General features: G+C 38.6%; 2 protein-coding genes across 5 annotated transcripts; one reads left to right on the top strand and one right to left on the bottom strand.

Moving 5' to 3' along the window:
- Positions 1 to 7,995: 7,995 nt before the first annotated feature.
- LOC134675196 (casein kinase I-like) lies at positions 7,996 to 39,720 on the top strand. Of its 4 annotated transcripts, none has more exons than XM_063533403.1 (9): positions 7,996 to 8,261; positions 16,815 to 16,921; positions 18,621 to 18,742; positions 19,147 to 19,341; positions 21,025 to 21,124; positions 25,304 to 25,406; positions 31,704 to 31,790; positions 34,725 to 34,901; positions 36,548 to 37,773. In XM_063533403.1, the coding sequence occupies exons 1-9, from the start codon at positions 8,130 to 8,132 to the stop codon at positions 36,635 to 36,637; spliced, it is 1,113 nt and encodes a 370-aa protein (XP_063389473.1). In that variant the 5' UTR covers positions 7,996 to 8,129; the 3' UTR covers positions 36,638 to 37,773. The 4 variants fall into 4 exon arrangements, with proteins under 4 accessions (XP_063389473.1, XP_063389474.1, XP_063389472.1 ...); XM_063533404.1 differs by lacking the exon at positions 7,996 to 8,261 and adding an exon at positions 12,356 to 12,622; XM_063533402.1 differs by lacking the exon at positions 7,996 to 8,261 and adding an exon at positions 14,507 to 14,864.
- A 4,923-nt stretch (positions 39,721 to 44,643) lies between these two features.
- LOC134675158 (probable sodium/potassium/calcium exchanger CG1090) lies at positions 44,644 to 107,037 on the bottom strand. Its single transcript, XM_063533339.1, has 17 exons — positions 106,501 to 107,037; positions 74,318 to 74,416; positions 72,309 to 72,402; positions 71,703 to 71,854; positions 67,952 to 68,008; positions 67,236 to 67,377; positions 66,488 to 66,598; positions 65,691 to 65,868; positions 64,665 to 64,811; positions 63,853 to 63,947; positions 63,344 to 63,453; positions 55,230 to 55,358; positions 53,788 to 53,875; positions 50,899 to 51,063; positions 50,682 to 50,784; positions 49,485 to 49,615; positions 44,644 to 48,978 (listed from the first exon to the last, which is right to left on the bottom strand). Exons 1-17 carry the CDS (start codon positions 106,510 to 106,512, stop codon positions 48,779 to 48,781), a joined length of 2,013 nt encoding a protein of 670 aa, XP_063389409.1. The 5' UTR covers positions 106,513 to 107,037; the 3' UTR covers positions 44,644 to 48,778.
- Positions 107,038 to 109,057: the final 2,020 nt, after the last annotated feature.

Here is a 109,057-nt window from a genome sequence, read left to right as displayed (position 1 = left end):
TATGATCTAAACATTAATGGGTCTCTTTCTTGGCCTTTCGTTCCGATACATACTGTATACTGTGGCAAACCCACTTCATTAGTTCACTTTTATACCTCACATTGATGACATGTTAGGTAAAGCTTTTAAGAAATTAGGATTTATACTACGCGTAGGTAAACCATTTAAGAGACTTTTAACTTATAAGGTATTATTTAACAGTTATGTTCGTAGTCGTTTGGAATTTGCAAGTGCTGTGTGGAGCCCACTGTATAAAATACATAGTGATAGGATAGAGAGAGTTCAGAAAAAGTTTGTTAAGACAATAGAATACAGAATTAGAAATAAATACTCAGATTACGCCACCGCCATGAGAGTACATAATATGACATCCCTTAGTTATCGCCGAGAACGTACTGATATCTTAACCCTTTATAAAATTATTAATAATATTATTGATGCTCCGTTTTTATTACATTCTCTTTCCTTCAGAGTCCCTCGACGTTGTGAACGTGCTTGCAGGAAAAAACCCCTCTTTTACATCCCCCGTAGTCGGACTGCCGGCCTAGCCAAGGTTACAATCGCTATCGCTTCGACAACGAAAAGCATTATGTCTCTCTATCACTCTTCCATATAAGTGCGACAGTGACAGTTGCGTTTCGATCGCTACGAAGCGTAAGCGATCGGCATCTTGGCTACGCGGCCTGCTTACGCAAAAAATAGTTATGTTAGAAGGGCGTGCAGGTTGTACAACGAGAAATTTTTGAGCCTTGATATTTTCTGTGAGAAACTTAATAGATTTAAAACACTATCTATGCAGTGTAATAATTAATAACCCAAGATTGGCGCTATAAAGAAATAATCTCAGTATTAGATGTTATTGCTTTTTATAATTTCTTTATTAATAAATAACAAAACCTTTTCAAGATTCAGCTTGTAAAAATTGGTAACAATACCATAAGGTTGCTATAATACTCTTATTTTTATTTTTATCTTTTTTCTTTTTTGTGTTTTGTTTTTGCATGCACAAATAGCTCTGTTTTACTGTGTAGAAACTACTTAATAAACATGATGTTCAAATATTCTCATTAAGGAAACTGTAAGTCTAGTTTTAAGAAAAGTTCCAGTGTTATATATAACTTTGAAAGACTGTTTGTTTCTTAAATAAATAAATTAGTAGAAAAAGGCGCGAAATTCAAATTTTCTACGGAAGGACAACCTTTCGCGCGTACATTTTTTTAAATTTGCCGCCTTTTTCGACTGATGGAAACATGATGGAAATGGATTGACAGGCTACATATAGATGGTCAAGCAAATCTTGTCAGTAGAAAAAGGCGCCAAATTCAAATTTTCTATGATACAATATCCCTTCGCGCCTACATTTTTCAAATTTACCGCCTTTTTCTACTGACAAGATCTGTTTGACCATCTATATCCTCTTAGTCAATTCAATCACTGTGAAGGTCATGTGAAGGTGCTATTGCAAAGCAGTTTACAGCACAGCACGGATGGCCTACAGCGAAAACCAAAAATCGAAATTACGATATCCTTCTAAAGCCCCCCATTCACACTCCTACCGTGTAGTCCGCCTCGTTGGGTAGGATTGTGTATGGGGGTTGCGGACTACGAGCCGTCCTACAAGGCCAAGTAGGATGCCTCTTGGGTCCTACGGATCCTACAAGCCCCGCTCACCGTTGTAGTCCGCCGCGTAGGATTGTGTGTGGGTTGTTGTCCTACGTTGCGGCCTACCGTGTTTGACGTACGACAACAGTGCGCGCCATTTTTTTTGAAATATATAAATAAAATCGCTGTTTTTGGGACCAGAAATCACCCAATCGGAGGAATAGGCATTGCAACAATTATTACCAATACTTAAGAAATATGACCCTCTCTGGCGAATTTTTAGCAGTTTCTTTTCCCACACTCTTTTTTATTTTTATCCAATAACAAAAAAATACATAGCAGAAGAGCTATTTTCTTTTTTTTAAATTGCACGTAACATTTTCAAGAGTAATGCCGGCTACATACGTAACGATAAATCGTTGCGATAAAACTGTGCAGTTCGACTGTGCAGATAAATCGAACCGTGTGTATGACAAATCGTTGTCGATTGTCATAAAACGAAGCGGCAAAACAGTGTGTGAGCTATTTCTTGCTCCGTAGTCCTGCGAGGCGGACTACGACGTAGGATGGTATGTGAGCTATATCCTACGCCGTAGTCCTGCGAGGCGGACTACAAGGTAGGAGTGTGAATGAGGGGCTTAAAAACGCTCGTGTTTTTTCGAGCGATAGAGAGGCAGATAAAGAAATTTCGAGGTGCACTCGGTATTACGTCTGTGTGAGTGTGAGCAGCGGACTAATCATATCGCGCCGTTGAATTTTGCGCATGTGTGCTTTAGGTCGTTTTTATTGCCGTATGCCACTGTGCGCGAGTAGGAATAGGAGGATCGTCTTCAAAACTTGTTACTTTTATTTGATTTCGGGCCGTGCTACTTACTGATACTAAGTAAATACATTTATTTGATTTAATATTATCATTAGAGCCAGTTAACAATTCAAAAATATCAAATATGGAAGCAGCACTCCGCTCTCTTGGCTTGGAAGAAATTATTCCGGTACTCAATGGTAAGTATGTGTTTATTTTAAGTTCATTTAAATATACAATAGATCATTCAGTTATTATTACTATTAGAGACGCCATACCACGCGACCATTACGTCGTAGGCGGCGTGAAAATCATGGCGCTTACGCGTTTAGGTCGCGAGCTTCACACTCTGCCTCCTATCAAATAACCAATAATTCCTACTCATGGCGCAAAATACTGGTTCTCTGTGCCGGTTCCATATGTAGTAATAAAATAATACTTCAATGCAATAGTTAAAATGATTATTATAAACTTTTTCAGAACATGAAATTGATGAAAAAACAATTTTATACCTCGACGACTCTGATCTGCAAGAATTAGTACCGTTGGTTGGTCCAAGAGTGAAATTAAAACAATACATTAAAACTTTAAAAAAATTAAAGCATCAGCAACCGAAAAAACTAGCGTTTTCTCACACGTTTTCTGTAAGTATTAACCTTCTTTAATAATTTACTATTTATTACAACACTATTAACCTTCTTTTAAAACATGATTTCCATCAAAGCCCTACCACACAGACATTTTGGGAAATCAGTTGAATTAACCGTTTTTTTCAATAGCAGGTGACCTTGCCCACAAACTGGAGGTCTTTGGTGGAGCGCGTGAATCGCGGGCGAAGCCCGAACGCAAGTGTGGCGTCGATTTCGCAGATTGTTCACGCCTTCGCGCCTTGTTCTCCGTTTTTTGTCGGTATTTCGGCCCGCGTCAAAGGAGACGCGAAGCGCGAACTTGCAAGACTCCACATTACACAATATTTTGGCTCCTCTGTGGCAAGATAAATATGAATTATATTATGATTATAAGTACATATTATATTAAGCAGCTATATTTTACGGTTTTACAATAAAACAACATGGAAAAACAGCTAAATCACGTATGATGCCATAATAAATAAATAAATAATTTCTTTATTCAGACAAATACAGTCCACATTTGTTAGTCTGTTGCTTATAAACTAGGTTAATTGTACTTACATATGTAAATATACTATAATTTATACATTTTTTAACCCTTTACCACATACGAAGCCATTTATGGCGGATATAATATTAAACTCTATTGACAGCTATTAATGAATAATGATCAAATTTAAAACAAACTTTCAATTTATTTTTATGTGTAGTACGGGGTTAGTTGATATAATAAACATCCCTAATATGGGGGTTTATTAGTGCGGACATCCAGTGTCTTTGCAAAAGACTGTCTGGCCTATCCGCTAAAATATTTAGAATGCTGTTGGGACTACCCTGGATTCTGCTTCTAATAGACCCCATCTTTTTGCGCATTACGGCGTGGAAATCCTCTACGTGGGCGTCAGCGAACATTCCCGATGCGCTGCAGAATCTAGGGAGTCCCATCAGGACCCTAAACATGTTATTATAGAGGACTCGTAGGGCGTTGAGTGCTTTCTGAGTGTAACTAACCCACAGGCCGCTGGTATAAAACGATTGACAGAAGGACTTGAACAAGGTTCTCTACTTCCCCTGTACAATGTGCGAACCTGCGAGCCAGCATATTCCCCCGAACAGCCAACGCCCTACGCTCCCTCTCAATATCACTGTCGTCCTTTAGGTCACTCGTGATAAATAGATATAGAGTCTGTGCGGAAAGAGAAGAGTTGTGGAATGTATTGAGCCCCATCAGCGAGCCCCATACATTCCACGACTCTTCTCTTTCCGCACAGACTCTATAACTATAGCCATAGATAGATAACTAACAGTTAAACTCGATCAGCTGATGCTTTTCCGCCATATTGCCGCAAACCAAACTGCGAAATCGCCGTGAAGTGTGCGAGTGTGGAGTCTTACGTCAACTTATATGTTCGCCAAGGGTCCAACGTTTTCTGTTCTCTTTCAAGGCGCAGCAACTAGTATCATTTCTCTCTCCTCGCTCGTTAAAAATGCCGTTTGCCAAAAAAGGACAACTGACAAGGTGGACTTCAAATCAAGTGTTGCCTTTCTTGATGCGCCCAGTCTGTATATGTGTGCTCTTTTAGGGATGTGAAAAGTCGATTTTAATCATGTTATATATCGATAAACGCTACACAGCGGAACGAAATAGCGATTAATTGAAGCTTCAATATCTTCGTTAAACATAAACATAATTGAAATGCTAATGGATAATGAATATATTATAATATAATAATATACCTCAATTATTGCGGAACACCTATTTTAGGAGGTATTTATGTATTTTAATTAAATATCTGAACTTTCCCTTGGTCCCCTGCTGGGGCGTGACTATAAAATTGTAATCTGATAACCACAATAAAGAATAAAAGTGTTTTTGGTCATTTTAGGTATCGTTAAGCCTTTGAAGTAAAATTAAAATTGCAAGAAACGTCGATAGTTTATCGATATGACTTTATCGACATGGCTACAGCAACGTGGGCCTCATTGTTAATCGTACACTAAACAAAAGTGGCAACAGTGACAGCTCGCTGAGACACCGTCTTTATATATTATTAAGTCTATGATGTTCGCTCCGCGACGTCCATAGATATAAGAATATATACAGATGCCTTCCAAGCGAGCTGTCAGTGGGACCACATTTTGTTTAGTGTACGATTAACAAAGCGACCCACTTTGCTGTAGCCATGTCGATAAAGTCATATCGATAAACTACCGACATTTCTTGCAATTTTAATTTTACTTCAAAGGTTTAACTATACCTAAAATGAACAAAAACGCTTTTTTTCGTTATTGTGGTTATCAGATCACAATTTTGTAGTCACGCCCCAGGAGAGAACCAAGGGAAAGTTCAGATATTTAATTAAAATACATAAATACCTATTAAAATAGGTGGTCCGCAATAATTGAATTATTTTATTACATTATAATATATTCATTATCCATTAGCATTTCAATTATGTTTATGTTTAACGAAGATATTGAAGCTTCAATTAATCGCTATTTCGTTCCGCTGTGTAGCGTTTATCGATATATAACATGATTAAAATCGACTTTTCACATCCCTAAAAGAGCACACATATGTGACGTCCCACGGGCAAAGGTACCTTATGGCGGGTATGGAGTTATGCATACCCCAGTAATCTACAATAAATAAGCTATCGATAACACAAAAGATCAACCTTCTAAGTTGCGTAGTTACAGAGATATGATTTTTTGAAAATAATTTTGTGAAATGAGCAACTTTACGATAGAGAAGTTTTAAGTTTAGCCGCCTAAAAAACTATGTTCCTGAAGTAAGTTACATAATAGTTGACTACAAATAATAATACCTTATATATCTGAGATTAAAAAAATGTTGCGACTTGTTCTGTAATGCAAATAGAAACCTTTGATATCGACTGATTTATGTGTATACTAACCAATCTCTTGAAAATAAAGTTTTATTTCATTTTCACGATTGATTGCAATGAGCTCTCAAGATTTAAATTGTATCTATTAGAAAACGACACTGAGAGACAGTTTAAGCAAAAAACAATACCGATTTAGAGGTGAAAATGTATTTTCTGACTTTTTCATATAAAATCAGAAAATTGAATATTTTTACTTTTAATGTAACACACAATCAATTTTTCTGAGCACATATGAAAGAAATTCTGTCATTCAAATGAAATAAATCCTAAAACCCCAACTAAATACTATATTTAACCCCTTATGCCACAAAACTTACATAACAATTACAGTATTTGCTCCATACATTTACGAAAAGGTACCTTATGGAAATAAATCTAATAATACATAACTACAAAACATCAATCACATTGAAGTTTATCTTTTATGAATAGAAAATATTAATTTACATTAAACTGCCACAAATTTAATTAGTTCTTCGTCATAATAATCTTAAAAAAGACCAATAATTTGTATGTAATGAAAAGGTACCTTGTGGTTAAGTTACATGATGAGGCATGATGATGATGGAACAGTTAGGATAAACTAATAATATTTTGGGGTAAAGATGGTATAAATCGTCTATTTCTTATCAATAATATATTTTGGTTGCCATTGAAGACAAGCGGCATTGAGGTTCAATGACCTCAGATATTCCATAAGGTAATGCGTCGGGTATTGGCATTTTTCAGCAAACCAATGGCTGATTTATTGCATGCGACCAAACTAAATGAAGATTATACTAGTTAAGAAAGACTTGACGAGAGTAACTTTGGTATAATAGCAGGCTACTCGGATTTGTAATGTCGGTCGATGTACGGTTATAATATTTGCTAGGCGCCCCAACCAGAACTGAAATTATCAAATTAGTTTTGCAGAATGCTAATACAGTTCTCTACCAAACTTCTTTTTTCCGTATTGACTAGTTTTTTTGGGAATTTTCAATCTTTTTTCCATAAGGTACCTTTTCGACTAAACTCTGAGACGACATTACTAGGCTTATAACTAACTTATAACAAAAATAAAAACAGGTAAACAAACGTTACGCATTAAGGTTTCAGATCACACAATAAAAAAAAATTGAGTATTTTTTCACCTCTTTACAAAACATTTCATATCTCCGAAACTAGAAACCCTCATAAGGTACCTTTTCCGTGGAACGTCACATATACGTTTTTACGGACACATGCACAACCTGGGTCGCCTAAAAAGGGGCCACTTGGATTTGAAGTCCATCTTGTCAACAGTATAGTTGTCCTTTTTTGACAAGTGGCATTTTAAAAGAGCGAGGTGAGAGAAATGATACTAGGTGCTGCGCCGTCAAATAGAACAATAAAGGTACGTCGACGACGACGTCGCGCCGCGATTCACGCACATAGTCTGGAGGGGGCTTTAGGTATGGCTCAGACTTTCAACATAGATCCGTCCGATGTTTTGATAATGGGGGGATTGGCGGGTCGTATTTTACGCTTAATATAACTTATAGAATATTATGCATGGAAAATGGACGGAGTGTCTAGGTCATGTAGTTATTTAAATGTGACATAAATACCGCGACCAGACGGGTAAATTTTTCGCACAATCTAATGAAATTGACAATTTAATTGTATGGTGCGGTCGCTATAATACTAATTAACACATTCAGTGTCAGCGACGAGCGTAGCCGATAACATGTGAAAACCCAAATGTAGCGAAAAGCGACTACGGACTGAGCGCAGGCCTGGCGGGTTGCTAACGATATTGGCTCCATTATGCCAACACTAGACGAGATTGACGCCAATCAGATTGCCAATTATTCACTAAAATTGTTTAACTGTTTTAAGATTGACTTAAACATATTTTTTACTGCAAAAGTACCCAACAATAATAGACTCAAAGGTACACTAATCGGACATCTCACTCGCACTACAGTAGTTGACGTAGATACTAACGCCACTCAGAAATCTGAAAGTGACGTATTTGATGCGGTCGGTTAATCGTTGTATCATCTGTCCATCTGTCATTATTTTCAGTTCATTTTCATTAGTAAATAATTTCAAAATAAATGGAAATGTTAGCGTGTTTAAAATAATAGTTTTAGTGTGAATTCGAGTCGTGTTAGTCTTAGTGAACTTAGTTTATCTTAGTTGAACAATAAAATTGTCACAATGCCAACGTTTCAGCAGATGCTGTCTTTCAAGAAAGAACTTCTTATAGACGATCGGTATCGAGTTATAAGACGCATAGGCGGAGGATCCTTCGGAGATATCTATTTGGCGGTAGCTGTAGGAGATGGACAGGTAAGTACAGTTCATATTTCAGTTAAAATATTTGTGAAATGCACCCCATTGTGAAACCGATTTTCGATTCGCACAGTTGTCAAAATGTAACCTAGATTTTAGTTTAGTCAAGGATTCAGATATAATTGGGGGTACAGACGCACCGAACGGCGAGATAGAGGTCATAGATACCTACTGTCTAGCAAACAAAGCAATGCTTCACTGCAAATAACATTTTGAACAACTCTTTGTATGGCTCTTATTATTTTCTGATATTCTTATTGATTTGTATGAAATAATGACGGTGAATTTTTGTTTTGTTTCTTTTGAGGATCATTAGAAGGCCACAACTGTGTATACATTAGCCGAAGTTAAATATGTAGTATATAGTAATTAAATATACATTAATAAGAAAATGCCCTTTAACAATATTTACTCTTGTTATTTTATGTGAATCAGATGTTTTGCCTTAAAGTAAAGAGAGTAAAACCTAAACAACACTTGTAATGGCATTAACTTTTGCATTTTTTATTGTAAAAAAATGATATGATAATGAATTATGCAAGAGTTAACCTTTTTGCAATATATACAATAGGTGTACTGATTAATATATACAATAGGTGTACATATGTATTAAATTTTTTCTAGGAAGATGTTGACATGATTAATATGATATTAATTTTGGTGGGTCTATCACTTGCTAACTATTTGTCTGAGAGAGTTCTACACTGGATATTTTAGGTTTAGGTTGTAGAAAAGTAAGTAAGCTTACTCCATACAAAGATAACAATATTAATAGTCTTTTATAATAAGTTTCAACCAAGCTTATAAAAATAAATTGTAATAAGATTAAGCTGAATAAGTATGGAATTCCAAGTGAGTTTTAAACTTATTAATAATGCTTCCCATACAACTTTACAAAATCTTATAAAACAAAGTCCCCTGCTGCGTCTTTATGTTCGCGATAAACTCAAAACGAGTGGACAAAATCATTCAGTTTTCACCTATCAATAGGGTGATTATTGAGGAAGGTTTAGATATAATTTAATTTAATTTATAGCCTTATTTCAGAAAAAGTACTTTTTCTTTTATACTATATCTACTGTTTTCCTTATTCTACATTCTACGGTAACCGCTTCTGTGTGCCTTTGGGCAAAGGCCTCCCCCAATCTTCTCCACTCTTCCCTATTATGAGCTAATCTGGTCCATGTCTTTGTTTCTGTCCTTCCAGCCATGTCTTGGATTGCGTCAGACCATCTTTTGAACTGTCTGCCTCTGTTCCTTTAGTGCCCTCTACGGTGCCAGAGTCTTACAGTTTTGGTCCATTTTTCTTCTCTAATGGTATGTCCAGCCCACTTCCATTTCAGTTGTTTTGTTTTGTATGTAATGTCAGTAAAGACTGTTTTATCTCTTAAATTCTGGCTACTTATTTTGTCTATTCTTCTTTTCTTTAAGATGCTTCTTTCCATGGCCCTCTGAGTTATGCTTAACCTTTTACATTGTGCTTTGGTGAGTACCCATGTCTGGCAGCCATATGTGAAAATTGGTTTAAATATATATTTTATCAAACCATGCATAACTGGGGCAGGAAGTTATAAAGAAAACGTTAGTCTTTAGTGAGCACCTTAAGTTTACTTATTTGTTAATAGCTGGGTCCACACAGAGCGAACATACACACGAGGCAATTTCCTCAGGCACAAAACGGCCAGTGTAGACGTACCTCGGCCGAGGCTTAACCCGGCTAATGGTTAAAATTAGCAGTAGTCCACAGTCACTCATAATTGTCACCCTTTTATAGGCTACAATCAAGAAGCTCAAGAAACAAAACCAACCCAAAATCTACTATCTTGGGTCATTATTGGCATTATTCATATACACCATTCATTTTGACATATCTGTTTGTTTGGTAAACAAAATTTAACAAGGTTTGTCGGGTTAGATCAAGCTAATTTTACAGCGATTTTGATAGCCCAGACTGTGCTAGTGTTATTTAAACCTCATATTAACACTTGCACAGTCTGGCTTATCAAAATTGCTGCCAACTTAGCTTGGTCTAAACTCTAAGAGGTTTGTAATATTGTTTACCTGTGTATTACAAGGTGTGCAATTGTGCATAACACTCATCAGGATATGCTCCTGGTACACTACAGGACTTTCTATAACTAGAACTGATATCCGTTCTGGCCATATACATGAGGACACCATGCTCTTAGGGCTCCTCTACACGATGGCCCAGCGCCGGCCACTCCAAGGGACGCAGCCATGCCTTAGAATGAGATAGCAATATCACTTGCTCCCTCTAACGCATAAATGCGTCCCTTGGAGTGGCCGGCGCTGGGCCATCGTGTAGAGGAGCCATTAGGAGCTTATCAGAGACAATTCAGTTATATGGGCTGTGCGCATTGGAAGGTCACTGCCATCTTGCGGCCTGAATCAGAAACAAACTATACAATGACACTTTACACCAAAGCAAGAGCTGCCCTCTACATATAGTTCACATACGTTTTCTTGGGCATTGTAGGTTCTGCCATCTTGTGGGCTACATTGGAAGCTTAAACTTGACATTTACACTGTGCGCCAATAAACGGAGGGCTCCTGTGCTGCCCCCTACAGTTCATGCACGCTCCCTATATGTAAAAGCTTCATGATTTACTACTAATAGTAATAGTAGTAGCTTGCCTTCAGACAATAATTAGGAATAGTTTAATTATATTATTGCATCGGCCTCCACAGTCACCATTGTCACCAAACCCACTGTCTAGGCACTTGTCCCACCAAGAGCGAGTAAGCGATTAACTATCGGCGATTTTCTCGCCTAAGAAACGAACAAAAGATTAGGATCCTGAGTTAGTAAAAGAGACACATATGGGGCATTATCTATGAAAAGGGACCTTATTGTCGATGGCGCTTACGCCGCACAGCGTCGCGCGGCATTGTATTTTTATCGGAGCATCGTTAATAATAGCGTAAGCGCCATCGACAATAAGGTCCCTTTTCATATATAACGTCACATATATTAATAGTTCATCGCTGGCTGTTCACACTGCCGGCGAGAACACTCGCTCTACTAGTTTTACGCCGCGATAAGATAAAACTAGCTCAGCGGTACTCGCTCGGCGATGCTCGCTTCGTAGTTTGAACAAGTCTGCGACGTCTGCGTGTTCGGCTACGCTGCACCGCCCGAGCGAGTGATGCGAGTAATAGCCCGTCGCACTCGAACACTCGCCTATACCCGAGCGACAAAACTATTGGAGCTAACACTTGCTTCTCGCCGTTCGCCCACTCGTTTCTCGTTTATCGTTCTACTCGTTTATCGCTTATCGTCGGCGGTGGGACAAGTGCCTAAACAGCAATGCATAAATCGTCTGCAGTAGACGATGAATGATGTGATGATGAATTACATTATTTAGGCAATTAAATGCACAGTTTTTTAAACATTTCTTTTATTTTTTCGAGTTTAAATTTAAAATGATATGAATTTCATGCAATACCTATTAAAGTTTAGGGGTAAAGCCTATATCCAAATATAAGTTTGATTTGGGTTGGATGAGAAGAAAATCAATTTTTCAGGAGCGGTAAAACAAATTTGGCACATTTGTTTGCCATTATTTCACGACTAGGTATGTATCCATGTGGACTAGAAAGTTAATTCTTTTTTTATTGAGACGAGACAGGCCTTTTTTCTCTCAATATTAGCACAAGTGGTAACAACCACTTCAAGCTCTTTTATATCAAATAATATCTATTCCAGCTTAGGTTCTCGGCAATCTCGGAACCCTCGCTGCCCGAGTTTAATTTTTTTTTATTCCGAAAGAAAGCTAAATTTCTACTAAAAAGAAATTAACTAGGTCACTTCGCACTGGCAACATTATTGAACTGCCACGTTCAGAAACTTAATTCAATTTCTTTTAAAACGGTCTAACCTTTTTCCATGATAAATCAACATCAAAGGGTTATTGAAGGTTAAAGCTTGAATTCAAGCATGTTATTGTCAAATTAAGTATATTTAACGTTTTCTTGCATTATATTTCCTTTATTGTACATATTTACATTTTCGAAGTTACAGAATCAATAATTTTGCCGACGGCACGAGATTGTATTCAGAACGTACCGCGACGTCCATTCATCTATGGATTCCGTCACAGTATCGTAAAATGTAGCTCGGAATTCTATCATTGTTTTTATTGCGACATTGCGTAATTTAGTGAATTCGAAATATAAATATTGTGCTATAACTGTGAAAAACTAAAAACACCTTCAAGATGTCTTTCATGGTCTCAAGGAAGGAAATATTGATTACTGGAAAATATAAGGTCGTGAGAAGAATCGGTGGTGGATCATTTGGTGACATATATTTGGCGATCAACATCTCAAATGGCGAGGTATATTAATCTAATCTACATGTTTAGACGATACTTTGAGATATGTTTAGTGCTTCCACGCGTCATGTATCGCGTTTACCTTGGCATAGTTGGAGTGGGGGTATAGGAAGCCTATGTTAGCAAAAGCATCGAAAACAAAATAATGTTACTTTGCAGGTGTCATATTTTACTGACGATAATTAGTTACAAGCGCTCATGTGACCACTCGAATAGCCATATGTTGATAGATTTACTTTTCTATTGTCATTTGCATACTTTCTGTTTCTACCTTCAGTATGCGATTTATATACAGATGCGTGAGATGAAACTTTCTCAACGTCTCGGGAAAAGCACAAAAACTGTCTTGCAATACAATGTTATCACTTGTAAGAGGCATTTGATGTGATCTAAGGTGTAGGTAGGTATGTGTAGTAAGTATAAGTAGGTAGTACTTGAATCTTAGAAAATCTTACCACGGCAAAGTAATTGAAGGTTGTTAATTTATTGATCAGTGACCTTATGGTTCTTTAATTATTGCCTATAATTGTTTCGAAGGTTACTAATACCGTAATACCATATGAAGTGACTTGTTGAGCTGTTTGGAAACAAAATAAATATGAACATTGCCAACGGAATTTGCATAAAGTTTTTCTAATGAATTTGTATACTTCTTGTGCTTAGTTACATGAAATTACTTGTTGAAAGAATCAACATGGGTGAACTTCTTAAATGGATATTTAATTTGACTTTTATTTGTATGATTGTGTTTCTGAAGAGCACGAGGCACTTTTTAATTTATCATTTTCAATCACAACTCGATGATATTGTAATTAAATTTTTATTTAATGTATATAAACAAATACAATTTTAAATTTCAATTTATACATTCTATACACCATGGGATTGAATGACCCGACAGATTTTAGTGGTGTATTCTTGACCGCATTTAGAAACTAAAATGTCATGCATAGTTTTTTTTTAATTAGACTGGATATATTCAGATAAATTTTGCTACTTTCCTTTAACACTTTAATGTCTGTCAGTAGGTATGTCTAAACCAACTCACATAGTGGCAGTGTCACAGCCAAAAAGGTGTTTTCACTGAGTTATTGTTATTACAGAAACAATTTTTCATAAGAATTGTCATTAACAGACTTTAGGTAATAGGTGGTACAATCCTCTGACCCATCCATTAGTGTTTGTTTACCATCATGTGATAGTATGCTTGTTTGCCACGATTGTAGTTAAAACAAAAACTATAACTAGAAATGCATAGGTACCTGCTGTTCTTAGCTATTTCTGAGAAAAAAACTGTTTTACAATGCTTCAGTAGATCTGTGACCTACTTTCGTGAGGTATTTTGCTTTTACAGTAATAATCTCCACATTTCTACTATTTGAAAATGATGTTCATTGTAGAGTTGATATTGACATCTTCTACGTTATCATACTTATCTGTATATGTTGATAAAAAGTGATAAGCGTTTCCCGTTTGTTGAAAAAATAAATGCTAATATTAGCACAAAAACATTATTAGGTCTGTTTGACTCATCACTTGCAGATGCATTATACATACTAGTAGCATCATTCGTACTGATACCGTTCAGTAAGCTATTGCCAAATTAAATCATTTGTCCCACTCACACTCCGTTTTATTGCTAGAAAGAGATGAATGATTTTTATGTACTACATACATTCAGCAAATGATATTCAACGAAATATTCAAAGGTCATTTTATTTATTCAAGAAGTAGAAGATAATTGAAAATCTGTATATACCTAAATGTAATTTAATTCCTCAAAATGGTATATTTTCGAAAAATCAGCTGAAATCTACGAAAAGTGGTAGGTTTTTTATATTGTTGATATGGCAACATTCCCGATCCAGGTAGATTTTTTGCTTCTCTTGTAGCTGGCATCACTGCCATTGTGACGTCACGGTAGATAGGCTGACGACATTGTCTCTAGACTTTGATTAAAAATGATTTTATGCAGTTTTCCTTAGTATTTCTACGTCGTATTGTGTTTTTCAATAGTTACAAACCCTAAATTACAAAAGTGTTGTGACAAATCTGCTCGGTGTGATGGATGTTTTATAAATTTAGTGACGACGAGTGATGAAGGCAAAAGAAAATGGCTACCTTCGAACGCATGTTGATAGCCAGGAAACATGTAATTATAGCTAATAAATACAACGTCGTCCGCAAAATCGGAGGTGGAAGCTTTGGAGACATATTTTTAGCAATAAATATCAACGATGGAGAGGTAAATTTCCGAGTTTATAATTATTTTATGTCCTTCGTACATGGCTAACTTTTATGTCAGGCTGTTAGTATTTCGGGGATTTGTTCTTGAAGATGGCGGGTAGGGCGTATTCTTGGCGTATTTACTAGGTGTTTGATGACACACTGTTGTCGTATATGCTCTACAGCTGTGTCGTCCGTGGTTGATTTACGTAACTTATTTGTGCTACCACAATATGCCCAGAGCCTCGATCGAAACCAGTAAAAGTCCTTTGTCATAAAAAATGACTGTTAGTTACACGATCACCTTTATAATCGTAGTTTCTCTCATTATTTTAATGATATTTTCCACATGAGTCATCCAAGGAACATGTCATGTTCAATATCGCAATACGAAAGCCAGCCTCAGGTTTAACGTTGGTATTGCACAAGCCACAATCATAGTTTACAAGTGAATTGGGTCAGAATCTGCATAAGAATGACCTTGTTTCCAAAATATTTCAGTCTGTTTAGGTATTTTTAGCATTAAATCGTTATCAGTGTGAAAAAACTGACTTGTTTATGGCTGTAACAGTAGGGTTTTTGTAGGTCATTCGTTCATACGTAACTATTTGTACTAAAAGTAATTACTGTAATGAATCATATCAACAGAGGGAATTCCGTTTTCTTAACCCCTCAAATATCAGCACTGATAACCCTTATACTACCTAACCCTTATACTATACCTAAGAACTGATGTAAAAAAGTAATGAAATAATCGCAATTTCCAATTTTTACTTATCTCCCAGGTGTTTCTAATTCTTCATACATTTATTTATTTACTTAGTTAACATGCTTAATCAGGTTTTATGGCTAGTAGGTTCCTGTTTCCATGGACGATTGGTTTAATAATTGCTTGTGTCCTGTCACTAACATCTGTCATGGTTCAAAACCAGTTTCTGGGCCTTTAAGAATAGAAGCAAAACATGTTTGTTACTCAGATGTAGCTTTATGAAAAGGATCTGTGCTTCTTTTTGTAAAATTTCAATTTGATTCGTTTTTATTTTATTAATATTTAGGTCTAGATTGTCTATTAGTAAAGGTAAAAATTAATTCTACCATTATATTTAAGATTATTATACCACCACTACCAGGCGTGTCTCACTCCGCGATTTCGTCGCTTTGCTACAGGTAGCTAAAAGTACATCCATTCGGCCCCAATTTTGGGGTTTGCCATAAGCCGCGCGTGGCGCTGTCGCCACCTAGCGGCCATATCTATGCTGATCGTAACAGACGCGTTTTGTTAGGGAGCGAGTCTTCTGTACCTAGTACTATTATTTATTCTGTGCCACTACACAATTTAATTCTAACATTCTAAAACAAATCCCATTTTATATTAACTTCTAGCTACCCAGAGGCCCATAAAAAGGTCTATTCTATTCTAATTTGACTTATCAATATTGCATAATTGTCTTGGGATGTTTTGATGTCTGGATCACTATAGAATTGTCAACAAAAAAATGCAACATACCTAGTTTAATCTCATTTGTGCCAATTCTACTTTTCGGGGACAAGTGCACTGATTGGGTCTTAATGGGCTAAATCAATATTATTATTATCAAGTGCACTGATAAATATTTCAAATATTTATTTTGACAAACCTAAATTGCATTTGTCTTGGCAAATTTTTATTCATAGGTGATGTAGTGTCAAAACAGAAATTATATGTAACATAAAACATGCAATTTTAATAATCTCTCATTTGTACCAAAGAGGCATAAAGAATGTTGTTTTTATTAAATATTATGAATAAAGTTAAGTTTTTTGTTTATTTCTCACTGACCCACCTTGACTCTTCTGTTTTGTCCTATGTTTGACTGGTAGAGAATGCCTACATTGGCATTAAGTCCGCCTGTTGTACCTAATATTTTTTATATGCAATAAAGTTTAAAATAATATATAAAATAAGCAAATGGTGTCTTGTTTGTTGTAGGAGGTAGCAGTGAAGGTAGAATCTATAAAGGCGCGACACCCCCAACTCCTCTATGAAAGTAGAGTGTATAAGATGCTCCAAGGGGGCATTGGAATACCACACATAAGGTAAGTTTACTATAAATAATCAATTTAAATCAAAGGTTTTATTATCTTACCAAAAAATGCACAAACTATTACTTAAGTATCTTCAGATAACTTTTATAGTTAATTAACAAAAAAAAATGCTCAATGGGACTAGCATAATTTTTGTGACCCATGACTGAAACTGAGGTGAGGTGGGGTTGGGAAACTTAAATGTGTGTAATGACATTACTCTCTCTATCTGTATACAAGTTACATATAATATTCCCATATAAATACAACAAACATAATATGTTTAATTATTCACCCAATAATGGAACTTTCTAAACAATATTCTGCTGTGCTATCAAGTAGGTTATCTATCAAGCACAGGTCATTAGCTATATCTATTAGTATATTAGTAATATTATGAACAGTATCATAAAGTACTGGGCCATTAGTATCATAAATATCATACTATTAACTTCGACTAATTAGGTGATTCACTTTTGTTCAGTTTCTAAGGTATACTTGAATCGTTTTTGTTATTAAACATAAGATAGGGTAACCTCATTAAGTCAATAATTACTTGTCTGTAAATAAAGTAGTTAATAAAATAAAATCTTGACAATGTAGGTATATAAATGTGCCAAGGTTAGGTTAACTTTCAAAAACTGCATGGGAAATTGTAAAGGCTACTCGGGCCTAGTGCATAAACAATATAATTGTACTGATTATGCATTTTTCGGCAAATTACTTACCGTGTCTGTTAATAAATTGTACCTGGGATACCATAGTAAAATTGTTTTTGCTATGGTCATTAATTTCATCTTAGTTTTTTGATTGATTTACTATTTTTACTGGAAAAACTTATCAGAACTATAGTGCTTTATATGAAAATTAGTACTTTGTTGATGAAGTATCCATCATCTTTGCGTTTTTTTTAAATTATTACATATTTTTGCGGTTTAAAGTGCTCTTGCATTACAAGGATGGCTTTGAAGGTACTGTTACAAATGTTTCACTATCCACCATTAACCTTTCATCTGTGTGTGGTTGACAAAAATCGTAGGTTCAATCCTCAGCTGTGCTGTATACACGGTGTAACATGAGGAAACCGAATAATTTTAACCACGCATTTCTGGGGTCAAAAGAAGTAAAAAATGTAATATGAGTTTAGGTCAATTTCGCCAAAAAAAAAATTTTTTTTGTTTTATTTTTTAAATTTTTTGAATGTATATGTTCATAAAAAATAAATGTTATTGGTAAACTTGTGACTTAAAATTGATTTTTCCATTTGTTTTTCGTAGAACCTACTTTTTGCAAAGTGTTACTTGTCACTTTTTGACATCTATCAATAAGGATATTTAGACTACGTCCCATAGCAGCAGCATCACCATCAAAAAGGCCTTTTACACTATGTAACAATAAAAACTAGTATTTTTTTCAATTAATAATATCTCTGAAACTAGACGAATTTCAATAAAGTTTATAGGACATTTTTGTCTCTAAATATGATCAGGAATACGCTGTTAAAATTATTCGGTTTACTCATGTTACACCGTGTAGATAGCAGAAAAAAATCATTGAAAAAACATTGCACAAAGATGTCTAAACATCGGTGAGGATCCTTAATTCCTTATCATACACTAACAAGAGATCAAAAAGTTCTAGTTTGAGTCTACTAGGAATGGAATCAAGTTTTAGTGTAGTATCAATAGTCTGACGATGTGTTTTGTTTCAGATGGTACGGCTACGAGAAAGACCACAACATCCTCGTGATGGACCTGCTGGGTCCGTCCCTCGAGGATCTGTTCAACTTCTGCTCGCGCCAGTTCACCATCAAGACTGTGCTCATGCTGGCAGGTCTGTGATGTGTGGACCTATGTCTCTTTTTTCAAAATGTAAAAAAATCTTAGACCAATGTTGGCACAGTTGCAGTCTGTGTATATAGGTACCTACTATAAATTGATAATAAAACAATCTATACAATTTAATTAAGATAGTCTGGATAAAAAATCTACATTATAAATACCTTTTTTTTGTATTTAATACTGTTTAAATGTTTATTGATTCATATATCTTCTCTTCAAAAAATTTTAACAAAAATAAATACACATGAATCTGCTTTTGGTTTGAACATTAGTTTTATGACATAATTAGCCTAGTTGGCAGTGACCCTGCTTACAAAGTTGGCGGTCGATTTGCGTGGGATTGTACCCACCCACGTTCATTTTAGGCATGTTGGTAATTTCTTTTCACATCAACAGACCAAATGCTTGGCCGCGTGGAGTTCATACACTGCAAGTGCTTCATCCACCGCGACATCAAGCCGGACAACTTCCTGATGGGCATCGGCCGCCACTGCAACAAGCTGTACATGATCGACTTCGGCCTCGCCAAGAAGTTCCGCGACCTGCGGTCCCGCGCGCACATCTCCTACCGCGAGGACAAGAACCTTACCGGTGAGTGTCACTCTTGTTAATGATCAGCCAACATGACATCAAGCCGGACAACTACATGATGGGCATCGGCCGCCACTGCAACAAGCTGTACATGATCGACTTCGGCCTCGCAAAGAAGTTCCGTGACCTGCGCTCTCGCGCGCACATCTCCTACCGCGAGGACAAGAAACCTTACCGGTGAGTGTCACACTTGTTAATGATAAGCCAACATGATACCGAACCAGACAACTTTCTGATAGGCATCGGCCGTCACTGTTCGGCCTCGCAAAGAAGTTCCGCGACCTGCGCTCCCGCGCGCACATCTCCTACCGCGAGGACAAGAACCTTACTGGTTTAAATTTGAATTTGAGTGTCACACTTGTTAATGATAAGCCAACATGACATCAAGCCGGACACGTACCGCCACTGCGGCCTCGCAAATCTTACTTAGTCCATCTACTACCCACCTATTGGATGGATTATTATAAGACAAGTCACGGTCACCATAGGTATATTGGTTTATTCATGTATTTGTTGTAACAGTTTATTTTAGTTGAAGTAAACATGGGCTGTTGTCCAAATAGGGCAGGATACTAATGATTGATAAAAAAAGTTTCGTTAGGTAAAGTCTATGAAGTGTTGTATGTTGGCCATAACATACATAGTTGGAATAATCATTGTTTACCAAACCCATTTTTATAAATGAATATTCATGCCAAATAGCTATATTGACTCGTCCCATAGCTAAATAAGTCATACTCTTTCAGGCTTAGCCTGTCACTGTTAGTTAATCATACGCGACACAATTTACAATAAAATGTCATTAATCATTTCAAAGTGTTCACCGTGGGCGCAGAGCCATTTTAAAATAAACATAACGTTTCTACTGTAATTATAAGTATACATAAACTGACAACCCTTAGCTTCCCCCACTTCCATGACTAAGAAATGGCATGATCGCAGCCCCTTATGGCCCCAATAGCAACAAATCGTTATGTTGCGTGTCCGCCCCGTCGCCATGGTTACGAGAAGGCTTTACTAGTAAATAGATCGATTCACAATGACGCGTGACTTTCAGCGGTAACTTTTTAGAAGTTTTACAAATACTCAGGCCCTCTTGCACCATCCCACTAACCCGGGGTTAAGCGGTTAAATCGTTAATTTAGTATCAAATTGTACTGTTAAACATGGCAACTCCAGGTTTAACCGGTTAACCCCGGGTTAGTGGAATGGTGCAAGTGGGCCTCATTCACTTAAATTGGAGGAGTATAAAGACTGCGATAACATGCGATGTGACGATAAATGTTCTAAGTATAGGTGGATTCACAAGAGCTATAGAGTTATTGACAGTTTTACTATTCTCAATATTGTTAGTTACAATAAATCTTGACATTGACTTGATTGACTTCTGACTGAAATGTTGTGTAACATAGTATGTTGTAGTTCACGAGTAGAGATGTAAATTTTACCAAAAAAATTATGAAAGGGGTAAAACATAAAGTAACTGAGGGGGTTATATTTTACTGTAGTCTTTACTTTTACACAACCTCTAAAAATAATTCCTAACAAAGGATTTCCTAAACCTAAATTGCAAAACTCGATTCCAACATTGCTTCGCCAACATCAGTCTAAAAACGTGAAAACCAAATTTCACTAACGGTAAAATTTCCCAAGAGTTGTTAGTTAAAGTTTGTACGGTTTCAGGCACGGCTCGTTACGCGTCCATCAACGCCCATCTCGGCATCGAACAGTCGCGGCGGGACGACATGGAGTCTCTTGGCTACGTACTTATGTATTTCAATAGGTGAGTGGGTAGTTTTTAAGCGAGTTTTTCGTTTTACAGGGTGACGTCGAAAGTTTAGTCGCAAGAATCTTATAAGATTGAAAGAAATTATTGGAAGTATTTGGAAGATTTTGGAGATTTTGGCATTCAAAAAATCGTCAATCCATTGATTAACATCACACTATGCCTCAGGGTGTCCAAACAGAAATAATTCGTTGTTGCGCTTGTAAATTCCGCTAACTGATATGTTGAATTCTTAGGTATGACACCATATCGGTTACGTTTAATTTCATTTTTCAAAATTGTACACATGTCGGAATTTACAAGCGCAACAACGATCTTAAAGCTAATAATTTGGACAAAATAGGAATTTCTGAATAATAGCAAACTAACCAACCAACTAAAATACGAACTAAGTACGTACTTATTATGGGATCTCCTTTGGTTGATCTTGTAAGAACTTTCCATTCAGTCCAAACCGTTGATATTGATATTTATTGAAATCAAATTTTACAGCATTACAACTAACACCAATGCACTGTAAAATTAAGTAGTAAAATTAAATAAGTAATAATAAAGCGATTTAAGCTACCTATTGCATGTTTGATTCGTAAGAGTGTAAAAAATCTTTAAGAAGTTTATGAATTAAGTTTAACCATGTCAAAGTTACAACTGAAACTCATCACAACCAAGCAATATTGCAGTCTTAAGTCTGTGTTCCGATGTAAAACCGACATGTTTATGAATGAGTGATATAACATTACTCATGCAATACTTGAACTTGAGCCAACTTTGTTCAAACATATCGCTAGCCCAATATTACAGGGTTCTATGTTTCACTTTTATAGAACTGAAATTTGAACGTTGTCATAGTGTTATTGAGTCGAATTTCAACTATCTTGAAAATGTAACATAGAACCCTGTAATATTGATCCAGCGATATACACATGGCATAAGTTGTTTTGGACGCGCATCTTTCAACGCTTGTTTCTACTTTTTGTGAACGACATAGCATAGTAAGATTTACATAGTATAATAAGAATATGAAGAAAAAGAAAGAAAACAAATCTAGTTCCGGACGATACGAGTTTAGGTTATTTTGAATTGTACTTTTAAAATGCTATAGGTAATACAAATATGCCTGTTTTTATAAAATTACGATGACAAACGTATGAATAACTTGGCAAATTCCATAACCACGTGTATATAACCGTGTTTTTCATATGAAAACAATAGTGCTGTCAATATAAATACAAAGGGAATCACTCGCCATTTCACTATTCTTCAAATGTTTCCATCACCTTACCAGTGAGTCATGATCACGCGGTGACTCATCTATGCTATAGGATGTTGATACCGCGCCCCGTTAAGGACGACACAAAAAAACTTGTTCTATTTTCGATTTTCAACGCGTTTTTGAATGAACTGAGGCTGCGGCGCGTATCAAAGTTAGAATTTCCAAGAGATATGTTCAGTTAAATAGTCCAAAGTTGGACCGACTGTTTTTACGGAGTTTTAGGTAGCTTTAAAGAGTAGTATTTTTTTTAAAGTTGATGATTCAAGTACATACTTAAACACAGCTTAGAATGTACGTTACATTGTGGGTAAAGTTTACATTTATCACCTTTTTACAAAGGAAAGAAGTAAGGTACATACAAAGGTACATGTAAACATAATTATCTTTGACGTTAACTGTACGTAACGAACACTACCTACTATTAAAAGTTCCATAATCGAATCCTATTTTATCTCGAATTAAAGTGAAGTATCGAAGTGAAACTTTCAGATCCTAGATAGATTTCGTCAACATCGCGAATCTAAAAGTCATAATACCAAACTTCGCAACCACCAAGCATCGTCCATTCACTTGTGAAAACCGTGACTAAACCGAGCATTATTCTCAGTACGGTACGCACTAGACGGTTTTAGAGACACGATCCTACTCGATGTCGATTAACGATTAACATTGCGTTTAGGACGTAAGCGCCATGTGGTAAGGTGAAACGCCCACATGGCATGTACACTGATATGTTCATGTTAGATGTTGGTTACGATTACATAGTTACGGCAAATGTTAATATATATCTGGAATTAGAGAGTTTCACCAATATTCTTACTTTTTAGGTACAAAAAAGAACCTAAATCTGTGTATGACCCAAATTTAAGTATTTCTGTTATATTTCGAGTTATTAAATAAGAAATCTACACAGCAAGAATATACACAAAAATACACGGGCATTTTACTAACCAGGGTGTCTAGTTATGTGATCAAAATAATAACATATAAATTGTAATACGTCAAAATATGGTCAAAATGCAAATCGACCCGTAACATTTCACCTAAAAATGGCGTTTACGCTGTTTATTCCCAAAGCATAGGTACCGGATCGTAACAGTGTGACGTCGACCCACTTCTGACGTATTTATATAATGATACACGGAATTAATGCGCGCTACATCGACACGGCTCGATAAGCGATCGGAATAATTGCGATATCGTCGCCAACCTTCGACGACGCTCGATATCGTCTTTATTTCGTCTATACTGAAAATCGTAATTTAAGACCAGAAAAAATTAATGTTGCCACTTTTTATTTTACTAGCGTGTCTTGTTTTTATGTAAAAATAAGTAAATACAAGTACTAAATCGTAGGAGTAAAATTACCAATAAATAAATTATCTTAGCGTGTTTATTTATAAAAATAAATTTACTATTGAACAAACAAATTATTGCAGTGGCAACATTGTCTTACTTTTTTTGGTCTTGAATTACGTGTTTTAGTCTATGGAAGTATTTTTAAACGCTAAAGACGTCATTTTACATCCTCAACCCCCAACTCAAGTCGACGAGTAATTTTGTCCCCAGTGCAATGTCTTATTTAGTAAATGTCATATCTTCATAAAAAAGGCGTAAAATTAGATTTCTTGAATGTTTGCAACGTCAAGGCGCATCATCTTTGTTTGACATTAGCGTTTAGATGGATGAATTAAAAAAGACAAATTCTAATAGATTTCGGAAATAACGATTAAGTATTTACCTAAATAGTTGATGGAATTGACCTGCTCAAGTAGGCATTAAGACCAGAAGTAAACATTAAGCAAGATGTTTGTATAAACGCATGTAAAACGAGTTTAAAAATCAATAAAATATGGAGATAACATCGCTGGGTCAATAAAAATGCCGCTCGAGCGCCTCCGCCGACCTCATTTTTAAAACTTTTTTTCGGTAATCTAGTTCAAACTTTTGGAATACGTTTTGGAATAATACGGCTATGGTTACGGCTTATATCCCTTAAACTACAGGGGAAGCTTAATCACTTTGGATCTTTAATGTTAGTTCATTGATGAAAATCAAACCGGTTCTCTGGTTCCGATAGTTCTCGTAAACGGGTTTTGCCGACAAAAATAGAAACGTTTTGTTGTTTTCTACTTTTTTGAAAAGGCTAAAGAATACCTAAATGAAACTGCGAAATTGACAACATGAGACAACTCACGTTCACCTCACATCTTCCGTACTAATTTTGTATGGGAGCGCGACCGCTTCAGTCAGTTGTGTTCACGTTTATTGGCTCCTCTACACGATGGGCCAACGTCGGCCACTCCTAGGGACGCATTTATGGGTTAGAGCGAGCAAGTGATATTGCTATCTCATTCTACCGCATGGCTGCGTCCCTTGCAGTGGCCGGCGTTGGCCCATCGTGTAGACGAGCCAGATGACTTACGACCCTCATGACTCATGTAAATTAAAATGTCTACAGAAAGTTAGTTCTCAGGATAAAAAGGAGCCGTGGGCTGTCGTGGTATATAATGGTATAAGTTGTCTTGCATTTTACAAAACCGGACAAGTGCGAGTCTGACTCGCTCACTGAGGGTTCCGTACTTTTTAGTATTTGTTGTTATGGTGGCAACAGAAATACCTCATCATAGACCATCATCATTACCATACATGGTGTCATACAGACGGACGGACGGACGGACGGACAGTGGAGTTTCAGTAATAGGGTCCCGTTTTTACCCTTTGGGCACGGAACCCTAAAAATTGCATCAGATGTGTGGCGACCTCGCGCTCTTCGCATATTTAACGGTCTCCGTAGTAGTAATATCGTATATTAGGAGACGAATAAATACTTAAATATCCCAAATTATATATAAAATACATGTATTTACGAACAATTTTTCTAACATTGTCTTGTTCGACAGGGGTTCGCTGCCGTGGCAAGGCCTGAAAGCGATCACCAAGAAACAGAAGTACGAGCGAATCAGCGAGAAAAAGATGTCCACGCCCGTTGAGGTGCTTTGCAAGGTAAGATTATTTTATTTACCTTACATATACAGTAAAGGGCCAAAAAGAATGCACATCGGCAATCATCGCATTTCCGAATACAAACGAATGCTCATTTCCATGTACATCAATTATTAGGTTAGTCGTTTATCAGAATTTGAATTTAGAACTAAGTACTTTATTGTTGTTTTGTTTTGATTTCACGTGAAATATATAGAGCTGTAAAACACGATGTAACTATTTTTAATTATTGCTATATTCTTGTTAGGGAAAAATAATCTTCATAAATATATATTTTATATAAGATCGACAAAAAGTGTAATATTGTAATGACAAATTCCTAGGCCATCGGCCACAACACGGTTTAACCCTGTACCTTTAGTCGACTTATGCGACACCCCCAGGAAAGAAAAGGTTGGCGTTATTCTAATCGAACAACGCACGGGGAAAAATACGGAATTATAATAAAAACAAAATCATGTATATTCAATTCCTTCCATTTCACTATCTGTGCTCTCATTGAGGTCTGTGTCACTGCCACTATCAGCTGTATTTATTACTAGCCTATCCAATCTATCTATTCTGTCGTCCATAGCGTGTTGAATTCCTCGATATTCATTCTCGCATTTGATCGCATGATTACAAACCTTTTTCCACTCATCAGCCCCGATCATGTTTACTTTTTCAGTTAATAATGTCTTTATTGAACTTAAATTCATATCCACATTTCTCGCGGCTACATAGCCTTTTAGTTGAGACCATATATTTTCAATTGGATTAAAATCCCGATGGTACGGTGGCAATCGCAACACAGTGTGCCCATGTTCGGGTAGTATCTTGTCCACGGAAAACTCTGTAAATCTGTCCTTGTGCTGACATATAATATTATATATCTGGGGTTTTGTTAATTTATGATCAACTGGAATTTCGTGTCTTTGTAACCAATTGATCATTTCCGGTTTATTGGTGTTTGAGTTGGGGGGTCTTTCAACATATTTATTGTGATAGGGTGCGTTGTCGATAACCAGAACAGAATTACTAGGTATATTTGGAATTAATTGATTATTCAGCCACTTCTCGTAGTTGTCGTTATTCATTTCGTTGTGATAATCACCTTTAGTGTCCGTGGATTTATACGTTAAAAAGGCTCCTGGTACAAAGCCTTTTTCATTACCTGCGTGAACAATTATCAAACGTTGACCTTTTGAAATCGGTTTTTTTACTCCTATTTGCTTATCGTCACTCCAAGTTTTTCCTTTAGTGTGGGTTGTATGTATGTAGGACTCGTCCATATAGATAATATTTTTTCCTGCTTCGCGAAATTCGCGTATTTTGTCCAGATATTCAATTCGTTTGAGAGCTACATCTTGCTTTTCCATTAGCACTTTTCTGTTGTCTTTCATTTTAGTGAACTCAAATCCCATTTCATAAAGAATTTTTCTCAACGTCTTTACAGACCCATTATAATTAATAGCCTCAGATAATTTAGCTTTTAATGATTTTACTGTCGGCAGTTCTTTGTAACGCAGATGAAAATCGTACACCATTCTTCTAACAACATCATAATCAAAATCGTCCATATCTAAACGAAATTGTTTTTTTGGTCTCCCATTTTTTCGAGAGCTGGATTTTGTTCCACTGGAATGTGTATTATCAGTGCCAGTGCCGACGTCGTTTAATAAATTGTTCAAAGTTCTTCTTGAAATTCCAGTGGCATCTGCAACTCTCTGTTGAACCTTCTTAAAATAATTACTTACATTAACATCCTCATGTTTTTTAAATTGGTTGGCTTCAGATAAAAAATATTTATAAACATTGTGGATAATTTCGCGTGACTGGTAGAGTAACGGCTTACCTTTTTTCCCTATAGATGCCATAGTACAAATTTAATTTTATAGGGGTTTTAGCAGCTCTATATATATATTGACTTAGATAGGCAACTGCACTCTCTCGCATTTGAACCATGACTGACAAAACAAACGTCATGGTGTGTGCGACACAGATATCGCTATACGAAGTCGAAATTAGCCGATTGCCTCTTTCTAAAGCTCGATGTGCATTCTTTTTGGCCCTTTACTGTACTTCGTTTTCTTTAGCATTAGAAATAAGGTAAACAATCTTGATGGGTCTTTTAATTGAAAAACACATTTTAAAAATGAGTTACGGCAAATATGTAACAATTATGAATCTAATACGAATATTTATATTCTTCTGCTTTCATAAGTAATAGTTGTTGGTTTTTAAATAGCGTTTTTCAATTAAAAGACATGTCAAGATCGCTTACCTTCTTGCAAGTTCTTTCTAATGCTAAAAAAAAACGAACTATACATAATGACTAAGACAGGCTACAGACATTCACGTTTACAGCTAACCTGATTTCCATGGATTCTAAGATTGAATTAAGGGGAATTATGGGAAAAAGCATAGTACAGTTAACAATGTAAGCAAAAATACGAATTTTTGCATTCAATTTTAGCTTGGGCTCTGTTGACACAGTCAATCACTCGGTAAGGTTTGTAATAAAAATAATACCTACTTAAAACACCAAAGGATGTTATAAACTTCATATAGATTTATGGTCGTCTTCACTATTCTGCCCTGCTAAGCCGAAAAGCGCTATCTCAAAAACAAATGATTATGAAAATTGAATTCTCAGTTATAGAAATTAAAGTATAAGTTCGCGATGAATTTTCTTTTGAGATAGCGCTTTTTGGCTTAGCAGGGCAGTATTTTCCTGTTAGGTACTGCATAAATCTAGATAAGGCACTTTCTTAAAGATAAGATATAGAATATAGATAACTAGAAACCTCGTAATAACTGAACCAATGCTTTTTATTTGAGTTTCTGTTTTAAATAAACATTCAAAGGGTACCTTGAGTTAATATATTTTTATAAGGCGTAAAGACTACACTGGAGATAACCTTTCGGAAACAATTGGCAAAGCTATCTTCACAACACAATCAATTTGAAGACGCGAATGTATGTATTTGGCTCGCCCAAGGTCGGCCGTTATGCGACGAGGTTTCGCAGTACCGCAAGTGTTGAATTTGCTTTATCTATCGTCACAGAATAAATAATAGTACTAGGTACAGAAGACTCACTCTCTGACATAACGCGTCTGTCACGATCAGCACAGATGTGGCCGCTAGGTGGCGACAGCACCTCGCACGGCTTATGGCAAACCCCAAAATTGGGGTCGAACGGATGGACTTTTAGCTACCTGTAGCAAAGCGACGAAATCGCGGAGTGAGCCACGCCTGCTATCGTGAAAGGTCTTTCTTAGCGACAATTAGTTTTGTTCTGATAAAATAGGATTAAATCAGCGGTCGGCAATCTTTTAGCAGCCAAGGGTCACATAGTAGTTAACGAAGTTGACGCGGTCCGCACTTTGGTAATATTTATGACTTTATCAGACATTGCCGTTTGTCAATTTTACATACAAAATAGCCAGGGAGCCTCGCGGGCTGTTGCCGACCGCTGGATTGAATAATTGACTCGAACGTTTTTAAATGACTTAAATAAAGTAAGTACATATATCTAGAGGATTAGGATAACAAAAATATTGCTTCGTTATGATTCGATTATAATAATGCGCGTTTTTTTGGATTAGAAAGGACACCGCAAAAGTGAGCTTGTGGTTTGAAAAAGAAGGTATAAAATGCAGTAAAGTATGGAAGTAAACAATCGTGCTAGTTAAAATATTTCAATTATACACCGAATAAAGTAGCCGAAAATATCACTGCTTAAGCACGTGATATTTTTAGCGAGAACACGAAGTATAAAAATATCCTTAATAGCGCATGCTTCATATGGTACTTAGTTGTTTGACGTGTCATAACAGAAGCTTTTAACGAGACCTGGCCGCGTAGCCAAGATGCCAATCGCTAACGCTCCGTAGCGATCGAAACGCAACTGTCACTGTCACACTAATGGGGAAGAGTGATAGAGATACATAATGCTTTTCGTTGTCGAAGCGATAGCGATTGTAACCTTGGCTAGGGGGCCAGTGGTTAGACGTAACCATATAGCGCAAATTACGTGCGGAAGTGGCTGTCATGACTTTAGGCCATTACCATTACACAAAACCGCGATCGGACGTAAAAAAACAATCCAGATCTAAAGCGGCTTTCATTAAAAAATGTCGGGTTGCTTTTTACGATTGTGAGTCATTATGTGACGTCATTGTCTTACCCTAGAAAGGATACATTGCCTTTGTAATGGATAATCACGCTGTGAAATTTGAAAGTAAGCCACATATAGTGCGTCAAGCAAATCTTGTCAGTAGCAATGTAAAGCAAACTAAAGTAGGGCAACACTCAAAGAGTAGTATTGCGCTAAGAAAAGCAGCAATGTACAATAATGTACATCGAAACAAAACTTTTTCCGCTGAGCGCGCCTTGTCACGTACGTCAATTCAAATTGTCACTCGCGGATTCTCTATTGAAAATGTTTGAAATTGTTATTAATACGTATGGACGGACAATTTAAAAGCAGTGTGTGATGTTGATAAAAATGATTAACTAATTTGAAGATCTCAAAATAAAATTGTAAGTGGACTATGCCGTTAAACAAGAATGTATGAATAAAATCATTGCTTCAGCAGGTAGATGTCATACTGGATTTTCATATTTTATTAGATTTCTCAGTTGGCACTGTAGGCATTGTAGGTACCTTAGCTTTAATTAAGCACAGTCTTATTTAATATATTGGTATTTAATGGTGACACAGCAGAAATATCTCTTGAAATAGAATCGATTCAGAATGTAAACATTGTAAACCATTTGTAAACAAACAAGATGATGGCTGTCATTCGCGATCCACATTTCACAGATAAAACACAGATGACACACGATTTTCGAATTATTAGATCACAGTGTTGCTAACCCGCGATTTTTCAAATTTGCCGCCGTTTGCTACTGACAAGATTTGCTTGACCCAGTATAATTGAAATAGCTATTCTCCTTAAAATACAGTCACGAGCAATGGAAACGTCTTTGTATGAAACTTTACATACAAAATGAAACGTATTTGTTAATAATTTACGCAGGATAACATTTTGCGTCAAAGATATCTTAAGTTATCCACAACTCCACTGTTATATGACACGTTTTATCAAGGTTATTGTAACGCAATATAGCTAAGCGATGACTAGGTATATTAAACTTGCTGAAACTTCTAAGAACTCAATTATAAAAATAATAATTTATATATTCGAGCACCATTCAATAATAAATTGAGGATAAACGAAAATGCCTTAACAACGACACTGCGTCGTTTAAAAGAAAAACCGGGCAAGTGCGAGTCAGACTCGCGCACGAAGGGTTTACCATAATGCAAAAAAAAAAAAAAAGCAAAAAGAAAACGGTCACCCATTCAAGTACTGACCCCTCCCGACGTTGCTTAACTTTGGTCAAAAATCACGTTTGTTGTATGGGAGCCCCATTTAAATCTTTATTTTATTCTGTTTTTAGTATTTGTTGTTACAGCGGCAACAAAAATACATCATCTGTGAAAATTTCAACTGTCTAGCTATCACGGTTCGTGAGATACAGCCTGGTGACAGACGGACGGACGGACGGACGGACAGCGAAGTCTTAGTAATAGGGTCCCGTTTTACCCTTTGGGTACGGAACCCTAAAAATATGTCTAAACATAGAGTAAAAAATAGTTTGTTTCCAAGCCGGTTGAAATAATTAATAATCTGTGGGTGTATAACTCCACGTAATAAATACTGTTGAATGTTACCTATCTAAATGGATTGATTATTTAGGCCGTTTTAACACATTCAGTGCCGAAAACCCGACTATCGTGGTACCACTGCTTTATACCGGGTGTGGCCTGTAACATGAGCAAAAAATTAAACTGTATGCTGCACTCCTCATACTGACCAACATTTGTTCAGCGACTTTTAAAAATAACTTGTGGTTTGATTTTTAATACACTTTAAAGTTTATTCTGAGACGCAATGTATTGCGAATTGTGTTATGTTTAAGGCGTGACAAGCAACGTCAATCACAATGATATGGCGTGGCGATGGGCGTCCATTGAAGATAATATTTATTTTGTATGAAACATATGGAGTCTAAATACTTCATAAGTTTTAAAAGTTGTTGAACAAAAGTGTCACCGTTTGAGGAGTACAATCTATGTTTTAATTATTTGCTCGTGTTACAGGTCACACCCGGTATGACGATTGTTGTGGCCTGGCTCGAGCGTCTTGTTTGGCTGGGTGGCAATGAATGTGTACCAAACTATATGTTTGTTGTAACGTATACAGCACCCTTGTTACCATAAATGTGACGTGTCATTTGTTTCCAGGGATTCCCGGCCGAGTTTGCGATGTATCTAAATTACTGCCGCGGCCTGACCTTCGACGAGTCGCCCGACTACATGTATCTCAGACAGGTGTGTACACTACAATTACTGCCACAGCTGTACGGTGTTCATTTCATTCGTAAACAGTGCGTGTACTGTGTACAAGTACATCCTTGGACGCATTTATATAAAGTTAGTTACAATTTTATCATTCTAAAGGGGTGGGTGATTTCTTGTTGCTATTCCGGCCCATCAGCCAGGAGATAATAGTAGCATAGTTTGTTAGAAGAACTGCTGTACCATGTTCTACAAACGCGCTTAGTAGATGTCCCATTATGGAAAGGCCTTATAACTACCGAAATATTCAAGTTTGGTTCATTTAAATACGAAAAAACTAACATTTTAAGAGTGACTCAGGAGACCGTAACCATGGCAAGTAATAGTGAGAAGAAAAAGTTGATTCACCCGGGTAACACTGGCCAAAACATTGGTGTTTAGCCAAGCGCGTGAACGCCGTTTTGAACCTGTAACTTGTAGCTTTATAAGGCCGTGGGGCTCATTTTACGAACAAGCGAATACCTCTTTGAATGAAATGGTGTTTAAGACATTTTCGCTATAGTAGTTTGAGTTTCTTGCTACACTTTATTTGTTTTCCAGATACTAAAAGTTATAGTTCGATTAACTAGTTTTCTACTTCATCCATTTTTTGTAACTACAGTGGATTTCATTTATTACGACCTTGGTTGTAGCGACCATTCGGCTATAGCGACGTAAAATCCAAGTCCCATGAATTTAAAGCATATTTTAGTACAAGATTCATGTGGATATAGCGACTTCGGGTGTAGCGCCGAATTCGGGTTTAGCGACGGTTTTTAATGAACCATTTGTAACAAGTTCTTAGAAATCCCATGCAGATATTGCGACCGGAGTCGGTCGTCAAAGGACAATAGAGCTTTACTTTCTTATCTTTTGTTTACATCGACAGATGGTCAGCAAATGTGGTGACCTTTTGTTTATCGGTAGATTTTAACTACCTACCTATTTAGATTCACTCGTTCGAAACTACAGACAGCAACACTCCTAACTGTACATCGGTGGACCTTATTACAAAAGGCATAAGGTCCACGGATGCACAGTTAACAGTGTGAACGATGTTACTAACGTTTCGGATTTAAATCTATATAATATGTCTTTATCTTTTTACCTTTGCCTATAACGACTTCCGGATATAACGACGAATTTTCGGTGGTCCCTTCATCGTCGTTATATCCGAAATCCACTGTATTTTGTTGTAATGTATGTAAAATGATAGGTCCGTAAAATTGGAACGTAAATTTTTTTGCAACACAAAGTTGTTCTAACATGTTGGATCTTGCATTTAAACGGTCGCGCGGCGGTGCCGTTTACCGGTCTTCTGAAACCGGTATTGGTAAACTGTGATGCACGTTAAATGAACAAGTCTCTACATGTTTACGTGACTGCCTAATGGAGCCGTTAAAAAACCACCACCGATATTTTTGAATTCTGCAAATTACCTCACTATTATTCCTATACATATGAAGATTTAGCGTATTTCTGAATTTATTCACCTTTCGGATAGCACGTAAACTGTTTGAAAACGTAACCCCATTAAAATTTCCTAAAAGTAGTTTAGGAAAACCTAACACAAACATATTCGGTATTCCTATGTTACATGCATACATAGGCTGCTAAAATTATAACATTAGTGACGTTTTCAACTAAATGTTACCACATTTTAGGTTGTCCATAAGGTTGATTTAAAATTGGAGCTCTATGGAAATAGCGCCTTATTATACATTTATAACCCTTCCTATATTCAGGTAAAAAAACAGCTGTTTATAAAGTTTATTTGTTTGCAAACTGTTTTTACGCCGAAACGTTACCTTACCTAATCGAAACCCGCTTGCCCAAAACAACAGCCCATTTTAGCCGCGGCCCGCTCGCTATTTTTAGTTTCGGTGATAGTTCGGTCGAATATGGACATGCTATTTTTATAAGCTCTCTATTTGACCTGAATGTATCTATGGTGTTTGCTACCAGATGTTTTATATTGATTATTTTAAAAACTAGGACACAGACAGATTGAAAATGGATTAATACATGAATTAGGGGATATACTTTGGGTTGTAATTTAGGCCAGTTGGCATTATTGTCGTTTATTATCAACTGTATATTAAGACCATCGATCGCTAGGAAACTAGAATATGTAGAAATTTTCGATAAGCTACACACTAGAAGAACATCGCGGCGCCGGCGATAACTCTTAAAGTGGTTAAGGACGATGTGTAATGAACTTTCGTGGACGTCAACTGCCGCTCCGTTGGTGGGTTGAGCAACCCAAACACGTAAAATAGCGACCGCTTCAGGTTGACGCCCTGTTGAGTTCTAGGTTGGAGTAAGGGTTTTTAAAATATCAAGTGTGTAGTATGCAATTTAATAGTGATCAGTGATTTAATAGTAAAGTTATCGGCGTAAAATTTTACATATTAAATTACATCTCGCGCTCTTCTTAAACGCTTTGTATAGGGTATTTGACTATATTTAAAATAAATTATTTTACACCATGCATGAAATAAACCATCAGATGATTAATACAGAAACGTAGACAGCAGTTATTTTTAGACACAATTTATATTTTAAAACCCGTATAAAACTATCATCATCTCAGCCATAAGACGTCCACTGCTGAACATAGGCCTCCCCCTTTTGGGGGGATGAATGCCATAATCGCCACGCTTGGCAGGCGGGTTGGCGATCGTAGTCGAGTACACCGAATTTGGGGGACGCTGCTGCCCGTCCACCGGTGGTTTAAGGACACCACCCGGGTCCAATACTACGGGTATAAAACTATGAAGAGTAGATAATTTATTTGTGACGTCACAAATGTTTCATATAAATTCCATAATAGCATTATCGTTTTGACAGTTCGAAAAAAGTAACCGATTTGACTAGTAGTCATATACCTTATGGTAGTGTATAATAAATGTGTGTGTGTATTTCCAGTTGTTCCGCATCCTGTTCCGCACGATGAACTACCAGTACGACTACACGTTCGACTGGACGATCCTGCGCCAGCGCAAGCAGCACATGGAGGCGGGCGCCGCGCCGCCCGACCGCCGCTCGCCCTCCGTGCAGCGCCGCGCGCAGCAGCAGCCGCCGCAGCCGCCGCCCAACAACGAGGTACGCCACAAGACACACGCCACACCAGCCACACTAATACCTAGGAGATAACAACTGCGAGACAGGGCTCCCACACATATCGGCCCTAATGTGAAAAACTTCGTATCTTGTCCTGTCAATTAAAAGAAAAATGTGGTTTATAAGTATGGGATGCATAGAGTTCCTGCCTTTTAACTTTGAGCAGTAGTGGGAGATGCGAGATTTTTTCAAAGTAGTGCCGATATGTCGACGCGGAATCGGTAAACTCTGATAGGAAGAAGCTTTATGTCAATCTCTTCTTCTTCTTCTTCCTCGCGTTATCCCGGCATTTCGCCACGGCTCATAAGAGCCTGGGGTCCGCTTGGCAACTAATCCCATGATTTGACGTAGGCACTAGTTTTTACGAAAGCGACTGCCATCTGACCTTCCAACCCAGAGGGTAAACTAGGCCGTTTTTCAATTAAAAGACATGCCAAAATCGCTTACCTTCTTTCAAGTTCTTTCTAATGCTAAAAAAAACGAACTATAGGCCACCAGCGCTTTTTTCAAAGAAGCTTTATGTCAATAAGAGCGAAAAAGTCCTCGTTCGGCTCGGCTCGCATCGGCCGGAGCTGCCGACTAGTCGACGGCTTTTATTGCGCGGACATAAAGCTTTTACCGAATGCGCGTCGATATATCTGGGGAAACAACACGCCTTGCTCTTCTGTTGGTCACAAACGTCAAATGTGCACGCTGATAGTTCGGATGTGGCTCTTCCCGCGTTCAACATGTGTATAACACATACCATACAGAAAGCAATTTCCTCGCGTTTCGGCTCCCTTTGTGTGAACCCGCCTAGTTATTCCTACTCATTGAAAATGAATACTCAGGTTTTGTAACTTCATCAGCTTTATACCAATGATCCCAATAGCCGCCTCTGCCTTTCCTTCCCTACCTGTTCTAGTTAATCCTATCTTACAGGCAGATATGAACAAAATAGGAATATAAAGTAATAACTGTCAAAATTCTGATCAGATTAACACCATCGTTGCAAAACGTAGTTGAAGCAAAACAAAATGATGAACACAAACCATTCACAGACCGCGAGCGCGGCTGCCCGGAGACGGCTGGGTGGGAGGTTTTCTCCTACCACGCCTGACCGCGGCAGCTGACTCGCGCCATGGTTCACTATATGGCTCTGATTGTTTTGCTTTAATTCAGTATTAGATATCATGCCATAGTTGGGTCAAAGACATGTCTGAAAAAGTTTACTCCAATAAAATTACCGACTGTGGTACATAATATGTACAAACAGCAACACTCCTAACTGTACATCAGTGGACCATGTAACAAAAGGCATAAGGTCCACCGATGTACAGTTAGGAGTGTTGCTGTTTGTACATATTATGTACCACAGTCGGTAATTTTATTGGAGTAAACTTTATAACAGTATGGGCGATGGTATATCACATCACAATATTTGATTTGAGTCTCAAGTACTAAAAAATTTATTCTGCCTATAAAGAAACAACGTTAAAATTAGCTTTTATTTTCATAATTTTACGATCCCTATAGGGAAGACTCGAAAGCATAAAATTAAAATGTGGATGACCCAGTTGCTTCAGTGGAGATGATACAGTCAATAAATCCTACTGACACAAACTTCCCTTCCTATTCCCTTTCCCTAGGTAAAGTCAGTGAACGCCAACGAAGCTTCGAAGCAAGCGCTCAAGCAGTCCATCAGTCAAGTCAAGAAAAAAGCCACACCAATATCCTAAACATTCCCAACATCCCTGAATATCACTATGGAGATGCTACCGCCATCTTAGATTATACGCAACAAATTCTAGTTTCTTGGCGACATATAGTATTGGGTTTACTAGGGAAATTGATTTTTGGTATGCTATTTAGGTCTGTTTTATACTCGCTACGTTTTATTCGACAAAAAATCCAATAAAAAATTAGATTTGTTTGTATGTGTTAAACAAATAAGGGCGTTTGGTTAGGTTCCTGATCGAGTACCATGCAGCAACCAGCACCATGAGTGTGCAGGTACCATGGGAGCAACGAAACACAATGGAGGAAAAGATTTGGTCTGTACTAATGTAGCCACCCATTGATTGCCTCCTTAAAGCTTATTCAAAGGCAGACGAGACGCGTCTGTATCATGTCCTTTTCCTCCTTACATGAAAATTAAACGTAGGTTATTTCTATTCTATATTCAGGTCATAGACAATTTCTGAAAAAAAAAACGCATTTAACTGATTTGCAAGACCGAAGTGATCCCATAAGTGTTCCGTGAACAAAGTTTTGTACGGAACACTAAAAACTGTCCTTCCCCAGGATTCAAACTAGTCACAGTTACTTTGGTATTTATAATTTTCGTGGAAATAGGGATTTTTGTAGGTTTAACCGAAATCTTTAGGCTCGTTTATTGTAACAAGATTTTATTACTATTGGTCTATAACGGTATTCGGTCAGGAAGCTACCAACCGTTGATTTTAAATAATTTAAATGAGCTACCGGCTATAGCTTTGTACGATACTGTGATCGGAAGCGTGTATGTTTGTATGTGTGCGTATCTGTTGTAAATTTTTACTTTATAAGTTATAGAGAAATATTGAATATACGTTCATTTTACTCAATTGTAATGTATACTTATTAATTATAAATATAATTAGTTAATTTTCAAAAACTAACAGAGTTCTATTTCGTTTTAGGCGTTTTTTGACACTATTTATTTACTAATGTAATGACAATGAAGTGTCTAGATCTAGAAAAATTGAATAAATTACAAAATGAGTGCCGATTTGCTCTTAAAAAATATAGTTTTTTGTGAATTAAGGCGCATCTATACGACGAAACGTCGGCATGTGAATTGTGTATAAATTAATTAAAAATATGCAAATGATAACCGCTTTTCCTTGCATTGATAATTAGTAAGGGTATGAGCCAAAGTGAATGCAGGTAAATAGTTTACCTATGATAATGTTACGTAACATAGCACTCAGAGTACAAGTACATATGTAGGTATGTAATTAAATTACTGCGTAGTTTGTGACTCATATTTGTCGCGAAGGGTATTTGAGTATTTAATTTTAGATTATGAGATTACACACATGAACATGTTTTTTTACTGGTCGATAGCGTCTATCTGAGATGGTTACATATAGGTCATAATCATAAGAGATTCATTAATTTAATCTATCGAGTATTTTATTTTTGAGTCTTATTATTTGTTTCACGTGTATTTACCTTAATAAAAGTACATAATTATTTTCGTTTAGCACACATCGTTCAAGCCTTAGTTAAATTAGAACTTTGTAGATTTAATTTTTTCTATATCTATGATATTATGTATCAAAGCTGTTTGTTGTTTCACTAACATTTCGTTTTCTTTTGCAGTGAAAGAGATTACGACGTTCGACAGCCACGGGCGGTCCGGCGAAAAAGAGAACGCGATAGCATTCGCGTGCGTGTGGGTGTGTGACTGTGTGTTTGTGTGTGTGACCGTGCGACGCGCGTCGTGTCGAGCGTCAACAGCGTCCAGCGTCAAGCGTAACGTCGAGCGTCTAATCTACCGGCAAACGTCGGCGGCTTTATTATATTACAAGAGGCCTTTGTTTAAAACACTGTCTCTCCGTCATCGGGCGGATTTGTTTTATTTTACGATTATTATAAACGTATTAAACTTCGGTGACTAACTTTAGACGTGTAGACTAGCGGACAAATCCAATCTAATAGAAAATACGTAACAACCGTTATGATTTTCAGTCGTTATTGTGCATTGGGTTTGATCGCCAGCGGGTATGATGTAATATAGCTCCGAAATGTTCGGTTCGTATTAAGAATTTAAGATCCATGAATCATTGGAATGCATTTTTCGAAAGAATAAAACTATGTAAGATGTAAAGTAACATGTAACGCCGGGCAGGCGTCGGGTAGACAGTTAATCGCTCTCAATATTTAGTTAGTTTCGATGTTAGTTTCTTTTTCTAATTAGCTAGTGTTTACATTGAATTTATTGTATAATTACTGACTGGCGATGTATTTCAGCAATACTCTGTACATATACACGATTGTTGAGATACGGCGGCAGAAAAGACGATATTGGCTAAAAATGTTCATTAAAAATTTAATGATTACTAATTATAAATAGGATTCTGTATTGAAATAAAAAAAAATGTAAAAGATTCGAAAAAAATATACTTAGAATAAGTAACTGATCGAATTCTTGTAGCTGCGCGCGCGGTGTACCCGCCCGGCGAAACTTCACATTGTAAATATGAAACGACCGCGCGCGAAGCTCCGGAAAAAGAATTGGTACATTGCGTATCGTATATTTTAAAGCGAGATAAAAAAAATTGTAAATATAAGACAGTGTTCATTTTAACTGTTATTTTTTTAAGAACACGCTAACATTTTTGAACTGACGATGTTTCGTGACACTGACGCGACAGCCGGAGATGATATTTTTATATTGAACCAACCCGATAGCACTCGACCCGCAGCCATGCTTCCATAGTAACCTAACTTGTGTCACGAGACGTCGAGTATCGTAAGTTACAGTAAGAGGATGTATGTAATATAATATAAGAGATCTTGAGTGGTTATGAGTAGGGGGGTCTACTGGGGACGGGAAGGGCCTCGCCTTTTTTGACTATGGAATTTGTGACTCTACGCCTCGTGATAAAATGGATCTCAATATTCCTTTTTTATATTAACTTGCGATGGTAATCGTCAATAGTTTACCGGCCTAGGCGCTTCCCGTCCCCAGTGGACTGAGTTTACTCAGTGTACTGCACTTTTAACTATAAATAAAATTAATGAATAAAAAAATAAACGAGTAATTTAATTTGTATTTCTTGACTTTGGTTTACCTCTACGTACCCTACGTCTGTATCGAACAACCTCAAAATATGCACTATCTATACACCGTGTTTTTATTGAATTCCGTTAACTTCGGGGTATGGTTAAGTACGTTTAAGAGAAGTATGGCATAGTTAATTCTCAAAAAAGAACATTATTTTTGCTTTTTATTTAAAACAATTAAGTTTAAAAAGTAATTAAATATAGCACATAGCGTTTTGTAACACGGGCATTACATTTAACTCAACCAAACAATTGAAATCTGACATATCAATGACATTTCGAACATCGATCGACCGAGATCACAAGTTTAGTAGCAAATGTATGAACTCATTCTAAACACTAATCAATACATATTGATTGGTTTACATATGTAAACCGACCCTAAGGCAAGTGTACACGTTTATAGAGGCCTTATAGGAATAACATAAATTATCTCCGAAATGGAGATAATTAGAATATTGGTGTCTTTGAGAAAGTTATTTGATTTAAGCTCAGGAATGCACCTTTGAAATTAACGGAAATAAAAAAAACACGGTGTATAATGATAATGCCAATGATGGATATTGTTCAGTGATAACTGATAACTAGGTATTTTACCCTATACACGTTAGGATAAGGCGCTTAGCACACTGGATACGATTCGCACGTTCCGATGTGCGGGCGGGATGTCGCTTTAATACGTGCATAGCGTTGTCTCGCTCAAACACTGGAGCTCTGCTTTAGGTTAGTATGCGGTAAGAAAAACATCGATACACATTTTACACTTTATTTAACATCATTCTTTATAACAATAATTTCACGTAAGCCCGTCGGGCACAGAATGAACACCTAGTCTAACGGCAACATACAAAAACATCGATTCAGAACAGTTACAACGAATTGGGGTACAGGATAATACTGAATAGTTAAAACATTGCTCATCTGAAAGTGCAAAGGCTCATCACTGGCACAGAATAAATAATAGTACTAGGTACAGAAGATTCACTCTTACAAAACGCGTCTGTTACGATCAGGACAGATACGGCCGCTAGGTGGCGACAGCGCGGCTTATGGCTAGCCACCAAAATTGGTGTGGAACGGATGTACTTGTAGCTACCTGTAGCAAAGTCTCTCGATGGCTCAGACGGCGGATTTATCAGTACCGCCACTTGACACTAGACGTCAAAGAGTGTCGCGACAAATGAAAAAATTCACAACTAACATTACAAGCGCAAGGAGTTGAAAAATAAGAGTTCCGATAGAGACCCGCCCTTAATTAAGAATAAGAATAATTCGAATTGATTATTTAGCGAGTCCTTTGCACTTTCAGTTCAAATAAGTACCTATAATAACAAGTGTAAAGATAACAAATGAATTTGAAACCATTTTTAATTTCAATGATATAAAGTCAATTTTCATTGAAACGAAACTATAGCCAGTCAAACAAGTTGTCAGTAGAAAAAGGCACGATAATGAAATTTTCTTGGGACGATAACTCTTTAAATTTGCCGCTCTTTTCTACTGACGGAAATGGCCTGACAGAGTATAGTCAATGTAAGGGTGAGTTGAAAAGCAACGCTAAATACTATTTGACGCGAGACGAACAATAAACATTTGAAAGGACAGGTGATTGATAAAGCTGTTAGGCACATTTATATTAATCTCATGTTAATACAATATTGGCTATGTGCGTGACTGTGGCCGGGTCTTTAAAGGAATAAATGAATGATTTGCAAATAAATGTACATAGTTCACCACTTGTAATTAGTCTAAAGTTAAGTGATTCCATTGTGTTACGACAGTTAAGCCATTTCTATTTAAGTTAGACGCATGAAAGTGTATTAGCGTATGCTATAGACTTACGAGTATATGTGTACGAATTCAGTATAATAAATACAATACAATTTACATAGTCAATTTTCGTAACACAAATGAATCAATTAAGTTAAGACTAATCACAGCTTAACTGCGCTTAATTACGTACATTTTTTTTTGCAAATCACTCATATATGAGTAATCCTCCCTGACAACTATTAACATTTAATGCCACAACGTATGTGATGTGGTTTCGACTTTTGTTACCGGCACTTTGTCCATATAGTCAATATTACGTATCTATTATGGCCATGTACGAAATTCCTCGCGATTTTTCGATTTTCATAATCGACTAACATAAATGTGCTTACAAGATATACAAGGTAGCTAAAATACAATGCTATAGTACAATCATAAGGTACGAATGACTAGTATGATTACAGCCTATTTTGCTAAAGCGATTATACTATGCGCCTGAAATCCCGTACCGTACACAATATTACAAAACTATCGGCGCGATTCGGGAAATGAAATAGAGATTCACTAGATATGAAATAGTAAAGATATGTGACGTTCCATGGCAAAATGTAACATTGCCATTGCATTGCATATTCTTGCGGCGTTAGCGTAATAGCGTAAGCTCCAGCTGCCATAAGGTACCTTTTGCCGTGGAACGTTACACATCTTACTATTTCATATCTAGTGAATCTCTAATTCCTTTCCCGAATCGCGCCGTATGAATGTTAAAAACTCTTAGAAAAACAACGGTGTTACACTATTTATTTTATTAAGTGCTGAATTTGTGTTGAAGCTACGAACACCATATTTGTTACAATATGCCTAGAATAGTAAAAAGGGAAAAGTAGATGAGTCTTTATAAATGCAATGGGTACCGATCTATTGATTAAAACTAGTTTTACAGTACATATGGTGCTACTTTAACGTACTAGTGCGATAATTAGCACATTACGTAACTATGTTAAAAAGGGCCATATGTACTGTAAAACGTACAGTCAGCGTTATATAGTAGGTACACCGTACATGTATGGCGTACCGAACTATTTGAATACTTTGGATGCTACCTACTATACGACGCTGACTGTGGCAACGAGTGGCGATAAATTAAAACACTATTTTTCGCACTTGTATCGTAACTATTTATCGTACATTTACTACCTCTATTGTTCAGCAGTGAAGGATGCAGTATCAAGACTATCTACTTTTATCTTTTTACTGCGATTTACTTAAAAATGCCGTTAACTGATCTCGCATAGTTTTTATTCACAGTTCAAGCGGCTAAATAAACGCTACTTATCGTAAATAGGATATGAATAAAGCTCTGTCATAGTAGAAAACATCTATAACACTAAACTACTGATTTTGAGCTACCCCACAATAGCGTCTCCCTAGCGTCCGCGTCTAGTCAACTCTATCGCTGCTGCTCGACGCAACTGCCAGCGACGCCATATTTCATAGCGCTGACTAGACGCCGACGCTCAAGACGCTAGTGTGGGGTGGCTCTTACTACTGCGATTCACTTGATATTTCAAAAGCGCGAGCGGTTGTAAATAATTTTGCTCTAGATAATAAGTATAAAATAATCAGAAGATACCAGTAGGTTTATTATTTACCATTAAAATAGGTACAGGGAGGCTAAGTTTTATCTATAATGGTCCACTACTGTGTATTTTGTTCTTATGATTAGGTATTGGCTGGTGGCGCAGCCGAAATATAATTTACAATATGCGAACCATGCAGAGAAGAATTAGTGTTATATTTTACATTAAAATATTATCAAGAAAAGATCCATCAGTGAAATAGGTACCTTTAAACTTTGACACTTTGGTCTTATTAATTTTTACTCAGTGCAAACAGAGCTTATTTCAACAATCCCTCATTTTGAATGTAGGTATTTAACCAGTTAATTCTTAACACCTCGAGTCCAGAGTCACATTAACTATGTCAAACACTTCAACTAACTATGTCAAATCACGTGTGCGAAATCGCATCCGTGGGACTCAGAGGAGTCATACTTTTGTGCCGACGCGTTGTCAAGCCCCCTCCAGCCAGACTATGCGCGTGAATCGTGGGCGAAGCCGCGAACGCGAGTGTGGAGTCGATTTCGCTGTCTGCGAAAATCGACGCCACACTCGCGTTCGCGGCTTCGCGCACGAGTGTGGAGGAGGCTTCACGTCCACGGGACTCGAGAGATTTTTAAAACGGTACTTCCATTCGACTGACGGTTCCTTTCTGAAACAGATTTACGCCTATACACGTTCCAATAATTCATCCAAGTTCATAATAATTTTACCGTACCATATAATCCATTACATTTTCCATCGATATTATATAATAAACGATAACATTTCACGTTTACTCGCGATTTCTTACGCAGTAATAATTGATTTCACATCAAATTGACATTGTTAATTGAAGCAAGATGTTGAGTTCTGCCGTCGTGTCATTTTGGATCAGGTTCAACCTAGTTCGTGAACTTAAAAGTTGAGCCTAGGGGGTCGAGTCTGTCCTAAGTCCTTAAAATGCCTTTCACGTAGTTTTAGTTATTTTAGTTTTGTTACTCTCGTTCGCAACATTTTCTTTAAGTCTACCTATAATCTTTAGTTTTGTGGGTATTTACGTGACCTAGTGTTTAGGTTACATTGAAATTGCCTTCCCCAGACTCAACTTTTAGTCTTTTGTCTAGGAGTCTAGTCGTTATCTAGACTTTTGTTTCCTGTCCGTTTTACTAAATTTAGGTATTGTTTCTTTAACTAATGCCCACAGGTTTTCGAAAAACCTGTAAGCTCTAGCATAACGCTAGTTATGTACATTTTACTATTAATTAATAAGATAACATATAAAAATATGTTGAAACTCTACAGGAGAAAACAATCACAATACTAATATATTTGGTTCCTGGACGTTGACAATTAAAGTTAAGCATAAGAGCGTTCACACTAGCGTCTCCCGAGCATCGGCGTCTAGTCAACTATCGGCGCGATTCGAAAAGTGAATTAGAGATTGACTAGATACGATATAGTAAAGATATGTGACGTCCCACGGATAAAGGTACCTTATGGCGGTTGGCGCTTACGATTATTAACGTCGCTCCAATATTATTGCGGCGCTATGCGACGTAAGCGCCAGCCGCCATAAGGTACCTTTTATCGTGGAAAGTCACATAACTTTACTATTTCATATCTAGTGAATCTCTAATGAATTTCCCGAATCGCGGCGCCAGCCGCCATAAGGTACCTTTTGCCGTGGAACGTCACATATCTTTACTATTTCATATCTAGTGCATTTCTTATTCATTTCCCGAATCGAGCCGTATGGCTGGTGCTCCACACAACGTTGGCGCAACTGCTACGTCATTTCCCATAGCGCTGACTAGACGCCGACGCTCAAAAGTCGCTAGTGTGGGGTGGCCCTTAGTATTATTTACGAAAGGAGATTTATTTAAATAGTAAGGGTATATTTATCACACACATATGAAATCTTCACCTATATTTTTAAAGAAGGTAGATCATACCTTAAAAAAGGCATTATGCCAAATTAAATATTAAAGATTTTTCTCATAAAGAAACTAAGTAACAGACAAAATTATTGTCGCATTGTTAGGTAATGCCTACGAAACATTTACAGATAATACAATTTTATTTAAAGGCGATCAAAGTACATTCAATATTTAGAAGCACTAAAATACTAAAAACAAAAAAATATTTTAATTACTTTTATGAGAATCAAGCATTAGTAGCTCTTCATATAAATATATATTTTTACACGAAACATAGTACGTAAAGTGTCATTCTGTAGAACTTGCTAACTATGTAAACAAACCGCCATATTAAAACCTGTCACTGAATGATGATTTCAGTATGGCGGTTTGTTTACATCGTGAGCAAGTTCCATAGAATGACACTTTACGTGTCTATGAGTATTACCAAGTATTTATTATAGGCGTATGTGGGTAGTTTGCAGACTTTTTCGTAAGAAAATCTGCAACCTACCCTACGGAAATAGTTAAGAAAACAGTGCCCTAACGTCTGCATTATGGCATCCTTTTTACTGACTTATAAATTATAATACTTAATACTATGTTTATCTGCATAAATGCATCACATTTAACCACATAATATATTTATTTACATCTTTTATTTTTAATTTGATAATGATATAGATAGGTACGAATGGTACGATACGATGAATCATTTTATCAAATGCTCGGTAAAAAATTGCATCCGTTACCAAATTATATAATGTGTCATTCTATAGAACTTGCTAACTATGTAAACAAACCGCCGTATTAAAAACTGTCACTGAATGATGATTTCAGTATAGCGGTTTGTTTACATAATTAGCAAGTTCCATAGAATGACACTTTATTATGATATCGATTGTAGTAGCGAACTACTTACAATTGTTGAAGGAGTAAGTTCGCTACGGAGCTACGAAGCGCTACGCCGTAGAACTAGTAGAGTTTGTAGGCAGTTAAAATTAAACATACATTGAGCATTCCACATAAGTGTAACTTGTGAAATGCTATGACCAAAAATTGCAGCCGTATTCGAACAACGAGATACGTCAAATACTAGATATTGAAACGATATGGATTAGATATGTCAGTGTCAAAAGTGACGTATTTGTTTGAAGAAACGTCAATTTTGACACTTGTTTGACACTGACATATGTAATCCAAATCTTTTCTAGATCTATTTAAACTGACGTATCATAAAGTTGGAATCGGGCCGTTGGTTTCCTAACTATCTCATAATACTTAAGTCGGTACCATTTTGTAAGCGATATTTTCGTGGAATACTCTGTATTCGGAAAGATACGTTTCGCAATTATCATAATTAAACCATAGGTTATCAAGCGTAAAAATACATCAATTGATTTAAATAACGTCTTGCACACTATTTAACTTAACACATCACTACTTACTCATGTGATATTTTTTTTATTGTCAACTACTAACAATGTACAAATAATGATAAAGAAGGAAGAATCTGGTCATCTTTGAGGTATTTTATTGGAAACAGATATTTTTATCAGTCTATTTCATACCTGCGGGTAGTTATAAGATGGAAGATATAGGTTTAGAATCGAGAAATGGTCTAGTTTTTTATATATTTTGCCGGAGACAAAATGATTTTTTTACTAATTATAATAAAAATATATTTCAATGTTGTTAATTCGTGATACTTCGATGATTCCGTTCCATCGATCATATAAATTCGATTTATTATTTAGGTATGTTTTGTTTAATTACTATGAGTCTAGAATCTATAATAAGTAATAATAAATTAATCGTGTCATTATAGTGTAATAACATAATAAGTGTGAAGCTAAAAGGGAGAAAGAAATGTGACCAATTTCTTTGTTTTTGCAACAACATTTGTCTATTTTCTTATTCACCACATGTTTAAATAATACTTAAATAAAGAAAATATAATTTACAGTTAACCGATTCGGTGCTGATGACACGCCTGCCGTATCATCAATGTTTTTTACGTGTGGCGTATGACACGGGAGGAGTGTCATCATATTCTATGGCGGATGGCATGGCTGCCGTGTCATGAAATGATTGTTCCGCGCCACAGCCAAAAGTTTTCGAAAATGGAACACGCAACGAATCGGTTAATTAGTGTTCCATCCAAGTGAATCCAGTGCAAGCTATCAAATAATCTAGTTGTATCCTATTTTGTATCAGGAAAACGTCTAGCATTTCTATTCATAAGAAACTTTACAAATCTTAGGCCTTTAACAACTTTATAACTTACGGAGATTAATGACTTGCTATAGTTTGGAAAATACTTAAGTTTTTATATACTTAGTTCAAATTTTAAGTCAACTCTCGTAAAAAGGGCCCTAAAACCTATTTTTTATGGCGTTTGGAGCTCATTTTATGAGTGTCGAAATTTAATATTTGAGCATATCGCAACAAGTCGTAAACGTAATACGCCGAATCCTTAAAATTATAAGTATAATAATACATAATAAACATCTCAGGGGGTAACGGTACCACTTTTCGGCCCGTTAAAATCGGCTTTCTTGAAGCCTTGGAATGTTACACTACAAGGTCAAAAGTCAAACTGCGGTCTGATCATTTTGCATACGACACTGTTCTAGAGACCTTGCACTAAATGCGGCTTCAAACTCGGGCTCATTTAGACGATGCGAGAACTCGCATGCGAGTTTCATTACATTGCGGTTTTTGATCGGTCGGTTGAATTGGACGTAACCAATAGTTCGCAATGTAACTAAAATCGCATGCGAGTTCGCGCCGTCTAAATCAGCTCTTTTAATTTGGCAAAAATCACGGAAGGTTGTGGGTTCAAACCTCCTCGGCGCTCAAGAGTAGTAGGCAGGGTATTAATGACTCTGGTTAAGACAAAAAATACAAAAATACACCGCCAATTAAGGGAGGTGAAGGTATATTTACAGAATGTTACCAGAAGTTTTCCTTTATTTCATTTTAAGCGAGCTGTGATAAAAAAAACACTAGATTGAAATATTGATGGACCTTTAGGTACTTTAAATGTAAATTAAAACATTTAATATGCTTTAAAATATCTACACTATCCTACGTAATTAGAATTAGATAGAATATACATAGTTAAATGCTTAAACGTAATATAATTTACAGATAGCGAGAACAACATCGATGTTTTACTCATCATAAGACAATGGTATTATGTAGTAGAAAACTTATTATATATAATACTCGTATGTTATACATTTACCAGCATAAAGTTTGTGATAGTCACAAAAATAGTATCTACAAAGATTTCATAGCCAACATACGTAAAATAGAAGAGAACAGCTATTTAAGGCTCAACGCAGATCCGACCGAATTCGAGTGGAAATGTCTATGGTTCTGTCCGATTTTCCAGAATTATTTGTCAGTACTTTAAAATCTGTCATTTCATTCACGCTCTTGAGATATTAACGAACTAACAAATTGAAATACGTCAGAGCGAAGAATAGAGATTGCTACCTGAATTCCGACACAACTGTGGTGAGCTTAAGAATACATTTCAACATCAAACTAAATTCTATGCTTTTAAAAAACTGGCAACACGGACGCATAGCCTGCTTAAAAGTGGTAACACACTATCGCACCGCACCGCGAGCTTGGTGCGTCGCACCCATAAGTGAGACCTAGAAACAGATCATCTCTTCTTCACCAAGGTCGCAGTGCGGTGCGATAGTGTCACCGCCTAAGACCAAGGTCACTTACCATAGACAATTTAATATATAGACTCGCAGTCAGGCGGGTTGAAGTTCCCGAAGATATTGAGCTCGTACAGACTGGCGAAGGTGATGAAGAGGAGGTACCATATCATCAGGACGATGCCGTATTTCCTGTCCAGCTTCCAGCCGTTGGCGTGGGTGGCCACGATCAGGAAGATCACGGTCGAGAACAGAGAGAAGGTCGAATAGACGAGACCTGGAAAGGAGAGGTATGTACGTACAATTTTTGCAATTTGTTGCCTTATTGAGGGTAGTGATGGAGTAAACTGTTATATTCTGTATTCTGTACTTGCTTTCGTCATTTCACTAAAACGTTCAGAGATTTAATCAAATCACCATCTTCCAGTTGAGAATTTATCATTTCACTAAACCTGTTTAGCGAAATGATAAAACTGGTTGAATTTTTGAGTTCGTTTCGTCAACTTACTGTCGTGGTTAGGGATTTTGTCAAATTCCTAAACAAATCTAGTGAAATGAAAAAGCGTTTCGCGTTTATTAGCCGATTTTGTCTTTTCACTAAACAGAGTCAGTGATTTGATCAAATGACTGAATTTTTCTAGGGAAATGATGATATGGATTCGCCATTTTAACATCCTGCGTGATTTGATCATATCCCTTAGAGATTTGATCAAATCTCTGTTTTGATCATTTCCCTGCGACATATATTCAGGATAGGAAGCAGTAGCCCTGATAGATGAGTACCTTTGCTGATGACGTTGACGTGTGAGCCAGGCTGGATGATGGCGGTCTGGATAAACCAGGGCAGACCGAGGCACACCAGGATGTCGAACACGTTGGACCCCACTGCGTTAGAGACCGCCATGTCGCCGTACCTGTCGAGATTTCAGTCTCATATGATGTACTGTTAATGCGTTATATAACGCAGCAATGAAGGACAAAATAAAAGGGTAGTTCAAACTGATCGTAATCGTTAGGTGTCGTTAAAACTACTAGTACTGCTATGAAGTCTATGGAATGACAGCGTCGTCAGCATATTTTGTTGACAACAAAAACGTGGTCAGTCTCACTGTCGAGAACTACCAATACCATAGCCCACACTGTTAACTGACAGTTCGTAAACCTTATTACAAAAGGCATAAGGTCCACCGATGGGCAGTTAAAGAGTGCTGCTGTTTGTACTGCACTGAGCTGTAACAACCACTGGTGACAATATTTATTGTGAGCAACAGGGATGCCGCCATGTTTGAATAGGTATCTGTATCTATACATTACTTATTGTTATTCTAATCAAATGATTGGTTGGTAGATTGATATGATCATAAGTCTGTCGATTAGCTTACTTCGGAGGATTTCTAGGAGGAATTACATAGAACTTTAATACTTTCATATTATTATTATTATTTCTATGGTCACTTTTATTTCTCGATAAGTCGTTACGTACTATTTCATAGGTTTTATATTTATTTTTTTATTGACATTTATCACTCTCAACATCTGCATTTTAACTATCACTTCATCCACACTTTTTCATCATACTCACCACGTGATCTGGGCACCGGCAGAATATCAGTGCCTCGCTCGAAAGAGCGAAGCGTATAGCTGAGTCGGCACCCTTTTGATGTTGCTGCAATGCACACAGTGTAACCACTGCACTACACTGTGTTTTCACTATTCCTGTCGTTGCTATATGTCTCTAATATTTGTAAGATTTTTTATTTATTTTTATTTTATTTTGTCTTAATCGATTGTGTATTTTGTTAACTGTGTAATCTTCTGTCTGCCTATACATTTTTGTAAATTGTGTGTATTTGCAGCAATCAAATAAACGCTTTATCTATCTATCTATCTAGCTGTAGCAGGAATCCATTAATACGTTACATAATCTAGTGTAAAATCAGGTTCAGGAAAGAACAATAAACTACGGGTCTTCCTTCTCACCCCTCTTTGATGACGGCGAGGGAGGAGAGCGCGTCGGGCACGGAGACGCCCGCGGCCACGAACGTCAGCCCCATCACCGTGTCCGGGATGCCCAGGGTGTAGCCTGGACAGAAAACAATATCATTAGAAGTTAGTACACTTGGACATACAGAAGTAGGTACAAGTCACAGAAAGTTCCTGGAAAATGTTGTGTCAAGACGATTGCTGTGGAGCTTACCGATGATGGTGATCATCCACACCATGAAGTAGGAGTAGAAGGAGATCCACAGCATGGACATGAGGAAGGTGATGGGGTACCAGCGGCCGCGGCAGTCGGGCATGGTGTGTCGGCAGGACCAGTGCACCGGGTACGCCACGTACCACGCCGCTAGTTGGAAGTGGTCTGGAAGAAATGATTAAATCAAATCAAATTTGGAGTATAGAATCGCTAACATAAAGAAATCCTTAAATGTAGTCAACATTCACATATTTACGATTAAGTAGATCGTTTAGACTCCACATCAGACTTACGGTTATAACCGATTTGCATTCCCTATTTCCTGCCCAAGGTACATATCTAGACACGCGGCAGCGTGTCAAGCCAAGTTCAAGCAAAGGAACTGGCTAGCCAGCGCCAAGTGTAATATTACACGAACCACTTGGTGCCACTTTTGACCCTTCTATAACTCAAAACATCTTTAACGTAAACACATAAAACTACGTGTGTTTAATTATATCCATAAGGACATCTAGAAGCCCAAATTTCATGAAGCTAGCTCAAACGGTTATAAAGATATGAAGGTCAAAAAGTCGTAAATTTTAAGACTGACTGACATACCTATAGTACCTAAACCTAACCTACTTCCAGATGACCTAGAAGGATGAAATTTGGAATCCAGCTCAGTTATTGTGTGAAAGCGTAGGAAAAAATCTAAAAATTAAAAAAAGTTATAAAATAGGGGGGGTCCCCATACAAAAAAACCATTTTTTATTGTGACTGACATATAAGTACCTAAACCTAACCTACTTCCAGATGACCTAGAAGGATGAAATTTGGAATCCAGCTCGGTTATTGTGTGTAAGCGTAGGAAAAAATCTAAATACAAAAAAAAGTTAATAAATAGGGGGGGTTCCCATACAAATTTCTTTTTTATTGTGACTGACATATAGTACCTAAACCTAACCTACTTCCAGATGACCTAGATTGATGAAATTTGGAATCCAGCTCGGTAATTGTGTGTAAGCGTAGGAAAAAATCTAAATATAAAAAAAGTTAAAAAATAGGGGGGGGTGCCCATACAAAAAACCTGTAATACGCGCTAAACAACCGGCCCACGGTGTGTCGTTGGCGGCGCGTGGCACCACATAATTAATACAAAGAACAAGTAAAAAACATGCAGCGGAAACACAAGAAAAAACATTAAATCTCAATACCTGCCTAGTTTTCTTTACAAAAAGTATTGATATCCCATCAAAAACATAAATGTAAAAAAGGAGAGCCAAGTTCAATACAAAAATTATGCTTGGCTGTGGGGTTCGCCGCAAAAAGAATGGAGATTTAAATGAGTGCCAAGTTCTATGCAAAATCCAAATATGTATTTATAGGAACAAAATAACATTATAAACAAGTATTAAACTCTATTTCTTTGCTTTATTGGATACCTATAACAATTGCTGTTATTTAAAAAAAATGTGAGATCTTAAAGTAGGTTAGATTTGGCTTGGCCAGTTTTTATCAGAATCAGAATTACAAAATATATATTGAATAACTTTATAAAATGATTGATGTAATGAAAACTGGCCAAGTCAAATCTAACCTGCTTTAAGATCTCGCATTTTTTTTAAATAACAGCAATTGTTATAGGTATCCAATAAAGCAAAGAAATAGAGTTTAATACTTGTTTATAATGTTATTTTGTTCCTATAAATACATATTTGGATTTTGCATAGAACTTGGCACTCATTTAAATCTCCATTCTTTTTGCGGCGAACCCCACAGCCAAGCATAATTTTTGTATTGAACTTGGCTCTCCTTTTTTACATTTATGTTTTTGATGGGATATGTAATATACTAAAGTCTATTTCAATAGAACTTGCTAACTATGTAAACAAACCGCCATATTGAAATTGTCTCTGAATGATGAATTTACTAGCGATGTGCAAGACTCCTACTTACTACTTTACTAATATCAAACCATATCGAATAATAAAATACCAAAAGTAAAAAAACAAGTAGTTACTTATTTTAATTTGTTTAAACAATACAGAAGACAAATTTAGTACTTAAGAATGATGTATTGATGTATTTTATAACCGCGGCGGTAGGTATACAGAGCGTGGGTTGGGTAGTGTACCTATAGCGGGTTTATATCACAAACTTTTGCCACAACACTACCCATCATAGACAATTGTAGAATTTAAAAGAAACAAAACCGTCATTCCATCAAGGCCCCTCCAGACTATGCGCGTGAATCGCGGGCGAAGCCGCGAACGCAAGTGTGGCGTCGATATCGCAGAATGTTCACGCTTTCGCGCCTTGTTCTCCGTTTTTTGTCGGTATTTCGGCTCGCGTCAAAGGAGACGCGAAGCGCGAACTTGCAAGACTCCACATTACACGATATTTTGGCTCCTCTGTGGCAAGATAAATACTAATTCTATTATGATTATAACATTAAGCAGCTATATTTTACGGTTTTACAATAAAACAAAATGGAAAAACAGCTAAATCACGTATGATGCCATAGATAACTAACAGTTAAACTCGATCAGCTGATGCTTTTCCGCCATATTGCCGCAAACCAAACTGCGAAATCGCCGTGAAGTGTGCGAGTGTGGAGTCATACGTCAACTTCGCGATATGTTCGCTCCGCGACGTCGCGCCGCGATTCACGCACATAGTCTGGAGGGGGCTTCAGGTCCTAATAACCTAACTTATGAAACCATTTTAAACTTTTAATTAAATATCCAAGATACAGTTATATATTTATGCATTTTACGGAACGGACCGTTTCAACAGTGTATATGTGTATGGTTTCAATGGTATTTGATGAGGTGGTGTGAAAATTCAAAGTTACGTTGTTTGTTTACATAGTTAGCAATTTCTATTGAAATAGACTTTATTACTTACTTGCTCCGACGGGCTTTATGAGCGGGTTGACGGCGGTCTCCGGGTTGTACTCCTTAGCCTTGTAGTACGCCGGGGCTGCGGGCGCCGCCTGCAACCAACATACGAATTATGTACCTACATTTTTCATATCCAAAGATCATCAGTCGTGACTGAGAGGTCTACTCGCTCCTATGTTTTAAAGTCGGAGCCAGCTTAATGAATTTGGTGGTCTGGGCGTCAATGTGTGGGAAAATACATACTATGTTATATATCCGTACACATCGACTGTATCAAATTAAGTTTAGAATTGTTCTGATCATCATCATCATCATCATCATTCTAGCCTTCAGTCGCCCACTGCTGAGCATAGGCCTCTCTTCGTGTACGCCACTTCTCCCGGTCCTGGGCTAGTCTCATCCAAAAGTGCCCCGCAATTTTCCGAATGTCATCCACCCACGAGCTAACGGACGCCAGGCGCTTCTTTTATCCGAAAGTGGCCACCAATCCGTCAACCTTTTGGTCCACCTGCCATCACTCTGCCTAGCAACATGTCCCGCCCAACTCCATTTAAGCTTGGAGATGACGTCACCCACGTCTCGCACCTTGGTGCGGCGTCGGATTTCAACATTCCTCACTCGGTTTTGCAGTTTAATGCCGAGCATGGAGCGCTCCATGGCTCTTTGTGCTACTTGTATTTTATGCACAGCCCCCCTAGTGAGCGTCCATGTCTCGGCACCGTATGTCATGGTGGGCAGGACACATTGATTAAAGAGGCGAGTTTTCAGGCATTGTGGAAAGTTTTCAGATTTGAGGATGTCCGCAAGTTTGTTGAATGCCGCCCAACCCAACTGGATTCTTCTGGAGATCTCCTTTTCCTGATGTTTTTTGTCGAAAGATAGAATATGTCCAAGATACACGTATTGCTCGACCACCTCCAGCTCTTCGTCTCCCACCGTTACGGTGAGATCCGAATTGCCAGTGATGTTCGTCATAACTTTGGTCTTGGACATATTCATCTTAAGACCTACCTTTATAGAAGCATGGTATAGTCCTTGAATCATGCTTTGAAGATCATCCAGGGACTCGGCAAACAAAACAATAACGTCGGCGAATCTCAAGTGCGACAAAAATTGTTCTGATAAGAACATTTTTGATTGAATAATCGACTGATAACTCCATGATAAACAGAAACAGTGACGGTTGCTCTCACAAGATCAGTTTTCTGTAGCCACTGAAACGTGTAGTTTTATATTTCCCTGAGGACATCTTGTGCATCTGCTGTTTTATTAACGTCCTAAGTCCCCGTGTACTTGTACAAGTACAAATTAAGTTCGAGTTTTGAACTCACATAGTAATAAAAGAAAGTTCCTAATTCAAAACCGCCAAAATTGCCCTGGGATGAATGAATTCTGTCGATCTAGAAACTGATCTGAATTTTATTAGATTTGTTTTGTGTTGCCCACCTGCGGTGGTTGCTGTGGCTGCTGGCCTGGCGTTTGAGCGGCCGAGTCAGGTTGTTGCTGCTGCTGCTGCTGCGGCTGAGAGTTGTACGTATCGCCCCAGCTGCTAGCAGGTGCCGCCGGTTGCTGGGACTGCAAAAATGTATACCTACTTAAGATAAAGATAAAATACGTGACAGTTACAAATATGTACGAATATGTAGGGAACATAAAAAGAAGAAAATAACAATAAGTGCGCATCACTAAATGGACCCAATTAGCTATGAAGCCAGTGCTGGTCTTCCGTAGGGTCCATTCGGTGTATCATCTGAACTGAACTGCTTTAAGGGTTTTATGACCTGACCGTAAGGAAGATAGACTTATACCTACGAGATGGAATGAGAATTTCGTAAGAAGCGTCGAAACTATGCGTGACGAAATTTTGAAGATAAATTAGGCTTTCAGATTAATTTTATAACATAAGGCGTCCAAGGAATTGCGCTAGTCTTTGTTATTTTTAGGGTTCCGTACCCAAAGGGTAAAACGGGACCCTATTACTAAGACTTCGCTGTCCGTCCGTCCGTCCGTCCGTCCGTCCGTCCGTCCGTCCGTCTGTCTGTCACCAGGCTGTATCTCACGAACCGTGATAGCTAGACAGTTGAAATTTTCACAGATGATGTATCCCATCAAAAACATAAATGTAAAAAAGGAGAGCCAAGTTCAATACAAAAATTATGCTTGGCTGTGGGGTTCGCCGCAAAAAGAATGGAGATTTAAATGAGTGCCAAGTTCTATGCAAAATCGAAATATGTATTTATAGGAACAAAATATAAAAATTTTACCTTCCAATAAAATTATTATTATGTTTCCTATCCACATCGGATATCTTCATAGAGAGAGTAACGCGATCGTTGACCAATGATGCCGCTAGCGTCTATGTAGTCGCTCCGCCCCACGCCGTGACGTAGTTCCGCTTCCACTTCCTGCGAACCGTTGCTCGCTTCCCGCTACTCGCCACCGCCATGTCATTGTTGAGGAGAAGTACCGTCGGCATTAAAGTAGCCTAGTAGCCTGCCAGGAAGGCATTACTCAGATATCCGATGTGGATAGGAAACATAATAATAATTTTATTGGAAGGTATAATTTTTATATTATGTGTTCCGTACTCCACATCGGATATCTTCATAGAGACCTGTTTATTATCTCCTGGTGGCGAGTCAGCGGGCGCCGGGCGCGCAAGCGTTAGGGCTACACCTACTGTCATATGACTCAAAGAAAGAATAAATATATATACGCCATATTGCAACCCATGAAATCACAGTGACTCGTTATAATGATGCATAACAGGCAATTGAGAATTAAATTGTAATCCCAGGTTCGAATCTGACGTTAAACTGGTTTGAGAGATTTCTCATTCGAAATCGCATCCGATCCGCAGAACCCAGGCGAGTCATGTTCCTAATGTACTTAAGCCAAAATATCGCTAAGTGGATAGCTTTCCAGCCAATTTAGTTACTAAGAACATCGTGGATTGAAAGCAATATGAGGCGAAGCCGGCTTGGATGAGAATGTGGCTGAAAGAAATAAGCGAAGTGTCCCTTAACATTTTGTGTAATTCTCGCAAGGTGACGTACCCAGACTACCTACTTATACTGGGTCTATACTTTATTCCGGAGCTTCTAAGAGTCCAGTCGGTAAGACACGTTATCTGATTTAGAACCGAATTTCGGACACAAAAAAAAATAGCGTTAAAGTTATCTAATTGCCCGGGCTACAGTGTAGTAGAGTAAGGTCATTGACCCTGCGGCCTGATGCTAACAGCAAAAGTGCGGCAGCTCTTCTATCGTACTTCTTCTAACGTACCTAACGTTGTAGGGCTATTCAAATTAGGGCAAGTAGATTTCTCGCGTCCCAAGCTGGTAGTTTGGTCTCGCTATTAATCGCGTTGGAAGAAGGCATAGTGTCCGATAGTGGTTCACATACAGCACTTGTGAGAGGCTTATGAACGAGTATCCTTCTGAAAGCTAACATGGACAATAGAAATAGACGTCTGAGATAGCTCGCTACTTCACTGGATATTAGATGTACCCGGCAGTCGATCTTATTTTTTTTTTTTAATTTATTTAATCCAAACAAAAAATACAGTGTAATTATTGCACTTATCTGCCAAACTGCAGAACAGTTTGTTGGCAGAAAATTTGATACACCATAAAGACCATTTCTACATTGTGGCCGTACAGGCAGCCTAGACAAGGGGACGATCTAGGGGGTGCTCCCGTTACTGGTTTTCGATACAAATACAGTACCGGAACCGGGAATATCCGGTTCTTCCATATTAGTGAGACAGTGACAGTTGCGTCTCGTTCGCTACGTAGCGTTAGACCTTGGCATGTTGTATGCATGCGCCAGTCACGCCAGTAGCGGTCGTCACTCCTGATCCCGCCAGCTCGGTGTTGGAGCGTCCTATCTGACAGGAGCTACGCCTCATTCTTAAGGTCGTTGACTAGTAAGGGAGGGCAGTCTGGCGTTGTGTTCACTAGGACCGCCAGTAAATTGCAAGCTTACCACAGCTGCTTGAAGACTCTCCTTATCACGCCGTCACAGTAGACAGACTAGGCTGGGAGGTGGAGACATCCATGCCAAGTCGTATCACAGGCAGCTGCCAAACGTCGTGGTAGCAGTTCAATGAGTCTGTTAAGAAATACCGTGGCACAGTGCGAGGGCTCTCGAAAGCAGAGGCCGGCCAACAAGGCGCCTGTCAGGCGAAGACAGTCTCGGCGGCTGCTGGGCGCAGCTGCCACTCGGGCGCGCAGTGACTTCTTGATAAACCGACGTCCTCGGGGGTTGTACCGACCTGGCAAGTAGCAAGCAACCAGCGCGACCTGTAGACGATCTGCTGGCATCAGCAGTTTTTGCGACAGCCGTAGTAACGGAAGGGATGTAGTGTCGCCGTCGTTTTATGTATACTGTACCGGTGCGGTTGTATGTTTACACTTCTGCCGTCAGCGCTGCAGATGCGGCCCGTTAACGGTTACTCTTCGCTGAGAGGGCCTTACCTCGTACATTGTCTACCAATATTGGAGATTGTAACGGACTGCTTGCATAAGATGAGGAAGAAAGTGGTGCGAGGCTTTCGGCAGCTCCGTGTTGCTGGGGACTGCGAAGGCTTCACCTTCCTCTATGAACTAAAGTTTGCGAATTTGAGACTGAACAGAAGGCATCGAGTCTCATTTCTGCGAGAAACTCTGCAGCAAGGCAGGCCTGTATGTCGCGAAAAAGAAAACTTTCAATCGGGGTGTTGTGCCGCGTGTCCCACGTGATGTCTAGGAGCGTGATGGTCTAATTCGCTTTATCCGAAGAGACACCCTATATCGAGTTAGTATAGGGCATCGAGTTAGTAGCATGCTTTTAAGGAAATCGAACTGATAAAATGAAGTCTAAAATCGATTTTGGCGCTTAGCGTAACAAAACTGTTTCGATAAAGTCGAATACAGACAGATGGAAACTGCTGGAGTCCTCCTGGCCCCTTTATCTTAGCACCGGAAACTCAAGCTTGTTCAGGCGCAGCGGGTTTATTTGTCCCATTTTGTTTATTATGGGCTTTTCGCACGAGTTCGTCTTTGTAAGACGGAACTTAAGCTGGAGAGCGCGAGCAAGCAGAGATAATTATGTGAAGTCTGCAGACCTTTTCGATGCCTTTCACCTCGGTTTCGAGCGGTCGCACAGGGCCTTGTCGCTAGCTGTTCTCCGGTTGGACCACTCCATGGCCTCGAGAAGTCGTAGGAACTTCGAAGCGACACAGCGAAGTCGATCAGCACCTTTATGAAGCCCGGGAACACGACGTATTTTCCTCTGAGTATCGACATATCTTACCGCTTTCAACTCCGGGCAGTCGAGCCGCGCTAGGACGGGGCTCTTTACGACCTTGTCTGCCGTCGCCGGAGGATTCTTTAACCGAAACCAAGAGCTCAGCGGTCTGTTCGTGCTGTATCATACCATACCTATACCATAGCTATAGGCGCCTGCGTACCTCAATGGAACCATGTGGACAGGACAAAACTGATACTGTGGCGCCCAGCGAGCAAGGGACGACATCGTCGTAGTTGCAGCATCGGTGGACAGCATCGGTGTGATTGTGGCAACCGCCGCAGCTCGGGAGGCGCCTGTGCGTGAAGCTAGGGGCGCCATCGTGGCGGCCGGCTCGGGGGCGGGGGGGCGCACCGGTGCCTGAGGCCGGGCGGCTCATGGCGGCCGCCACTGGTTCGGGAAGCGCTGGTGCGTGAGGCGAGGACCCATCGTGGCGGCCCGCTCTAGAGGCGCTGTCGCGTGAGGCGGGCGGCTCCATCGTGGCGGCCGCCGCCACCGGCTCGGGAGGCGCCGGTGCGTGAGGCGAGAGGCGCCATCGTGGCGGCCAGCTCGGGAGGCACCGGCGCATGAGGCGGTCGCCGACTGGCTCGGGAGGCACTGGTGTGAGGCGAGAGGCGCCATCGTGGCGGCCAGCTCGAGAGGCGCCAGTGCGCAGGTGGTGGTGCCATCGTGGCGGGCGGCATCATCGTGGCGGGCAGCGCCATTGTGGCAGCCGCCGCCGCCGCGTCGATGCGTAATGCGAGAGGCGCCATCGTGGCGGCCAGCTCGGGGGGCAGGCGGCGTCATCGAGCGGGCGGCGCCATCATGGCGGCCACCGTCGCCAGGCTCAGGTGGTGGTGCCATCGTGGCGGGCGGCATCATCGTGGCGGGCAGCGCCATTGTGGCAGCCGCCGCCGCCGCGTCGATGCGTAATGCGGGAGGCGCCGTCGTGGCGGCCAGCTCGATAGGCGCCGGTGCGCGTGACGGACGTTACCGGCACGGGAGGCGCCGATGGCCAGGCTCGTAGCTGCACGCATCATCACGGCGACGCTGTTGCCCTCGGCGGTGCCATCGTGGTGGCCACCACCGGCGCGTAGGTCACCAGCGACGTCATGACGGGCGGCAACCAACGCGGCGATCGTCGCTGTACTCGTAGCATTTCCACTGCTTACACGTAACTTACCTTCCTTCCGCTCGAGCAGTCGGGACGCAGAAGCGGTCCGCCTTCACCTTGAAGCGATCCACCCACGATGCGCCCGCAGCTGCAGGAGCGGGCGTGTGACGCCGCGAATCTCTCGGAGTCCCGCTGGACTGGAAGCGTCCGCACCGCAACTGCAGCAATAGGAGCGGGCGTGTGACGTCTCTCGGAGTCCCGCGGACTGGAGGCGTCCGCACCGCGACTGCAGCAACAGGAGCGGGCGTGTGACGTCTCTCGGACTCCCGCGGACTGGAGGCGTCCGCACCGCGACTGCAGCAACAGGAGCGGGCGTGTGACGTCTCTCGGAGTCCCGCGGACTGGAGGCGTCCGCACCGCGACTGCAGTAACAGGAGCGGGCGTGTGACGTCTCTCCGAGTCCTGCGGACTGGAGGCGTCCACCGTGGCCCGCAGCGGCGCGGTGTCTCGGAGTCACCTTGGACGACAGCAGAAGAAAGACGCAGCGCGCGCGGGCGGGGGCGGGCGCCGGGCCCGCGCCCCCGCGCCGGGGGACGGGGCGCCCCGGTCGCGCCGCAACTAACAACACGAGGTACTCCCAGGCTACTGCCTGAGAACCCTCCTTTAGTGTCGAAGTAACTTCTGAACGCCAATAAAATTAGAATATCTTAAACTGGCTCACCGGATGGTTCGAGACAATCCAAACCTCCTTATCAGCGAAGCGCGGCACCTGACAGCGGCGCGCGCAGGCCGTCCGCCGCCGCGCCGCCCCCGCCGCCGCAGGCACGATGACCGCGCGTTCCCTCTCCGATGCGGAGCGACTTGTTACCACTTGTTAACAAAAACCACTGACGCACTTCCTACTTCGATCTTGAAAATGCAAGTTAACGGTAACGATTTTAGCAGCATGGAATGTGAAAATTAATTTAGCAAGAAAAAAGTGGGTAGAATCGAAAAGCACCGTTCGATGACTTCGATCGCGAGACCGCCAAAAGACTAATAGTGGCGATCTCTGCCATATCTCACTATTTAATCGACCGAGCTTTGGATCGGAAATGTTAAAGCACCATGCTGCAAAAATATACGCAAAAAATATTTGCGGACCATCGGTCAAGACGGTCGACGAAACAATGACATGGCGGTGGCGAGTAGCGGGAAGCGAGCAACGGTTCGCAGGAAGTGGAAGCGGAACTACGTCACGGCGTGGGGCGGAGCGACTACATAGACGCTAGCGGCATCATTGGTCAACGATCGCGTTACTCTCTCTATGAAGATATCCGATGTGGAGTACGGAACACATAATAACATTATAAACAAGTATTAAACTCTATTTCTTTGCTTTATTGGATACCTATAACAGTTGCTGTTATTTAAAAAAATGCGAGATCTTAAAGCAGGTTAGATTTGACTTTGGTTATTTTGTTCCTATAAATACATATTTCGATTTTGCATAGAACTTGGCACTCATTTAAATCTCCATTCTTTTTGCGGCGAACCCCACAGCCAAGCATAATTTTTGTATTGAACTTGGCTCTCCTTTTTTACATTTATGTTTTTGATGGGATATCAATACTTTTTGTAAAGAAAACTAGGCAGGTATTGAGATTTAATGTTTTTTCTTGTGTTTCCGCTGCATGTTTTTTACTTCTGTTCTTTGTATTAATTATGTGGTGCCGCGCGCCGCCAACGACACACCGTTGGCCGGTTGTTTAGCGCGTATTACAGGTTTTTTGTATGGGGACCCCCCCCCTATTTTTTAACTTTTTTTATTTTTAGATTTTTTCCTACGCTTACACACAATTACCGAGCTGGATTCCAAATTTCATCCTTCTAGGTCATCTGGAAGTAGGTTAGGTTTAGGTACTATATGTCAGTCACAATAAAAAAGAAATTTGTATGGGGACCCCCCCTATTTATTAACTTTATTTTGTTTTTAGATTTTTTCCTACGCTTACACACAATAACCGAGCTGGATTCCAAATTTCATCCTTCTAGGTCACCTGGAAGTAGGTTAGGTTTAGGTACTTATATGTCAGTCACAATAAAAAATGGTTTTTTTTGTATGGGGACCCCCCCAATTTTATAACTTTTTTTAATTTTTAGATTTTTTCCTACGCTTTCACACAATAACTGAGCTGGATTCCAAATTTCATCCTTCTAGGTCATCTGGAAGTAGGTTAGGTTTAGGTACTTATATGTCAGTCACAATAAAAAATGGTTTTTTTGTATGGGGACCCCCCCTATTTTATAACTTTTTTTAATTTTTAGATTTTTTCCTACGCTTTCACACAATAACTGAGCTGGATTCCAAATTTCATCCTTCTGGGTCATCTGGAAGTAGGTTAGGTTTAGGTACTATAGGTATGTCAGTCAGTCTTAAAATTTACGATTTTTTGACCTTCATATCTTTATAACCGTTTGAGCTAGCTTCATGAAATTTGGGCTTCTAGATGTCCTTATGGATATAATTAAACACACGTAGTTTTATGTGTTTACGTTAAAGATGTTTTGAGTTATAGAAGGGTCAAAAGTGGCACCAAGTGGTTCGTGTAATATTACACTTGGCGCTGGCTAGCCAGTTCCTTTGCTTGAACTTGGCTTGACACGCTGCCGCGTGTCTAGATTTCTGTTGCCGCTATAACAACAAATACTAAAAACAGAATAAAATAAAGATTTAAATGGGGCTCCCATACAACAAACGTGATTTTTGACCAAAGTTAAGCAACGTCGGGAGTGGTCAGTACTTGGATGGGTGACCGTTTTTTTTTTGCTTTTTTTTTTTGCATTATGGTACCCTTCGTGCGCGAGTCCGACTCGCACTTGCCCGGTTTTTGTTCTATGAGAATTCTCCTTCTCTTCTTGGTCGTTCCCGCATAACTGTGATCACTTGATGGTGCAGCTGTGAGTTATTTGTGAGCGAGTGAGTCTCGATCTCCGTTTGCCCTCGCCATTTTATAGAATTCGCCTCAGGTGGTTTTTTTTGGTCAGACCATGTAACTGGTGGCGATCCCTTGCGTTTTTAAATATTGAACTGTAATTTTTGAATGTGGATCGTAAGTTTTGTAATAAAAGAGGACACATTCTGCTTAAGCATCGCTCGCAATTTTCCGGGATGCGGAAGTCAGTAGCGTTAACCTACCTGGTCACTCCAAGAGCTGTTAGGGTCCCAGGTGGCGTTGGGGTCCCACGCTTGGGCAGCAGGGTCAGCGTTGTACGCTGCGTTGTCGTATGCGGCATCCGGGTTGTATGCTGGAGACAGATTAATATGAGTAGGTAGGTAGGCAGGTAATCGGAGCTCGCGAGTAAGCGACATTATAAGAAATATACTTATTTAAAGTATGTACCAGATATAAGATTTACGGAGAAAAATATGAGTAGGTACAGTCGCCATCAGATATATCCGAGCGGCCAAGGTGTTCACAATATCTGAACACGCACTCTAGCGCCTTGATAATAGAGGCGTGCTCAGATATTTGACACCACCTTGGCCGCTCCGATATATCCGATGGCGACTGCACTTGGTGCTGTCGACAGGTTTTACAATTTACTTAATGCGCTCTAACAATAATAAATATATTGTTAATTGTTTCAGAACAGAGCGCAAAATTATGAAATACTATAATAACAAAAGAGCGGGTTGTTCCTTACGTGGGGGGTTCTGCAGGGCGGTCTCCTTGGTCTGTCCCTCCATTTGCGTGTATTCGTCACCCGCGGGTTTTGCCGCCGCCGCCCCTGCCGCGCTCCTGCACATACAAATACAATGAGTATATACATATATCATTGAAGTTAAGGTTATTTACTACTATGAGAAATTCAAGTTGGCAAGAGTCTAGTCAAAAGTTGCAAACATTTTCTCTTCATCCTTCATTCCAAATAAAATACCCTGATTTTTGGTAATGACAAGGTACACTAATTATATACCGTGGTATTCTGTAAATCTACCTTTACTTACAGCATTTCGGATACCAAGAAGGATTAATTAGGGGAAGAACTTCACGTCCACGACTCCACGTTGATGAAGATGAATGATACATGATGGCTGATTTGAGTTTACGATGAAGCCTTTCGTTGATAACATTGGTAGCTGGGTGATAAGCAGTAGTGCTGTAGCTGCTTTCAGTGGCGGATTTGCAGTCTTTGCCGCCCTAGGCCCCAGGCCCTATAGCCGCACCTTTCTCAGCACCCATAATATTGACTACATTTTGAGTTATTTCTTGTTATCATCAACGAATTTTTTGTCACAATTGCCGCCCCTAATATCTTGCCGCCCTAGGCTCGGGTCTACTTGCTGCTTTCTGGGCATCCACTGTTTAAGGGAACCTCGACACGAAAGAAGAAGAAGCAGTAGTGCGCAGCAACGATCGTGATCAGAGCCTTGAAGGGTTGCCTCTCGAACTGACGACCACAGCCTATTGTCACCCGTAGTAGTCTGAGTCTGGCAAAGTCAGATTCAGACTTACTTGTATGTGACGAGTGCAGCCTGCTCCTCCCGTGTTGGCAGCTTGAAGGGCAGCTTCTTGGTCAAAACCCAGCGCTCCAGCTCGCTGTTGAACCGCAGAGCCACGCAGTACACGCCGTACATTATCAGCATGAACAGCGCTTCCGGCCTGCAAGATAATTGCAATAGTACATAAGACTATCTATTTTCAAGAACGTTTATAGTGAACGTGATATTTTACCAGGACACATGTCTGCGAAAAACATCGTGACTAATTTTATTCCAATAAGGTCTAGTTTCCTAGATCTGGGTTGGAAGATCAAATGTTCAAAAGCAGTCTGAAGTTCAAGCAATATTACTCGAAGTTTCGCTTTATCCATTGCCGTAGTGGTGATCATGGTTCCTTATAGCGATGGGCGAGTCGAGTTATCTGATTCGAATAATCCGAATCAACCTACAGATGAGTTGATTCGAATCAAGACTATTGGCAATCCGAATCAACTCGGCCACTAAACTGACTGGTAACTTGGTATCCGATCCGCTGACTCGGCGAATGAATCGCCAATTCACCAACTCTCCGAGCCGAGTCAACGCTACGCTAAGGCCATTCAAAAATAAACCTTAATTCGATAGTCCGAAGGTTCTTTTTACAACAACTGCCGCTTGATTCGCCATCCCGAGTCGAGTTCACTGGTAGTATGGCCATTGAAAAATAAACCTTAATTCGGTGTCCTGAAGGTTCTGTTTACAACAACTGCCGCTTGACTCGTTTGCGGCTCCGCGGCCCGTGACCTTGTCGCGAACCACGCAAACCGTCGAGTCGAGTCAGTTCGAATTTCAACTCGGATCAGTGGCCGAATCGATTCGAATGATTCGAATCGAAAAAAAGTGGACTCGTCACATCGCTAGTTCCTTACCAAGACACGTACGTCTACTTCACATGCTGTTTCTTAAGAGCTTACGCCAGCATCCCCTGATACACATTTTTTTCAGCAAACTACACCGACTGACATGATCAGTGGCTATCAGGCTGTTTGTTATATCTTACCAAGAGACGTATCCATTGGCGATGGTGCACAGCATGACCAGTATAGAGACGGCGTAGAAGAAGCAATCGCGGCACAGCGGCCACCAGTTGAGGTGCGACACGGTGCCGGCGCACAGCGCGCATACGGATATCACGAACATTATGTTGAACACTGCGGACCCGATCACGCCTGACACGCCTGCAATATACATTTTACGCACGTAAGATTTCAAAGCAAGCATCTCAATTATTAAGAAATGTTTTTCCTTCGTCGGATCTCTTTAACCATCTAAGAGGATTAAGAGAACGGTGCCGGTAATAGTGTCTATAGATAGAAAAATATTGTAGAAGAATAAAAATCTTGATCGATTCCACTTTATACAATGCCTTTACATGTCGACATATTAGATTCCTCGCCAAACAGATGAAGGATTAGTAATAGCAATAGCTTCCTAGAATCAAGGGATTGTTCTCTTCCATTCGTCTCCTTCATCAAGTTCAAGTGATCAAGTCATTACATTAGAAGTAATGTATCGGCATTGTATAAAGTGGAATCGATCATCCTCTCAAAGTGCTTGATTATCACCATTTCTTATCTTTGTATGTCGCCCGAAAGCCACAGCTTAACCGATAATGCTTTGAATATGTGTGGTACTCAATGATTATTATTCCTTAATTAAGAGAAAAGGGGATGGGAGAGGGGAAAATGATGTCTTAAGGTTGTATGTCCTCCACTTTTGTTTAAAAAAAATACTATTAATATTTATCGAGTGTCAATGGACACACCTACTTAAGATGAAATGTTAAAAGTTCCTAACCGATATCGTCCTGCGCGCAGAAGACGCCGATGACGACGGTGGCGAGCTCGGGCGCCGAGCTGCCGGCCGCCATGAACGTGGCGCCGGCCACGTCGGGTGCCAGCTTTAGCTCTGTAATAATACCACACACAAATAAATAATATAGGTATATAATATATATTTCAACTATTGACACAACACAGCTTATTCGCTATCTGGTTATATATGGCATTCTAGTTAATAATGGAATGGAAGATATTTCGATTAGTTGAAATTATCCCGGCACCCTACGGACACCCACGGTGTCAGTAGAAAAGACGCGAAATTCTGCTCTCTTAAGGGGCCCATAGATTACCAGTTCGCCGGACGATATCAGCCTGTCAGTTGTTTGAAACTGACACCTTTTGCGTTTAACTGACAGGCCGATATCGTCCGGCGGACTGATAATCAGTGGGCCCAGTGGCGTAGCTAGCATGGGTGGCACCCGGTGCGGAAATTGTGGGTGTCACCCCAAAATTCAATCAAAATTGTAAAATATATTTAAAAAGAGTAATTGCAATTTTTGTTAAATAGCTCAGGATTTACTCCATCGCTTTCATTTTACGAATTTTTATAGGTGGCACTACTGATGTTCACGGTCCCTAAATGGGTGACACCCGGGGCGGACCGCCCCTGCCCCCCCCTCCCCCTAGCTACGCCACTGAGTGGGCCCCTTTAGTCTACGTACCTTCACAGGTTGCGTGCATTTTGGCCAATCGGTCCTACGTACCTTCGCAGATCCTGTCAAGACTGGACACGAAGTACTCGTCGCATACTATAGCCAGTCCGATAAACGTAAACACAGCCACTAGCACGTGTAATATCAGGCCTCCATGCTTGCGCGCGTTTTGCCCCATCAGGGGCCGAGGGAACTGTGTACAAGCATAACAGTTGCGGTTTAAATACCTACTTGTAATAATAATGTACCTACCTATGCCTACAAATTACTGCAATGATCCGCCAAGTCGAGCAATTAAACGAAAAAGGCATAACCGTATCATTGGCACCGTAATAGTTTACGGTTATGCTTGTTACTTCAGCTTACAATAGAGTACATTACGACACAAGTGAAAAATAGGAAATTCGCTACAAGTGGGGATAAATTAAAACACGACCGAAGGGAGTGTTTAAAATCCCCACGAGTTGCGAATTACCTAAAATTCGCACATGTATCGTACAACGTTTTACAGTATACGTCCTTCCTACTTAGTTATGGCCCTGTAATTTTTCGACATACCTACATATGTAAATGTAAAATCATATGACGTTATCTAAACCTTTTGTATGAATGAAAATTGAGAAAACTTAACGAAATCTTTAGATACGTGTTTGCTCGTATAAAATTAAACTATAAACCTAATTGTGAACTTGCCTCTTTTCATTTTAATTAGAAAATTAACGCGAATAAAACAATTGAACATGTCTAATAATAAACTGGCATGTTACCTGCTCGATAGCAGGAGGAGTACAGTTCCTCAAGGGATGGACCGTCGGTACTGCATTCTGCAACAAACGAAAACATGCAAACATTAGATATAGGTATAGGTATATAGTATAAACACCCCTGTAATGGACGTGGCACCGACAATGGGCCCGATTCGGATTTTGAAATTGACATCTATTAGATATCTTTTAGACATCACCAAGATACGATAACGATATGTTTAAGATCTAACCCGACAAATTTGACATTTGCCCGATTCTGGAGATACTCTTGAACGATTTCCACAGGATATGACTGAGAGATCCAGTTCACATTAATAGATATCTTACTCTACTAACGTAAAAGTGACATTGGTTGCCCGAATTGCGCTGCAAAAGAGAACTAATTGATATCTAAACTATAACGTATCTAGAATGGATCTAGTACGTGTCGTCTCTTGTGAATATCTTGAAGTTCGAATACGGCAGAATGAGACATAACATAACCCACTGATGATGTAATATTCGCAGACAGTCTAGAACGCAAAATGACTAGTGTAATATTTTGCCTATATCACTTTTAGTCTACATCGCGAACAGTCCAGTAATAGTAAATGTATTTACATCATCTGAAATGATATAGGCATTTTGCGTTCTGGACCGTACTGTAACTGTACTGTAATGTACTAAAATTACTATACAAATGCGAAAAATAGGAATTACTTTTCGCACGTGTATTGTGCAACGTTTTATAATACATATGGCCCTTTTTTGATATAGGCACGTATTGTCCTTAATCCCGCCCTAGGGCGGTAAAGTAGCACCATAATGTACTGTAAAATAAGTATTTTACATCAGTTTATGGGTTGGTTGTATGATACTAGATTTCTAGGCTTAATTCCCCTTAGTTACCTATATATATTACTTCAAAAGTAGAGATGTAATACGTCAAATTATGAGTACCTACTCTCACCACATAATATAACAGAACTTTATATATTTACCCCAAAACATAATCATTATCGTATGAAACCCGAGTAATTTCCGGCCCTATAGAGTTTCCGAAAACTGGGCCAAACATTTAGATCAACACGGGTATGAGGAGTTTGTTACAAACAGCGCGCTAATGAACCTCTTATCCAAAAATACTGAAATCTATGAAACTGAAGTATTGCAAATTACTGTACTGTAGGGCTAAGATGGTCGGCTCTTTATCATTTGTCACCATGCCTGTCACGTTCTAAAAAATAAGTAAGTGCGAAAGTGACGCATGGCATGACAGGTGATAAAAATGCGACCGTGATACCGCTTCTGATGTAGGTACCTAGTGAAATACGGCCCTATTCGAACTTTAAGATACGTCAGTTAATAGATATAGAAACGATATGGATTAGATATGTCACACACATGTACACATCTAATCCATATCGTTTCTAGATCTATTAATAGACGTAAGTATCGGCAAGATTCGGGAAATGAATTAGAGATTCACTGGATATGAAATAGTAAAGATATGTGTCTATGTGACGTCCCACGGGTAAAGGTACCTTATGGCGGTTGGCGCTTACGCGCCGCTCCAATATTATTGCGGCGCTATGCGGTATCTTTTGCCGTGGAACGTCACATATCTTTACTATTTCATATCTAGTGAATCTCTAATTCATTTTCCGAATCGCGCCGTATCTTAAAGTTCGAATCGAGCAGTAATCCGCTCTCGTAGTATTCAGTCAGTCTCATCTCACTACAAAATATCGAGGTTGACTGAAGTAGCGTGACAAATACGAACGATTCTGATAAAATACGATGGAAAAAGATTATGCACTACATCTGGTCAGGGTAATTAACTTGTTCACATGTTTAATTAATAGTTTCAGTGCAGTAAATACTTCAGTGCTTACAGTGGAACTTACTGCAGCGTTATAAGTATTATACGTGATCTCCTAAGGGGTAGTCCATTAATTACATCACACGTTTAGGGGGAGGGAGGGGGTCAAGAAAATGTGACATATTGTGACATGGGGGAGGGGGGAGACAAAAACTTTGTGACGTCACTTTTACTGTATCAGTAACCGAAAATATATTTAAATTATTTTATTCGCTGTACATTTAAATAACAGGTTTTTAAAACGATAATCGTTTTTATTCGTTTAATTTTCTTTCCTAAGCAGTTTTGGGTTATAAAATTACTAATAAGTATTTATATCGTCAAAAATATTTTGATACAATATTAATAATACTTAGGTACTCACTTAATTCGATTTGGCGATTTCGTAGAAAAAATATGACGTCACACTAGGGGGGAGGGGTTTGCCAAATGTGACCAAGTGTGACAAGGAGGGAGGAGTGGTCAAAAAACCTAGAAATTCGTGTGACGTAATTAATGGATCACCCCTAATGAAGAAAATTACTATTTTAGTACTTTCTACACCAAAGCACATGCTTGCTTGCTATATACATACCTACACACTACACAGCTTCTGAAATGACTTTATTCGATTAAAATTACACCCGAATACACGAGTATACGCGAATATTACGTTAGTTGGAAATTCAAGACCACCAATTTAAACTTTTCACCATAGTCTTAAAGAATAGGGAAAGTTATTCCAGACATCTATTATCTACTCGTACAGGAAGCAATACAAATGCTTGAACAAACCAGCGTAAGTAAAATTTTTGAATTATTTATTACATTTCCTAAACGATGAGATCCCATACGAAGGATAAGGGGCCCGATTCGGATTTTGAAATAGACATCTTTTAGTCATCACCAAGATACGATAAAGATATGTTTAAGATCTAACCTGTCAAATTGGCATTTGCGCGATTCTGGAGATACTCTTGAACGTTTTCCACAGGATATGACTTAGAGATCCAATTCACATCTAATAGATATCTTACTCTATCTAACGTAAAAGTGACATTGGTTGCCCGAATTGCGCTGCAAAAGAGAACTAGTTGATATCTAAAATATAACGTTTCTAGAATGGATCTAGTACGTGTCGTCTCTTGTGAATATCTTGAAGTTCGAATACGGCAGAAGATTAAGATTTGCATAAGGCATCTACAAAGAGCTTTTACAATTCGGCTGAAGCCCTCTTTTGATCTCGATGCCTTTCCTCGTGATGAAAGCAACAAATTAATGGTTAGGGTAAGGCTTTGTGTAAAGGTAACCTTCAGTAATACAGGTAAAGGCAAGGTTTTTATATAAATTATGACTGAATTAACTTGATACATTTTTTTTATCCATTACCACAAAATAAATTATAGTAACAACATTAATAATGTAACGAAGTTCCACAAAAGCGATGTTTGATAGAATAGAATAGGTATAAAGATAACACATACTAGCGACTCGCCCCGGCTTCGCATGGGTTACACAAAATCTTAACAAATTACACACCGAAACCTTCCTCAAGAATCACTCCATTGATTGGTAAAAAATTGGTGTTTTGAGTTAATAGATCGACTAATCCAGCAACATAAAAACTAGTCTGATGTATTCAAAAGGTACTTAAATACAAAATACAGTACGTAGCGGCCCCCTTTTTAAAATACCTACCGTCGTTAAATTTAAATAATTACGATTATTTAGCAGTGGCGCTAGTGTGCACGTTGATGGGTTCTAAAGAACAGTAAAGCCGACCACTGACTAACAGGCTGCCGGACGATATCGGGCTGTCAGAACAAAAATTTGACAGTTCCGAACAACTGACCGGCCGATATCGTCCGGCGGACTGTTATTCAGTGGGCGGCTTAAGAACGCGGCACTCACCGAGGGCTCGTATCCGGCGTCCTTCTGCTTTTTCTTCTCTCCCTCGTCTTCCTCGTCGGGCTCCTCGGTGCCTTTTAGCAGTTTCTTCCTCCCCTTGTCTTCCTCATCCTCTGGCACTTTCTCTTTTTCACCAGGGGGAGTTGGTTCTGTTTCTGTGGAAACGTTAAAATATTTATCTTTACATATTTCATACGTAGATTTAGAATCAAGTTGTGTCTTTTCACCACGATTAAGCACTTTAGTTTTCATTTGTAAGTATTATGGAGTTTTCCTGACATTGACTATTTATTTTTTTATGATAAGAGTTTACTGTTGGTCTAATTTGTCTTTATTTCGGATGAATCATTTATGGTTCAGCTACCGTATGACCCATATTACATTATCAATATTATCGCTATAACTACTGGCAATATTAATATACTTGGTCAAGCAGATCTTGTCAGTAGAAAAATAGCGGCAAATTTGAAAAATGTAGGCGCGAATGGATATCGTCCCATAGAAAATTTGGATTTCGCGCCTTTTTTTACTGACAAGATTTGCTTGACCAGCTATAGTAAAAGATAACATATATTCTAAAAAAATTAAAATATATGAGCATTTAAATACCTTTTGCACTGGTCTCCTTGGTAAAGTCAGTTTCTTTTTTTAGTGACGTGGGTATCGTGGGAGTTGGGTCGGGCAGCGTGGAGCCCTCTTTTGGCTAAAATGATAAACAATAATGTCTTAGCCCCCATTCCCACGGGCGCTTTTACAACGCGCGTTACCTATGGCCACAAAACAGATAGGTACAGAAATCAACCTACATACAAAGCGCGCTCGAGCAACGCACACATAGACACTGCTCACGGACACGATATCTCGGACCAGTTGGGACCAGTGCGAGCGCGAGTGCCATCCGCTGGAGACACGCGTCTGTGAACTTTTTTGTGCAATAATGGAGAAACAAAACAAAAAGTTATTATAACTGTACAGTGGACGGTTGTTTAAATTTAACATTAAACGGTGAATTGTCGTTTTTTAAGCTACCAGTGGTTTCAGAGAGAATGCGTATGCGAATTTATTACATTGTACATGAGAATGTGAATTTATTACACTTAAAAATATAATAATCGTGTATTTCGCCAATCTCGGAATCATCGCAAGATATTTTCTGTGGCAAATTTGTAATATAACAATGACATTAAAATTAAAATACCTATTTGAGTTAGGTATTAATGTTATTATTAATTTATATTTCCATTCTTCCCGTTTCATCCTCGACAATAAATCAAACAACTAAATACGAGATACGATATGATAGATACGAGTGCCACTACCACGATAGTTTTTTGTGCATAAGTCATAGTTCGCAACAATCGCAACCCTAGAGCGACCGCCGAGCGTAGGTATGAAAAGTAAAGTACATACATGTGATTGACTTCTGTACTTATCTATTTTGTGCTATGGCTCCTCTACACGATGGGCCAACGCCGGCCACTCCAAGGGACGCAGCCATGCGGTAGAATGAGATAGCAATATCACTTGCTTCCTCTAACGCATAAATGCGTCCCTTGAAGTGGCTGGCGTTGGCCCATCGTGTAGAGGAGCCATTAAAAAAGCGTTTGAATGACACAAATGGATACATGTGCATGTATTTATTCACTTGTTTGATTTTCGACTTTAAGCCTTGGTCGTTAAAGCGTATTTAGAGTGCGGACAGATTCAAGCGCTTTATTAACGCGCGTTGAAAAAGCCCTCGTGTGAATAGGGGCTAAGATTTTTAGATGTCAAAAATATAACTTGTGTATGTAAGTATACTTTCTTGTATGTAAATATACATTTATATTTCAGAGATTTTCCATGATATTTAAGACTAAGAGCAGGCTTTTACCCAAAAGGGAAGCACATTACATTATTTAAATGTACATACCTACTCTATGTAATGTAATGTGGGAATAAAAAGCTATTTTTTATTTATATGTACAGGGTGGAACATTTTTAGGGAACGAATTGAAAGGATAATGTTATCTAAATCTACAATCGAGTTATTATAATCGTAAAGCTGGATTAAACAGTAACCCCCTTATTCATAAACGCGCTACAAACCTCAATTCGCTAATAATCGTTTGTCTTTATCTGTCATTTTGATTTATGTATTTGTAAGAATGTGATAAAACATAATTTTTAATAAATCAGGCCCGTAAACTTTTATGAATAAGGGCTTAGCTTAGATCTTTTTAATCCAGCTTTACTATTATAATAACTTAATTGTAGATCACATAGATAACACTATTCTTTCAGCTCACAGTCTCGTGAAATGTTCCACCCTGTATCTATAATTCTATAGTTGACGTTAGTTTGACGACCAGTCTGGCCAAGTGGGTAGTTACCCTGCCTGTGAAGCCGATGGTCCTGGGTTCGAATCCCAGTAAGGGTATTTATATGTGTGATGACACAGATATTTGTTCCTGAGTCATGGTTGTTTTTTATGTATTTAAGTACATGTTTATACATTATATATATCGTTGTCTGAGTACCCACAATACAAGCCTTCTTGAGCTTACTGTGGGACTTAGTCAATCTGTGTAAGAATGTCCTATAATATTTATTATTATTATAGTTGTATATAGACTCACCACGTCTCCAGGCGAGCTCATGAGCGCCTGGCCGACGGAGTACGCGATGAAGAATACAGACACCGTCAGCCAGCGGTGCCGCCGCGGCCGCCGCATCCTCTGCAACAACAAAATAATCTAGATGAAATGTTTATTCAGTCAGTAAGTAAATATCCATCAACCCGCATAATGGCCTGTACACACCGGCTTGCGTGTGCTTGACGTGCACGTGCGCGTGCGGCGTTGTAGTGTACAGATCCTTATGAGAGATGGCACACCGCTTGCGTGATGTGTGCGTGTGCGGCTCCAACATTTTAGCGCACGCACACGCGCACGTCACGCACACGCAAGCCGGTGTGGCTCGGCCTTAAATGTCAATGTGGTTCAGTGAAGGGGACGGACTGAAAATCAGCGCTGCGCAGGCAATTTGTAATGAAATTGACTGACGCAGCGTACCTATGCTGAGCCCGTTCCTTTTGCCGCACATTTTTTTTTTAGTTATTATGTCACCTGTGTTTAGTCTTATTATATAAATGTCACCATTATGTACGCTTTTTGTGTTGCAATAAATGGTTTCTTATTCTTAAATAGCGATGGTAAGTATTGTATATTGTGCACCACATAATGAAAATTATAATTATTATTATTCAGAGCCTACTGTGTCCCACTGCTGGGCAAAGGCCTCCCCCCTCTTTTTAGTACAAATTGAACCGTGAAAAACCCCCCGCCAGTACAAATTGAACCGTCAGCTGTAACCGTCCGTTACCGTTTACGGTTCAATTTGGACTGGTTAATGGTCAATTGCAATTAACGTTTGGCCAGCACTGTTTACGGAACCCTAAAAACAATAACCTTGATCATAGGTACTTGACGTATCCTTGCTAAAGGATAAGTCAACCGTATTCGTAAAACCCACAGACAAAACATCCTCCAGACTTAGAATAGTCGCGCTACCCCCTCTGCCACGCATACGGTAATTTTACCCCATGTTCGAGTCGAAAGTGTCTTTGTGTGACGTACGTGTCTTTGAACGGACCAATCACGGCACGGGACTTCGCTCACCTCGTCCCACGCACCTCCGCATTTTTGGCATCATCGGTTGCATGAAATAATTGCTCTAAACTCGGTCTAGAGGATTCCTAATCTATGGTAAAACCACTCGATAGTATTCAATCAAGCCTAAAAAGGGGATTTCCGCTTGTTACGAAGCAAAATTAACCCTCGACCTTCATTAGTCCTAATTTGAATTGTCCTCGGAGTCTCCGTTACAATATGAAAGGACCCGAGGTAGATAATAGAAGAGGAAGGTAATAAGTACGTACAAATAAATGTCTTTTTCACATCAATACCTATTCGGAAAAGGGCTTTTTCTTCCCTGCTAGGAGGGATCAAAGTAACACTTTTCTATTCTAGCACATTATTTTTACATTTAGCTTAAATAATCTGTTTAAGCATCAGATTGTGTCACCACTATGATTTTTTTTATTTTCCTCATAGTTGATGTGAAAAGCAGTATGTGTAACACGGTATCAAAATTATTTCGTCTTGGGCGTTAACACTTGAATCCCTCATTACGCTCAGGATTCTATTATAGAATCCATCGCTTCATTCAGGATTCAATGTACCTACAGCCTTGACGGAAATATGTATATCTTTTTGATCCCTTGTAACACAAACTACTATTATCTTTATCCAATAATTTATACGCATTACCGGCTTGAATTCGCTATGAATCGTTTGTCTTTATACCTGTCTAGCTAGAGTGCCATTCAGTGGCGGATTTACAGTCTTTGCCGCCCTAGGCCCCAAGCCTTGTAGCCTCCCCTTTCTCAGCATCAGCACCCATCATATTGACTACATTTAGATCAGGCAACGAAAAGATATATTACCTTTTTTTGAGAATTCGTTACCTGGCCTAATATTGAGTTATTTTTTGTTATCATCAGCGAATTTTTTGTCTCAATTTGCCGCCCCTAATATCTCGCCGCCCTAGGCCCGGGCCTACTGTGCCTTATGGGAAATCCGCCACTGGTGCCATTGTAGGTAAATCCATCACACGCGATCGCGCCAGTTAAGCAGGCCACTGACGAGCCTTCCAAATGGATGCCGTTACAATGGATTCATCCAAATGGACGGCATCCTAATACTAAACATTGTACGTTTTTGACATTCACGGACCGATTTTGGAATGTAGCCACGCTATTTGGACTGTTGGAAGGTTCGTCAGTGGCCACCTTTAGCATTGTTCATAAAATTTTCATTAACCTGCTCATCCGCTCCGTGCAACTGCGCCAGCTAGCAGACGCCCTCAAGGACTATAAGCGATACTAAACTACTGAGATATGGGATAGGTATATAAAGTACTTATAAAATCTGCCTAGTAAAATTATTTCCGGCAGACGGTGTACTGGCCCCCGAAATATTATTTATTATTACCATATTTCTACTTATTTATACATCAGTGAACTAAATTGTAAACAATGAAATGTCAGCATTGACTTACCATAGATATATACATATTACCTACACTTATATTTTTTTAAACTACCAAGCATAAGTAAGAAATACGTAAAGAAGGCGCAATCAGTGAATGAATAATATGCAGAATACTAACATTAGTACACATTAGAGTGACATTCCATTTCCAACTGCAGCTGCAATACTGTTCATTTTACTATGGAAATTGACAATGACAGCGACGCGTTTCCATAGTAAAATGAACAGTATTGCAGCTGCAGTTGGAAATGGAATGTCACTTTTATGATACAAGTACGAAAAGTAGGAAAATCGCAACGAGTGGCGATAAATTGAAACACGACCGAAGGGGGTGTTTGAAATTTACACGAGTTGCGAATTACCTTTTCGCAAGTGTATTGCACAACGTTTTACAATACGTTTTGGCCCTTAAAGCTTTTGAGATAGATACGTACGTAATGTTCTTAATCCCGCCCCAGGGCGGTAAAGTAGCACCATATGTGCTGTAAAATAGATATTCAGCCCAGTTATAGTAAAATAGCATAGATAACAATATGAACAAAATACAACACCGACGATTTCTTACATTCAGGCACTGGTCCCACCGCGAGCTAGTTGTTAGAAAATTGAATCTTGTATGTACACCCTTATAATACCAACCAATGAATGTACGCATGTGTGAATGACACCTTATGTTCTTTAGTCTATATGTTGCTACTATATTTGCTCCCTCTCTTTTTGGTTTCGGCTGCGTTGATGGTCGGACGCGTAAGCTTTAGCTCCCATAATTGTATTAACATATATTATTTACTAGATAATAAAGTTCATGTGCATTGTGCGTACAGTGAGTATTCTTTCTCCACCGCCCTGCTGCTGCGGAACCTCGTATCCGCGTAATAGGTTCTGGGCACAGTCACGATTGATATATATTCACTGTTCGCCATCACGCCATCCACACGTGGGTCATCATCCTATGATCGCCGGTAAGCGCATTCATCATGGCCGAGGTGAATCAAAACCAACCTCTCAGCTACTCCAACCATTCGATCGAAAAGCTACGTGGCTCGGAAAACTACCAGACATGGAAGTACCAGATCAGGATGCTGCTGACCCTGGACGGTTTGTGGGAGACTGTGGAAGGGACGGACGTTGACCCTTCGCACGTCAAACGAGCATTGGCTCGCATCGGCCTCAGCGTTTCGACCGCGTGCCTACAACACATCAGAAAGGCGACGACCGCTAAAGAAGCGTGGGATAACCTAAAAACTGTTTTTGAAAACAAAGGTTTGTACAGGCGCGTGCTGCTATTGCGGCAGCTGCATCGTATAGAGTACAAGCAATATAACTGCATGTCCCGTTACCTGGAAGCGGTGATGTCGCTCGTTCATCAATTGGCGGATATTGACAAGAACATAGAAGATAAAGAAGTGGTGGAACTTCTCCTTAGCGGACTGCCAGACGAATACGACGCGCTGGTAAGCAACCTCGAGACTGCAAATATCGCCGACACCAACCTCACCGCTGATATGGTGAGATCTCGCCTTCTTCAAGAAGAATCGAGGAAAATGGAAGGATCTTCCTGTGTAGATGAAGCCGCCCTGTTCTCCAAGGCAAGAAACACAGTACCCAGACAACAAAAACAGGTTACTTGTCACTACTGCGGAAAATCAGGCCATATAAAAAGCAAGTGCTTCAAATATAGGAAGGACAAGGTGAAGAATCGGTCGCTTCTGGCTACCGAGTCATCGAAAGCCTTTTTTGTGAAGAAGTCATCCTTTTACCTGGACTCTGGATGCTCCAATCATCTTTGCAACGACAAGACAATCCTGAAGGACTACAAGGAGCTGCCGGGCGAAGGAAGTAAAGTGACTTTGGCCAACGATGACTCTATATCGGCTGAAGGCGTCGGGGAACTGCCAGTGGGAGGCGTCATCGATAAACTTAATAAGGTATTATATGTTCCAAACTTGACCGCTAATTTATTATCTGTTAGTAAATTGTGTGATGTAGGCTATACTGTAGTTTTTACCAAAGAGAAATGTAATATATACAATAGTTGTAAAATTCATGGCAACCCTATTACCTCAGCATTTAATAGGAATGGTTTATATGAATGGGATGGGTGTAGTCAAGGAAAAGGAACTTCGCAAGAAGTGCACTCTTCCATGTTTTTGCATAATAGGCAAGATACACAGAGTGCTAATGTAGCTGTTTCTTCTCTGCCAGTTCAACTTCTGCATTCCCGTTTAGGTCACCTCAGCTTTAAAAGCATGTGTACTCTAAGGGATGATCCTGCAACTGGTATACAATTTCAGGAAACTTTTGGTGCGAAGTGTGAGACCTGTCTGCTTGGGAAGCAAGTTGCCTTGCCGTATCCCGTGGGCGAGGCTACACGTGCACACGTACCTTTGCAACTAGTGCATAGCGATGTAGCAGGTCCGTTTCAAGAAGACAGCATTGGAGGTGCGAGGTTCATGGTTACCATGACTGATGACTACACCAGGAAGTCACACATCTTCCTCATGCGTCATAAATCCGAGGTAATTAAACATTTTATTACTTACAAGAATTTAGTAGAAAAACAATTAGGATTGCCAATTAAAACTCTTCGGACAGATTTTGGGTCTGAATATTGTAACAAAAGTTTTGCTGATTTTCTTAGAAGAGAAGGTATTGTTCATCAGAAGAGTGTTCCTTACTGCCATCAGCAGTGTGGTGTTGCTGAGAGACTGAATAGGACTCTTCTTGACAAGGCTAGATGTATGCTATATGAAGCTGGTCTCAGCAAGTGTTTTTGGGGTGAAGCAGTTATGACTGCTGCATACTTAAAGAATAGGAGTCCAACAAGTGCATTGTCGGGACGTACCCCTGAAGAGCTCTGGACAGGTTCTACACCAGACCTCAGGCATCTTCACGTCTTTGGCTGCATTGCCTATTCCTTAATACCTAAAGAAAATCGTCGCAAACTTGATCCTAGAAGCAAACCTTATATTTTTGTTGGTTACAGTGAAACGACAAAAGGCTATAGGCTTTTGGATCCGTTGAACCCTAAGAAAGTGATCTTGTCTCGAAATGTTGTGTTTTTAGAAGATAAATTTTACAACAATTTAGATAAATTAAGTTTTAACCAATCTGACAATGAGAATATATTTTATGAATTTGAATTTATTTCTAATGATAATGATAAATCTAGTCATAATAATATTGGAATTCCTAATAAAAATAATGAGAATCTAAATAAGAATAATGTAATTGAAATCCCTAGTCAATGTAATGAAAATCTAGTCTCTAGTGAAACTGATGTGGATTCAATGTCTATTCAAAGTGAGCAAATTCCAATCTGCAACCCAGGAAGTGAAAAACAAATGTGTACTCAAAAACCTAATGATTCTTCCATGGTGTTTTCAGATTCTGAGGAATTCTGTACCGGAAGCGAGAATGAGGAGCCAGGCTGCTCTACTTCGGGCTCAGGTGACTCGTCGAGCGAGTCTGTAGTGCTGTCGCCGCGACCGTCACATTCAGGGGAAGCCCTGCCCCCAGCTGATGCGCCGGCTGTACATTCCTCGCGTCCCGTACGTACTACAAGGTCACAAAAACCCAAAAGGTATGCTGATTACACGTCAGACTACTCCATGGTAGCGCACGATGCTGCGTCTGTCCACAGCCTAGACATACCCTTATCGTATAAGGATGCTGTCACTGGTCCCCTTAGTGCAGAATGGTCTGCCGCAATGAAATGTGAGTTTGACTCTCTTATAGCTAATAAAGTTTGGAGATTAGTTGATAGGCCACATAATACGAACGTAATAAAGTCTAAATGGGTATATAAAATCAAAACAGATGCATCAGGTAACTTTGATAAATTTAAAGCGCGTCTTGTTGCCATGGGTTATACACAAGTCCCTGGTGTGGACTATAAAGACACATTTTCACCAGTTGTAAGACATAGTACAATGAGAATATTGTTTGCTTTAGCTTGTGAGTATGATTTAAGCATAGATCACATTGATGTGACCACAGCTTTTCTCAATGGAGACCTTGAGGAAACCATTTATATGGAGCTTCCACCAGGTTTTAATAATAACCATAAAAATAAAGTTTGTTTGTTACAAAAAGGGATCTATGGTCTTAAACAAGCTAGTAGAATTTGGAATAACAAAGTAAATAAATTACTGTGTGAAAATGGGTTTGTTCAAAGTAAACATGAACCTTGTATCTATATAAGTAAAGATAAAAATAGTTTAGTAGTAGTAGCGCTTTATGTAGACGACTTTTACATTTTCTCGAATAACGAATCCTGTAAAAATAATCTTTTTAATTTACTACAGAGTGAATTTCATTGTAAGAATTTAGGAAATTTAAAAAGTTGTCTGGGCATCAATGTTGTAAGGGAGGGAAATGTATTAAAGTTAGATCAAAGCGACTATATTATGAAAGTACTCAAGCGGTTTAATATGGAAAATTGTAAACCTGTCTCTACACCTATGTCTGTAGGTTGTAAATTTGAATCTGAAGGAGAAAATTTATGTGATGAAACTTATAATTACAGAGAACTTATTGGTTCCTTGATGTACTTAGCTGTTTGTACCAGGCCAGACATAGCATATGCTTGTAGCCATTTAAGTCAGTATAATTCAAAGTTTAATAAAAGTCATTGGCTTGCAGCAAAACGGATTTTAAGGTATTTAGCGGGAACAATTAACTATTCCTTATATTTCATAAAGAGTAGAGAATTGAATTTAATTGCATATGCTGATGCCGACTGGGCTAATGATGTAGATAGACGCTCTTATACTGGTTTTGTAATAAAGTTAGGCTCGAATTGTATACATTGGGAATCACGCAAACAGCGTTGTGTAGCACTCAGTTCTACTGAAAGTGAATTTATTTCAATTAATGATGTATGTAAAGACCTATGTTTCATCAAAAATATTTTGTTTGAAATTTTACATGTGAAACCTAACATCACTGTGTTCAATGACAATCAGAGTGCGCACAAGCTTTTACTTTGTAAAGAATATTCACATAAGCGTACCAAACACATAGATGTACGGTATCATCATATAAAAGATTTGGTACATAATAATGTGTTAACTGTAAAATACTTACCAACAGAAGTAATGATAGCCGATGTACTTACCAAACCGCTGAGTCTTTATAAACATTCCAAATTTATTCAAAGCATGAATATAGAGTTAAATGAGTAGGCATGTTTGCATTATGTGCGTGTAAAATCATTATATAATCGTTTATATTGTTTACAAATGTACATGTGCAATCGTAAAAATAGCATGCATTCTTTCTTCACTCAGTCCATGTTTGTGTCTCGTGAAAGCATGTTATTATACGAATGTGTATATGGATAGAGTTAGTCTCTACTTAGGGCAAGCATTATTGTAAATGTTAACTAATATAATTGATATTATATTAAGTTCAAGCCTTTTATCAGGGATGTGCCAATACACATTGACAACATATGTTAGTTTTGTATAGTGTTCTGTGTACTTATGTTGTGTTTAAGCATGAGACATTTGGTCTTATAAGTGTGAGGGGAAGTGTTAGAAAATTGAATCTTGTATGTACACCCTTATAATACCAACCAATGAATGTACGCATGTGTGAATGACACCTTATGTTCTTTAGTCTATGTTGCTACTCTATTTGCTCCCTCTCTTTTTGGTTTCGGCTGCGTTGATGGTCGGACGCGTAAGCTTTAGCTCCCATAATTGTATTAACATATATTATTTACTAGATAATAAAGTTCATGTGCATTGTGCGTACAGTGAGTATTCTTTCTCCACCGCCCTGCTGCTGCGGAACCTCGTATCCGCGTAATACTAGTAAGCTATGAGCTATCGGCTATAAACACGAACAAAAGATAAGCACTCCCGTGTAAATAAAAGAGACACGGCGATATTTATAGCTCACCGCTGGGCGAGTAACTATAAATATCGCTGTGTCTCTTTTATTTACACGGGAGTGCTTATCTTTTGTTCGTGTTTATTGCCGATAGCTCATAGCTTACTAGCTCGCGGTGGGACCAATGCCTTATTTACGGTGTACCCTTATTTTATCGCCAAATTTTTTGCAGAATTTTGTTATACATAAAATTATTCATAGAATAATCGAATCACACATTTTTATTACAATTAATTCTGTTTCTTCGATTATTCATTTCAAAGAAACAGATTTTGTAACTTGATTCAAATTCAGAATATTTATTCAAAGAATTTTAAATAAAATAAAAGACTCACTGTAGAATTATCATTCATTGATTATTATTTGTGCGAAACTACAGTTCACAGAATATTTATTTCAACAATTATTATTTTAATAAATTACCTTTCACATACTCGAAGTATTCATTGAAATTGCTAAAAAAGGAGTTTAGGTTACTTTAGAGCTGCAACCTCTAAGAAAACGAACCCTTGCTGGAAAAGTGGGTTAGGTTAGGTTAGAACTGCGACCCCCAAGAAAACGAACTGTTGCCAGAAAAGTGGGTTAGGTTAGGTTAGAACTGCGACCCCCAAGAAAACGAACTGTTGCCAGAAAAGTGGGTTAGGTTAGGTTAGAACTGCGACCCCTAAGAAAACGAACTGTGGCCAGAAAAGTGGGTTAGGTTAGGTTAGAACTGTGACCCCCAAGAAAACGAACTTATGCCAGAAAAGTGGTTAGGTTAGAACTGCGACCCCCAAGAAAACGGACTGTTGCCAGAAAAGTGGGTTAGGTTAGGTTAGAACTGCGACCCCCAAAAAAACGAACTTTTTCCATAAAAGTGGGTTAGGTTAGGTTAGAACTGCGACCCCCAAGAAAACGAACTGTTGCCAGAAAAGTGGGTTAGGTTAGAACGGCAACCCCTAAAAACGAATTCCTTCCAGAGAAGCAGATTGCGTTAAATTAACTACTAAATAAATAAAATTCGGCTAAATGACTATTCTGTATATTCAATTTTGGTGAACCGTATTTATAAGAAGTGACTTTTCTACAGATCGATGATTCTGTGAAATAAAATTACATGAATAAATTGTTCTTGAAACAAAACTAATGTTTTAAATTTTTGGTGAAACATAAATAATTCGAACTAAAATTATTAGAAGTAAATATTCTATGTAAAGATTATTTTGCGATTTGAAATTACTTGAAAAATTTTCTGTGAAACGAAAATCTGCAGAAAAATTGACGGCAAAATAAAGGTAAACCCTTATTTACATACTCCTGACAATTGCTAATTTTATCATAAGTAAAACGAGAGTCATGAATTAAAGCCAAGAATACCTATCGAATTGTCATTATCTAGAGTCAAAAGCGAGTTGTATTTTATCGTCAGGAAAATTTATACCCTGCGTTTTATGGACGCGTCATTTTCACCATAAACCCATGTTTTTACGAGAAGCAACCAGCAACCTCCATTCACGGTATAAAGGGTGTAACCGACGTGGTTTTCTTTGTAAAATACGATGTTTTTGTTTAGGGTGGTACAGGAACGTCATACATAAACGCTTCCTTGATTGGCTGGTGTAATGATCTCCTAGTGAGTATTATATTCTTTGGTAATGATCTTGTTAGTATACCAAAGAGTAAAGGTATTGTAGTATACTCTGGAGAAAATCAAGATTGTCAGGTATTTGAGCAGTACTTAACAGTGAGATATTAATTATTAACAGGTACAGTCAAGGAATTTAAATTCCGACCCTTTTCGTACTTTGTCACAGTGACAATCAATATGAAAGCCGCTAGAGACCTCATACGGTTGTCACTATGACAAAGTACGAAATGGGTCGGAATTTAAATTCCTTGACTGTACTAATAATTTAAGAAAGTACTGATACTTGAATTAACTATTGTTAACTGTTCTGTTAGCCAGGCGACAATAGTAACCCAGTTGTTAGAAGAGCTCTTGTACAGTCACCTGCAATAATATGTTACACAACGAACGCTGCAGAAATATCTGACACGATCTTATTTGTAGAGCCATAAGAGCGTGTCACATATTTATGCGGCCTTCGAATAGTATCAAAACATCTTATTATCTTCGAACATATTATTGCAGGTGGCTGTACCACGTTATATTATTATCGTGCTCCATAGCTGGCACTGTGGAAATTGCTTATAACAACCACCAAATTATATGTTTTGGTTAGCTTACGCGTTTTGTCCAAGGTGACCTACTGCCGTATTCGAACTTCAAGATATTCACAAGAGACGACACGTACTAGATCCATTCTAGATACGTTATAGTTTAGATATCAACTAGTTCACTTTTGCAGCGCAATTCGGGCATCCAGTGTCACTTTTACGTTAGATAAAGTAAGATATATGTGAACTGGATCTCTAAGTCATATTCTGTGGAAATCGTTCAAGAGTATCTCCAGAATCGCGCAAATGTGAAATTTGACAGGTCAGATCTTAAACATATCGTTATCGTATCTTGGTGATGCCTAAAAGATGTCTAATAGATGTCTATTTCAAAATCCGAATCGGGCCCCTATGGAAAAGGTACATGACATTACATTAGTCACGGTATAATACTTTAACAAATGTCAAATCAATATAAATTCTAGTTACATTTCCAAAATTCGAATGCGCCTCGAGTAAGTAAGTAAGTAAGTAAGTAAATACTCTTTATTGCACCACAAAGAAAAATAAAATAACAGATTTACAGTGTAAATAATGGTAGCAACAGGCGGTCTTATCGCTGTAAGCGATCTCTTCCAGACAACCTTGGGGTAGCAGGATATAAAGAATAGAAAACTTTTAAAAACAGGTAGTGCACGAAATAAATTACAGGAATAAGAAGATTACACATTCAGTTATATACAATCCCACCAAAAACATAAATGTAAAAAAGGAGAGCCAAGTTCAATACAAAAATTATGCTTGGCTGTGGGGCTCGCCGCAAAAAGAATGGAGATCTAAATGAGTGCTACTGCCAAGTTCTATGCAAAATCCTAATATGTATTTATAGGAACAAAATAACATTATAAACAATTATTAAACTCTATTTCTTTGCTTTATTGGATACCTATAACAATTGCTGTTATTTAAAAAAATGTGAGATCTTAAAGTAGGTTAGATTTGACTTGGCCAGTTTTCATTATATCAATAATTTTATATATATTGTAATTCTGATAAAACCTGGCCAAGCCAAATCTAATCTACTTTAAGATCTCACATTTTTACACTTGGCGCTGGCTAGCCAGTTCCTTTGCTTGAACTTGGCTTGACACGCTGCCGCGTGTCTAGATTATATAAATATGTACCAATAGGTACAAACAAATAGTTTAATATATATAACATACATATACATATATATAAACATATACAAAAATACAAACACAATATATATATATAAATATATAATATATACACAGGGGCACATTAAGGAAGAGATAAGTAATGATTCTTTAGAAGGTTTTCTCGAGCTTAAAAGCTATCTTACATCTTTCTTAATTCGTTTTAAAAATACGCTCCTAACAATCTGTCAAATCCATTTGCTACGCGTACGTCAAGCGTACGTGCTACGCCGTAGCGATGCTACGATCCGTAGCTCCTCGCTTCCAAACACTTCAATAAAATTCCAACTTTGATCCAACGCGTTAAAGTTGCAAATCGTACGTCATTCTGATAGAAAAAGTGAATTACTGTTTTTATCTCTATCGTGAGAGTGTGAGTGAAGGGGATGGAGAATATAACGTCAGATGAGATTGATTATGTCGTGATTATCTTGGCGTGCCTTTGTTATATTGAAGGAATAACGTCGATGTGGGAGAGGGAGACAGCAACACTCCTAACTGTACATCGGTGGACCTTAATACAAAAGGCATAAGGTCCACCGATGTACAAGTTAACAGTGTGGGAGAGGGTACTTGAGACCTTGAGACTTGGCTGTAAAGGTCAAATATGTCAGGTCAAAGAATCTTTTCTGTGAGGAGGCCAATTCTAATGTTTAAAATCAAGTTGTGATTTGTTAATGATACATATAAAGTTGAACTGTGATATTTACATATATACTAAATATGTATTTAGTATACAGTATGTGTCTGACCATGGGGCTTTAACCTTTTAACCGCCAGCAATTTTTTATCGAGCGTGCTCATGTCGCCACCGACAGTAATAGTACCACGCAGAGTAAGGTTGGCATAGTTACGGGAGTTATAAATGTGCTGTAAAAACCAAATCAGATCTTTGTCTTATTTATCAGACTGTGGCGAAATGAGCTGGATATGTAATGTCTTATATATCAGACTCCGGCGGTTAAAGGGTTAATTCCAGGGCTTGATTTTACTCGCTAAACTGAGCTACTTTTACTATGGGACCTACCCTAAAATCGGGGAAATTTTTTTGGCTTTTCCATAGAACGTCGACATCTGTGGCCTATTTTATAAAGCTACAAGTTACAATTTACAAGCGGAAGTCTCGTTCTAACACATAGGGTTAGAAAGAGACTTCCGCTTGTAAATTGTAACTTGTAGCTTTATAAAATAGGCCACTGATCAGACAAAATGTAAAAAATAAAACGTAAACATTTTTTTCGGGATTTCGGGGTTGGTGCCATAATAAAAGTAGCTCAGTTTAGCGAGTAGAATCGAGCCCTGGATTTAAAGCCCGATGGTCAGTAACACCTTGTATATGCTAGTATGTGAATATAGCTTATTTAAAGCATTCTAAATAAGGGGGCTCTAACTCAAAACCATGTTCAGGTCTTTCCTGTGGACATACCCAAAAGTTGAGGGCTGTAATGGTTAGGTAATGTACGCTACTGGCCCGGGTAGACGACAGGTTAAGTCACTGCTAACATCCTTATAAAGTAAAGTAGGTAGTTAAAGATGTGAGAGGGAGAGGCCTTGATAAATGGGCGGTAATTTGTTAGACTTTTGAGATTCAAAGGGCCTACCATACCACGAACCACGTTCGACGTCTCTGTCGCTCTTGTAAATTCGTATCTAAGTGTGACAGGGAGGCAAAAAGTCGAATGTAGTTCGCGGTAGGCCCCTCAGTTGTAACTTGTAAGACAAAGTATCTAGACGAGTAGGACGAAATTAGCTGGCCATTTTATTAGTTGTGGTACTCAGTACAAATAGGTCAAAAATCACCGTCTTTTCTGTGGACAGTCCCACTATCCACTAGGAAATAACATAGGAAATGTTATGCTTATACATGACAGGAGCTAAGATATAAGGGGCTAAATTCGACATGTGCAACTGTCAGATTTCGCATCCACGTCAAATCAACAGATGATTTTATTCCATACTCAGTGTTGATTCCATCAACGGTGGATAATATCATTTGGTACAACCAAAACTCAACTCTAAACTAAGGGTGGTTCGGTTTGCTTTGCTTGTCACCATAACTGTGGATTGTTAATGTCAAATTTTGACATTGTACGTATTCGAGAACTTATGATTTTTCCCACATCAACGGGAGATCAACACGATACGTCAAACGTCGCTTGTCGAATAGGGGTCAAGGAGCTTGGAAAGAACATGGTTTCCACTTTCCAGCTAAATTTCATTCTTTCACATTTGTTTTTGGAGGAATATTCCTACCTACACCTTATCTGACCTTATAAAACAAAGTCCCCCGTCGCGTCTGTCTGTTTGTGTGTTTGTATGTTTGTTCGCGATAAACTCAAAAACTACTGAACGGATTTTCAAGCGGTTTTCACCTATCAATAGAGTGATTCTTGAGGAAGGTTTAGGAAATTTGTTAACCCGTGCGAAGCCGGGGCGGGTCGCTAGTAAGTTACTAATAATGCGTAGCATTTCTCGGATGTTTTCTATAAGCGCCACTTGCACCATCCCATTAACCCGGAGTTAACCGGTTAAACCGTTAACCCAGTGTCAAATTAAAATGGTAACCATGGTAACGCCAGGTTTAACCGGTTAACACAGGGTTAGTGGGATGGTGCAAGTGGCGCTAATACAGCTAATACGACTTAGGGCTTGTCCTTACTAGCGTCTTTTAAGCATCGGCGTCTAGTCACCCATACAACCATTTCCAGTCGCCGTTACGACGCGGTGTAGACACATCTTGTGTCGACACCGTCTGTTTCGGTCACAATTCCAGTCGCAGAGTCGTCGCCGTGTCGACACAGTTACCAGAAATGGGGAAGGGTCGACACATGACACAAAGTGACATAAAGTGTGGTCGCCGTGTGCACACATTGTTACTAGTTTGCGACTACTTTATGCCAAAATCATTCGTTCATTCGTTCATTTTGTTCCTGTCAAATGGAAACTGTCAGATGGAAAAATAGTTAAATAAAAATAAGTGACATTAATACGCCATCTCTAAAACGGATTACAAGACGTAATTATATATTGTTTGCATTTATATTACAATAGGACTTCAATTATTATGGGGAATTAAACTGCTCGAGTGATTTGATAAACTAAGTGTAATATAATCAACGCGCCACCACATTGTTTTAGTTTAGCCGGAAATGAAATTGTTTACTTCTCAGTGCTTGTGTTCATAAATATATTATTTGATGCATTTTTAGTACTTCGATGCGTATAACATACTTAGATAACAGAAATAACGCTTTACGTACTACGAAACTTGTTAATTATGATGTATAAATATTGTTTAAGGCTGAGAAATATTGCAGTTATAAAGTAGTCGCAAATGTTTCGACTTTGTGTCGACTCTGTGTAGACACATGACACGCGCTGTCAAAAGTAATAACAAAGTTACTGGATTTGCAAAATGGCTCCTTGTGTTCATTTGTTTTCAGATATTCTCAAAGTGTAAAAATGACGTGGTCAGAGATGGGACTTAATAGATTAACTGTTTATTCGACTAAGGCCCACTTGCACCGTCCCACTAACCCAGGTTTAACCAGTTAACCCCGGGTTAGTGGAATGGTGCAAGTGGCGCTAATTAATGGAATAAAAAAAGTTTATCCTCAAATTTTAATCACGATTAGTTTAGTCGACCTAACATAGATTGAAATTGAATTAATCTGAACATTAATCGAATAAATTATCGATTAAATCTCGGTTGGAAGTTGACAGGGGGCCATTTTTGTACGTAAAAATAATAGAAATGTCTTGCATGCAGATGGTAGCCAAATACTTTGTCATAAAAGTTGTCATGGGTGTCGTTTTATAGGTTTTGGGGGGCGCAGATTTAGAAAATGATGACCATTTTGGATTCCAAAATGGCGGCCATGCACTGTGTCATAAAAGTCGTCATGGATGTCGTTTTATAAGTTTTAGGGGGCCCCAATTTTGAAAATGATGACCATTTTGGAATCCAAAATGGCGGCCATGCACTATGCCATAAAAGTCGTCATGGGTGTCGTTTTATAGGTTTTAGGAGGCGCAGATTTCAAAAATGATGACCATTTTGGATTCCAAGATGGCGGCCATGCACTATGTCATAAAAGTCGTCATGGATGTCGTTTTATAGGTTTTAGGGGGCCCCGATTTAGAAAATGATGACCATTTTGAAATCCAAAATGGCGGCCATGCACTATGTCATAAAAGTCGTCATGGGTGTCGTTTTATAGGTTTTGGGGGGCGCAGATTTAGAAAATGATGACCATTTTGGATTCCAAAATGGTGGCCATGCACTATGTCATAAAAGTCGTCATGGGTGTCGTTTTATAGGTTTTAAGGGGCGCAGATTTCGAAAACGATGACCATTTTGGATTCCAAGATGGCGGCCATGCACTATGTCATAAAAGTCGTCATGGATGTCGTTTTATAGGTTTTAGGGGGCCCCGCTTTCGAAAATGATGACCATTTTGGAATCCAGAATGGCGGCCATGCACTATGTCATAAAAGTCGTCATGGGTGTCGTTTTATAGGTTTTAAGGGGCGCAGATTTCGAAAACGATGACCATTTTGGATTCCAAGATGGCGGCCATGCACTATGTCATAAAAGTCGTCATGGATGTCGTTTTATAGGTTTTAGGGGGCCCCGCTTTCGAAAATGATGACCATTTTGGAATCCAGAATGGCGGCCATGCACTATGTCATAAAAGTCGTCATGGGTGTCGTTTTATAGGTTTTGGGGGGCGGAGATTTCGAAAATGATAACCATTTTCGATTCCAAAATGGCGGCTATGCACTATGTCATAAAAGTCGTCATGGATGTCGTTTTATGGGTTTTAGGGGGCCCCGATTTAGAAAATGATGACCATTTTGAAATCCAAAATGGCGGCCATGCACTATGTCATAAAAGTCGTCATGGGTGTCGTTTTATAGGTTTTGGGGGGCGCAGATTTCGAAAACGATAACCATTTTCGATTCCAAAATGGCGGCCATGCACTATGTCATAAAAGTCGTCATGGATGTCGTTTTATAGGTTTTGGGGGGCGCAGATTTAGAAAATAATAACTATTTTGGAATCCAAGATGGCGGCCATGTACTATGTTAAAAGTCGACATGGATGTCGTTTTGTTGGTCATGGTCATCATTTTCGAAATCTGCTCTTCCTAACACCTATATTTATTATTATTATTTATTTATTCATGAACAATGTGACAATTGTATTTGAATATAACTACATACTAAGTTGCTTAAATCTAGGTCCTTAAATGTAGGAATTTTAAAATCTAACATGCAGTACAATATCATACGTATTTATCTAAAATAGTTAATACCAACATTACGAAGACAAATTACTAAGGTAGGTTGTAAACTCCACTATAGAATAAAAGCACTCTTTCAGCAGCAGTGTTTTTAATTTATTTTTAAAGATAACAAGGCTATCGATGTTCCTCCACTCACTGGGAAGCTTGTTGTAGAGCTGCACACTCTGAAATTCTGCGCAATGAGTGACTATATTAAGTTTAGGCTGCAGTTTACAGTGTAGGTATTTTCTTCTAGTACTTACACGTGTCTCCCTCTCTTCATTGGTCTCGTACTCCTTTAGACTTTTGACCAAGTCAGTGAGGAGCAGAAGGATGTACAGACACGGGACAGTAAGTATTTTGAGATTTATGAAATATTCCTTGCAGGACTCAGTTTGTGGAATACGCACTATAGTCCTCATGGCTCGTTTTTGGATAACAAAGGCTTTGTTCATGTTATACTCATAGCTATTCCCCCAGCACTTGACACTATAACGAAGTTTTGATTCCACCAGTGCATAGTATATCATCTTGAGGTATCTTTGCTCCACTATGTTCCGTAAGCTTCGTAAGATATAACAAGCCGAGCTAATGGAGTTTACTATGCTTACGAGTTCGTTTTTCCACGTAAGTAAATCGTCTATATGAGTACCGAGAAACTTTACACTGCTTACGTTTTCTATTTTATCGCCACAGAACGACAGATTCAAATGGTCTCTTTGCCTGACTGTAGACCTCAAGAGCATAACGCAGGTTTTACCTGGGTTCACCTTCAGGTAGTTACAGCTAAACCACCAGTCAAATAATTCCAGCACTCGATTCGCCTTTCTGTTCAGAGCCTCAAGTGAACTAGCGCTTACAATTGCATTGGTATCATCTGCAAAAACTATTAGGCCGATATCCGGAATTTCTTTGCTTATAAATTGTATCAGGTCGTTAGTGTAAAGCACAAAAAAGACTGGGCCCAGGATAGAACCCTGTGGTACTCCTCGCATTAGTTTGATTGATTTGGATTTGATAACATTCTCATATTTACCTTCTACGTTTGTAATTTCAATAAATATCAATAAAAACCCAATATCCCAATATCCCAATAGCCCAATATCATCGGCGAAACGAAAGCGCACAGACTTCGCTGGTTCGGTCACCTACTCAGAATGGGAGAGGATCGGGCTGTCAAGAAGGCGTTCTTGGGACGACCGACTGGTAGCCGTCCAGTGGGTCGGCCCAGGTATCGCTGGGAAGACAGTGTGGCGGCGGATCTGCTTCAGCTTCGCGTCAGTAACTGGCAGGAAGTTGCGCAGGATCGGGAAAGGTGGCACGCTCTCGTTTCGGAGGCCAAGATTCTCTTTGGATCGCTGAGCCAAAATAGTTAGTTAGTTAGTTACGTTTGTAATTTCCACAAATTGAGTTCTATTGTGAAAGTAAGATTTTATAAGATTTAAGGCCTGGCCTCTAATGCCGTAGAACTCCAGTTTCGCTATGAGAATATTATGGTCGACCATGTCGAATGCGGATATAAATCAACATCTATGACGGCTTATATGACAAAGTGCACGGCAGACATCTTGGAATCCAAAATGGTCATCATTTTCGAATTCTGCACTCCCTAAAACCTATAAAACGATATCCATGACGACTTTTATGACAAAGTGCACGGCACACATCTTGGATTCCAAACTGGTCATCATTTTCGAAATCGGCACTTCCTAAAACCTATAAAACGATATTCATGACGACTTTTATGACAAAATACGTAGCCGCCATCTTGGATTATAAAATGATCATCGTTTTCGAATTCTGCACTCCCTAAAACCTATAAATCGACATCCGTGACGACGCAAGTTATCTTTATTTTCAGATCTAACAAATTGCTACAGAATACAAAGGACAAAAAAAGAAGCGAGGAGGTAATGAAACAAGCAAAAATACAGATGATTCCTCGACGCAATGGGATGCTTCTTAAATTGTGTCCAGATTTTTTTGTCATAAAAGTTTTTATTTTTCACATATTACTCTCACAAGTTCCGTGACATTTCGACCTTGTAATTTTTTAAGTAAATGTTTTTGTTTATCTGTGAGGATCTCACTAGAATGATATAATCAAGGTATGTTTATATTTGATGATTGAAATACTAACGCAAAAAAAAAGTTATATTTGTGTCTTATATTCCTGCCGAAGACTTTTATTTTTCCTTTTCCTTCTACACAAGTTTGGTCAAGTAATAAGAATTTAGGGCTCTCAATTTTATTTTGACTTCTACAACAGTAAAGCTACGAGGCCATGTTTGGTATCGTTTTCGTATAAATTCGCAGTACCAAATATAGTTATGGTATCACATTGACACCATTCCAAAGTAAAAACATGTACTTTCTTTTAAACTCCTCTTCACGCTTAAACTGCTGAACAGTTTTAATTTAAATTTAGTACACATATATATTGAGTCCCGAGACAGGACATAATAAGTTATCTCAAAAATCATCCTTTAAAGGTGTGAAATGAGGTGTAGGGGGGAATTCAGAATTAACTTCTTGAAGTTAATACTGTTTAAGTTTAGATTTGAAGTCATGTTTTTTTTATCATTTTTAACTAAATCAAAGATGTAGACCATCCCAAATTTAATATAAATCGGTTCAGCGGTTATTGATTTCCCGTACAAATTTCCACGCCACTTTTCACACCTTCAAAAGATGATTTTGGTTATAAGATCTATCCTATGTCCTGTTCCGGGACGCAAACTATTTCTATACCAAATTTCAACGAAATCGGTTCAGCGGTTAAGCGTCAAGAGGAGTTTAAAAAAAACCGGCCAAGTGCGAGTCGGACTCGCGTATTAAGGGTTCCGTACATTAAGTCCGACTCGCGCTTGACTGCACATTTCTAATAGGTTTTCCTGTCATCTATAGGTAAAGAACTATTTTGTGTACTCAGACAGACAGACATGCGTCTGTACGCACGAGTGATCCTATAAGGATTCCGTTTTTTGCTTTTGAGGTACGGAACCCTAAAAAGTTTTTTATTTTATTTTGTGGAATGGTGTCAATGTGATACCTTAAATGGATTCAGCAAGCCAGATTTATACGAAAACGATACCATACACGGCCTAGCACCTTCACTGATGTAGATATATCAAGATAAAATTGAGAGCCCTAAATAAACTTTCAAGAGCGGATATCTCAAAAACTATTCAACATATCGAAAAAATTGACTGAATAAACTTGTAACAAATTAAATTATCTTTCATTTTGTATCAGTGGCCATGTCGCTAAGATGCATAGTTTCCGAGATATAATCGAAAAACCGGAAAATGGGACCTTCAAAGCCCCCTCTCTTCCCCCCGCTCAAGGGCTACGGCCGGGGACTTTTGATATGTTCACCTCCTAACTTGTCCAAACCAAGTTACAGAGTCAAAAATTGTGTTCCGAGCATTTCCCTCTACAACTTTTTGGAGCATTCGTTGGCTGACCTAAGTAGCTTATTGCATTTCTTTAAAAACTTTTCTGTAAAAGGTTGACGGGTGTTGGGTGTTTATATGGTTTTGGTCGATTATTATCATTTGCATCGCCCATGATGACTTACTAGAATTACTTACGAGCACACGAGACACTAATAGTAGTTTGACAAACCTTGGTTTTCAAGAGGTATTTTATATTGACATTTGCTGTCACAAATTTGCTGTCAGATTTAGTCGCAAACCGCACGCAAAGTGCACACAAATGTGTCGACACCTTGTTACGGAAAAGTGTACACACGGCGACGACACTTTGTTTCGAAACAATTCTAGACACATTGTGTGGACTCTGTTACGACACATCTGACATTTAGTTACCACTTTGATGATTCTGCGACTGGAATGGTTATATGGGCAGCGCTATGGAAAATGGCGTCGCGTCGCTGCGAAGTTGCGTTAACGTTGCGTCGAGCAGCAGCCATAGAGTTGACTAGATACGCCGACGATCGGGAGAGGCCAGTGTGTGGAGGCCCTTACGGCCTTGGAAAATCCATCAAATGATTACTTATTGATTTCTTGCTCTTTGTTAACCGACTTCCAAAACTCAAAGAAGGAGGTTATCAATTCGGTTGTATTTTTTTTTGTCATACAATCGGATAAAAGACAGTGTACCTATAGCTCCAGTTTATAAAACAAACGAAACAAGTTTTGTATGTAAAATGTAAATTCACTGTATTTTTTTAACTATGGTATCTCAAGTTACACATAAACTAATTACAGGACTAGTTATACCGTGTCCTATTGTAAGTACAAGTACAAAGTTTCAGAGCAATCTAGCAAGTCGTAGGTAATCTAGTGGCGGTATCGTCTGACTCTTATACTTTGTATACCAGGGGCCCGTTTCTCAAAAGCTTGTAACTTGTAATACAAGTGGAAGTCCCTTTCTAACAAAAGCTGTCAAAAAGTGACATCCGCTTGTATTACAAGTTACAAGCTTTTGAGAAACGGGCCCCAGGTGTGGCCTGTATTATGAGCAAAAAATTAAACTGTAGGCTGTACTCCTGATGCTGACCAACATTTGTTCAGCGACTTTTAAAAATAACTTGAGGTTTGATTTTTAATACACTTTAAAGTTTATTCTAAGACGCAATGTATTGCGAATTTTGTTATGTTTAAGGCGTGACAAGCAACGTCAATCACAATGATATGGCGTGGCAATGGCGTCCATTGAAGATAATATTTATTTTGTATGAAAAATAGGGAGTCTAAATACTTCATAATTTTTAAAAGTTGTTGAACAAAAGTGTCACCGTTTGAGGAGTACAATCTATGTTTTAATTGCTCGTGTTACAGGCCACACCGGGTATATGGAGTCTGTGAAATAAAATGTTACCGACAGCCCATTGTGAATCGATACGCAAAGAGCCCTTAAAAGCACGAGCTGACAAATTCTCATCGAGATGGCGCGAATAAAATACGAGTACAACCGACAAATTAAGGCCAGGATCACTCCATTGCAATTTCAACTCTTTTCACAGGCCAATAAAACCATTTTCAAATAACACTTTTTAGGTGAGCATGTCGTTGTACAAATTTAGACTTTGTTATTATTTACTTAGGGTTGATATTAGGTTTTATATAAGTTTGCTAAGTGAAATAAAGCGATTCATTTGCGCTGTTCCGTTACAATTGAGTTGGTATTCAGATGCGATTTGATGAAAATGATTTAGGTGTTATTGAAATTATTCAATTGTTTGTGATTCTAATTTTATTGGTGCTTTGAAACATTTCAAGGCGAAAATTATTTAATATTTTGCTTACGTAACTTAAGAAACGCGTGTGTGTGATACAACTGGTATAAGCTCTGAATCCTTGTGAGCATAAGCTCTTGATCACTGAAAATTCAGGATTATTAGCTTTATCCATAACGAAGTTGGGGGGTCGAAAATGCCCTGAATGGCTTCGAGGAAAGGAGGTAGGGCTGTGCCTGCTGTGTTTGTTTTGCTTGACTTATAGTTCGTTTTTTTAGCATTAGAAAGAACTTGAAAGAAGGTAAGCGATCTTGGCATGTCTTTTAATTGAAAAACGCTTTTTAAAAATCAATAACTATTATTTATGAAAGCAGAAGAATATAAATGATCGTATTAGATTCATAATTTTTACATATTTGCCGTCTTATTTTTAAAATGTGTTTTTCAATTAAAAGACACATCAAGATTGTTTACCTAATTTCTAATGCTAAAAAAAAATGAAGTATAGGGCATTCCAAATGAGAAAAAAAAGATAATTAACTAATCATTGTCAGGGAAAAAAATACAGTTGAGTTCTATGGACCTGATTTTACATTAAGTACATCTCAAAACCTTTTCGCAAAAGAAAAATTGAGTTGTAAGACTTTAATTTTTTGCTGTAATGTTTTGGATGGGAAAATTATTAATTTAGGAATAAACCAGCCGGGGCTTCCTCCGTCAAAATGTTGAGCAGGTAAACCATTTACATTTAAAGTACACTTAACTTAACAGGTTTTATACCTTATCTCATTGCATTAAGGTTTAAACCAGTTGTTTGACTAAATTCGGCGATTGCAAGGATTTTGTTTGTCCTCCATGACAGATCCAATTCTCGGTCTCAGAAGATTACTGCCAGGGGCAGGTGTAGCTCTGCTTGGAAATTAATTATTTCAATTTTATGATAATCTCAGAATGATGTTCTTTTTCTAAAACTTAGGCAATATGGAAGGTGACCCGTTCTTTGCTGTTGAATGGAGTTTACAAAATAGTGCAGAAAATGATTTTACAGTTCATATGTGCTACTTTTCCGCCTTAGGGCTGGATTAAGGACAATACGTGCCTATGTCAAACATTTAAAGGGCCATATGAACAGTCAACTGTAAAAATATGGGTGCACAAATCATCTCAAAACTATGGGACATATTTTTGTATAAGTTGGCTACAACCATATTTTTACCGATTCGAATTATGAAATAGACATGTATTAAATATCTTTAAGACATCACCAAGATACGATAACGATATGTTTACGATCTAACCTGTCAAATTTGACATTTGCGCGATTCTGGAGATACTCTTGAACGTTTTCTACAGGTTATGACTTAGAGATCCAATTCACATCTAATAGATATCTTACTCTATCTAACGTAAAAGTGACATTGGTTGCCCGAATTGCGCTGCAAAAGAGAACTAGTTGATATCTAAACTATAACGTATCTAGAATGGATCTAGTACGTGTCGTCTCTTGTGAATATCTTAAAGTTCGAATACGGCAGTATACTGTAAAACTCTGTACAATGAAAAGGCAATTCGCAACTCGTGTCGATTTAAAAAACTCCCTTCGGTCGTGTTTCAATTTATCGCCTTTCATTGCGAATTTCTAACTGTGAACTAAAAGATCGCTTCTGAATAAACTTTAAAATTTTCGCCGCATTAATACTTAAAAAAACGAGAAACCTCCAAAATAATTTTGGTTAATAATTGAGCAGCATAACTACCAGTAGGTATATACGTACTACGTATTGATTCACAATCGCCGAGGCCTACTCGTGCTTAAATGCTTGTTTGCTGTCTGTAAACAAATATAACCGGGACTGAAACTTTCACCACCATTACTTGTTGTGATTGATTACAGTTACACTATTAACGTGATTCAAAATACACTCTTCTACTAGACCGCGAGCTAGGAACAGATTTCCATGACTTGCAATCGCCTCCCGTGTGATAATTCGTATACATATACATAGTTGTTTTTAACGGTTACGTATGATGAACCCTCATGGAGGTCAGCTGCCGCTCCACTAGTGGGTTGAAGAATAATTCACGATAGCATCTAACTATCATCTGACAAAGTATCAAGCGGGAGGCGATGACTGACGATATTTGCTCCTGTCCTGGCTCGCGGTCTATACACATAGTGGTTCCAAACCTGGAGTTGAATTCAGATTTAACAACCTGTTATTATTTTGAACTGGTTTTGATACGACCTTAACAATCGTCTTGGTTTTTGGTGCGCATCTCACGTAGGTACAGTCGACGTCAAATATGTGACGTTCCACGGATAAAGGTACCTTATGGCGGTTGCCGCTTACGCTATTATTAACGCCGCTCCAATATTATTGCGGCGCTATGCGACGTAAGCGCCAGCTGCCATAAGGTACCTTTTTCCGTGGAAGGTCACATATATTATGTTTACACTTTTGCACCTTACTCCTTTGTAATAGGGCGAAAAATGTAAACATTATCTTTGACGTTGACTGTACGACTTTCATCTCATTTCGCATGCACCAATCAGCGTGAGCGATCTTCAAGGTCGTATCAAAAATAAAACCAAACCCTTAGTAAATATCCGTACAAAAATACCGAGTAGGTAGTATTCCCAAATGGCTGTAGATAATGTCATCATCATCATCATCATCTCAGCCATAAGACGTCCACTGCTGAACATAGGCCTCCCCCTTGGACCTCCATTCGTACCGGTTGGAAGCCACCCGCATCCAGCGTCTTCCGGCGGCTTTAACAAGGTCGTCCGTCCATCTTGTGGGTGGACGTCCTACGCTGCGTTTGCTAGTCCGTGGTCTCCACTCGAGCACTTTTCGACCCCATCGGCCATCTTCTCTGCGCGCAATGTGGCCTGCCCATTGCCACTTGCTAATCCGGTGAGCTATGTCGGTGACTTTAGTTCGTCTACGGATCTCCTCATTTCTGATTCGATCACGCAGAGAAACTCCGAGCATAGCCGTAGATAATGTATGTAGAGATATTCGCCCCGGCGTCGCGTCGTCTGGCGCGACCGACCTCGTGCCCTCTTTAGCCTTCAAAATGTCGTAAAGCGATCTTCTTAATGCTTTCATCGGCAACTGTTGTTAGCGTATATTTGTCCTGTGGGCTTTGAGGTTAAAATACTTAGTTGGGTAGGTATTATGCGGTGAGTATGCCAATGAAACTCATTAGATTTGAATGGGGTATATTTTATCCTGTATAAAGGGTTGTACTTATGTGATCTTCTTAATACCTTCAACGACCAACCACGCTCATATTTGTCCTGTGGGATTTGAGGTTAAAATAGTTGGGTATTACGCGGTGTGTGTGCCAATGGAACTCATTTAATTTGAATTGAGTATATTTTATATAATAAAGGGTTGTACTTATATTGATCTTCTTAATACCTTCAACAGCCAACCACAATCATATTTATCCTGTGGGCTTTGAGGTTAAAATAGATGGGTAATACGCGGTGAGTGTGCCATGGAACTCATTTGATTTGAATGGAGTATATTTTATATAAACTTAGGTATATTGATCTTCTTAATGCCTTCAACGCCAACCACGCTCATATTTGTCCTGTGGGGTTGGAGGTTATAAAGCTTTTTTGATTAAAAAAATATTTTGAAATCTTGAAATTTTTTGAGTTGATGAATAGTAAGTAGGTTATACTTAAATTGACTTGTGTAAATAGAGAGTGCAACTAAAAGCCTAAAACTGATCAAAAGTGTCGTTTGGTGGCTTGCTTTACACACATCTACTTGCTTTATTCACATTTTACTACAATTTTAACGTAACATTGTGATAATTATATAGGTACAAATGGTAGACAAAGAATCCTTAACTCCACAATACGAATTTATTTATAACCATGATTAACTTCACAACAACCTAAATGAGAAAACTTCCAAAAAACAAATCTCATATTACAAAATCCGCTAAGCATTAGGATTAGGTAACAGGTCACCTTGAAGCGGCCTGAGCGGCTCGAATTGGCCTGACTTGGCCCGGCTTGGCTCGACTTAGCCCGAGTGGCCTGAGTTGGCCTGATTGGCGTCAGGTCGTTAATCTCCCGCCGTTTGAGCCATCAACGTTACTTACAAGAGTTTTATCTGAAAGAGTTTTTGCTGAAGCTATTTGTAAGATGACGTCAAAGAAAGTTGAATTAAAGTTGTGTGCTGATTAGAGATGCACCGGATATCCGGTTACTATCCGGTATCCGGCCTATCCGGCCATTATTTTACTGTCCGGCCGGATACCGGATAGTGACCTCCTATCCTGCCGGATACCGGATAGTAACTGAGCTTGATTTCGGAGTAAACAAATTGGATTTAAAAAACAGACACGGTCATAATCGTACTTGTTTATTATTTTAAAACAATTAAATCATTCTACTGACTTGCACGCGCACTCATTTCGAACCTATAAATGAGTCCGCGCGAACGTTTACTAGGAAACAAGTCAAACCTGGAGAATGCGCACCTGAAAAACCGAAATGTAGGTATAGTTCCGCCGGCCGAATATCTGGCGGCCGAATACCGGATATTCGGCCAGTGTCCCGACCGGATATACGGTATCCGGTATCCGGCCAAACAACTATCCGTTGCATCTCTAGTGCTGATTTTCCAGTACCCTTACTATGAGTCACTGACACTATCAACACTAAGGTCTTCGTAATTTACTTTCTATACATCTCGCTTGCACTAATATACGAGTACGAGCGAGATGCATAGAAAGTAAGTTACGTTCTCGATAGCGTTTAGGTCAGTGCCAAACTGGTGGTAGCCACACAGTTTTTCATGCTATTTATGAGAGTCATATAGGTCGGTACAGATTTTCTAACAAAAATTTATTAGTCATGTAGGTCGTTAGAAACGTTAGAACGTTAGAATAATTAGGTTAGTTAACAGTTTTGTGCATACGAGTATAAGCAACAATTATATCACATATCAATAGAAAATATCCTTTTTATTGGGATGGTTCAATCTGGGTAATTAGGCGCTATGAAATGAAACGAATGAATCAAATTAAAATGGCGTTAGTCGTTACGAGTGATCCAATGCAAGAAAATCCAAAGCAGGTACTTAATAGCGCCTTAATATTTCAAACATGATAACTCTACGGGCTGCAAGCTTATTCAAATCTCTACTAAACGAGAATTATAATTTAAAATGAACGCCGGACTGTTTTAATTAAAATTCCATGTTCATTTCAAAATGCCTCTCAGACTCAAGTCATAATATATACAGGATAGAATGGAAATTAAGCCAGGGATTATTTGGGTGTTAGGATTAGTACACACGCACGCGCACACATACACACTCACACTTAACACACACACACGCGCACACACACACACACACACACACACACACGCACACACTCACACACACACACACACACACACACACAAATGCATGCAAGTTTTTGAATAGCCTTTCCCGCTATATTGTTATTGTTGGTACCTAAACTAGATATTATATAAAAAAGTTTATTTGTCCCTACTTTCTATGTTACAATTTAAGTCAAATTGTTCTTCAAAATTCTAGCTGATTATGTAATACGGGCAACCACTGGGGCTGCAACACAGTGTAAACTAACGCAGTCTCCAGGGCTCCAACTTCATATAAATCATGTATGTGTTTTTGATCAATAAAGACTTATTTATTATTATTATTTGTCTCTCTTAAAAACTCACGGGTATATACATCCCGGTCATTTGATAGGCGTGCGTGGGGATACAGATCCAACACGTAGAGGCCCTTTGGAGAAGTTTGCTGTTATGTAATACACCTGCTAGAACCCATTCACGGGTACAAATAGATACCCGTCAATCGGTCCCAACAGGCGTAGGGGCTATTGTAAATATAGTGGAGAAAAGTGCTGGTTATAGTGATGAATTTTGGCTGGTCAAAAGATTGGGCTATTGCTGAGAGGTCCGGACACCTGCCATAACAATGTTAGTACACGTTATTATTATTATTATTAAATAGAGGGTATAACGATAATATCGATAGAGTACGTATTTACAATTTATTTACAAGGTGACTTCAAATTGGTAATACAAAATCAATGTTTTCATGCATACATCTTCCCTAAACTAAACCCCTCAATTAAGTCTCATGCTTTTAAAATAATCGAAAGTATTTTTTTAAGTTTTAATTTATCCTATTTTTTTTGGGTCACATTCACATGGTTATCCTAAAATAATTATTAAAAACCAAGAAGTTTAAATATTTTCAAATGAGTCTCTTTGGTCATCAATCACCTGTTGTAGTGTGTATTCACATTTTAATAAACACGATATTATTATAGTTTATAGCTGGTCAAGCAAATATTGTCAGTAAAAACGGGCGCGAAATTCAAATTTTCTATGGGACGATATCCCTTCGCACCTACATTTTTCAAATTTGCCGCCATTTTCTACTGACAAGATCTGCTTGACCTGCTATAAAAGGTTATTTTTTAGCTATCCTACGTATCTAAATCATTTTTGTGTTGGCATGACATCATATTTTTGGCAACCGTATTGTGACCTGAAAAAGCGCTACGACTTTTCAAAAACTCCCTTCTCTGACCCTCTTCTTCTTCTTCCAGTGCCATCTCCTACCGGAGGTCGGCTATCATGAGGGCTATACGAACTTTAGACACAGCTGCGCAGAATAATGAGCGTGTGCTCTGTTTGAACCATGTTCGGAGATTTTTGAGCCATGAGTTACGTCTTCGTCCGGATGATCTTTTCCCTTGGATCTTTCCTTGTATAATGAGTTAAAGTTCATATTTCTTGTTTCGCTTCTCTGAGCCTACTGCACCTTAATTGGAGAAAATGCTGACAGTAAAAAGCTTAACATTTCATTGATCGATTCGCGCAAATGAAGTCGGAACCGATTCGTCTCTAGGCAAACAATCGAAGACAATTCAATTATGATCCGATTACATCGTGAGCTCCATTTGTTTCAACGATGTTAGCGAACCAATAGCGACAATTTGAGGGGCGATTTTTCAACCAGTTGCAGAATATATTTCGTTTTTATTTTTTATTTTATTTATTTGGAAAGCGAGCAGAAATAAGTGAGCAGGAGATAAGTTTACAGAGACACTCTAAGGACATAAATACTTATTTCCTTAACAGCTCTCACTAAAACACAGAAATATACTACACTTCTCACTAAAACATGTATAAAAGAAATATACTACACTTATTTAACTACTCTTCAGCTAGGTACTAAATATAATTATTAATTAAATAACACAACATAGATGCTAAGCTTATCAAACAGAATGATGATAAGCTAAAAAGACAAAAAAATAAAAAAAAGGGACACAGTAACGACTAACAAGATTAATTGAACAACATCAGGTACCATGTAGTATGCCTATGTTGACTCATGCATTTAAAGTAAGAAGGTAGACCTCTTATTAACTATCATTTGCCAATATCAGTATTTATTTCTTAAATTACAGCTTACTGTTATTAAACATTATTGAACTTTGAATGTGTAATAAAAAAATATTGTTATGTAATGATATTGTCACATTGTTGAAGGTTATTTAATAGTTATTTGTTGCACCAGGGGGCAAAGTTGTTGTTTAACCGCTGGTGCTAATATTGATACCCGAGCAAGCGAAAGATTCCAAAATTCGAAAAATAGAATCTTGAGCGTTGCGAGGGTTTCAAAGCACGAGGGTAAAACAAAATTTGCCCCCGAGTGAAACACAAAATTTTTCACCACACATGACCACACCAACCCGAAGCAAATATTAAATGTAAAATATCAAACAAAATCCAACCAAATCAAATCCAAATGAATGTTATTAAATATTTATCATCCAAAATCATAATTTGAAAGTCAATTCTACCAGCAAACATAAGAAAACAACTCAAAATTTGCATTTGATTACTTTGCCTCACGTGTGAATAAAATGCAACTTTGCTATCAATTTTTGAAGTGCAAAGCAAGCCTTTCCGAGCTGGTGTGGTGAAAACACTTTTTTTCTTTATAATGCACTCAACATAGAAACTTTAACCAAAGTTTAGACCTAGACGCTGGTCTAGACACTTAGAAATTCGGCTCTCGTCCCAGACCCGTTTGATATTACTTTTTGAGAGCAATTTATCAGAAGTCGCAGACGTGAAGAGTGGGCGAATGCTTGGGATATGAAGATATTGAGCCGTTCTGATTATAAATGCCTTGTACGTGCTGATACTCCGCATTTATGTGGATTATTATACATTTTCTCACACATGCAATAGGCTCTTAATAGTATAGGGTATTTGACTCCTAGTCAATTCAGTTTCTTTTAATAGAGCTGTCAAAATTTATATGAAACACTAGCATGTGACGTCTCAATAAAATTACCTACTCTTTATAGTTTTATAAAGGTATTAAAATATCTGGTATAAAGGTATTAATATATTTGTGTCTAAAAATAACTGCTGTCTACGTTTCTCTATTATTCTTCTGGTGCTTTATTTCATGCATGGTGTGAAATAATTTATTATATCCAGTCAAATAACCTATTGGAGAAACTCAAAATTTTAAAAATTTGTTCCGTTTTTACGCTGCTCTAGGCTTACAATTAAGACTTGTTACGGTTTTGACATTATTATGTTGGTGAAACATTTACCTATTATACCGACACAATAATAATTTAAAATTAAGGTCCATGTTTTGGTTTTAACGTCCTGAGACCCAGAAGCAATTGTTTTATTTTTGAAATTGAAACCCTTAGTTACACAATAAAAGTTCAATAATAGGTTTTGGAATACATTGTACAAACAATACACTCTTTTTGTTTGGGCAGTCGTGTAAAAATTACGTAGGCTCAGTAGCCTCGTCAGTAGTAGGCTCGTCAGTACGAGCCTTCCAAATGCATGCCGTTACAATGGATTCATACAAATGGACCGCATCCTAATACATATTTAACATTGTACGTTTTTGACATTCACGGACCGATTTTGGATTGTAGCCTCGCTATTTGGACTGTTGGAAGGCTCGTCTCCACCTTTAGGAAGTTAAATTTGCTTTGATACGTCTTTGACGATCGTTGGAGATTGGTATGTACGACTGTCACTTCATTTCGCATGCACCAATGAGAGGAAGTGAACTAGGTCGTATCGAAATAAGATCAAATCCGTACGAATTTGTAAAAATCAGAATCAGGCTCCTAAAGAAAATTAATGGCCCGTAAAATCAATGGCGGAATCGATCTTAAGACATGTGTTTGGGGTTGTTAGAATTGTCACAATGAGCTTCTGGAAAGAAAAGTACAGTCAGCGACAGAAGTGTGTAGCAAAACTGAAATTTTTGCCAAAAACTTATTTGCCTTTAATTGGTAATTTCATCAACCGAGTAAACGAGATCCTTACATGTAAAATTCCATTAATTTTTCACTGGGATCTTGTAACCTTTACCGTAGGAGCTTAATCGATACTGATTACAAAGGTTGTATTAAGTAATTGAGGTTTGTATAAGTCAGGTCCAATTACCTTAAAAGGGGTAACTTTAAGGCATACATTAGATATATTATTAAGGTTTTTTTCCGTTGTTCTGCATTTTCCTATGGGACTGTAGAGTAGAGTATACTCAACAGCCAAAGGAAAATGTTATGAGATATGTAGAGCATGAGTTAATGTCTATCTTCAATAGCTGATGGTTCCCAGGCTTGTTTCGAATCTTTACGTGACCTTTTGAGTGTAAATTATTAATTCGTTTTATAGTTATTTGGACGTATGGTTAACTTTTTTAAACAGTGTCATAACAGCGGGACTTAATTTAATTTAAGACTATAATATTTATTCGTAAATTAATAAATTTCGTACGTAAATTTGTTCAAAAAGGCACACACACACACATACACACATACACAGTAGATAATCTTAAAGGCTGATCTTAAGTATATTTAGAAACGAATGCCTACCGTGGTCTGCATGCTGGCGGCCGGCCAGCTGTTCTCAACCGTAGGTCGCTATTAATACGCCCAGGGTATCGATCTTGCCCGGAACAGTTATGTAACGCAGACACTGCCAAAGGTTTCGCGCTTCTGACGTTTCACTGAACACACATTTCAACTTTAAACTGTTTTCATACACAGTTAACTATCAAATTAAACGTTTAAAGGGGTTTTTTTTACAATTTCATGTTTTTTAGTTTTTTCTATTGCTTTCAAAGGGGCACGTTAGGTGTTTTTGGGTGTAAATGGAAGGCGAAAATTGACTTAGGGTGTTTTTTTAAAGGTTTTCACTGTGGGTAAGCACGGCAAGCGGCCTCGGCGCCCGGGGAGTACTGCCGGGCGGCTGCGCGGCGTCCCCTCACACATATACAACCTTTTCTACCCCGTTTAACCTAAATTCAACCTTATATATCACGTTTACGACTGAAAATCGATTGTTTAGTTGAATATGAGTAAGCAAAGTTGTCCTGCGCATGTGTTAGACTTATTTCAAGATGCATAAAGTCTATGTTGACCTGTATAAGAGTATGTTGTATGTTTGTATTATAGTATGAAGTGTTTTATAGAACAGTGACGGAAGCGAGCGTTGTCTGCGATGTCACGGGAAGCAATAGTTCTGGTTTTACGGTGGGTAATGATTTTACGTGCTTTAGGTCAAAGGTTACATGCTCTTTTTACGAATATGGTCAAAGCTTTTATGAGCTTGTCATCTGATAGTGAAAAATTTCGGCAATTTAAGGTAAATTTCTCGATATATTTACCTACATTGTTACTTGTTTTAGGTCAAAGGTTACGTGCTTTTTTTTATGGGTATGGACGAATCTTTTAGTAGCTAACATTTGACAGAAAACAATGGCTTTTTAGCAAATCAACTAAATTACCATCATGTATTTCTTAAATAAAGACAAATATTACCCATTTTAATTGGTAAAATAAGTTAAACAACGTCAGAGCGCCATTAAAACTGGCCTTCAAATAACAAATCATAACGTTTGCTTACAGCCCAATTCGAACGTACACTGATATCAGAATGATATTACAATCATGTGATTTAGTTATCGTGCGTCTCGCCCGCGCCAATACATGTACGGTACGTGAACGGTAACTATAAAATGATTCAAATATAGCCAGTATACGTTCAAATTGGCCTGTGAAGCTATTTTCTGTCGTGTGAACAGGTGACGTCAATTACGCGTTTATTAATATAACGTGGGAAGTAGGTGGATAACAACCACACAAACCCATTGTTTAAGACAATAGTTGCTTGCAATAAATCAATAAGGATTACTTACGAGTAGATACATAATACAACCGCAATGACAACTTATACTTTGTATTAGACAAAATAGATAAGATGATAAGATAAGATAATATTTATTCTTTTAATCTTATGCTAATTTGATTGATACAGTGGTAATTATACAATTAATACTTAAATACTAGTACATTCATAGATGTAACTGAGGACTGACGTTCATAGTTTATTTTGAATGTAACTTAAAATTATATAAGTATGTAATATTTGTTTATATGAAAATTGAACTGCTCCCACGTTTAATATACATACTAACTGTGTCCATTTTTCTGGCCACTTGGGATTCGACCTCTGTCATTTCCTCTCCCTTAACTAGATTGTAAGGGAGGTGAAGGGTTTATTTTCCATATTAGCCTACACTATATGTCCATTCGCTTAAGCTAAAGCTTCCTATATACCAAATTTGATCAAAAGAGTTTAACCAAGAAAAGGCCAGGAACTGAATCATTCTTTGCCAGATTTGAACTTTAAGATACCTCAGTTAATAGATCAGGTATTTCTGAGTTTTGTTATTGATATACATTATGTATTTACACAAAACCTAAAACTAACAACTAAAACGAAATATTAAATATAAAATATCTCTCCTAAGTTGCCCGCTTCTGGAATGGACCCTAGAATGCTGGCGGCGTTGCCCCTTTGAACCGCCAAACTTAATCTTTGAGCCAGGAAGGAGCCCGCCCTATGGTCGCCCGAGACGCCTATTAATCTACATATATAATAGATCTAGAAATGATAGGGTAATGATATGTCAGAGTCAAATGTGACGTTTCTACAAACAAAAACGTCACTTTTTACACTGACATATCTAATCCGAAAAGGTTCATTCGCTGACATATGACCTATGGGACATATCTAATATGGTCAGACCGTAAAAAGTCTGCAGCGATTTTGATAGCCCACGCAGTGCAAGTGTCATTTTTAAACGTCAAACTTCTATGAAATTATGACGAATACATACATGACACTTAAACTGCGTGGGCTATGAAATCCGCTGCAGACTTTGTTTGGTGCGACTATACCTTTAAACGAGCAGTTCTTGTTTATATTTCGGCGATCTCAGAAACGGCTCCGAAGATTTCGATAAAATTTGCTATATGGGGGTTTACGGGAGCGATAAATCGATCTAGCTAGGTCTTATCTCTGGGAAAACGCGCATTTGTGAGTTTTTGTATGTTTTCCGAGCAAAGCTCGGTCACCCAGATATTT

This window comes from Cydia fagiglandana, chromosome 21 (genome assembly GCF_963556715.1).
Source record: "Cydia fagiglandana chromosome 21, ilCydFagi1.1, whole genome shotgun sequence".
In the NCBI taxonomy this organism is placed as follows: domain Eukaryota; kingdom Metazoa; phylum Arthropoda; class Insecta; order Lepidoptera; family Tortricidae; genus Cydia; species Cydia fagiglandana.
The sequence above is the reverse complement of the archived record's forward strand: the minus strand, read 5'-3'. Positions and strand labels throughout refer to the sequence as shown.

What these genes read in the sequence shown, in the direction of transcription:
- LOC134675196 (XM_063533403.1), top strand. Translation starts at nt 8,130, where the DNA reads ATGCCAACGTTTCAGCAGATGCTGTCTTTCAAGAAAGAACTTCTTATA. An exon ending in GTACTTATGTATTTCAATAG is followed by an intron (nt 21,125 to 25,303) that starts GTGAGTGGGTAG and finishes CTTGTTCGACAG; the next exon opens with GGGTTCGCTGCCGTGGCAAG. An exon ending in ACTACATGTATCTCAGACAG is followed by an intron (nt 31,791 to 34,724) that starts GTGTGTACACTA and finishes GTGTATTTCCAG; the next exon opens with TTGTTCCGCATCCTGTTCCG.
- LOC134675158 (XM_063533339.1), bottom strand. An exon ending in CGCCCTGCAGAACCCCCCAC is followed by an intron (nt 63,454 to 63,852) that starts GTAAGGAACAAC and finishes ATCTGTCTCCAG; the next exon opens with CATACAACCCGGATGCCGCA. An exon ending in GTGGATGATCACCATCATCG is followed by an intron (nt 50,785 to 50,898) that starts GTAAGCTCCACA and finishes TTTTCTGTCCAG; the next exon opens with GCTACACCCTGGGCATCCCG.